Source organism: Salmo trutta, chromosome 16, assembly GCF_901001165.1.
Source record: "Salmo trutta chromosome 16, fSalTru1.1, whole genome shotgun sequence".
In the NCBI taxonomy this organism is placed as follows: domain Eukaryota; kingdom Metazoa; phylum Chordata; class Actinopteri; order Salmoniformes; family Salmonidae; genus Salmo; species Salmo trutta.
The window spans coordinates 16,088,337-16,232,515 of NC_042972.1; the positions used below are offsets into that span (position 1 = coordinate 16,088,337).

A 144,179-nucleotide genomic window follows, 5' to 3' on the forward strand; every position below is an offset into this window, starting at 1 on the left:
GATCATTCTCCATCTCCACCCCTGACATGGAAATGCGGTACCCTAGGAAGAAGACTGATGGAGCATTCATCAACCCGTACGGCATGACGAGGTACTCATAGTGCCCTGAGGTGGTACTAAATGCCGTCTTCCACTCGTCCCCCTCTCGGATACGCACCAGGTTGTAAGCGCTCCTGAGATCCAATTTTGTGAAGAAGCGCGCCCCGTGCATTGACTCGATCGTACTGGTGATGAGAGGCAGCGGGTAGCTGTACCTCACAGTGATCTGATTGATACCTCGATAGTCAATACACGGGCACAGATCCCCATCCTTCTTCTTCACAAAAAGAAACTCCAGGAGGCAGGTGAAGTGGAGGACTGAATGTATCCCGGCCCCAGGGTTTCGGAGACATTTGTTTCCATAGCCACCGTCTCCTCCTGTGACAGAGGATACACGTGACTCCTGGGAAGTGCTGCGTCTACCAGGAGATTTATCGCACAATCCCCCCGTCGATGAGGTGGTAATTTAGTCGCCCTCTTCTTACAGAAGGCGAGAGCCAAATCGGCATATTCTGAGGGGATGCACACAGTGGAGACCTGGTCTGGACTTTCCACCGTAGTCACACCGATGGAAACCCCCACACACCTCCCTGAGCACTCTCGTTACCACCCCTTGAGAGCCCTCTGTTGCCATGAAATAGTGGGGTTGTGACAGGCCAACCAGGGTAGGCCCAGCACCACGGGAAACGCAGGAGAATCAATAAGGAAGAGACTGATTCTCTCCTTATGACCCTCCTGCGTAACCATGTCTAGTGGAACGGTGGCCCCCCTAATCAGCCCTGACCCTAATGATCGACTGTCTAGGGCGTGCACAGGGAAGGGCATATCCACAGAAACAAAGGGGATCCCTAAACTAAGGGCAAATGAACGGTCAATAAAATTCCCAGCTGTGCCTGAATTTACCTTATGCGGGGAAAACTCAGGAAATGAAATAAACACATACATGTGAGCAACAGGGGGCTCTGGGTGAGCCTAGTGCCGACTCACCTGGGGTGACACGATAGTGCCCTGCCTGCTGCCTCGACTCCCTGAGGAACCCCCCCGCACCGACCGGCAGTGTGCGCTCTGCGGCCACAGAACCTTACCGAGGTTGTAGCCTGCACTTTGACAGAGCAACGAGAGGCAGTGTAAACATTAGCTTGCCGCTTTGCAGTGAGACGAGAGTGAGCTCATGTGAGCATATCATTTGGTGAGGCCGCGACACACACAAAGGCTATAAGTCCTATAAAGCTATAAGTCTGTGGATCAAGCTGCACAACAGATCTTTTGTTTTGAGTGTTTTCTTCCAAGCTCACTCACGTGTTTATGCTGCTCGTAGGGTTCAAAAAGCCCCTGTCAAGTAGCTGAGATTTACAGCCATAGGGAGATATTACTAACATAGCAATGTTAGGTTTTAAAATGCATGTCAAAGCCTGTACGGTTAGCCAAGGTTAAGTTATTTCGAAAAAGCTGTCATTGTCGTACACGTTTCCTTTAGGCCAAGGGTGAAACATTTGGAAAAACGCCTCAGGGTATGTGCTAGAAGAAGATCATGGCTATTAACTATTTAGCTTTGTTCATTACTTATAACTCAAATAGGTGATCACATGTTGACTTCGTTGTCCAAAAAGTGACTGTGCCATGTCATGCCAGTGCTTGTTACAGGCTACATCTAGCCTACAGCTGCAACTGCCTGTCATTGAGGATGTTCAACTCACTTTTGATTATAATAAATATCTCTGGGTAGATAGAATTACACCAGGCTAAATTCATCTTTACTTTCAAATAGTATTGAAATATGGTAATTCGAGCCTGCACAACTTGACACACGTCCAGAGCCATCTTAGGACACACCAAAGGAATTCTTACTGGAAAGCAAAGTGTCCTCAGACAAAATCCATTGTCTTGTGCGGCGGTGATGTCAGCATGCGCATTGGTTACATTCATGTGAACATTTTTCCTTTGGCACACTCAGACCTTTGCCAAACCCACCCCAAGCTCCAAAAATGCTAGCTCCCCCACTAAGCCTACGTCCTTACTAACCCTCCTCTAGAAGCCTGCTACGTATCCCCTCCATAGGGAGTGGAAAACAAGGAAGCAAAGTTGTGTCAAAGCCATTATTTGGGCTACAGTAAACATTGTTGTTTTGGTGAGGCAGATGTCCTCTGTCAAAGGCAGCTATACTCATTTTTAAACACTCAAAATAGATCCACTCAGAGTCGCCTGTTGCATGATGCTAGACTAAAATTGTATGACATTATTTGAGGATAATTTTGAGTCACTGTGGTTGCCTGTCAGCTGGCCTATAATTTGAGAAGTCACTTCTCCAGTCCTAGATTTGAATGCTGTTTTGGCACTGATTTGTCATTAGGGGAACAGGCTAACTGTCGTCAGTTGACTCGGATTGTTTACAATGACATTCCTGACCACCACTTGAGTTCGAGATCCTGGTTGCCCCTCTCTGCCCTATCAAGTCTATAGATGGTGTCAGGTACAGCCTCCATTAGATGTCAAGTAAGGTTTCCATTGTATATATCTATTGTAAAGATCCCACAGCAACCACTGCATTTTTGTGAAGTGCACTCATCCCACTCTTATTTCATGAGGAAGACTTGACGTGGGGTGATCAAAAGGCAACAGTGCCACTTTGACACTTTGTCCTGCATGGTGATTGACTGCGCTATTTTGGATTAGTTTCACCCCTGACCCCTGTCTGGGAAGAGCAAAAATATAGATATTGTATACAATGTGTGATATTCATCACTGAATGCATTAGACCAGGGATGGGCAGCTGGGTGGGTGGAACTCAGTCATGGTCTCAATTTACTGTTGAGAATTAGAATAATAGAATACGCAATGTGCAATTTCGAAAGTTGGTTGTGCATCAGCAGTCACTCAATTAGATTCTCTTCTACAATGGAAACAAGTTTTTAGACATTTTTAGACGTTTTTAGACAAATGTATTAAAAATACTAAACAGAAATAGTTTTCAGACCCTTTGCTATGAGATGTGAAATTTAGCTCAGGTGCCTCCTGTTTCCATTGATAATCCTTGAGATGTTTCAACAACTTGATTGGAGTCCACCTGTGTTAAATTCAATTGATTGGAGATGATTTGGAAAGGCACACACCTGTCTATATAAGGTCCCACAGTTGACAGTGCATGTCAGAGCAAAAACCATGCTATGAAGGAATTATTCCGTAGAGCTCCAAGACAGGATTGTGTCGAGGCACAGATATGGGGAAGGGAACCAAAACATTTCTGTAGAATTAACGGTCCCCAAGAACACAGTGACCTCCATCATTCTTAAATTGAGGAAGTTTGGAACCTTCAAAATTGGTGTCCACACTACATAGGAAGCTCTCTCATGCTCTTTCGCTCCCTCTCTCTCTCACACTCTCTCTCTCTCTCCAGTCTCCACATGCATCACCACCTGTAAGAAGCCGGCGCCACCGCCCGTGCCGCCCCGCACCACCTCCAAGCCCTACATCTCTGTGACGGTGCAGAGCAGCACTGAGTCAGCCCAGGACACCTACCTGGACCACCAGTCTGAGCGTGATCGCCGCAGCAAGACCATTACCAGTCAGTCCAGCCAAGCCCACAGCAACTCCTCCGACAGCCTCGACAGCACGCGCGCCAACAGCTTGGCTCGGGGTATCCCTTGGCCCATCCCCGTACCCGTCGCCACCCCCCGGGAACCCATCACCACCACCGTCCACCACACCACCACCGGGACTGACACCAACGACTCCCAGCGTGAACCCTTGAAGACGACGGGCACCAACAGGGGGAACCTGATGGCAGAGGAGCCCCATGTGGACATCGTGCCCCAGAGGAAGCTTTCCTCCATAGGCATACAGGTAGGAGTGTCGTTACGAGCGCCGTTAGTCAGTGACGTTATGGTTTCGTCAGTGAAGTTAGAGTCATTAACGTTACATTAGTCAGTAACATCACAGTAGTGGAGCTAGAGTTTCTGTGGCAGTATGGTTAAGGCCCAGCAATGGACTGGCGTGCAGCAACCAATTGGCTGCTGGTTCAAATCCTAAGATGTGTGGGTGTGTACTACTATTGTTTCCTTGACAACAGCAATGAATATAGTACCAGTCATAAGTTTGGACACCTACTAATTCAAGGGTTTTCTTTATTTTTTTCTATTTTCTACATTGTAGAATAATAATGAAGACAAACTATCAAATAACACATATGGAGTCATGTAGTAACCAAAAGTGTTAAACAAATCAAAATGTATTTTATATTTGAGATTCTTCTAAGTAGCCACCCTTTGCCTCGACAGCTTTGCACACTCTTTGCATTCTCTCAACCAGCTTCATGAGGAATGCTTTTCCAACAGTCTTGAAGGAGTTCCCACATATGCTGAGCACTTGTTGGTTGCTTTTCCTTCAGTCTGCGGTCCAACTCATCCCAAACTATCTCATTTGGGTTGAGGTCCGGTGATTGTGGAGGCAAGGTCATCTGATGCAGCACTCCATCCCTCTCCTTGGTCAAATAGCCCTTACACAGCCTGGAGGTGTGTTTTGGGTCATTGTCCTGTTGAAAAACAAATTATAGTCCCGCTAAGCGCAAGCCAGATGGGATGGCGTATCGCTGCAGAATGTTGTGGTAGTAATGCTAGTTAAGTGTACCTTGAATTCTAAATAAATCAGTGTCATCACACCTCCTCCTCCATGCTTCACGGTGGGAACCACACATGTGGAGATCATCCGTTTACCTACTCTGCGTCTCACAAAGACACGGTGGTTGGAACCAAAAATCTCAAATTTGGACTCATCAGACCAAAGAACAGATTTCCACTGAATGTGCAATACTACATTTCTCAATTTGTCAAAATATGTACATTTACCTTGGGCTCATATTTAGAGGGTATTAAACCTAACCATTGCTTGTTTTAAGGAATAACCAAGCACTGTACTGCACTGATGCAGTATGGATTTTTGTTGTGCTTACAGCTCATATGGGCTTGCTGAATTTTTAAAGTGTGCCATCTGGAAAATGAAAAACCCAAAACGGTACTCCCCATGTTTGCCTGAGGCAAACATTATGGTTTCACTTCATTATTTAAAATGTTTACTTTTTCATACTCAAGTGTTCAAGGTTTGGAATGAGACAGGTAGTCCTTTTTTTTTTCATTCGCACTCCGCAAATGGTCAGATCTCACAATGCTAGGAGAAGTGTTTAATGTCTCAAGAACCACATTGATATATCATTTTAATCTTGGAATTCTGGACGACCACCAAATTCAACCTTTTGATGACTGTTTTCTGATTGGTTGCCAGGTTGATTGCATTCAGGAGGAAGTCCAACGAGTGGAGACACCGACACCACCATTGGCCAGATTCCAGTCAATCGGAATACAGGCCGACGACGGCTGGCAGTAAGTAACAGCACTTCCTGCCCCCCCCAGTCATGACATGTCAACCATTTCCCATAAGGAAATAATATTTCTGCTCCACACAATAATGTTACCTATTTGTATTCATCCCTGAGGGGCCACTTTAATGTAGTTACTGAGAGAATTTCCATAATGTGAGAAAACAGTTACATGCCTGTTATGTTGCCAAGAGCATACAGCATTTACATGCAAGATTTGAAGGTCATTCTGTAGTGCTGTAGCGTAGTACTTGTCGGGTAGTTAACATAGTTTTGTGATATTTTGAATGCCAGGATGTCCTTGCATGCCACACTCGGCTTTAGTCCCCTTTGTTCCCTCTCTTTGAAGTTTTACGTTTTATTAGTTGTATGTACAGGATACACATGGTATAACCATCCAATGAAATGCTTAATTGCAGATTCCTTCACGACAATGCAACATCAATAAGAAAACACAAGAATACGAGCATGAAGTAAATGGCTCAGGAGAATGGAATTAACATTGTAGCATAAGTATAATACAGGAAGGCACAATTTATAGTACATGTATATATGTATCAGGGACGGGAGGGAACTCCTAGTTTGCATGCAGAGTGTTGTGAAGTTGGTTGTCAGAATTCTCTCACAATTTGATTACTTCTGAATGTGGCCTGTATCAGTTGATATCGTAGAAAGATCCTAAACAAAGAGCTTTGTCTTACTTGACTCAAACAAAACATGTGTGTGTGTATATATACAGTTGAAGTGGGAAGTTTACATACACCTTAGCCAAATACATTTGAACTCAGTTTTTCACAATTCCTGACATTTAATCCTAGTAAAAATTCCCTGTCTTAGATCAGTTAGGATCACCACATTATTTTAAGAATGTGAAATGTCAGAATAAAAATAGTAGAGAATAATTTATTTCAGCTTTTATTTCTTTCATCACATTCCCAGTGGGTCAGAAGTTTACATACACTCAATTAGTATTTGGTAGCATTGCCTTTAAATTGTTTAACTTGGGTTAAATATTTTGGGTTGCCTTCCACAAGCTTCCCACAATAAGTTGGGTGAATTTCGAACCATTCCTCCTGACAGAGCTGGTGTGACTGAGTCAGGTTTGTAGGCCTCTTTGCTCGCACACGCTTTTTCAGTTCTGCCCACAAATTTTCTGTAGGGTTGAGGTCAGGGCTTTGTGATGTCCTCTCCAATACCTTGATTTTGTTGTCCTTAAGCCATTTTTCCACAACTTTGGGGTCATTGTCCATTTGGAAGACCCATTTGCAACCAAGCTTCAACTTCCTGACTGATGTCTTGAGATGTTGCTTCAATATATCCATATAATTTTTCTTCCTCATGATGCCATCTATTTAGTGAAGTGCACCAGTCCCTCCTGCAGCAAAGCACCCCCACAACATGATGCTGCCACCCCCGTGCTTCACGGTTCAGATGGTGTTCTTCGGCTTGCAAGCCTCCCCCTTTTTCCTCCAAACATAACGATGGTCATTATGGCCAAACAGTTCTATTTTTGTTTCATGAGACCAGAGGACATTTCTCCAAAAAGTACGATGTTTGTCCCCATGTGCATTTGCAAACCGTAGTCTGGATTTTTATGGCGATTTTGGAGCAGTGGCTTCTTCCTTGCTGAGCGGCCTTTCAGGTTATGTTGATATAGGACTCGTTTTACTGTGGATATAGACACTTTTACCCGTTTCCTCCAGCATCTTCACAAGGTCCTTTGCTGTTGTTCTGGGATTGATTTGCACTTTTCGCACCAACGTACGTTCATCTCTAGGAGACAGAACTCGTCTCCTTCATGGAGGTCTACAATTTTTTTGAATTCTTATCTGATTTCTTTTGATTTTCCCATGATGTCAAGCAAAGAGGCGCTGAGTTTGAAGGTAGTCCTTGAAATACATCCACAGGTACACCTCCAATTGACTCAAATTATGTCAATTAACCCATCAGAAGCTTCTAAAGCCATGACATAATTTTCTGGAGTTTTCCAAGCTTTTTAAAGACAGTCTACTTAGTGTATGTAAACTTCTGACCCACTGGAATTGTGATACAGTGAAATAATCTGTCTGTAAACAATTGTTGGAAAAATTATTTGTGTCATGCACAAAGTAGATGTCCTAACCGACATGCCAAAACTATAGTTTGTTAACAATAAATTTGTGGGGTGGTTGAAAAACAAGTTTTAATGACTCCAACGTACGTGTATGTAAACTTCTAACTTCAACTGTATATACGGGTATATATAAGGATATATTGTATAACTACTGTTTAAAAACAACAGTATTCCTTTTTCAAATAAAAACCTCAATGGTACTTTATTGGCACCCCATACCAACAATTAAAGTACAGTGCCTTCGGAAAGTATTCAGACCCCTTGACTTTTTCCACATTTTGTTACGTTACAGCCTTATTCTAAAATGTATTAAATATATTTTTTTCCTCAGCAATCTTCACACAATACCCCATAATGACAAAGTGAAAACAGTTTGTTTGACATTTTTGCTAATTTATAAAAAACAGATACCTTATTTACATAAGTATTCAGACCCTTTGCTATGAGACTCAAAATTGTGTTCAGGTGCATCCTGTTTCAATTGATCATCCTTGATGTTTCTACAAATTGATTCAAGTCCACCTATGGTAAATTCAATTGGTTGGACATGATTTGGAAAGGCAAACACCTGTCTATATAAGATCCCACAGTTGACAGTGCATGTCAGCAAAAACCAAGCCATGAGGTGGAAAGAATTGTCCGTAGAGCTCTGAGACAGGATTGTGTCGAGGAACAGATCTGGGGAAGGTTACTAAAGTTTCTGCAGCATTGAAGCTCCCCAAGAACACAGTGGCCTCCATCATTCTTAAATGGAAGAAGTTTGGAACCACCAAGACTCTTCCTAGAGCTGGCTGCCCGGCCAAACTGAGCAATTGGGGGAGAAGGTCTCTAGAGTTCCTCTGTGGAGATGGGAGAAGCTTCCAGAAGGACGGCCATCTCTGCAGCACTCCACCAATCAGGCCTTTAAGGTAGTGTCCAGACGGAAGCCACTTCTCAGTAAAAGGCACATGACAGCCCGCTTGGAGTTTGCCAAAAGGCACCTAAAGACTCTCAGACCATGAGAAACACGATTCAATGGTCTGATGAAACCAAGATTGAATTATTTGGCCTGAATGCCAAGTCTCACGTCTGGAGGAAACCTGGCACCATCCCTACAGTGAAGCATGGTGGTGGCAGCATCATGCTGTGGGAATGTTTTTCAGCGGCAGGGACTAGGAGACTAGTCGGGATCAAAGCAAAAATGAGTTGAGCTAAGTTCAGAGATCCTTGATGAAAACCTGCTCCAGAGCGCTCAGGACCTCAGACTGGGTAAAGGTTCACCTTCCAACAGGACAACGAACCTAAGCAAGAGTGGCTTCGGGACAAGTCTCAATGTTCTTGAGTGGCCCAGCCAGAGGCCGGACTTGAACCCGTTTGAACATCTCTTGAATGCTCCCCATCCAACCTGACAGAGCTTGAGAGGAATGGAAGAAACTCCCCAAATACAGGTGTGCCAAGCTTGTAGCGTCATATCCAAGAAGACTCGAGGCTGTAATCGCTGCAAAAGGTGCTTCAACAAGGTACTGTGTAAGGGATCTGAATTATTATGTACATTTGATATTTCAGTTGAATAATTTTTGTACATTTGCAAAAAATTCAAAAAACCTGTTTTTGCTTTGTCATTATGGGGTATTGTGTGTAGATTGATGAAGGGGGAAAAAACTATTTAATCTATTTTAGAATAAGGCTGTAACTTAAGGGGGGTTTGAATACTTTCTGAATGCACTGTATGTCCCTTATTCACTTATTGTTTATTATTATCTATTAGACATGAATATTCAGACTTCTAAGTATTTTTCACAGATCTATTCCCCTTGTTTGGTGTTTTCTGTTCTATCGCTTGAATGGGAAGGCAGGATCGTAGTCATGGTCAGATGATGGTCAGGGTTTGTTAACTGCCCCTTCCCCAGCCAAGCTCTTTTCCCGTACATGTAATGAGTCATAGAGATGGATAGAGGTTGAACTTGCCACAAAAGACTGGGATACCATGTGCAACTACATTTTTTTTAAAGTAGTTAACTGTGTGGTATGCCCTGTATCCATCTCTATGGTCTAGTCTAGGTTCTGTGTTATACCTGAATTGATCAGTCCAGGATTAAGTGTCTGACATTGAGAACATTGCTTGGTTTGTTTTGTAGCAGGAAAAGGCTTGGTCATATGTTTTCCCCTGGTGTTTGTTTTTACACACAAGAATAACAAATGTGATTCGTTTTTTCACATACAGAAGCAATCAGGGTTGGTTTGGCTTTAGTTTGAGATTGGTGTTAGGTTGCAGGCACATTCTGGTTCTTGAAGTTTACTTATACATATTAGTTTACCAATACTATATATCGCATTGCCTTGACAACATTGTTAGAGATGCATTGTCTATTTTCACCATTGTTATTGATTCAGCATTGACCACTTTTTCCTATGTCACTTTTTGTGTTTTTTCAGGCTCAGTCGCTTCAGTAGCATGGCCTCCAAGCAGGAGATAGACTCAGACACACAGGACCTCCCTGTCATCTCCCACGCCAAGCCCGCCCCCGAGAAGAAGAGCATGGTCAACAACGCCTGCCAATCCATGGACTCTCCCCTGTGCAGCGGCCAGTTCAGCCAAGGCAACGGACCAAATCCCACCGCTGACACCAGTACGTCTCCACCTCCGCTACGGCAGTTCCTCAACCGCTCCACCACACGGTCCTCCTCCGACTCCTTCGCCGAGAGCCTGGATCCGGCCCTGGACCCCTCGTTCCTACCCCCTCCGGACCCCTGGCTGGAGAGTGGGAATGAGAATGGGGGCAGTGGGAACCCTAATGCGGTGCCCCCTCCAGGCCCTGCATGCCGGCGGGACGGCCACTGGTTCCTCAAGTTGCTGCAGGCAGAGACGGGTCGCATGGAGGGCTGGTGCCAGCAGATGGAGCAGGAGACCAAAGACAACCAGCTGTCAGAGGAGGGTAAGACACACTTTAGTATATAGCCCCACCATCCACATCATGACAGTGAATTGATCTACAAAGTGGTCTGACCTGATGATCTAACCTGACCCAAGGGCTCAAAGCCTGGCTAGGGTTCAACCACAACACACACACACCGACACTCTGCAGTGGATGAAGCGGTAATAGCTGGGGTTAAAACACAGACTGGCCTCTAATTCCAGAATTACACTAATGTACTCTGGACCTGATTACAGACCCAGATTAGATAAGCACCTCAACATCAGGGTGAAATGACACACACACACACACTGAACAGTCCTCACACAAAATCTCAGTCAAGCATGCACGCTATCTTGACCAAACTAAGAAAAAAGCAAAGGGTCATTTTGTGTGAGTGTATGTATCTGCCATTTACAGTGTGTGTGCTTGCGCATTCATTTCTCTCACTGTTGGCACAATAGAGTTGACATTGAATCTGATTAGTGCAGGACCATAGAAACATCTGGTTCTGCTGGCCCCCTAATCTCAGTGAATCTGATTTATTGCAGGACCATAGAAACATCTGGTTCTGCTGGCCCCCTAATCTCAGTGAATCGGATTTATTGCAGGACCATAGAAACATCTGGTTCTGCTGGCCCCCTAATCTCATTGCCATAACCTCATCATCCAGTGATCTTATTTTCTTTTTAATCAATTTCACCAACACAGATGTTTGTTCGTTTTTGATGCAGCATTAAAACAGAGACTAAAGTCATAAATTCTGGATGAAGAAGACCCAAGTATCTATTAGGCCCGGGACGATACCAGAATCGCAATACTCGTTACTATAGTGGCAAAGAAACAAACAGGAAGCGGATTTCACTTCTTTAGAAAAACAGCCCTAATGTTGGAAACAAACATGATTATGTTGTCATCCAGAGTCACATTTATTTATTTTCCATGCTATAGCACACTATATTTTACATACAGCAGGTTTTTATAGGACCAATTGACTCTGCTTCGTGTTTTCATTTTTGCCATGGAAAAAATATTGCGATACTGGTATTGCTCTAGTAGCTATGCAGGCTTAGAGTGCTACCTTTAAAGAGGATAACACTGTCCATTACACTGTAATCCTCTTTGGTGGCCCCCATGTAGTCGTTTAGACAATACTGGAAAAGCCTTAACGTCCATCTCTAGTCTAGACACCCCACATTTGCTTGAGTTTGTTTTGGGAACGTTGCTGGGATGGTGTGCTGTGTTAATGTGAAGTTCCTGTTTGAACAGGCTGAGATTTTTCTCCCTCACAAATCATCTTGTCTCCCTGTGACAAATCCTTTTCACAGATGTCCTTGTGTGCAGTCTAGCTGTCAATTTCGTTGCACAGATAGAGGGAAGTGTGTAGAGAACCGCATCTACTCTCTTATGATGGTAGTGTTCTAAACCCATACTTTCTTGGGACTAGTGACCTTTAGGCGTGGTGTCTGTGCTCAAAAAGGTCCTCGACTCTCAGTACGTGGCAGAGAATGTACTGAAATGAATGTATAGGAAGACCTGATACACATCAGTTGCTAGGGGGAAAGTTTATTAGCATTAGGTTCGAGTTTTGTTCCTAAATGGAACAATGAGAGACACTCCTTGACACGCTCTGTTGATTGGTGTTGCATTCCCAATGCCCCAACAAAGTGTGAGTGTCTGCCTGACTACCTGTCTGTCTGCCTGCCTGTCTGTACCTGCCTGTCTGTCTGTGCACGTGTGTGTCAGTATGACTCTATGTATTCTTGTTATCTGCAGTGTTGGGGAAAGTCCGCAGTGCAGTGGGCAGTGCTCAGCTCCTCATGACCAAGAAATTTGAGCAGTTCAGAGGACTGTGTGAACAAAACTTGGTAAGTATCAACTCTCCATGTTACAACTCACCCATACACACATCACCAGACAAAACAACACTACCACAACACCATCACATCACCAGAAAAAAACAATACAACTCCATCACCAGACAAAACAATACTACCACAACACCGTTACACCATCACAACACCAGGCAAAACAATACTACCCCACCACAACACCATTACACCATCACAACACCAGGCAAAACAATACTACCCCACCACAACACCATTACACCATCACAACACCAGGCAAAACAATACTACCCCACCACCATTACACCATCACAACACCAGGCAAAACAATACTACCCCACCACCATTACACCATCACAACACCAGGCAAAACAATACTACCCCACCAAAACACCATTGCACCATCACAACACCAGGCAAAACAATACCACAACACCATTACACCATCACAACACCAGGCAAAGCAATACTACCACAACACTATTACACCATCACAACACCAGACAAAACAATACTACCCCACCACAACACCGTTACACCATCACAACACCAGGCAAAACAATACTACCCCACCATCACATAACCAGACAAAATAATACTACCCCACCACAACACCATTACACCACCAGACAAAGCAATACTACCACAACACTATTACACCATCACATCACCAGACAAAACAATACTACACCATCACATAACCAGACAACAAAACAATACTACCCCACCACAACACCATTACACCACCAGACAAAGCAATACTACCACAACACTATTACACCATCACATCACCAGACAAAACAATACAACACCATCACATAACCAAACAACAAAACAATACTACCCCACCACAACACCATTACACCATCACAACACCAGACAAAACAATACTACCCCACCACAACACCATTACACCATCACATAACCAGACAAAACAATACTACCACAACACTATTACACCATTACAACACCAGACAAAACAATACTACCACAACACCATTACACCATCACATCACCAGACAAAGCAATACTACCCCACCACAACACTATTACACCATCACATCACCAGACAAACAATACTACCCCACCACAACACCATCACATCACATCACCAGACTAAACTATACTATTCCATACTCTACACTACACACACATCAAATAACCAGACATAACAAGTTACCACAACCCAACACACTTACATTACCAGATAATCAACCCCACATACTTACAGTGCATACAGAAAGTATTCAGACCCCTTGACTTTTTCTACATTTTGTTACATTACAGCCTTATTCTAAAATTGATTAAATCAACTTTTTCCCTCATCAATCTACACCAATACCCCATAATTAAAAAGCAAAAACAGGTTTTTAGAATGTTTTGCAAATGTATTACAAATAAAAAGCAAATACCTTATATAAGTATTCAGACCCTTTGCTATGAGACTCATCCTTGAGATGTTTCTACAACTTGATTGGAGTCCACCTGTGTTAAATTCAATTGATTGGACATGATTTGGAAAGGCACACACCTGTCTGTATAAGGTCCCACAGTTGACAGTGCATGTCAGAGCAAAAACCAAGCCATGAGGTGGAATAAATTGTCCGTAGAGCTCCAAGGCAGGATTGTGTTGAGGCACAGATCTGGGGAAGGGTATCAAAACATTTCTGCAGCATTGAAGGTCCCCAAGAACACAGTGGCCTCTATCGTTCTTAAATGGAAGAAGTTTTGAACCACCAAGACTCTTCCTAGACCTGGCTGCCCGGCCAAACTGAGCAATTTAGGGAGAATGGCCTTGGTCAGGAAGGTGACCAAGAACCCGATGGTCACTCTGACAGAGTTTCTCTGTGGAGATAAGAGAACCTTCCAGAAGGACAACCAGTCAGGCCTTTATGGTAGAGTGGACAGACGGAAGCCACTCCTCAGTAAAAGACACATGACAGCCCGCTTGAAGTTTGCCAAAAGGCACCTAATGGACTCAGACCATGAGAAACAAGATTCTCTAATCTAATGAAACCAATATTTAACTCTTTGGCCTGAATGCCAAGCGTCACGTATGAAAACCTGGCACCCATCCCTACAGTGAAGCGTGATGGTTGCAGCATCATGCTGTGGGGGATGTTTTTCTGCGGCAGGGACTGGGAGACTAGTCAGGATTGAGGGAAGATAAACGAAGCAAAGTATATTCTTGATGAAAACTTGCTCAGGACCTCAGACTGGGGCGAAGGTTCACCTTCCAACAGGATAACGACCCTAAGCACACAGCCAAAACATTGCAGGAGTGGCTTCGGGACAAGTCTCTGAGTGTACTTGAGTGGCCCAGCCAGAGGCAGGACTTGAACCCGATTGAACATCTCTGGAGAGACCTGAAAATAGCTGTTCAGTGACGCTCCCCATCCAACCTGACAGAGCTTGAGAGGCTCTGCAGAGAAGAATGGTAAAAACTCCCCAAATACAGGTGTGCCAAGCTTGTAAACGTCATACCCAAGAAGACTCGAGGCTGTAATTGCTGCCAAAGGTGCTTCAACAAAGTACTGAGTAAAGGGTCTGAATACTTATGTAAAGGTCATATTTCAGTTTTTTACTTTAATACAATAGCAAAAATGTCTAAACCTGTTTTTGCTTTGTCATTATGGGGTATTGTGTGTAGATTGTTTTTTTTTCCTCAACAATTTAACCCGTTTTAGAATAAGGCTGTAACGTAACAAAATGTTAAATACTTTCCGAATGCACTGTACATGACCAGAAAACCCCTTACATTGCCAGATAATCATCCATCCCACACCCTTGTTTACTTTACTTTGTTAAGTTTATTTTTACATGGACAGTGCACATTGATTAACATTTCTGAAAAAGTGCTAGTTTTAGCCAGGCCTGCTAATTTTCCACCACAGTCCCTGGGCACACTTCATCACATCACTAGACAAACACATGCCAAATGGAAAGACACAGAGTTTAAATTTGGCTAGCTAAGTGACAAGCTGAATGCTAACAGACAGTAAGGTCAATGGAGAAGTGATTGATGGGACTTTTTCCAGACCTGAGTGGTTAAACTATCGTGAGTGGTTAAACTATTGTAAGAGGTGGACATGGCTGTATCGTTCTCAGGGCAGGTCTGCCGGTTTTGACTAAGATAAATAACTTTTCGTAGCAGGTTAGGAGAATTAACGTGGCAGGTTAGGAGAATGTTTAGGGTTAGCTAAAATGCTAAAATTGTTGCAGACACGACTCGAACATCTTGCTACAACCAGGACTGCCCGTGGAACAGTCTTGGTTTACACTAATGTGATGCTGTGTAGACATGTCTCTTTGTATCACGTCACTCTACTGATCTCTGTACAGGGTACTCAGACAGACATCCCCAATTATTAGGATAAGACTAACCTCAGGTTGACGGTCTGCAAACGCCTGCATTTTGTTGGTAGCATTTTCTGACTGTTAGCTATTCTCAGTGGAAATTCAATGTCATCATATTCGGAATGTATTATGTTCTCTCAAATGAGAGAGACTAGCAGTTATTCAGACAGAGGACCGACAATCTAAGGTTGTTAATGCAGTTTTAATGAATAATGATAATCTCGTCATGAAGCTCAGTGTAAGCATCAGAGTAGCAAGGGCTACTGATTGTGTTGATTAAGTCGGTTATAATAGGAGTCTATTTTAATGCAGCCATATTATTGAACTCATGTTTTGTATTAATGGTTGTGTAGTGAACCTTTTTGGTTAGCGATTAATTGTGAAATGATGTGCTATCCTGATAAAATTCTATGAAAGGGCACCCTGATCCAAAATAAGCTGAACCATTGTACCATTTCAAAAAGAGTTTGACATCCAGAATATTTTTGTTCCTATTTGTAAAAAAAAAACAAATATTTTGTATTTATGGACAATTTCCTATGGATGCTTTTCATATCATTACACAGGAAGTCACTTTTTGCATGCTAGTGCTACCATTTTTTGTTGTGTGTTTTTTTTCTGTGTGTTCTCCTATTTGAAGATCCAGAATACAGAATTAGCATGATAAAAACATGGCGGAGAGTTGAATCAAAAGGCTCTGGATAAGGGCTCAAACCCCAGTCTAGTTGCAGCTGCAAAGATGCTGTGTGGGTAAAAAACACAAGCAGACCAAACCATAACAAAGAGCATTAGTAACAGAATGAGTGAGTCAGGTGGGGGAAAAATCTATGGGTTACGGTATGTAGCCCCGGTTCTCTGAAGGAAATTAGGGCGTTATCTCACTATGGGGAATGCTAGAGAGGGCGTGTCCCATAATGAGATGTCACACCGAGTCGACTGAAAGAAAACAAGTCGAAGTGTGACTGTCAACCCATCCATCTGCTCTGACTGACTTATTTTACATACTTTAAAAGGAGATAAGGCAAAACAGAGTGCCTCCCAATTCCATACGGTTTATGTGAAGTGGTCAGTCACTTCAAGTGGTCACCTTTTAAAAAATATATATATTTTTTCTTCATAGGGAAATCTAAGAATAGTCCCAATAAAGCAGTATAAGTTTTTTACAGGCATACATTAAATGATAATATAGTAGCATCAACATCCACACCTTCCAACAGAATACATACACAGTATCTACCCAGAAAATGTCAGAAGGAATTCAACTATTCAGTTTGAGGTCTCCTGTCATTGTGTTGTAGGACAGCTCCCTCTAGTGTCAAAGTGGACAAAGCAACACTGACTTAATTTCACTCTCCTCTTTTCAATCTCATCTTCATGCCTCTCTCCTTTTCTCCCTTTCTGCCCTTCTTACATCCTCTCTTCACTATTTCTTTATTTGCTTCCACTTTCCCACACCTCTCTTTCTCCCCCATTTTCTCCTTTCTCCCTCCCTTCAGAATGTGAACGCCAACCTGCGGCCCACAGCCCAGGACCTGGCAGGCTTCTGGGACCTGCTGCAGCTCTCCATCGAGGACATCAGCCTCAAGTTTGATGAGCTCTACCACCTGAAGTCCAGTGACTGGCAGCCCCCTGCTGTGGCCCACTCGCCCCCCGAGCGGAAGGTACTTCCCACCCCTGCTGCCCAGTGCACAGGCTGGGGTAGGAAAGCCGCCGAAACCGGCCTCTCTCCTCCCTCCCCTCTCACTTCCCCCCTCCCTATGTGAAGTGAACACTAAAAGGGGCTTTCCAGCCCAATGTGAAGGGGCTTGAGAGAAGGCACCTCCCTTTACACATGCATGGGGCTCAATCTCAAAGAGGACAGTTTATGACTGTTTCTGCGGTTTAAGCCCCTCCTTTGAGAATGCATGTCGGGGTACAAGACATGCTCTGCTCTGATGTCTTAAGTATGGTAATGGCAGAGCTGCATCACGTCATGGAATGTGGCCTGGCTTTCTGCTCTCTCGTGTGTGTGTGTGTGTGTGTGTGTGTGTGTACCAGAAGTCCTTACAAGGATAGTAAAACAAGGAAAATTCGGACAAGAGGGGACATTTGGCTGGTCCCCACAAGGCTATTTTAGGGTTAAGGTTAGGGTTATGTTAAGGCACGTGTCAAACTCATTCCACGGAGGGCTGAGTGTCTTCGGACTTTCGCTCCTCCCTTGTACTTAATTGATGAATTAAGGTATCTAATTAGTAAAGAACTCCCATCACCTGGTTGTGTAGGTCTTAATTTAAAGGAAAAAACAAAAACTCGCAGAAACATTTACATTTACATTTAAGTCATTTAGCAGACACTCTTACCCAGAGCGACTTACAGTAGTGAATGCATACATTTCATACTTTTTTAATTTTTTTAATTTTTCCATACTAGGCCAGCCATGGAATGAATTTGACACCCCTGATTTAAGGGTTAGGTTTAGGGGTTAGGAAAAATATGATTTTGAATGGGAATCAATTGTTTTGTCCCCATAAGGACAGTAAAGTGAGTGTGTGAGGGAGAGCTCTTTGTGACTATGTGTATGCGTGAATATATAGTTAATTTTGGTGTGTGTCTCTCTGTGTGCGACACTGCGTGTGGGGTTGGTAGGGGGGTAATTAGTTGGTATGATGCGTGTGGGGGGGTGATTAGTTGGTATGATGCGGGTGGGGATGCTGATTAGGTGGTATGATGGGGGGGGGGGTGATTAGTTGGTATGATGTAGGGGGGGGGTGATTAGTTGGTATGATGTGGGGGGGTGATTAGTTGGTATGATGTAGGGGGGGGTGATTAGTTGTAATATATAGTTGAAAGCCATATCTCAGACTGGCCAAAAAAATGAAAAGTGTAAGATGGGCAAAAGAACACACACTGGACAGAGGAACTCTGCCTAGAAGGCCATTATCCCGGATTCGCCTCTTCACTGTTGACATTGAGACTGGCGTTTTGTGGGTACTATTTAATGAAGCTGCCAGTTGAGGACTTGTGAGGCATCTGTTTCTCAAACTAGACACTCTAATATACTTGTCCACTTGCTCAGTTGTGCACCGGGGCCTCCCACTCCTCTTTCTATTCTGGTTAGAGACAGTTTGCACTGTTTTGTGAAGGGAGTAGTACACAGCATTGTACGAGATCTTTAGTTTCTTGGCAATTTATGGCATGGAATAGCCTTCATTTCTCCCAACAAGAATAGACTGACGAGTTTCAGAAGAAAGTTATTTGTTTCTGACCATTTTGAGCCTGTAATCGAATTCACGAATGCTGATGCTCCAGATACTAGTCTGAAGGTCAGTTTTATTGCTTCTTTAATCAGGACAACAGTTTTCAGCTGTGCTAACATAATTGCAAAAGGGTTTTCTAATGATCAATTAGACTTTTAAAATAATAAACTTGTATTAGCTAACACAACGTGCCATTGGAACACAGGAGTGATGGTTGCTGATAATGGGCCTCTGTACGCCTATGTAGATATTCCATTTAAAAAATCAGCCGTTTCCAGCTACAATAGTCATTTACAACATTAACAATGTCTACACTGTATTTCTGATCAATTTGATGTTATTTTAATGGACAAACAAATGTGCTTTTCTTTCAAAAACAAGGACATTTCTAAGTGACGCCAAACTTTTGAGTAGTAGTGGATGTTTTGGTGGATGTGTGCTTCAACTACTTTGACTTCATGCCACTATTTCACTATGACTGCAGTCAATTAAGTGTGGTTCATCCAATGTCCTCATTATAAAATTAATTCTTTAAGTACCAAAACAACCCCTAGCCCGTACCCACTAGGCATATTTGAGAAGAGGTTATTGTTGGTTTGGGCTTCAGGGATCCAATATTAATTCAGTGTCTAGTCCAAGGAAGAGTTGCCATCAATGTCCTATATTTGGCTACACTGTCCATATTCTGTCTATCTTGTCTGTAATTCTAGACTTCCTTGTACATATTTTGTAGAAACCATAATCAAACGTCACTGTCAAAGATCCATGTCTACCAAATGAAACTCACTATGCTCTTTTTTTATGACCTCTGTATTACCTTTCGTTGCTTTCGGAAGAAAACCTTGCATCTCCAAAACTGAAGCTTTTCAGGAAACAAAAAAAAGCAATATTTTACCATGTATGAACATACAAGCACAAAACTTCAGAAGTTGTTTCGAATACTTTTTCTTGGTCCTAAAGTCATAAAATCTTCAAAGTGGGGAGTTACTCCTTTCAATTCATCAACAAAAAAAGGTTTTCTTTCAACAGCAACAACGCCTTGCATCCTCACTCACCCCCCCCCCCCCCCCCCCCAATTGTCTCTTCTGTTTCCTTGTGGTTGACGGTTGACTTTGTCCATTGCGGCCCACCACTAGGAGGACCAGAAAGAGCCCCCTCCTCCAGTGCCAAAGAAGCCCGTTAAGGGGAGGCCGGTGCTGGGACGTGAGAAGAGCGTCGACTCCGCATCTTCCACCTCTTCAGCGGAGAAGCACCGGACAGAGGCCCGCAAGCGCCTGCTGGCCGCCAAGAGGGCCGCCTCGGTTCGGCAGAACTCAGCCACAGAGAGTGCCGACAGTATCGAGATCTACGTCCCCGAGGCCCAAACACGTCTCTGAGATGGAGGGTTGGGGTCTCCTCGCCATACACACACAGGGTAGGCTGGTCCTGGTGGCAGCAAATCTAGATTAAGTGAGAAAGAGAGGAAACAAGAAAATAAAAACTATTGGGCTGTAGACTATGGGGAACTCGTCTCCTCTCACGAGGCTGCCATGGAAAAACCTCAACCACAAACCTTGTTACGATTGTTAGTACTCTTGATTATTACGAAAGTTATAAAAATGGTTATTGATGATATTATTATCTCCTAAAGAAACTATATCAAGACTGTTTTAGGTGTACCTGTATCTTGGCTATAACTGATCTAATAAGCGGACAGAGTAAGCATTTGTGCTTTTCGCCGCCCCTCCCTGACTCCCTCCCCCCATGCCTTGGCCAACCCGTAGTTTGCACAACACCACCATGTGGTTTAATGTACACACTTACTCAGAGGAGCACACACACACACACACACACACATGCTTCAGACCCTCCGCTATCTATGTCTTCCTGGTATTTTTTTGTTTTATTTGTTTTGTAAGAGCCCCTTGCCTGCATTCAAAGCAGTTCTAGATTCTAAGAGGTTTTGGAGAGCAGGGAACCGAGAACTAAGGGTTAAAATAGGGGATTGGGGTATTTAATGACAAGTATCACTACTTGTATAAGTGAGATCTATTGAAAGCACAATTGATGTTTACTTAGTTCATTTTTTTAAAGGCATATGATTTATTTTTTAATATAACATTTTAGGTACTTAACTGACTCAAAACACACTCACAAGTCAATATTTTCTGGAATGTAATTTGAATATCCTACTATTCCATTGAGATGAAATTGTTTTCTGCCATTTTAGTTTTAGGATGTATTCATCAGCCAATGTCCACAGTCCCATGACAATGGCCACGCTTTGTACTTTCATTTCTTTGTATTGCTATGTGAATTTATTTCTAGGTCATATTCATTTGGCAGTTAATCAGTTTCACCTTTTGCTACGGTATGCCCTAATGAGTAATATCATGGTGTGGGTATATCAGAGCAATTGAACATAATTCAGGTTAGAGTGAAGGACCAGGACCACCTTTGAGAACAATCCCACTGTGCAAAATGTGTTTAAGTCTGCATTGTTTCCTCGTTGTTTCAATATACTTTACCAGCGTAATGATGTTGCATCATTGTGGCTATTTCATTGAACATTTAAAAAGCCAATAGGTTTAAAGTAGGTACTTCCAGCAACTCAAGCTGGGTTGCAGCAATATCACAGGAATTGAAAGGTTAGAGTGGTTTCTTTCCCCCAACTTCTGCCCCAGCGTCTCTCTCTGCAATTAACCTTTTGTTGTTTTGTCGTCACTGTATTTCAATGAGTAAATTAGTTGGCGCAGGTGCGTTTCCCACATGGGACCATCACTCAATATACATGGAAAAACATGTGGTCCATTCCACTGTGAAATTCCAGTCACTCCAACCATGATTTGAATTGCCTTCCTATAGAGAATTTAAATGGAATTAAGCCCAATTTGGACTTGTAGTTAAGCATTAATTAACTTTGACTAATGGCTGCACACTGCACTCGGCAATGGGAATTTGTTATTGATACACTACACTGAATATTCAGTACTACTATAGTTATTTTCTACTGTATGGTGCGGCAGGTAGCCAAGCGGTTAAGAGCATTTGGCCAGTAACCGAATGGTCGCTGGTTTGAATCCCCAAGCCGACTTGGTAAAAAATATCTGTCTGTGCCCTTTAGCAAGGCACTTAAGCCTAATTACTCCTGTAAGTCGCTATAAATAAGTGTCTGCTAAATGACTAAAATCATGTAAGTGTAATATATTTTTCCACATCATGGATCTTGACCAGACACCCTCTTGAAAAGAGATGGCTAGAGAAAGGAAAGGAGACAAGGGAAGGGACTAGGAGAGAAAACCCTATCTGACTATTGAGATGCTTCAGTGACACTGTGTGAAACCAGGAAGTTGTTATTTTATCCTCCTACTGGTCATATTTTGCACTACATCTCAATTGTCCATGACACTTTTGGAGGGAACAATTTCATCCTGGAATGAAGAAGAAACTGTTTTTTTTAACCAAGCGCCCTGTCATATTGCTGTCTACCATTGTTGTTTTTGTTAAATATCATCCCCAAATGCCTACACTTTTTAATTGAGACAAATCATTAAATCTCTATTACATTACATAAATGTCATTTCTTTGCCATCCTTTGTTTTTGAAAATGCTGTTGTTGGTACAAAAAAATAAATACATTATCATTGTGCCTCTATGGGAAGTAAGTAAGCTGATTCACTCTTTTAATAGGCCTGTGAAAGTGGTATGGGGGCCTCCCGAGTGGCGCAGCGGTCTAAGGCACTGCATAGTAGGCATCAATACAGACCTGGGTTCGATACCAGGCTGTGTCACAACCGGCCGTGACTGGGAGACCCATGAGGCGGTGCACAATTGTCCCAGTGTCGTCCAGGTTAGGGGAGGGTTCGGCCGGCCGGGAATTCCTTGTCCCATCGTGCTCTAGCGGCTCCTTGTGGCGGGCCGGGCGCCTGCAAGCTGACCCCAGTCACCAGCTGGACGGTGTTTCCTCCTACAAATTGGTGCAGCTGGCTTCCGAGTTAAGCGAGCAGTGTGTCAAGAAGCAGTGTGGCTTGGCAGGGTCGTGTTTCGGAGGATGCATTGGCTCTCAACCTTAGCCTCTCCAGAGTCCGTAGGGGAGTTGCAGCGATGGGACAAGACTGTAACTACCAATTTGCTATCACAAAATTGAGGAGAAAAACATTAATTAAAAAGAAAATGGAATGGAAAATGGTTCCAGGCAAGTGATAAAAAAATGTAATCTAACAAAACCTATTAAAATTGTCAAATATCAAATGATCATAACATATTCTCTGTTTGTGGTTGAGAGATCAAGAAAGTTTGAATCTCACTGTAGGTATTTGATTGTCCAAAGTGGTGTAGGGTGATGTTGCTCCTAGATGCTGATCTTGGGTAAGTTTTGCATTTCCCCCACATGGTTAAAGTTAAGACTGGAGGGGGGAAGCTGATGCTAGATCTGTACCTAGCGGAATCTTCAGCCTGGAGTGCCACAGTCGGGTTAAAAAGATCTCACTTGCCAGACTCGCAGAGTGAACTGTATACTAACAGTGAACAGCATTTTTTAACAGTTGGTCATCACAAACATGCTTTCCACCATATATTTCCAACCAATAGTAGTTTTTATATCAAATTATGACTTCAAATGACTAACCATTGTATTTGCATAAACATGTCTGCTAAATGGCATATACACTGAGTATACTAAACATTAGGACCACCTTCCTACTATTGAGATGCAACCCCTCATCCCCTTTTGCCCTCAGAACAGTCTCAAGTTGTCGGGGCATGGACTCTACAAGGTGTCAAAAGGGTTCCACAGTGATACTGGCCCATGTTGACTCCAATGCTTCCCACAGTTGTGTCAAGTTGGCTGGATGTCCTTTAAGTGGTGGACCGTTCTTGATACACACAGGAAACTGAGTGTGAAAAACCCAGCAGCTTTGCAGTTGTTGACACAAACTGGTGAGCTTGGCACATACCATACCCCGTTCAAAGGCACTAAAATCTTTTGTCTTGCCCATTGACCTTCTGAAAGGCACACATACACAATCGATTTCTCAATTGTCTCAAGGCTTAAAAATCCTTATTTAACCTTATTTAACCTGTCTCCTCCCCGTCTACAATGATTTGAAGTGACATCGATAAGGGATCATAGCTTCACCTGGATTCACCTGGTCAGTCTGTCATGGAAAGAGAAGGTGTTCCTAATTATTTTGTATACTCAATGTATTTCTGTGTTACTTTCTTAGTCGTGTGAGAAAACACATGCAGTTTTCATGGCTAGGGCATACACATGGCTAGGGCATACAGTAGTGGCTAGGGCATACAGTAGTGGCTAGGACATACACATGGCTAGGGCATACAGTAGTGGCTAGGGCATACAGTAGTGGCTAGGGCATACAGTAGTGGCTAGGGCATACACATGGCTAGGGCATACAGTAGTGGCTAGGGCATACACATGGTTAGGGCATACAGTAGTGGCTAGGGCATACACATGGCTAGGGCATACAGTAGTGGCTAGGGCATACACATGGCTAGGGCATACAGTAGTGGCTAGGGCATACACATGGCTAGGGCATACAGTAGTGGCTAGGGCATACACATGGCTAGGGCATACAGTAGTGGCTAGGGCATACAGTAGTGGCTAGGGCATACACATGGCTAGGGCATACAGTAGTGGCTAGGACATACAGTAGTGGCTAGGGCATACAGTAGTGGCTAGGGCATACAGTAGTGGCTAGGACATACACATGGCTAGGGCATACAGAAGTGGCTAGGGTGGCTAGGACATACACATGGCTAGGGCATACAGTAGTGGCTAGGGCATACAGTAGTGGCTAGGACATACACATGGCTAGGGCATACACATGGCTAGGGCATACAGTAGTGGCTAGGACATACACATGGCTAGGGCATACAGTAGTGGCTAGGGCATACATAGTGATAGGAAGGGAACTCTCCAGCTACGTTTGCACTGTGTAGGTCAAACTCAACTTTATTAAATGGGTTGTTTGCTCCTCGTCAGGCCTTAGAACAGCCCTTAGTTGACTTATTTACGTGATAGTCCCTGGGTTCTCATGCCTTATTGCTTCACCAATTTATTGCGGTTCATCTGAGCATAATTCATTTTCTTTACATTTCTTCTCCTTGTCCCCCATATTTGTTGTGCTACATCAAATGGCCAGCAAATGAACACTACCTTTCCCTGCTAATCAATTAATGGTTCTTATGTTACAATGGCTCCGTCATTTGGAAGATGGTGCTTGCAACACCAGGGTCTCTGCATGGGCCACATACTATGTGTTCACTTGAATAAAAAGGACATTTACTTTTACTCAACCATATGTCGGGTTGCTTGTTACATAGTTGCTCCATGTCTCTTTTAAATTTGTTGTTGTATTTTTCCCCCCACCTCCACAGTGAGCTTGAGGCTTTGCATTGGAAAGGCCTGGCTGTATTGGCCATCATCCACTCCCTCCTGGGAAGAGATCTCTCTTGATTGCAGGCTATTGTTTGCTGTTGTGTGTTTGCCTAAGCTGCTAATGGCCCCTTTACTCTGCTTAGTAAAAGGTGGGGTGTCAATGGCTCTGGTCCCTCTCTGGTTGAGGCATCTGAATGCTCCTCCATTTGAGCATGGCTCCAATCGTTAGCGCCTCCAGGCTTTGTGTGACAGTGGTCTGTCGTTGGTATGATCCTTTACCAAGGAGGGGGTTTGTGTGACTGCGTCTGTTAAGTTGTGTTCTTGACTTGCTGTTGTGACCAACGAAGTTAGTACTGGCTATTTGTTTTTCCACTGCTAGTTCTGGAACCGTCCTAACTATTTTCTGATGTTCTTGCAGTCCAACGACATGTACAAGGATTTGGACACAATCTGTTATAACATAACATGCTCTTTTTTAACAATATATAGGATTCCCGCTAGATTGCAAAGAGATGAATTACATCGAATGGAGTTAAAAGAAAATAATGTAATTTCCATACAGGATTTACCCCAGTGTTTTACCCAAAAGGCTCAGACCTTTCTGTTTCCATCTACGTTGGCCAGCACCCGTGTCTCACTGAGTCATGGCTCCAGCGGACCTGCTCTCACTTGGGGCCAAAGCCAGGCCACTGGTACTTTTCAGCTGTCATTTACATAACAATGGCTAACTGTGAACTTTAACACCTTCTCACAAAGCAACTGTTTTGATTATGCAGAGATTGTTGATTCTGCTCTTCACAAGTCCTCAATGTCAGCCCTAGCTATGGAAACAATTTCCCTAGTATATCATAAGGATGTATACACTAGTGTAACACTGATGTTACAGTCGAAAAGCAGACTGTATCCATATTGATAGCATTGGATGTCCCCATCACTAACCTGGGGCATTCAGGGATTCTGAGTGGCGCATCGGTCTAAGGCACTGAATCGCAGTGCTAGAGGCGTCACTACAGACCTGGGTTTGAACCCGGGCTGTATCACTACCGGCTGTGATCAGGAGTCCCATAGGGCGGCACACAATTGGCCCAGTGTTGTCCAGGTTAGGGGAGGGTTTGGCCGGGGTAGGCCATCATTGTAAATAAGAATTTGTTCTTAACTGACTTGCCTAGTTAAATAAACAAAAATATATAAAAAGTTGGTGGTCCCCTTTTGGCACTCAAAAAACCCTCTCACACATTGATAAAGGGCAGTTGGAAGTACTGTTCCCAAGTGCTCTCCCATTGAAGCTCTAACCAGGCCCAATCCTGCTTAGCTTTGGTCGACCCTACCAGCTGTATTTTGATTTGAGTCTGTGCCTGACTGGAATTTAAATAATTCAATATGCATATGGGGAGAGTGAGAGAGAGACGTATGTCAAGGACAGAAAGCTATTACAGGGTAACAGAGAGACAGTCCGCTGCTGCTCTAATCTGCAAAGACATGAATACGTAAATGACAGAAACTATCTGTCACTGAGAGACTATGGGAAGGGGCTCGTCTCATACATTTAACAAGGTCCTGGTCCAATACACAAACCGGAGGACCACACCTAGGCCTATTTCATCAAGGTCCTGACTCTCTGTGAAAGATCATATCCTATGGCACACTGTTGAAGTGTTTTAAACCATAGTGACATGCATACAGTACCCCTTCATTTTGTTGTTGTATGCTATTGTTTTGGAGATATATGCCTAGCCTAAGAGCATTGAATTGGTTTATTTATTCACATACTGTCGCATTTGCTTAAAATTACAAGGCTATTTATTCACTTTCCTAGTTTCCAGGTGAAGTGGCTGTGGAATTTATAAAGGGCAGTTGGAAGTACTCTAAAACCAACAACAACAATTTCATCATGGTCTCTTTGGTGTGGATTACACGATGTGTGTACTGTATATTGACTTAATGTGTTCTATGAAACTGCATTTGGCCATGTTGTTTCTATGCGTTAAGTATTCACTTGATATTCCTATGCGTTTTAGGCCTACCAAACAATACATTTGTAGCAAACCTGACAAGGAAGAGATGTTTTAGACTGTCTTATAATTCACAGCTCTTGTATAATTCACAGCTCTTATATTTTCAAGACTTACAAAATGTGTAATGTGTGGCAATGGTCTGGGTCCTCTTTATTTAGTGTTGCTGTTCGCCTTTCACACCCTAACTCCCTATACTTCAGCAGGGTTTTTTCTCAGTTTATTTTTAGGAGTTTTCACTGCGCCTGTTTTGACCCAACTCACCGCTGCTGTTAGTAAGTGTGAAATATTAGGGGAGGAAACAATATTTTTGGATGTGTTCACTATGGAATTCTAACTGCAGAAAAATTTCCTGTACATTTTTTGACAATTTCGAACTTCTAGAGGACATGACTGTTGTGGTGGACACTTGCCATACTCGCTTGGACAATACAGCAAACTAATAGCAAACTAATTTCTGTGAGACTGAAGTCCCTTTGAACTGATTTACAGTACATTACTCTCAACGCTAGGCTTTAACAAGACTTTTGAGGGGTTGTTGGGTCACAGCATTCCGGAAAGTGTAGCCCAAGGTAAGGGTACCTGTCAACCCATTCCCCTGGTTCAAAGGCCTACAAAGCAAAAAGAAGCCCCCTCCTGAATTGTCTGTGCACTTTGGTTTGTACCCTTGGCCTACAAGGGTTGGGAGTGTGGAAGAACCAACACTCTTAGCAGAAGAGATATGTAGCAAAACATTTTTTGACTATAACAAACAATAATGAAATATTTTATCAAACAAGCATATATTTTATTGACTAGGATTTGTTCAATTGATCATGCTTTACAAGTTAGGCTGTGTATGTCAGGGTTTCGGTTTAGTATAAAGGGTTGAGATAAAATGTGAATGAGTGGTTGTTTTGTTCATAAAATTAGATTTACTATGATTCTTGTATTTATATCTACTCTGGTAACATTAAAGCATATTGTGGAATAGTAAATTAAGTACAATTGGTATATGTTAAGATGAACAGTTTATGATAAAGCAATTCCATAGCCTGGTCCCAGATCTGCTCGTGCTGTGTCTTGGCTTGCCAACTACTATGGTCATTGTCATGCAGCACAAACAGATCTGAGACCAGCTAGTAATTCCCCATGTGCTAATCAATTTATTTTATTTTTATTTAACCTTTATTTAACTAGGCAAGTCAAATCACCTTCTGTTGTAAATAAGAATGAAATCTGAATGCAGAGAACCACTCCATCTTTTACAATGCTGTAGATTTATTTATACAATTACAATGAGCTCATTTGTTCAAATATGTACTGTAAAATACTATGAAGAGAGAATATCATTCAATAAAATGCACAGAATACTTTCTCAAAACGTTCACAGTGGTTATTTTGTTAATCCTCTATCGGGTTGATGGTGTCAGAGATGATTGTATTATAGTGAGTAATGTGATTATTATAATCTACACAAGGCTATAGAGGCTAGTCTATAATCTAATCTAGTCAATCTAGAGATTGTAGTCTGTCTAGTGCGTCATTTGGTTAGTCTTCCACACCAGTGACTGTTTACAGTCTTGTCACATTGTATTATCACATAATGCAAATTCCTACCTACGTGCGAAACAAAAACTAAAATAATAATGCCGGGCATGTAGATATTTTGCAGTGGCAACAACAAGCTTTCAGAGGCAGCCCCATGTACAGCACCTTGAGTATTTTGCTGCATATGAAAGAGGATGGGAGCAAGGTGAGAAAGCCTCGACTTTCTCCTGCAGTTGTTGGGAAGATTCTGCTGTTCTATTGACCAGATTTTTTACTGTTTATTACTGCATCCATTAGTGGCCGTGGCGCACTGTTGCTGTTAAGATTTTTGATCCCGTTTATGTAACAAGAAAATATGATCGTTTCGGTTACATAATAAACGCATATTCCGAGTACATGAGGAAATCTTGGTTTACTGGCCACTATAATATGTTGGCAAAAAAGAGGTCGTGTGTGTTAATTTCAATAATGTCGGAAACAAAACAACATTATTCAATAAAATCTTGTACTGGATTTTGAATGAAATGCTTCGCCTGTCACTCAGTCAGGAATGATGACACGGCATGTCTGCTGGAAAGAAAGAGCCGTGATTGGATCGCGCAGATACAGGAGGCGGGATCATTCCATCTTCTACTGTCAGATTGGTATAGAGTTGGCTTTGCTTCTGCAGGTAAAAGGAACTGAGCGACACAAATTATGAAACATTTGTTCTAGCTAGAATTCGAAACGCGATAGAACAGCACGCTTATGTCGCAAGAAAAACAGATTTGAAGCCTTGAAAAGCCAAGTAAAAACGTGCAACACCTTTAGCGCTTGGAAACAAAATCTCGCTTTGTCAACATTTAACCGGGGCAAGCATTTTACAAGGAACTTCGACAGCTGCGTGTTTTCGAGCAAGCCATCAACAAAGAATGAAACCCCTAAAACGAGGTAGGCAGAAATTAGCCATGTTATTTTTATTTCCAGGTATTAATTGTTGCCCTGACCGCGTCTGACGGTTTGCCTGGTGTGCCCGCCTGTTGGTGTTAAATGGAATGCAGTTTTTTGTTGCGAGCAAATGCAGCGTGTGTTTGTTTGAATTTGGAGGGACAGCTAACCAGCTAGTTATCTTTGGAAGCAAGCATGGTGTCCATCTGGCGGAGCGACAGAACAGTCCTACATGCGCTATGGCGTGCGTTCAAAGGGTTCTTTGTACGTTTGCTACGTGACGATGGGAAGATGGCTAGCAAACTTAGTCAATGTTTTCTTTGCTCATTTTTCGAGCTCTAACAGGATTTAGTTATTTTCGCTATTTTTTTGCATTTAGAAATTGATAGCTTTCAGCTAGATATTTTAATTTTATTTGAACAATGTTAGTTAACTGCACGAGACGAAATTGAATGGAACAAAACAGAATGCCAATCACTGACGCGAACTTCATTGTTTGCTTTGTAGCCTGCTAGCCTTAAAAGCTAGCTAGTTAACTAGCTAAGTTACGTTGGCTGCAATGCCTTTTTCCCCTTGAGGATTTTAGTGAATTTAGCAACTCGATTTCTGCTCACGCCTTTGAAGTTTTAACGCATTGAGTATTTAGAAAATATCATATTAGCTCTAAGATAAAGAACGGCCTTTGCTTTGTAGACAGTTGAGGTTTGATAGAGGAACAGCGTGTGACATGTAAGTTAACTGACTCAAGCTAACCTCATCAAACTAGTTAGCTCAAATGATCCACCTTTTATGACCCACCTGGAGTGCATTCATTAGCTACTAGCTAAGATACAGTTCATTACCAGCGGTGTAACGGGATCGCTAGTAACTTTAGCTGCTACTTTCAAGCTGTTCAATGGACAAAATATTGACAGCACAACTCAAACCACTGACATGCCAGTGTTTTAGACAGTATAAAAATAACTATTTTACCAATTTAACTCGTTGGCATATTTAGTTTGCTTTAATCAATTATCAGTTTTGCCATTTCATGCACGTAAAACGTTTTAAAAGATTATAGCCGCTAACGTACTGTAAACAATTGGAAGCACATTCAATTTGGGCATACAAACAAGTGAGAGGTGTCTCCAGGACTCTGAATTCCTGGCAAGAGGTGAAAATGGTCCCTTGCACGGTCTATAGATCGCCCGCCGCTGGAGATGGTGATATGCACACAATCTCCTTTGTAAGGACAGGCTGCCCCCGGGGGTCAGATTTCAACCAGAGAAAGACATTTACTGCATTCTATACCCTGGGAGAAAGCATGCTCCATTTTGAGTTGCCCCCCCCCCCCCCGTGCAACATATAGTGATTTGGGGAATGAAGATTTTGAATATATTGTTCTGAATGTGTCTTGGTTCAATTAATGGCACTTCACTTTAATAGTAAGTTATCATTGCTGAATGCTTTCAGTTGTGCTTACCTGACTGCTACACCCATACTAGGTCTCTAACTCTAGATGGCATTATGTCTTCTCCATACAGTTCGCAACCGTTTACTTCGACCCACGACAGCCCCATGTGAACTACAATCCAGACACGGTTAATGTTTACAAATGTAATTCATCGCTTGCAATAAGGCGTTTGAAACATATTGCCCTTATTGTACATCAGTGAAAGAATCCTTCAAATAAAAAGTAGGCACTTACTGTATCAGTTTTGGACAGATGCATATGGACAGATGCATATGGACAGATGCAGATGCATATGGGTCCCTTCATCAGACAACACTACACTTCAGAGTTAAGCTTACACACAGGTGCACAGAGCATACTAGATGGCTAATTGGCACAGGTCACCTCTTGTCTTCCATCTGTTTTCTGTAAACAAGCCTCTCAATTCAACCCTCCACCAAACCTATTTCTTTATAGGTTGGTGAATGTACAATACCAAACAGGCCTACACAATAAATAGATACGTAACATGGCAATCTCTGATTTGGAGGGAACACAATACATTCCATAACAAATTAGTGATGTCCAACCCTGTGAAGTGTCCACCATACAAACACTGCCAAACTGACCCCCCCTTCCTGTCCTCAGCTCTGGAAGAGGAGCAGATACAGGAGCTGTCGTCAGCCATGTCTGACAGCGACCCCTTTGAGGATGACGGCTTTCCCCTTGACCTGTCAGGAGGCGGCTCGGGCAAGCGGCGTCGCCGCGGCAACCTGCCCAAGGAGGCGGTTATTGTGCTGCGGACCTGGCTGTACGAGCACCGCTACAACGCCTACCCTTCAGAGCAGGAGAAACTCAGCCTGTCAGATCAGACCAGCCTCTCCGTGCTACAGGTGAGTGGACCAGCCTAACATTGTCAAAGCAAAATTAATGAAGGAAAGCCTGCACATGGTAAAATGTCAAGTGCCTGTAAGGTTATACTATGTGGTTACTATTAATCATTGTGGCCTTCATAGTTCATGTTAAGTTTTGATTATGCTGTGGGGTAGATCTCTCACTGACCCTAACAAGGCTGGATAGATTTAAACTCACACTGTTATAACTTGTTATACATTTTAGGTTCAGTTTCAGCATGCTCCCCTGACAAGTGTAGTGTTGAAATAAATGATTTACAATGTCCTCCAGTTGAATGGTTCCAGATATGCTCATTAGCTCCTGATGCAGTGTAAACAGTTGTTCACAGCAGACACTTGGGGCTAGATGAAGCCACGACGACCTACTCTCCCTGTCGAAGATGGTTGTTTATCAGATAGTGTTCTCTAATGGCCTCGTGTGCGGGGCGATAAACGCCACAGCACCTATAGGCCTACTTCAGGCCGTTGCTAAGTATTCTATAAACAGCGATCCATCCCATGATATTTACTTCGTACTTATCATCGTACTTCAGCCCTTTGGTGTTTCACAACAGTGTAGCAAATGTCCAATGACTGATGTACTACTGTACAGATGAATCTGACACCGTTACAGCAGCCCTTGTAGGCCAACCATGTGATGTTTCTTCTTCCCTCCAATACACACACACTCTCACACCCCAGGAGTTGGTGACATGAGCAGACAGAGCAAGAGGCTAGCGCAAAGTGGAGCAGACAGCCGGCCCAGTTTTAACTCTTTATCATATGAGTCAGTTGAGCTAATTATTAGGGTCTTCTAGTTGACTTGTAGCCGGCAGCCAGCCGGGCTGCAGTGTTGTGCCCCTGGCTGGCTGTGCATTTCTCTGTGGCTCATTTTTCACCCTAGACTTCTTTAATGCCAACAGTCTGAGGTCCCTCATCTCACTGTGTGGGGGAGATGTTTCCCACTAGAGGGCGGTAAACCAGGCCTAAAGGCGAGGGAGACTGAGAATATGTCGGCGGAAGTCTATTCCCAAACAACTGGCCTCGGCCCAGTTTGAACACTTTATACGCGTCAGCTGAGCTAATTATTAGGGTCTTCTAGATGACTTGGTACACTAAACAAAAAAATACTTTCTAAGTGACTTGTTGGGCCCTTGAGATGTACCCAGTTTGTTTTCCCAGTCATGCAGGCATTGTTGTTAAAGGAACTTCTTCCACTTTTTTTCAGATATGCAACTGGTTCATCAATGCCCGTCGCCGCCTCCTCCCTGACCTGCTCCGCAAGGATGGCAAAGACCCCACCCATTTCACCATCTCCAGGCGGGCAGGAAAAGGTGAGGGTCGCTCATCCACTGGTGGTGGAGGTAGCTCCCCTGAAAGCCCCACCTCCTCGGTCCCCTCACCAGCCCTGCCCCCACTCCGGCCCTCGGTCATCCGGCCAGCCCCCACACTGGACCTCAGCCTCCTGGGCAACACAGCCACGGCCATTCTGACGGGAGCCGGCTACCCAGGCCAAGAGGGCTGCTGCGTCCAGGCCCTGATGCAGCTGGACATGCACGTTCTCCTGAGGGAGGCCGAGGAGAAGGGCTCTACGGTTATCAGCGCCAGTCCCACTGGTGGGCTATTCAACACGCCACCCCCCACCCCTCCAGAGCTGTGCCCCGGCCAGGACTTCAGTGACTTGAGGCTGCTGGTGGACGCAGCTCTCCAGAGGGCTGCTGAGCATGAGAGTCAGACGAAGGCCACTACAGAGGCCACGGACTGCAGCAGTGCTATGGGTCTGACCCTTCCACCAGAGCCGAGCCAAGCTACACTGAACTCGCCCAGAGAGCAGAGTCCCACGGAAAAGGTTGTGGTGTCCCCAGTTTCAGTCCCAAGCCCCGTCACGGTCTCTTCAGCAACTAAACTCACCCCAGCCTTTGCCTTCATTCCTGCTCCAAGTCTGCCTCCTCACCCAGCCCAAATTCCAGTCCTAGTGCCAGTTTCAACCCCTGTCCCAACCTTCATCCCTGCACCAACCAAACCCCCTGTGCCGGCCCAAAGCCCTGTTCAAACCTTCACACATGCACTAACTTTATCCCCTGTCCCAATATCACCCCCAACTTTAGCCCTAGTCCAAGCACCTCCACCAGCCCTCACCCCATTCCTAGGCCTTCCTTCCTCCATCCCCAGCAGCAGCAGTGTCCAGAGGGCCCAGTCGGTGGCCAGTGTGTGGAGCATGGTCCACAGCGACGCTCCAGTCCGACAGCCTGGTCCTGTGGCACAGACTCCCATAGCCACAGTGTGGGGGGCACAGCACACCCTGCATGCTGTCAGCGAGACAGTCAACTAGAGCCACGGCCATACCCTGGTCTGTATGTGGGGGCGCACCAAGCTGTGTATATAAATATATCTGAGAACATATTCCTTTCATCAACCCACTGATCCTGTATGTCTGTGATCCGCAGTTTGAATATGACAGAACTGTCATATACATCAGACACTGGGATGGAAAGACAAGTGTTTTAAAGACGGTGCTTTTTTAAAGCATTTTTTTATCAGGACTTTAAAAAAATATATTTTATCCAATAGAGGCTGTTGCTGGGCAGAAGCTGTCAACTTGTCAACATTCCAGAGTATGGGTTAAATGTGACGTCAACATAAGAATGACAACACAAAGTTCTATTATGTAGTTTTGAACTCTACTATCTCAACCATTTCCAAACGAGGGTAAGGAGGACATTTCCTTCCTCTGTTACACATTTTTTAAGTATTGAAGCCAGCACCAGCAGATCTAGCCTGATCAGTAGCAGTACCGGACTTGGTTGAATGTATAAAGCGGAACTCGATGACTTTAAACCCTGGCTGCCTAGCCTGTCAATCATTCCCACCAAGGCTAAACAAGGGCGGACTTGGGGCTGAGACAACCGTGTTTGTTTGTTTCAAGCGCTAGTGTCATGCTCCTCCAGTACAGTTTATGCACTTTAGATTTAAAAAAAATGTAGTCCGGCCTTCACAATCTTGAGCATTCCGACGCCCCCTTCCCCCTCTCCTCACAATGCCGGAAGACAGGCGGAAGGGAAATTGATTGTACTGCAGTGTGCCTGACTGCACAGCTCCAATGTCCTTCTCTCTCCTTGCCTTAAAGCTACTGTAAACGTGGCCACCAGGGATTCTACAATTAAGACACACCCAAAATCATCAGTCGCAAAGAATATGAACACTACCATTTTTTTTTTTTTATATTCATTTAAACCCATTTCCAAAATAGTATCTCAGCAGGTAAGCAGTATTTGTGTGTGTATATATGAAAAAAGAGGAATGTTTTTTTTGTATTGCTCTCTTATCTTTATGTATTGTGTATGATTTCCTGGGATGTGTTTTTAATGTGGATGTGAAGGAGGTAGCATCCCTGTGTGTGTGTGACCGTAAGGTCATGTAACAGAACTCAATTTTTGTGGTCGACGCTAAAGGCTTAGTCAGGTGACGCCGTCAGGCAAGTGCCCTAGTATGCCATAAGTTGATGGATGAAGACTGTTACAAACATTTTCAAGCTTTTGGGTCATCCTGTTTGGAGAGGGTTTGACCCAAGTAGCGAATCATTGGAGCCTTAAGATTTGGTCCTTGTATTTCAAACCAAAATGTCTTAATTGAAATACTCATAGTTGTTCCCTTGGATGACAAAGGCTGGTCAGTGTTGTATTGAAGTCATTGATCAATGTTGAGGTTATTGAGAAGCAAACTGTCTGGAAAATGTGACTCTCCTTTCCTCTCTGTATTTTCCCTCTGTTAGTGGACTATATCCTCTCCTCAGTGTTACTCATTCTATACGGTTGTAGTTTCCATGAAACGGTCTTAGTTCATATACCACATTTTTATGGCCAAATCTTAACTTTAGACGCAGCACAAACATTAGAGACCCTACGTGAACACACTGTGCTGCTGCAAAGTCTTATATTCTGTCAGGTCAGTTCAAACAGGTCCAACTTAGTCTTTTCTCTGTTCTTTTCAACTGTTAAGCTTTGAAAATACCATGGTGTTACAATTCCAGCAAATGTTTTATCTTCCAGCTAGAAATAAGCATGAGAAGAGCGGATATGGAATTTTGTTATTATTAGCCTGGGTTTGTGACACGCACTGATCCCATTCTCTCTGTCATGTCTCCCAGATATGTAGGCTACCCCTCAATTTCTTTCATACGGCTGGATGTCGGCATTGTTTCCTGATTTGTCATTGGGAAAGGTAGATCGTACAGGTACTCCACTAATGGAGATGTGCTGAAGAGTTCTAAGGCTCGCACACACCGCACCCAATGTGGATCTAGCATTCTGCCTGTCATTCAGCGTGCTGTCTTTTAGAGACCTGCTGTATATTGACTGCAAACGTTTGAATGCGTTTCTACGTGTAAAATCGGTGCGCACCCGGTTGGCAAATTATGCTCACAGGTGCTCAGTATTCTCGGCCAGCAAACACTATTGGTGCGTCTGAGCCTTTACCTCCTTCTTAAACAGTTTGGGGGTAAGAAGGGTTCCTGGTCATAGTGATTTGTAAGAAATAATGGTGTGAATAGATATACAGTACAACTAAGCGGGTACGTGGTTTATTCATTATTACACTTATACAATACTACATGTTACTTTTGCGATACTGGAAACAGCTGGATACTGGACATTATTTAGAAAGATATATATATATATATATATCAGGTTTTGGATGCAGAATGAAACTTGGGTCGTAGATGCCAATGTGAAAATGCATGTAAATTCATCAAAGTCAGGTGTTTTTCTTTTGGCATGAATCGTAGCTGAAATGACAATGTGTAGCTTTTCAATATGACCAATTGCATCCTAAAGATGTTTTTCCATTTCACTGTATGAATCATGGCTGATGTATTGAAAGTATAACTGGCTATCGTGCCTTAAACCTGGGATTGAGGGAACATACCCCTTCTACATAGAAACTTTTGAATAGTCTGTGCAATATATGCCTTAAACTTTAAATGTGTTTTGTACAAGCATTTCAGAGAATAAATGTTTTTTTTCTTTTCATATGCTGATCCATGTGCTGTTTGTTTCTATGTATAACTGAACTGCAATATCACATTACAATGTCCTTTTGTCAATTTTGTCTCGAAGCACAAAGATTGACACAGAATTTACATGAGCAAGATATTGTGCCATGGATGCCCTCCTCCCCCAGTTTTATCCAAGACAACAATTTATCTAAGTTGAGTCCAAAGGTCTACTGAACCTTTTTGATGGTCACCTTCCTGCCATCCAGGACCTCTATACCAGGCGGTGTCAGAGGAACGCCCTAAGTTATAGACTGTTCTCTGCTACCGCATGGCAAGCTGTACCGGAGCACCATGTCTGAGACCAAAAGGCTCCTCCTTAACAGCTTCTACCTCCCGAGCCATAAGACTTGGAACAGTTCATTTGGATCCCGAGTGGAGCAGTGGTCTAAGGCACTGCATCTCAATGCTAGAAGCGTCACTACAGACACCGTGGTTCGAATCTGGGCTGTATCACAACCAACCGTGATTGGGAGTCCCATAGGGCGGCGCACAATTGGCCCAGCGTCGTCTGGGTTTGGCCGGAGTAGGCCGTCATTGTAAATAAGAATTTGTTCTTAACTGACTTGCCTAGTTAAATTAAACTTTCAAATGACTACCTGCACTATTTGCATTGACCCCCCCCCCTTTTATTTTTTTGCACTGACTATCAAAGGCTTGATGTACACTAACCACAAAATACCTGGACAAACACAAAACACAAATGCATGCATATTGGTGCCAAACAGAGTGCATTTGGAAAGTATTCAGACCCCTTCACTTTTTCCACGTTACCTTATTCAAAAATGGATTAGATTGAGATGGAAAAAATCTACACACGGGACCCCATAACAATAAAGCAAAACTTTAAAGCAAAAAAAAGCAAAAAAAGAAGTTTGCTAATTTATAAAAAAATAATTGCATTTACATAAGTATTCAGACCCTTTACTCAGTACTTTGAAGCACCTTAGGCAGCGATTACAGCCTAGAGTCTATTTGGGTGTACTTAGGGTCGTTGTCCAGTTGGAAGGTGAACCTTTGCCCCAGTCTCAGGTCCTGGGCTCTTTGGAGCAGGTTTTCATCAAGGATCTCTCGGTACTTTGCTCTGTTCATCTTTCCCTCGATTCTGACTTGTCTCCCAGTCCCTGCCGCTGAAAAACATCCCCACAGCATGATGCTTCACCGTAGGGATGGTAATGGCCAGGTGATGAGCGGTGCCTGTTTCTTCCAGATGTGACGCTTGGCATTTAGGCCATCTTGGTTTCATCACTCCAGAGAATCTTGTTTCTCATGGTCTGCGAGTCCTTTAGATGCCTTTTGGAAAACTCCAAGCGGGCTGAATAGTAAAGGCCTGATTGGTGACTTGCTGCAGAAATGGGAGAACCTTCCAGAAGGACAACCATCTCCACAGAGGAACTCTGGCGTGCTGTCGGAGTGACTATCAGGTTCTTGGTCACCTCTGTGACCAAGGCTCTTCACTGATTGCTCAGTTTGGACAAGCGGCCAGCTCTAGGAAGAGTCTTGGTGATTCCAAACTGAAATTTAAGAATGACGACGGCTGTGTTCTTGGGGACCTTCAATGCTGCAGAAATAATTTGGTACCCTTCCCCAGATCTGTGCCTCCACACAATCCTGTCTCGGAGCTTTACGGACAATTCCTTCGACCTCATGGCTTGGTTTTTGCTCTGACATGCACTGTCAACTGTGGGACCTCATGTCCAATCAATTTAATTTACCACAGGCAGACTCCAAGTTGTAGAAACATCTCAAGGATGATCAACGGAATCAGGATCTACCTGTTCTCAATTTCGAGTGTCATAGCAAAGGGGCTGAAGAGTTATGTAAAGAAGGTATTTTTTATTTTACATTGGCAAAAATATCAACCTGTTTTTCGCTTTGTCATTACGGGCAATTTTGTGTAGATTGAGGAATTTTTTATTTGATTCATTTCAGATTAAGGCTAATGTAGCGAAATGTGAAAAAAGTCAAGGGGTCTGAATACTTCCGAATGCACTGTACATTCATATTCCTTCACATGCTGCTGCTGCTACTCTAGGTTTATCTATGCAGTCACTACCCCTACCTACATATTACCTCAACTAACCCATACCCCTTCACATTGACCTGGTACCAGTGCCCCTTGTATATAGCCTCATTTTTTAGTTTGTTTTATTATATTTAGCTATTTTTGTTGATGCATGAGGTGAAACAATATTAATGACCTTTAAAGCTGAGATCTGCATTAGGAGAAATGTTGCCACTGGCCGCCCCAGGCGCATTTTTGTTTTTGCATCCTGCATCGTCATAAAAAAAATCTGTACATAAGACTCAGAAATGCTGTTCACTGTTTGAAGTAACATATTGTTGTAATATCGCAAATGGGTGTGGCAGTTTCACCGCTACTGATTTCAGCTAAGACTCAGTGACTCTTGAAATACTGCCTAGTCTATATCTGGTGCTAGTGCTTTAACCTGGACCGCTTCATTTGATCATTCATTTTTATGTCACATGCTTCTTAAATGACAGGTTGTAGACTAACAGAGAAATGCTTTCTTGCGGGTCGTTTTCCAACAATGCAGAGTTAAAGAAATATAGAAAATATTAAGTATTCTCCTCAAAGTGGTGTGAAGTGTCACAACTACAATGTAAGAGAATATCAATCAGTATATATTTTATTTTCTCAGATACAGAATAGTAAAAGGTATTGAATGCTACACTGAATGCAGCAGGACATTGAAATTACTCATCTGGAATAAAGGACACAGTGGAATATGTCACTTCAGGGTCCTTCGTTAGTCCTATACAGGCATGATAAATTTCCTTAAACAAGAATTCAACCCAAACATAACCAAGCCCAACCTCTTCCTTCTGTTCTCTTATGAAAGAGCAACAAGTAAGAAACAATTTCAAAAGGCTGACTTTCTTCACGACATCATCTCTCGCTTACTTGTACAGGTGTGACACTTCATGTTGAGTGTTTTAGCTTGAATGAGGTTGTGGTGCATCAATGCAGGCAGAGTTAGAATAGACCTGACCAGATGACAAGGAGATATGACTAGCACTGGGAAGTATGTCCAACGAAAGAAGGGTGGAATGATAAGCATTTAAGCAATGAAGGTACCATACAACCGTCAAAAACATTACATTAATAGAATAGAAGAGAGTCCATTACAATGTGGTTTTCCAACACAGCTCCTGGATAGAAGGTGCAGTTTCTTACAGAGGCAGTGCTGGTGTGAGAGGCAAGAAGAGGTACTTGGCTGGTATGTAGTGCTGAATTCTATTTTTTTTTTGGGGGGGGGGGGTCGCGCACATACAAAGGCGTTCAGTGCATCTCAAGAGTCTAATATTGCTTCCTTTCATCTTGTCACCTTTCCTGGAATGGATTAGAGTAAAGCAATATTCAGATCACTGGGAATTTCAGAAAGGATACATAGAGGAAGCCACTACAGACTTATTGAGATGCACTTAGCTGAGACACTCCTCTTCAATGGATAATCACCATTGACTATAAAAGAGAAGTCCATTCCATCTAAAAAGCACTGTGTGTGCGGGCCGCAAAGCAGTTGTCCGTCTCTCCCTACATGTCGTCCTTGTCCTTAGCGCCGTGTTTGAGGATGCGGGTGAATTCGGCGTAGTTGAAGTTGCCCTTCTTGTCGATGGGCGCCTCACGGAACAGCTCGTCCACTTCCTCATCAGTGAAGCGGTCGCCCATTGTGGTCAGTAACTCTCGCAAGTGGTCCTCGTGGATTACTCCTACAAAAATGGGAGAGTGAGGCGGGTCATCGTCTGGCTCTTTCTCAACTTATCTTTCCTCGATTCTTCTCATCCTCTCCCCTTCTCTAAACATTGGAGAAGAAGGTTCGAGTGGGGGGACCTTGAACCTTCTCCAATACGGTTGAGGTGGTAAGAAGAGAGGCTGACAAGAATCGAGGATAAGATGTCTCCGTTTTTTTTCCTTTTAAGTGTTTGACATTACTGTGAAGGTGGATGCTAGTGGTTGACATTGGAGAGTGTTTGTGAGTGTGCATGCACATGTGTGTCTCACCAGAGCCCTCCTCGTCGAAGCAGGCGAAGGCGTTGCGGATGACGTCCTCGGGATCGGTGCCGTTGAGACGCTCTCCGAACATGGTGAGAAACATGGTAAAGTTGATGGGCCCCGGCGCCTCCGCCATCATCCCCTCCAGGTACTCATCTGACGGGTTCTTACCTGGGGACCACAACAGAACACTCACACCATAGTCAACATTAAGTGGTAAAATCTGAATTCTGTTCAAAGGTAGACATTGAGTAAAGATATATATTATGGTTCAATCCCCATGGGGACATACTTGTTAAATGAACGTCGTTTCGACGTCCGTTGAACCAACGTTTAATTGACGTATGAGCCCGGTTGGTAGTTATTACCGGTCTGCATGCTTATTGTTAGCGCTCTATTTGACAGTACTGGTATTTAGCTGGGAAACGTTCCGTTGCTATACATCTACAAGGTTGTTTTTGGGGAGGATGTTTCAGTCTAGAATTGGTGAGTATACGCTGGTTAGGTCTTGAATATAGTCAACTCTCTAATATAGTCAACTCTCTAATATAGTCAACTCTCTACCGGATCAACTAAGAATACCTAAGAGTGAATTAAACTATTTTGAAAACGCAATTAATGGAATTAACTGGAATGATCTCTTGTTCTATACAGACGTGGAAGCTGATAGTGAGGTTTTTCTATCCACAATCCAGGCTACAATAAATGGTTTCCTAAAGAAAATCAAATCCAAACCTGGCCAAAAGAGCACTCTTCCTTGGCTAAATGGAGAAATTTGGAAATTGATGAACGAGATTATGCCCTAAAACAGCCCTAAAATCCTAATTAGAGCATGACAGACGTAGGTTTACCATGTTGAGAAATAAGGTGATGAAAGAAATCAGACAGGCCAAGGCAATCTTTTTTATTAACATAATTGGTGAGGCAAAGGGAAATTCAAAATTGATCAGGGAGAATCTAAAAAAGTTAACAGGGAAAGACCATAGTAAAACTGCAAAAAGACTAGAAATCATGGTGAATAACAATCTAACACAGGATGCAGTCGAAATAGCAATAGCCTTCAATTCCTACTTTATTGACTCTGTCAAGGTACTGACACAGAACCCCTCCACTGGTTTATTGGGCTCAGTGCTAGTGAATGACGCTCAACCTGTCTTCATCATAAGGGAGGTTTCTGAGTCAAAGGTGAACAAGGTGATTAGCTCACTAAAGAACTCTAAATCCAAAGATGTGTTTGGGCTGGACTCTGCCTTTCTTAAAAACTACAAAGAGTCACTCATTGGCCCCATTACTAAGGTCACCAACACATCTATTGGTCTGGGGGTGTTTCCAAGGGTATGGAAGTCAGCCATAATAACGGCCATCTTTAAATCGGGCGACCCTGCTGACGTGAGTAACTACAGGCCCATTAGTATACTACCTGTAGTGTCGAAGGTTGTTGAAAAGTGTGTAGCAGAACAACTGATTTCCCACCTCAACAACAGCCCCTTCACATTACACTCCATGCAGTTTGGCTTCAGAGCGAAACACTCCACAGAAACGGCCAACTGCTTTTTTCTGGAAAATGTGAAGTCCAAGATGGACAAAGGGGGCGTTGTTGGGGCTGTGTTTCTGGACCTAAGGAAGGCTTTCGATACTGTTAACCATGAGATTCTCATCACAAAATTGTCCAAGTTCAACTTTTCCCCCGATGCCTTGAGATGGATGAAATCATACCTTGAAGGCAGAACTCAGTGCGTCAGAGTGAGCAATGAGCTGTCGCCCACTCTTAGCTATGATGTGGGCGTGCCCCAAGGGTCAATACTGGGGCCCCTCTTGTTCAGCCTGTACATTAATGATCTGCCTTCCGTCTGCACTGGGTCTGAAGTTCAAATGTATGCAGATGATAGTGATATATGTGCATGCAAAGAGCAAACAACAAGCTGCACAAGAACTCACTACTGTAATGGTCCAGGTTACAAAGTGGCTCAGTGACTTGTGTTTGCATCTCAATGTGAAAAAAACTGTTTGCATGTTCTTCACAAAGAGGGCAACAGATGCTACTGAGCCAGATGTCTATGTGTCAGGGGAGAAGCTCCAGGTGGTATCTGATTTTAAGTACCTTGGAATCATACTTGATTCCAACCTCTCTTTTAAAAAACATGTGAAAAAGGTAATTCAAATAACCAAATTCAACCTAGCTAATTTCCGATTTATACGAAATTGTTTGACCACAGAGGTAGCAAGACTGTACTTCAAATCGATGATACTCCCCCACTTAACATACTGCTTGACTAGTTGGACCCAAGCTTGCTATACAACATTAAAACCTATTCAGTCTGTCTACAAACAGGCTCTCAAAGTGCTCGATAGGAAGCCCAATAGCCATCATCACTGTTACATCCTCAGAAAGCATGAGCTCCTGAGTTGGGAAAATCTGGTGCAATACACCGACGCATGTCTTGTATTCAAGATCCTAAATGGCCTAGCTCCCCCTCCACTCAGTACTTTTGTTAAACAGAAAATCCAAACATATGGCAGCAGATCCACAAGGTCTGCCATGAGAGGTGACTGTATAGTTCCCTTAAGGAAAAGCACCTTTAGTAAATCCGCTTTCTCTGTGAGAGCGTCCCATGTCTGGAATACACTGCCATTAGACACACATAACTGCACCACATATCACACTTTCACAAAATGCATGAAGACATGGCTAAAGGTCAATCAGATTTGTGAACATAATCCCTAGCTGTGTATTGCCGCTTTCCATGTTGTCTGTTGTCTGTAGCTTGTGAGGTGTGGAAACACTTTGTTTTTATGGATTTTGTCTTGTTGCTTTTTGTTCTATGTTGCTCTGTCTGTATGCTACATCTTGCTTGTCCTATGTTGCTCTGTCTGTATGCTATGTCTTGCTTGTCCTATGTTACTCTGCGTGTGCTCACTGTTCTATGATTGTCTATATTGTAATTGTTTTTAATAACCTGCCCAGGGACTGCGGTTGAAAATTAGCCGGCTGGCTAAAACCGGCACTTTTACTGAAACGTTGATTAATGTGCACTGTCCCTGTAAAAATAAAATAAACTCAAACTCAAACCCACTAACAACAGGTTCCTATGGGTTCCCCTTTGGCCAATGTCTTACCCAGTGAGGCCAGCATGTCATGAAGATCCTCCTTGTCGATGAAGCCGTCTCGGTTCTGGTCGATCATGTTGAAGGCCTCCTTGAACTCCTGGATCTGAGACTGGTCGAACATGGCGAACACGTTGGATGTGGCCCTCTGGGGGCGCTTCTTGGTGGTCTTCCCCTTTGCACGTTTGCTCGACATGATGGTGGTTGGATGGGCCTAAGGCGTGCAAAATAGGACATGGATGGTTACGGTTGGATGAAAGATACGACTCCCCAAAGTAGGCTGTTGTATTGAGGAAGAGGATGGTTCTCGTCTCTCCCACGGGAAATGTCCCCCCCCAAAAAAGATTGAATAAAGAAAAATGCTCTTAATTTATCATGGTACAAGAGTATAAATGCAAAAGACTGAAAGTGATGATTTAGTTAGGCCTACATGTCAACCCTCATCAGCGTGATTGCGATATGCGTTGAATATGATCATACATGAGCAAAAATTTTACAAAAATTGTCTAGGTAAGGCTAGGGACTTCATTTGGTGCCAGAAAATTGGTTATTACTTAGTCTCAATTATTCAATTTTCAGTCTCTGTGTGAAGATGTCACAAGATAGCCACCTGGTATCCTGGAGAATGGGCCAAACTTAGACCCGTCACTCAGTGTGCGTCATTGACGATGTGTGCACAGGCGGTGATAGTGCTGCTGGGTGGTGGCACATCAGAATACAGCCTGAGTGAGAGCCAATACCATACAGGAAGTAACATGTCATTAAGGTTGAGTCATTTAGAGGTATAATGAGTTCATTGACTGCCAGACTATGACAGAATGCATTGAGAGCCACTGAAGCATGTTATTCATATCAATGATTCGCTTAGACTCAGGGAAGCTCTCCACACAAAATCTCTTCCTCATGTTGGATGACTGACAGAGAATATTTTGTTTCTCTCTCTCTCTATTGGCATGTGGTACAGGAGATAAACACTTGTAACCAAGATATAAAGCAGGCTACCTTAACATCATTTAGCAAGCCTTATTTGAGCATAGGTGGGAACGACATGTGTGTGTGATAGAGGTAGATCACAAAATCATGGCCATGTTCAGCAGGCACAAAATTAGAGAATTTTTTTAAACGTCAAAACGTTCTCATTGGAGCAATGTCAGTTGGTACCAAAATGTTTTCTACCATTTCATCCCTACTGAACAAGACCCAGTTGTCCAGTGATATAACCTAGTCAAATGTTAGGCAAACGACAAGTCTCTCTCACTCAGTGTGTCTCCGCTTGCTATTGGAGGTAACAGAGATGTAAGGGAGTTTTCACTGGCGAACTGCTTGCTCATTGTCCAGCTTCATTTCAAAGGATGAAGGAATTTTAAGATTAGGATTTGGGCCTGGGGGCAAATGTTTCTTCAGAAGTTCTCAGTCCTTCTCTTTCCATGCGTTTTTAACACATCACCATGACTAGGAGGCTGTTCAAAAATGAGAATGTTAGAAGTGAATTTCTCAGGGTTGAGTTGCCTGATTTCCTGTAATATTTCACATTCTTGTAGAGAGATGACTAGATCCCTATGTCATTGTAAGCACGCTTTGCACAACCATTTAAAACAGATCAATTAGTCTTGTCCAAACCCTCATCTCATTCTAACGAACTAGATCTTCAGTCTGAAGCCACCTTGGAAATCTGTTTTTCACAACTTCACTCTAGAATTAATTTCTAGTCCCGATTTACTTCACTGCTTCTGCAACCAATTGAATTCCTCAGGTTTCTCGACTGGCTGACTCACCGATTAGGTTTAGAAAACATTTCAAGATCAACTGAAATCAACATTTCAAGATCATTGGTTTGTTATTCTCTGGATGTACTGTGTGTTTATCAGTGTACCAACCACACCTCATCTCTGCGGCCAGGGCCCCACTGACCAGACACACAAAGTTATGTCAATCCCTGTCTTGACCTAACCTCTCATCACAGACACCACTACTACTTCTGAGGGGTCAGCACTGGGGAAGTTTCTAAATGCGACATACTTCAACAGTCCAAACCAACCTCTCGTTGTCTAAAAACAGGTAAACATAAGGCTCTAGAAGTGTGAGGCTCTAGAGCCCTCAAACTCAACTCTGAACCTTGAAGGCAGTTCCATTGTGTTTTTTTCATTGTTCCCCTCTAATCATGGACTGATGTAGACCTGGGACACCAGGTGTGTGCAATTAATTATTAGGTAGAACAGAAAACCAGCAGGCTCCTGACCTTGTAGAGTAAGAGTTGAATACCCCTGCTCTAGAGTTCAGAAAACTCTACACGGGGCACAGAGTGGTGACAACTGGTCAAATCTTAATTCCACAACACAGTTGTTTGGGCTACAGAGCACCACCGTGATGAGAAGCTACACCAGATGACCCTAGACCTGTGACTGGTCGCTTTAGACATGCAAGAAGAACTCAGAAACCCTATCCAGCCCTCACCTTTAACGCAGCTTTTACCACTGTTGACAGTATCCCATACAATTCTGACTAATGCTTTAAAAGTGCCACATCTAATCCCAACATAAAATCCCTCTAAGATAAACAACATTCAGGAAAATGTTTTTTTTTTATTAAATCCATCTCACCTTGGCTTCAGGTGAATTGTAGTTGTTTTGGGGAGTTCTCTAAGGCCTTCTGTCTGGGTCTCAGTGCTTAGTTGGAAGGGAAGCAGGCAGCCACACTGAAAAGTTTGTTTAAAGAAAGTCTTCAACCGGCCCATCCCACTCCTCCATTGGCCAATCGCCTTGCCTGGCTGTCCCAAACAGAGCCAGCCCTGCTCAGGCATTTACCCATACAAGGGAAAAGAATGTGCAGGCCTGCAGCTCGCCACTGCCACAGCGGAGCCAGGGTTGTTTGGCAATGGGAATGTGGCTGAAATGACAGGAACTCTGATAAGCTGCCTTATTTAGAGAAAAAGCTAAAGGGCCGCTGTGCGGAGGAGCTGTCTATGGTTTCTGGTTTTACATCTGGGAGGGAGGGAAAAGATGATAGGAGCCGTGTTCTCTGGTGTTCTGAAGCTCCCAGTTGTTTGAAAAGCTGCCTGGGGGACTCCTTAATAAGGCAGTTTGTCTGGCCAAGCTACTGTCTGGATCTCTAGGGAACACCTTTTATATGTCATTGCTGTACAGTAGCATCAGTTCTTCTGTGGTACTGTTCTCCACCATATTGAGAACAGCTGTTGTGCTGTTCCAATGAAATTACACATTTATATTGTGTTATTGTTCTTGCAAATACCTACCAAGAAACAAAATATCTGGTCACATTTGAGTTGCACAGATGCACTTTTTGTAACTATACAGTAGTTGTGTTAACATAATTTGGTCAATGTCCTTTACTTTTCCCCCTTTAACACCTGATGTACTTAACAAATGGCAAATCTAATAGGTGGTCCAGGTAGGGGGGGCTTCCTCTTTTATTCTTCATTCTCCTCTATTGTTCCTCAACCAAGGAGGAAGGCTGATGACATCACATTTGACCATTAGACCAACTCCTTGACTGCCCTATTCCTTGGAAGTTTGCAGTTGTCTAAAAAACACTATTTTGCTTTAGTGTGTGTACTTTACTGCACTAATACTTGGGATATTGCTTTTCAACAGGAGAAGTTAAAAAATGGCTGGAGGACATCTTTAAGAGAAGTATAAAATAGTGTATTATGGATGTAAGTTTAAAGTGTATGAAGGGTTTGTCAATTACTTTTCAGGTTCTCTCTTTCAGTGGACCTATGCAAATGATGTGTTTATGGAAATTGTGTTTTTTATCAATATAGATAGGGAAGCTGTTTGCAATAAGAGTTTTGCTTTGACCACATTTTACATTTGCAGAATAACCTTTACTTCATATGTACAAATAAATAATGTGTGTGTGTGTATTGAGCTTGCAAGTAAGCATTTCACTGTATTGTTTACACCTGCTGTATCCTGTGCAGGTGACAAATACACATTTGATTTGTTTACATGCAATGGGTATAAATGTCTGCCTGGAATGATGCTCCTATGAAACTCCTATGCTTTGCTTTATATTGCCTATGCTACTACAGTGCGCAGAGTATACTGGAGTCCATTGCATACCCTGGCCTGTAAACAAGAAAAGGATGCCGTCTGGTGGCCAGAGAAAGTTTTTTTTTTTGTATAATCTACAATAATAATGATAGTTTTATGATTCTAACATAGACTAGCGTTTCCCAAACTCTGTCCTCGGGACCCCAAGGGGTGCACGTTTTGGTTTTTACCCAAACACTACACAGCTGATTCAAACGATCAAAGCTTGGTTATTACGTGATTATTTGAATCAGCTGTGTAGTGCTAGGGCAAAAAAGAAAACGTGCTCCCCACCCAGTTTGGGAAACCCTGACATAAACAATACAGTACTATAATTGTGACAATTGTAATCTGTTATATAATTTTTCATCTTATTAATTAATCGATCCCATCGTTCATAAATTATATTTTCTGTCAAATAAAATACAATTTTATTGGCATACACATATCTGCAGATGCTATCGCAGGTGAAGCGAAATGTTTGTAGCTCCAACAGTGCAGTAATAATACCTTGCAATACAAAACAATAAACACATAATCCAAAAATGTTAATAGAAAGAATTAAGAAATGTCAGATTGAGCAATCTCAGAGTCCATAATATAAACAGTACCAGTCAAAAGTTGACACACCTACTCATTCCAGGGGTTTTCTTTATTTTTACTAGTTTCTACATTGTAGAATAATAGTGAAGACAGCAAAACTATGAAATAACACATGGAATTATGTAGTAACCAAAAATGTGTTAAACAAATCCAAAAATATTTTATATTTGAGATTCTTCAAAATAGCCACCCTTTGCTTTGATGACAGCTTTGCACAATCCAGCTTTCATGTTCTCATGTTCTGAGCAAGGATCTTAAACGTTAGCTTTTTTACATGGCACATATTGTACTTTTACTTTCTCCAACACTGTGTTTTTGAATTATTAAACATTCAATCAAAATTGTAATCAGTAACGTAACTTTTGGATTACCCAAACTCAGTAACGTAATCTGATTACATTCCATTACTTTTAGATGACTTTCCCCTTAAGAGGCATTAGAAGAAGACAAATACATGTTACCAATTGAACGACATCTATTGCAGGATAAATCAATGTTAGTTTACATAGCTGGCTATATATGGACGTTACACTTTACTTTATGGGTTGGTTACGTAGGTTTCTTCTAACCCGTCGCTTTCTACTACATATAATAATATTATTAAAGTATATCTTTACATTAAAAACCAAAGTCTAACAAAATTCCAGTCATTCCAATAACTGTTATGCCCCTTGATCTGCTATCTTCAAGTATAGATTAGCCAAATTGTTTTATCTGAACATGACCCCAAAACGAAGGATTTATTAACCAGCCCTACTGTTGTTTATGATTTTGTTGTCATGGAGGACTGATTGGACTGATTGATTCCAGTTGAAAAATGCTGCATTTGTGGAATGGCATGCTTTGAGCACTACTGAAAGGGCTATTTACATGTGAAATATGAATGCCATATGCTGCATTTGCTATAGACTTATTGTTTACCTTTTTGTTGCTGACACTTGATAATATGCAGCTGTTTTAAAGGGCAAATCCACAGATGAAACAATAACAAAACAGTTGCCCTGCCTCTTTTGGTAAAAAGCTGAGGGATGGGCCTGGAGAAATGTGACCACTCTCAGATTAATATACAGAGCTATGGATGCAAGGACTGACCATCCATGATATAAAAATGTTGTTTTAACCATGTTAGGAGGCTATTCAGTGTTTGTTTACATTTGCAATGTTTACAAACATTGGAATAAAACAAGCTTATATTTCTGGTTCTCATGAGTGTGACAGTTGAACTAAGCTCATGAAACATTTAAGTTATATTCTTCAAGAATTAATGAAGATATATATTTATACTACCATTCAAAAGTTTGGGGTCACTTAGAAATGTCCTTGTTTTCCATGAAAACATACATGAAATGAGTTTCAAAATGAATAGAAAATATTGACAAGGTTATAAATAATGATTTTTAATGGAAATAATACAGTTTTTACATTTACATTTGTCATTTACTAGATGCTCTTATCCAGAGCGACTTACAGTAGTGAATGCATACATTTCATACATTTTTTTTCTCCGTACTGGTCCCCCGTGGGAATCGAACCCACAACCCTGGCGTTGCAAACACTATGCTCTACCAACATGCTCTACCAACTGAGCCACACGGGAATGTGTCCTTCATACTTCATAATTGTGTCCTTCAAACTTTGCTTTCATCAAAGAATCCTCCATTTGGAGCAATTACAGCCTTGCAGACTTTTGGCATTCTAGTTGTCAATTTGTTGATGTAATCTGAAGAGATTTCACCCCATGCTTCCTGAAGCACCTCCCACAAGTTGGATTGGCTTGATGGGCACTTCTTACATACCGTACGATCAAGCTGCTCCCACAACAGCTCAATAGGGTTGAGATCCGGTGACAGTGCTGGCCACTCCATTATAGACAGAATACCAGCTGACTGCTTCTTCCCTAAATAGTTCTTGCATAGTTTGGAACTGTGCTTTGGGTCATTGTCCTGTTGTAGGAGGAAATTGGTTCCAAATAAGCGCTGTCCACAGGGTATGTCACGGCGTTGCAAAATGGAGTGATCAAATCAAATGTATTTATATAGCCCTTCTTACATCAGCTGATATCTCAAAGTGCTGTACAGAAACCCAGCCTAAAACCCCAAACAGCAAGCAATGCAGGTGTAGAAACGGCTGGAGGTAGGGCTTTCTCCTATAGAGCTCCATTTTTATGGAATGGTCTGCCTACCCATGTGAGAGACGCAGACTCAGTCTCAACCTTTAAGTCTTTACTGAAGACTTATCTCTTCAGTAGGTCCTATGATTAAGTGTAGTCTGGCCCAGGAGTGTGAAGGTGAACGGAAAGGCTGGAGCAACGAACCGCCCTTGCTGTCTCTGCCTTGCCGGTTCCCCTCTTTCCACTGGGATTCTCTGCCTCTAACCCTATTACAGGGGCTGAGTCACTGACTTACTGGTGTTCTTCCATGCTGTCCATGGGAGGGGTGCGTCACTTGAGTGGGTTGAGTCACTGACGTGGTCTTCCTGTCTGGGTTGGCGCCCCCCCCTTGGGTTGTGCCATGGCGGAGATTTTTGTGGGCTATACTCGGCCTTATCTTCGGACGGTAAGTTGGTGGTTGTAGACATCCCTCTAGTGGTGTGCGGGCTGTGCTTTGGCAAAGTGGGTGGGGTTATATCCTGCCTGTTTGGCCCTGTCCGGGGGTATCATCGGATGGGGCCACAGTGTCTTCTGATCCCTCCTGTCTCAGCCTCCAGTATTTATGCTGCAGTAGTTTATGTGCCGGGGGGCTAGGGTCAGTCTGTTTCATCTGGAGTATTCTCTTGTCTTATCCGGTGTCCTGTGTGAATTTAAATATGCTCTCTCTAATTCTCTCTTTCTCTCTTTCTTTCTCTCGGAGGACCTGAGCCCTAGGACCATGCCTCGGGACTTCCTGGCATGATGACTCCTTGCTGTCCCCAGTCCACCTGGCCATGCTGCTGCTCCAGTTTCAACTGTTCTGCCTGCGGCTATGGAACCCTGACCTGTTCACCGGACGTGCTTGTTGCACCATCGACAACTACAATGATTATTATTATTTGACCATGCTGGTCATTTATGAACATTTTAACATCTTGACCATGTTCTGTTATAATATCCACCCGGCACAGCCAGAAGAGGACTGGCCACCCCTCATAGCCTGGTTCCTCTTTAGGTTTCTTCCTAGGTTTTTGGCCTTTCTAGGGAGTTTTTCCTAGGGAGTTTTTCCTAGCCACCGTGCCTCTTTCACATGCATTGCTTGCTGTTTGGGGTTTTAGGCTGGGTTTCTGTACAGCACTTTGAGATTTCAGCTGATATACGAAGGGCTATATAAATACATTTGATTTGATTTGATTTAGAAGCACGGTGGCTAGGAAAAACTCCCTAGAAAGGCCAAAACCTAGGAAGAAACCTAGAGAGGAACCAGGCTATGAGGGGTGGCCAGCCAGTCCTCTTCTGGCTGTGCCGGGTGGAGATTATAACAGCACATGGCCTAGATGTTCAAATTGTCATAAATGACCAGCATTGTCAAATAATAATAATCATAGTAGTTGTCGAGGGTGCAACAAGTCAGTAACACAAGAGTAAGTGTCAGTTGGCTTTTTCATAGCCGATCTTTGAGAGTATCTCTGCCGCTCCTGCTGTCTCTAGAGAGTTGAAAACAGCAGGTCTGGGATAGCCTTCCTTCTTCAAGATCCCTTTAACCCTGTACAAATCTCCCACTTTACCACCACCAAAGCACCCCCAGACCATGCTTGACAGATGGCGTCAAGCACTCCTCCAGCATCTTTTCATTTTCTTCTGCGTCTCACAAATGTTGTTCTTTGTGATCCGAACACCTCAAACTTAGATTTGTCTGTCCTTAACACTTTTTTCCCCAATCTTCCTCTGTCCAGTGTCTGTGTTATTTTGCCCATCTTAATCTTTTCTTTTTATTGGCCAGTCTCAGATATGGCTTTTTCTTTGCAACTCTGCCTAGAAGGCCAGCATCCCGGATTCGCCTTTTAACTGTTGACGTTGAGACTGGTGTTTTGCAGGTACTATTTAATGAAGCTGCCAGTTGAGGACTTGTGAGGCGTCTGTTTCTCAAACTAGACACTCTAATGTACTTGTCCTCTTGCTCAGTTGTGCACCAGGGCCTCCCACTCCTCTTTCTATTCTGGTTAGAAACAGTTTGCGATGTTCTGTAAAGGGAGTAGTACACAGCGTTGTATAAGATCTTCAGTTTCTTGGCATTTTTTTTGCATGGAATAGCCTTCGTTTCTCAGAACAAGAATAGACTGACGAGTTTCAGAAGAAAGTTATTTGTTTCTGGCTATTTTGAGCCTGTAATCGAACCCACAAATGCTGATGCTCCAGATATTCAACTAGTCTAAAGGCCAGTTATATTGCTTCTTTAATCAGAACAAAAGTTTTCAGCTGTGCTAACATAATTGCAAAGGGGTTTTCTAATGATCAATTAATTAGCCTTTTAAAATTATAAACTTGGATTAGCTAACACAACGTGCCATTGGCACACAGGAGTGGGGTTGCTGATAATGGGCCACTGTACGCATATGTAGATATTCCATTAAAAAATCTGCCATTTCCAGCTACAATAGTAATTTACAACATTAACAATGTCTACACTGTATTTCTGATCAATTTGATGTTATTTTAAATGGACAAAAAAAATGATTTTCTTTCAAAAACAAGGACATTTCTAAGTGACCCCAAACTTTTGAATGGTAGGGTATATATCATTTATATGTCCAAAAATGTATGTAGCAACTACAGATTGGCCCTTTAAGTATATCAAAAGTGTGCACGTTTCAGCATGTGTCCATTAGACACAGGGATTTTTTTAAATCCGTATGAATGAGATTGAGCAATAAAAGCCCCATTTTTATTCCTTAGACTTGGATCCGCACTATGCAGCGCATTTTTCATTGACTATCCACTGGTTTCAAAAACAATGATTGATAGGCAGCTACAACTTCTTGATTTCAACCATTATTGGGTTCAAATACACATTTAGATTTGTGAACAGCCATCCACAACAACCACCATCTGTAAAGCACAATAATAAGTGGCATCCTATGACAGCAGACTACACCACTGCTGTCATCCTTACCTCCAAGCGTTTGTTCAAATTGGATCATCTCTGGATGCCGACAGCAGTCGCACAATTGGAAGACATTGCTTGGACTGTAGCCTACAAAAACCTATTCCTGCAACTTTCCGCGATCCGTGGTGTGTCATCATAGTGGTCTCTGATTTGTGGTCAGATTCGCTCAGGTGGAACAAATTTAAAATTGCGCCTTTTTTCTATGCTGATTTGAATGTCATTGAGAAAATAAAGAATTGTCAAAGATTTTTTTCCCAAAAATATTTTCTCAATTTCAAAGTAATCCTCGAAGTAATCATCTAGTTTTTCAAAAGTATCCGTATTCTGATTTCAATATTTTTGCTGGTAACGTAACCGATTACATGTTACTCCCCAACCAGCGATCGATAATATATGTTTTATTTATTTAACCTTTATATCCTCAGTTCAATAAGAATTACTTTCATTTACAAGCATAAATAAGACTATTGATGCCGTAGTTTAATACATTTTATTAAACTACGGCATGTTTAAATGCATTTGCCCCAGATTAACCCTTTACGTCTAAATACGTAGCTCTGGGTGCACGCATTGAGTACTAAACAAACCAGAGGCGTTTTCTTTGCTTTTCGAATGATTGACTTGCGTCTTCTTCCATTCATAGAATCGTGTGCGCAGGCGCCCGAAGGAGGAAGTGTCACTTAATAATTTTTCGTAAACTCCGTCTGCCAGGTAAGATAAACCAACAGAATCGTTACTTTAACGTTGTTTAAGAGTTCCAAAATGTCAATAGAACGTTGATATGTTACAAAGTTTTGTTTTGTAAAGTGAACCAAATAGTTGCTATTTCAGCCAGCCGCGTCGCAAGAGACGGGGAGTTGGGTCGATCCTGTTGTTATTCCAGAATATGAATTCCCTGACAACTACCTATCTAGATGAGCTATGATGGCTGGCTAGCTGGTAGCCCACCACCAACTGCTTTTAGCTACGCAACTGGTTTGAAAACGATAGATAATTACCGAATGTAATCTGTTTTAAACATGCAGACTTCCAGGCTAAGTGTCTGGATGTTAATCATTATAAAAATAATAAATTAATCATAATTTGGAAGCGCGGTTTGTTTGTTTGTCTGACTAGTTAGTTACTATAGCTAGTTAGCACAGCCACAATGTCAAATTTATTATTGGAGTATTATGGCTGCATTTACACAGGCAGCCCAATTCTGATATTTTTTCCCCCACAAATTGGTCTTTTCACCAATCAGATAAGATATTTTGCCAACAATGGGCAGACAAATCAGAATTGGGCTGCCTGTCTTTCAATGTAAATTCTGTTCACGACATCTGACGTTCTCCCCCAGTTAGGCATGTCAGTTTGTTTTGTCCTTGTTTGAAATCTGACCCATCCCGTAAATTAACAAGCCCATTATTAGTCGTTATTGAGGGAGTGAGGATTTTGGCATCAAATGTGTTGCTATTAGATCATGTGACCATGGCAAATTACACCTACACCTGTTTTACAGGTCATGTCATGTGATGGCCATTATTTGCTCCACATCAGGGGCATGCTGGTAGCACATACGTCAGAGGTACACACACAGTAAGTGGATGACATTTTAACAGATGGGATGAGTCTTTATTTTTTTTGCCTCTGGGCTTGTATGCCTTTGAATTGTCTCTACCATTTAGGCTAATCTGAATGAATGGTTCTCTGTGGCTGAGATGCATGTTGTAGCCTGTCTGACACATCAGGACATGTAGGAATCGCACGTTTTGTCTAACGCTTGAAAGGATCAGCAGCAAAGTCACAAGTCATTCGCATACCGGCCATTCATAGTGATCTGAGAAGCCTTACTGCAGTAGTACTACAGTTCAACTAGCTTAATCATGGATGTATGTCTAAATGTAAAATAATCGGCCTACTCTTGGTTTGTAAGAAATATATCAAATGTCAGTTTTCCCACAACCCATACTCAATTTGCTGTGTCTCCATTTTGTCCATCGTGGGCTTTGTGTCCAGACTCCATTTACTACTGACCGCGCAGATTATTTTACAAACTAGCTTAATGTATCACAAAAATTATCAACCGCAACTAGAAAAGCCTGAAATGGCAAAGAGAACACAATCACACCACCATCGCTGTAGCCCAGGAGCTTTCCAGTGGCCCTGCCTACTTTTCTAGAAGCAGCATGGTTAGGTTATTCAGTCAATTGCACTGTGTGGTCCTCTACTCACACCATACTTTCTCCCTCACCCCCTTATGAAGTGTGCACCAACTCAACTTTTTGTGTTCAGTTTGTCTGTGAACATTGTGAGGAGGATATCCCTTCAAGTTCCCAAAAGTATGGCCTTCAAGTCATCAATAGAAACTGTTGTTGATTAAACAGTAGGGTTTATTCAAGTGTTGATGTTGAGCGTCATGGTTGCTCCTGGGCTACAGCGATGGTGGTGTGATTGTGTTTTTCTCTTTGCTATTTCAGGCTTTTCTAGTTGTGGTTGATGATTTTTGTGATACATTAGGCTACAGTGATTGGTCAACAGTAGGGATTCTTCAATAAAGTATTTGTTGTCCTTCAACAAGAGACAACTTGTTTTCGTGCAAATCTTTTCATTGAGGAATACTGCACCAAACATCTTAGTTAGATGTAAAATTGTATGACTAAGATGTCCTCAGAAAAAACATAACTAATGAGATTCCTTGAGTTAACTTAGATTAATTCTGACTTTTGAGGAAGTGTACACTGGCTACGGCATCTCAAAATGGACAAACAGTACTCTTGCTGCTTTTTTTCTTGTTTTTCATGCAAAGGTCTTTTAAGGGAGTATACGAGCACACTCGTTCGGTTTCGAACTGAAGCATACTGACGCCTTTAGCCTTCTAAATGTTCTCTTTCTTCGAGGCCTTCATTCTAATAGGCTAGCCTGACAACCGTGTTGATCATCAGAATGAAGCTAGAACAGCCTGATTACCTCGGTCTTCGTGTTTTGATAGTTTTTGCTATTTAGATTTGTGGGGATTCTTCTAAGCTTATATGCAAATCACTGAGTAATTCTCATTGAACAGTTCTGATCAATCAGATTTTGCAGTCTCCAATTTATTTGTAATTATGTTCCGCCCCCCTGACCTATTGGCTCACGGCTGAATCTAATTTATGATCCCCGCTCTACACTATTACTGTAGTCAGTCTGGTATAGATTTGACTTTGAAACAATTCAAAATGAAATTCGGATAGGCCTAGATGTTGTCAGAATGAATTGATTTAGACTAATCTCAGCATTTTCTAAATCAGAACAAATTGACTTAATTTCTAAGTAGCCCTAAGCTGTTTAACATAGAATTTCAGGCAATAGGCCTAAGCAGCGTACCACTATCTCTAAATGTATTGATTTGTTAGGCCTAGAGCCTGTTACATTGTCATAACCTCAGACCTGTCTTAGTGACAAAATAGTTAGCGGTAATCTGCAGTTCAAACAATAACAAAGTGTCAACCAACCACTGATTTCAATGGACAAATATATAATACATTTAAGTGTCTAAAAATGGATGTAGCAAGTGCAGCTATCCCCTTTGGTTAAAGAGAGCTCCATCATATTTGACCCAATGAATAGGAAATCTATATAAGGTGTTGATTCATCATCATGAGTAGTTCAATGAAATCACATCACTAGATTGTTGTGTTGGTTCTGCAGTGCTGAACCTCGGTCTTCCTCAGAGCAGTGTATCTTTAACCTATTATTTATTTTTTTGACACTCGTTCATTCCAAAGGTCAATAAAGCTTGTTTGAAAACACTTAGGCTAGACTATTGGCATCTTGGTTTAGCATGACAAAAGATTTGACAGTGGACTTGATCCTGGTACAAAAAAACATTAGGAACACCTTCCTAATACTGAGTTCCTTTTGCCCTCAGAACAGCCTCAATTAATCGGGCTAGGTGTCAAGTGTTCCACAGGGATGCTGGCCCCATGTTGACTCCAATGCTTCCCACAGTTGGGTCAAGTTGTCTAGATGGCCTTTGGTTGGTGGACAATTCTTGATACACATGGGAATTGTTCAGAAGGAAAACCCCAGCAGCATTACAGTTCTTGACACAAAACTGGTGCGCCTGGCACCTACTACCATACCACATTCAAAGGCACTTACATGTTCTGATTTGTCCAATCCATGTCTCAGTTGTCTCATGGCTTAAAAATCCTTCTTTAACCTGTCTCCTCCCCTTCATCTAAACTGATTTTTAAAGTGGATTTAACAAGTGACGTCAATAAGGGATCATAGACTAACCAGGTGCATCCAGGTGAAAGCTATGTCATGGAAAGACCAGGTGTTCCTAATGTTTTGTAGTTTCAGTTTATGTAAATATTCTGCTTTGCCAACAAACTTGGATGATACTAGGGTATATTATATATCTCAAATCAATAAGATATGGAAAGAATTGTGTAAACATTGGACAAAAATTCCCCCTTGACCTGCTCTCTCCCCTCCAGACCATGAACTACGTGGGGCAGCTGGCGGAGACTGTGTTTGTGACGGTCAAAGAACTATACCGGGGCCTGAACCCAGCCACGCTCACGGGGGCCATCGACGTCATCGTGGTGCGTCAGCCCGACGGCAGCCTCCAGTGCTCTCCGTTCCATGTGCGCTTTGGCAAGCTGGGGGTGCTGCGCTCCAAGGAGAAAGTGGTGAGTATGAAGAAGAAGAAGATTGGAGTGTGTGGTGTTGTCTACAAATGGAGGGTGCATGTACTGTATATAAGCGGATAGTCTCTCACACACACACTGCCTGTGACCGTGTGTTGCAGGTGGACATAGAGATCAATGGGGAGCCAGTTCACCTGCAAATGAAACTGGGGGACAATGGAGAAGCTTTTTTTGTGGGGGAAAATGAGGATTTTGAGGTATGTTTTTAAACATGTTATTTTGACTATCTGAACCTATAGGCTTGTTCAGTCGTGGAGGTGAACCTCTCTTTATAGTTGTTGAGCTAATAGGGAAGGTGACATGATGTAACCTATTTTATTTCTTCTGTAGCTTATTGATGCTGTACAGTGCATTCGGAAAGTATTCAGACCCCTTGACTTTTTCTGTATTTTGTTACGTTACAGCTGTATTCTAAAATGGCTGAACTTTTATTTTTTCCCCACCCCTTCATCAATCTACACACAATACCCCACAATGACAGTAAAACAGGTTTTTAGACATTTTAGCTAATTTATTACAAATATAAAATTGAAATATCACATAAGTATTCAGACCCTTTACTCAGTAATTTGTAGCACCTTTGGCAGCGATTACAGCCTTGAGTCTTCTTGGGTATGACACTACAAGCTTGGCACACCTGTATTTGAGGAGTTTCTCCCATTCGTCTCTCCAGATCCTCTCAAGCTCTGTCAGGTTGGATGGGGAGCGTCGCTGCACAGCTATTTTCAGGTCTCTCCAGAGATGTTCTATCGGGTTCAAGTCCAGGCTCTGGCTGGGCCACTAAAGAACATTCAGAGACTTGTCCTGAAACCACTCCTGCATTGTCTTGACTGTGTGCTTAGGCTCGTTGTCCTGTTGGAAGATGAACCTTTGCCCCAGTCTGAGGTCCTCAGCGCTCTGCAACAGGTTTTCATCAACGATCTCTCTGTACTTTGCTCTGTTCATCTTTCCCTCGATTCTGACTAGTCTCCCAGTCCCTGCTGGTAAAAAAACGTCCCCACGGCATGATGCTGCCATCACCATGCTTCATCGTGGTGCCAGGGATGATGCCAGGTTTCCTCCAGATGTGATACTTGGCATTCATGCCAAATAGTTCAATCTTGGTTTCATCAGACCATAGAATCTTGTTTCTTATGGTTTGAGAGTTTAGGTGTCTTTTGGCAAACTCCAAGCGGGCTGTCATGTGCCTTTTACTGAGGAGTGGCTTCCGTCTGGCCACTCTACCATAAAGGCCTGATTGGTGGAGTACTGCAGAGATGATTGTCCTGCTGGAAGTTTTTCCCCTCCACAGGGGAACTCTGGCGCTCTGTCAGTCACCACCCTGACCAAGGCCCTTCTCCCCCGATTGCTCAGTTTGGTGGTGCAAAACTTCTTCCATTTAAGAAGGATGGAGGCCGCTGTCTTTTTGGGGACCTTCAATGCTGCAGAATTTTTTTGATCACCTTCTCCAGATCTGTGCCCCGACACAATCCTGTCTTGGCGCTCTGCAGACAATTAATTTGACCTCATGGCTTGGTTTTTGCTCTGACATTCACTGTCAACTGGGACCTTATATAGACAGGTGTGTGCCTTTACAAATCATGTCCAATCAATTGAATTGACCACAGGTGGACTCCAATCAAGTTGTAGAAACATCTGAGCTCAATTTGAGTCTCATTGCAAAGGGCCTGAATACTTACGTAAATAAGGTATTTCAGTTTTTTTATGATGAGGAAAAACTTTGATTAATTTTAGAAAATGTTGAAAAAGTCAAGGGGTCTGAATATTTTCCCAATGCACTGTATGTGTAGCCTAGCAAGTACCTTTATTTACCTTAGTTTGAAATGTGCATCCCACCCCCCCCCACCAACCAGTCCAGAGTGCCAGCCCACCTCTGTACGTCGCCCATCCACATCGAGCTGCTGGAGGTGGCCGAGGAAACCTTAGAGGGGCTCCCCAGTTCCGGAAGCACACGAAGGAAAAAGCGGCGGCGAGTACGCATACGCTCCGACTCCCACCTAAGAGAAGATGGTAGCTCCTCGTCCGACGAGAGGGAAAGAGAGAGCGAGAGGGAGCAGTCAGGAGAACAGGAGAGCCCCTACAAAGAAGAGCCCAGCACGCCAATGCTCGCCAGGTCACTATCAGGGTTGTTCCACGAATAGAGTACATTTTGGGTAGTGTAACAGGTGTCGTTTTAGAGTTCAGAAATCAGCATTTTAAACTTTTTCACCTGCATTTTATATTGAAAGTCACTTTTTTGTTGCTTCGATAGAATGATCAGGGGCGTGCAACTATCATTTTCCTTCGCAGAAAATACATTGTTGCAACACATTTGGCAGAAAATAGCTTCATTCATCAGATGACAACAGAAGTGCCACGCAATTTGGCTAGCAGCCACAAAAGTAATTGAGCTTAAAATGAAAAAGCAAGGTTTGAATTCCGTTTAGCTCGTTACATTTTGTCCATTTTGTAAGCGCATTGCATTGTAGTTTCTCAGATAATGCCTAAACTGTGGGACATTGTAGGGAGTTGTAGTTTCCAACAGGCCAATGTTCTACATACAGTACCTGTCAAAAGTTTGGACACACCTATTCATTTCACGGTTTTTCTTTATTTTTACTATTTTCTACATTGTAGAATAATAGTGATGACATCAAAACTATGAAATCATACAGTAACCAAAAAAGTGTTCAACCAATCAAAATATATTTTACATTTTGAGATTCTTCAAAGTAGCTACCCTTAAAAAAAAAATACAATAGAAAAATAACATAATTAAAGAGCAACAAAATAGCAGTAGCGAGGCTATATACAGGGGACACCAGTACAGAGTAAATGTGCGGAGGCACAGGTTAGTCAAGGTAAACAACAAATAAAACGAATGTAATATACACAACAACTGAAATATTTCAGTAATGTAAATAACTGATCTGTGGGTAATGGTTGACATGTTATGCTCAACGGGCTCAGTTTCCCACCACAAAACACCAGAAAATGGACAAAAAGATGACAACCAGCTGACCTGCTTATACAGTATAATTTGATTCCATGTTCAATGTTTCTTTTGAAAATATAATTTTAAAAGGTATATTAAAAAAAGTTAAGTTCAGCTATCAGGGTTGACCTTAAAATGAGGGACCGAAGGAGAGTAATCACATGAAATAAATGATAATCTTCAGAAATGATTGTCAAAGCAAGAACGTAAGTAGGGCCTTACAATGATGGTGAAAACGTGGACAAATGGTGGTGATAAGTGGGTTAAAATCTTGCTAGAAGTCTGAAAAACTAGAGGAGAGATTTTTGGTAATTTAGCAAGTCTTTATTCATATAAAAATCTAATTTCTAGAATTTTACATGTGGTCTATAATAAAGGGCACTTCATGTAAGATAACAGTCTTTTTAAAATTAAATATTAGTGCACAAATTCTACTTAAAATATCAAAGGGATACAAAATGTACTCTTCGTTGAACAACCCATCAACTACAATTTGAAAACATTAATTCCTTTGGTTGAAAATTACTATCGGTTTCATTGTGCCATCCAAGGTAAATCAGGCACACCTCGAGTGTTAGGTGGAAGGTGAATACATATTCATCCCAGGTCTTATTGTTAGATTTAGCATCCGGTATGTGGCTTTGAGTGATCAGCTTTAGTGTTCTGATACCCTGTGGTTGACTTTAAAAAAAATATTTTGTCTCCCTAACAGTAAGTCTGTGTACTTCTCGCTGTCCGAGGAGCCGCATGAAGAGTTGGTGGCCGTGCAGACCAGGGACGTCCACCCTCACTCTGATGGAGAGTGGTCCCCCTCAGAGAGGTCAGACGATCGATCAATCAATCAAATGTATTTTATTAATTCCTTTTTATATCAGCAGTTGTCACAGTGCTTTACAGATACCCAGGCTAAACTCCCAAAGAGCAAGCAGAAGCACCGTGGCCACGAAAAACTCCCTAGAAAGCACAAACTAAGGAAGAAACCTAAAGAGGAACCAGGCTCTGAGGGGTGGCCAGTCCTCTTCTGCTTGTTCTTTGGGAGTTTAGAGATTTAAGAGTACATTTGGCCATTAAGGCCAGACAACAGGTCAGGCAATTTACCTGCACTTTAAGGGGCAGTTTCCTAGACACAGATTAAGCCTAATCCCAGACCCCCAAAAAATTCTCCATTGAGTTTGCTTTTTGATCCAGGACTAGGATAGTCTAATCTGTGTCCTAGAAACCGCCCCTGGTAGTCAGTTAAAATAAGTTTGTATTTTCATTCTCTTTTACTGTCTGTCCCCCTCTTTCTCCAGTTTATGAACCCTCTCTGTCACTCTTTATCCCTCCTGTCTTTTTTTTCTCCCGCTCTCTCTAATTAGGAAAAACACTCACACATCTGAGGTGAATTGTTGCAGGTGTGTGGGAATTATTTGGAGTTACTGTTCAAATAAGAAAAAAAACCTGCACGCTCCACTTGCCGCTATCAGTTGTTTATCTATCTTAGCTTACGTATGCATGACCTTCGTCAGAGCCTTCTGAGAGCTTCTTCTGCCCCCCCATCTCTTTGTCTCCCTTTCTCAACAGTTTCTCTCTCTCTCTTCCTTCAATTAATTAGCCTCTCTCTGTGTATTCTATTTCCAGTGTGTTCTATAGTCGTCCTTCCTCCCCCAAGAGTGACTCTGAGCTGCTGGTGAAGCCTCCGGAGTCTTCAGGGCCTCAGATGCAGTGGAACTGGGGCGGGTTTCCCGAGGTATGACATAACAGGGCATATTGAGGCCATAACTGGGTGTACAGGTGTCATAACAGGACATATGGGTATCATAACACGGCATATGTGTCATAATGGGACATAGAGGTCATAACAGGGAGTACAGGTGTCAACAGGAAGTACAGGTGTCATAAAAGGACATTAGGGAAGTAACAATTCACTGATGGGCATCCATCCCCGGTTCAAAAGTGGCATGAATTGGTCTGAAAATAATTTCAAACATCATGAACCGCCGCTTCACTAATGTTTTTTTTACTCATATAATTGTATCCCCGCCCCCTCCAAAAATATCTAATATTTTGTGACTGAGTTGATGTGTCCGATCCTTCAGTAGCCTAACTACGCATGTAAATGTGTATGAGTCATTGATCTCTAAGTCTGATAACAACTGTGCATACAGAGTGCAGCTGCTCACACCAACCAGAGCCTCCCTGATCTAATATTCCTAGCATCTTCAGCATTCATATGTTTGTAAAATGGCTTTCGCAATGTCAAGTCAAAGGCTTTATTAGTTGGGTGACAACCAATGTAATTTGCTTTGTCATTGTTAACAAATGCACGTAGAAAATAGTTTTACCGACAGAGTTGTGTAGGCTACCGGAGTGGTCACAACTCACTGCTGCTGATTGGGGCTTTTCGATTGCCAGGTTCACCATAACAAAAGATAAAGGTAGTTTTGCTTTAAATAGTCAGTTTGTTTGGTCATTTTTACATGGACAGGGTAAAGTTGTAATTTCTGCTGTACTTATTTTGAGGTGCACTGTAGGCCTATGGTCTGAGCGGGAGTCGGAGTAGAGCAGCTCTCCTTAAAGTTCTAAACATTTTTTGTCATTTAGCAGATGCTCTTATCCAGAGTGACTTAGACAGGAGCAATTAGGGTTAAGTGCCTTGCTGAAGGTCACACTGACAGATTTATTTTCACCAAGTCTGCTTGTGGAATTCAACACTCTTAACCGATAGGCTACCTACCGCCCCAAATGGTCAAAACCATTCGCTTTTAAGACTGGGGTGAAATCCAAAGCTGTTCAATATTAATTGCTCATTTCTACAGATAAATATTGACATATTACTAGCGCCCCCAAAAATGTGCTGCTAAAATGCCAAGTTAATTGGTGGGTCATGGGGACCCCCCCCCCCACACACTCACACAGTACAGTCGTTCCTGTACTGTATCAGAGCCCATGTATCTAGATGCGAATCGAATCGTGCTTGGAAGGCACATCCCTACATGACATACAAGTGTCATAACAGGATGTACAGGTGTCATAAAAAGTTTGTTCATTAGCTCCATCACCACACTGCTTTGTTTTCCCTGCTCCCTCTAGATGTGTCCAATGGAGAAAAGGAGGGTGGAGGTGCAGCATGTCTCTGCTGGCATCCACTGCTCAGACAGCTCCCACTTCCGCACCATCCAGCGGCAGGACTCCTTCGACATGGGCCTGGAGCCCGGGATCAGCTTTGTCCGAGAGAGCAGTAGTGTAACGGTGGTGGTCAGGCCCACGCCCAGGACCGGACCAGCGGTCCAACCCACAGAAAGTTCCTGCATAGACCTGGAGAGAGCCTCCAATATGACCCACTCCACCCCGAATCACCACACCTCAGAGATCCACTCAGAACCGCTAACATTGGCATCGTTAGCGATGGCTAGCATCGAATCGCCCCAAGCCCCAGGACCTAGAAAAACAAAAACGCAGGTACAAGTAGAGACCCAGCAGGCAGGGGATGAAGTAGCCAAGGAGTCCCCATCCAACCCGGAGCTGGAAGACTCCAGAAACTCCCTGGCTAACACAATTAGCATGGCTAATGTAGACAACACCGATAGACAAGCTAGCGAAGAAAGCACAGCAAATGTTGAATGTGTTGCTAACAACATGGTTAGCCAAGTTGAAAACGACTGTATAGACACACATATCCCATCCATAAAAGGTAGCAAAGCTGGCGCAGACAGGCTAGCTAGCGACAGCACAGCTGCTGTAGCTAACAAGGCTAGTTTGGCTAACACAACTAGCTGTGCCAGTGCAGCCAACTTAGGTCTCATTACCACAGAGTATCTGGGTAGCAGAGCACAACCAGACCAGTACAGTGCCTTTCCAGAACCCAATGGACAAGGGCCAGAAGTTGTCTTGAGTGAGGGTGACAGAGGGATTGAGCCCTGCACCGAGGGAGGGGAGGAGAGAGAGAATGGATCTGTAATGATGGACAAAGCCACAGACGGCTCCCTGACCAATCAGGCTGCAGAGAGTGTCGGAGTGACAGACTTGTTAGCCACTGAGGCTCTGGGGGAGGAGCAGTCTAGCTCAGCAGAGCACCAGGACAAGAAGAAAGGTGAGAAACCGATCTCGTCTCACTCCCTAAACCCTGGGCACGCATCCTGTAGATCTGAGAGGATTTGACAGGTATACACATTATAGTAATATCTTCAAGAGGATTTGAGTGTTGGTTTTGACATGACATTGAATTGTGTGGTCGTTCTCTGTCTGTCTCTGCTGCTGTGCTGTGTGAACACAGGTAAACGCAGTCAGCACCTTGGACCCTCCGACATCTACCTGGATGACTTGTCTAACCTGGACCCAGAAGTGGCAGCTCTCTACTTCCCACCTAAAAGGTAAAGGGCTCCCAGCTCTCCTTCCTTCCGTCCTTCCTTTTCTTCCTCAATAGCATGCAGCGAATTCATATTAGATGAAAATCCGAAACAAGTATGACATCCTAGCATTTAAAGTGCAGGTTGGCATTTATTGTCATGCATCTTGCACTGGAGGCAGCTCTGCAAAGTAAAAAAATCTGATTTAAACTTAACCACACTACTAACCCTAAAGCGTAACCCTAACCAAGACTAAAAAAGCTCCTTTTTCTTTTCAGAAATGTATATAGCCAATTTTGACTTTGCTGGCCCATCTAGTGAAAATTGCTCAGTTCTGCCTCTGGGGCAAGATTCATGACAGTGAACGTCAACCTGCGTTTAACCCTTGTCCTACAATTCTCTCTCTCCCCCCCACACCACCCACCCCATGGAAATCAAATAATAAAATCTCCATTAAGAATCCATTTGCTTAAGCTGGAGATGTTTTTTTTGTTGTTGCATTGTCTGCTTCTCAATCCACCACATCTTCCACATCAGCGGTGAAATGAGGTAGAGCAGTGTTTGTCAGACCATGATACATTCCAAAAATCGGTCTTCTCACGAAAACGTCTGTAGCGTCCAAACGGTTTGGCCTGAAACTATTATGAACTCTCTATTGACAGATGAGACTCTCAAAATGGTGTTCTCCATTTTGCTCTACGACCCCCACAAGCCATTTGGGACTCCTCAGAAGGTCCACAGTACTAGTTTAAAAAAAGAATGGAAGTGTGTATTTATGGAGATAAATGCATGTAAAACAAAATATAAAATCTTTCTTATGTCTCAGATATAGGACCGACATTTCAAAACAAACTTCCTTTAGATTTCTTGGGGGGACTATCTGTTGTAACATGTAGTGAATCTGTTATTCAATGCATTTCTATTGGCTAATAGCAGTAATGCAAAATTCAATGTTCCCTCTAGACGGTTAAAGCATTCAAAATATTTAACGTCACATTATCTAACTTGATATTTTTGTATACCCAAAATGCCTACTATTTCCAATGCAAGTGCAGGTATTTGGACACGGCCAGTGAGCTTACATAGTAGGTGAGTGCATGGATTCTAACATGGAGCTACTTAAAGTTAGAACGGACATTACCCTTTATCAACTGGGGTTTTCATGCCCCATAGAATTATGCTTTGGTATTTCCCATGGAATGGAGGTCAACAGGCAATGGATTTCATAATATGTAGCCCAAAATATGTCACCTTTCCCCCACTTCTGTCTAGATATGACCCTAGTTCCCAGTTGGCATGCCTTCCGCAATCCACACTTACTCAGTGTCAAGGATGACACAAATCAGTTAACTCTGTGTATAACGTAGCAGGATGTGTTCCCTAACCAGATACTGAGTAATGTTATCTTATCTTAGGCTTGACTGTGTCCTCACAAGGCAAGTCACACTGGTAGGGATTCGCATGGACATCAGCAGACATAAGATATCATAGACTGTATCACATCCTATACCAAATCAATAGTCATTTCTGAGTGTTTCTCAAAGTTAGAACCTATTGATCCCACTCCTGAATAGCACCTGATAAATGCAACAGCTTGGAACTTTCTATTCCCTCATAGTGATTAAATATTAGTGTTAGATTATCCATTATGTACATGGAATCAGCGTGGGGATTAATTCCATTTCAATTCAGGCAATTCACTTCTCAAGTAAACACGTAAAAGGTATAGCGGTAGAAGATTTTCCTAATGGTTATGCCTCTCCACTCAGTGAGGCAGAAGGATGCTCGTGGCTCGGTGCGGAGCAAGGGTCCGGTTCTGGCAACCAGTCTCGCCAGTCGGTGGGCAGTGGGGCCATGGACAGCGGCACAGAGTACCTGTCCGACTCTACCACCGACCACATGGACGTTAGCATGTCCCTCTGCGGCCGCACCAGTCAAATAAACAAAGGTGTGTGTGTGTACAGATGTAGGATCCTAATTTGATCACCCTGTTGCAGAAGAACTTTCCTGCAATGTCTATTTCTGTGCAGCGGTGTATGTGTCCGATGGAAGGAACCACATCCGCTCACCATTAGCTGCTTCTAGTGATGATCTTTAACAAGCTAGAGAGAACAATGAAGACGGACCTTTTTTAGATGAAATATGAACACGTGGTAACCTATGCATTCTTACCCATTTCTAACAGTTGGATTGACAATACTTTTTCTTGACTTTCTCTATTGCCATTTGCCTCTGTTCCAGATCAGTTTATGGAGCACGTTGTGAACTACCAGGATTTGGTGAGCAACCCTGGAATCATCGAAGATCCAAACCTGGTTATTTGCATCAACTCAAAGTAAGTGTTAGAGTTTTATTTGGTAATGCTGTACAAAACGTTGTTTGCTTGTGGTTCTGCCATCATATTTTGAATGTGTCTGTCCATTGACAAATTCATGTTTTTTTTGTGCTCTTTTAGGTATTATAACTGGGCAGTGGCTGCCCCTATGGTCCTGTCAATGCAAGTTTTTCAAAAGAATATACCAAAGGTATATCTCTAATCTCTACCCTTGTTCACTTCCCTTCATGGATTTGAAATAAATTATGAGTATGAAGTTTCTCTCTGGCTCATACCTACTTTACACCAATGTATGGGGAGTAGTGTACGAGTGCACACTTCAGGAGGTAGGGAAAGTGGTGACAGGTGTGCTATTATGATCTTTAACCTTGAACTGTATGTAGAGTGCCATTGACCAGCTGGTGAAGGACAAGATGCCCAAAAAGTCTGGCCGCTGGTGGTTCTCCTGGAGGAGGAAGGACATGGACACTAACTCAAACCAGGTAGCCTATCACAGGGTTTCTCAATCCATGCTCGGGTTGTGTTCAGTAGGCACAAAACGGAAGAAAAAAGGAAGGTACTATCTGAACTTGTCCAATAAGAAACAATCGTTTTCAGTTGCAACATGTTTTGCTAGGGTGTCGCTTATTAATTAACACGACCCAGGTCTTCTGGGAACCCCCAGCCATTACAAATGTTGTTCCTGTCCAGAACACCTTAAAATTAACATTTTAGTTCGTTTGGAATTTCATGAATCATCATCGTATTTAAGCAATAAGGCACAAAAGGCTGTGTTATCATGAATATAGTCACAGATAAATGCTATTGTTGATAGAAATTCAAGAGAAGGTTCGGACAGCATCGTGGACATGATGATATTCTTATAGCGGTGCAGTGATAACGCCGAAGGAACTGTTAGCAGGCATAGGTGTGCCAATTTCAGCAAATACGCCACAGCTTTGAACACTGCTCGTCCAATCAGCATCCAGGATCCAAACTACCCGTTTTATAATGAAGGATAATGGTAAAGAGCTGCCTAACAACAACTGTTTCTTTGTCTTTCCCTACGGCAGACTGGAGAGAACTCTAAGCAGGACCAAGAGGAGGCACAGACCGAGAATGATGTCTCAACCTCTGTGTCTGTCACTGGTCCCTCAACAACCATACTGTGAGTGATTACACACAGACACACACTGTTCCTCATGCGTAACGAATATGACCGATTGTAGTTTATTTTAGCTGATGGACTAGTAATTCTGCCATGTGACTTTTCAGGGCGACTCTGGATGACCTGACTAGTGACGAGGAGGCGGGCCTAGGCAGAGTGGGCAACCTATCATCAGAGACCCTAGAGACCATAAACGCTGCCCAGTGTTTTAGCCAAATGTACCGCAAGTCCCTACGCCTCACCTCCGAACAGATAGTACGTCATCACTGCCACACACACACCAGTAATTTTTCTGCCATTGATATCTTGGCCGGGTTGCCTAAGCATTTTTTCGGATCGCCTAAGTCCATTCCTTTTTTGGGATCGAAAAATGTTTTCCCTGTGAACTTAAATGACGTAAACCCGATATACAGTGCTGTGAAAAAGTATTTGTCCCCAGAGCAGAATTCATGGTCCAGGTCCTGAGGCAGCAAAGCATCCCCAAATTAACATACTACTACCACCATGCTTGACCGTTTGGTATAAGGTTCTTACTGTGGAATGCAGTGTTTGATTTTCGTCAGGCATAATGGGACCCATGTCGTCCAAAAAGTTATTATTTTGACTAATCTGTCTATAGAATTCTTCCAAAAGTCTTGATGATCATCCAGGTTCTTCCAGGTTATTTTTGGCAAACTTATTTAAAATAAAGAAAAATCCTGGAATGAGTAGGTGTCCAAACTTTTGAATGGTGTGTTTGTTAACTAACAATCACAAAAATAAAAATAAAAGATTTGAACATTCCAAAAGCAATTTATTTAGCAGTACATTGTTTTGTTAAGTTTGAGCAAAATAACACAGCATTAGCCATGGCAAAATGCATAGAATTGTAGGAAATTACGTTTTTTAAAACGGCCACATTCTCTCACCTCCAGGGCAGAATATGTAGAATCGCAGGACATTTGCTTTAAAACTGCAAACATTTCTCAGGTCAATGGAGAAATGTGTAGAATTGCAGGAAATTGTCTTAAAAATGCTAAACGTTCTCTGCACAGCCAAGATGGGGGGCCTCTAAAATTTTGGCAAGGCAGACGAGCCGACTGCGCCACGCCCACCACCTAAGCCCCTGTTTGATCCAGAAAAAACCCTGCACACACAGTCATACACACTGCCTCATAATCCCTACCCTGTGTTGTGATCAGGAGCGGTTGAACCTGCGTGAGGGGGCCAACAAGGTTATGTTCAGCGTAACCACTCAGTACCAGGGCACCTGTCGCTGCGAAGCCGCCATCTACCTGTGGAACTGGGATGACCACGTCGTCATCTCAGACATCGATGGCACCATCACAAAGTGAGTGTGTGTGTAAGAAAGGTACTACCCTGTGCTTTTAGAGACCGTTTAGCACCATCATGGCCCAGTATGATCCAATGTGTATGTACATGTGAATGTGTGTTCAATGCTTTATGACCTCTCCTTGCCCATTACAGGTCTGATGCCCTGGGTCATATCCTACCTCAGCTGGGGAAAGACTGGACACACCACGGCATTGCCCGTCTCTACCACAAAATCCACCAGTAAGTCACACCAGGGTCCTGTTCAGTAGATGTCTAGATAGTCCCTCTCTTTTTCAGTCTGTTTTCTTCTGTTACACGATGCAGCCGTTCCCTCCACCGTCAGTATTTACTGTGCATGTGTTGGTTCCAAAACTCTGTATTTTGAGCCAAAATGACAACATTGTGAAACAACACATCCTGCTCTAAATTAATGTGCCATTCTGTGCCTCTCATTGGAAGCCAGCGATAACTTACAAGATGCTTGTATCCAGTTGTTGTTTTATTGTCAATGGGTAACCTCTCCTCCCTCTCTCTCTCCCTTCTAGAAACGGATACAAGTTCCTCTACTGTTCGGCGCGGGCCATCGGCATGGCTGACATCACTAAGGGCTACCTGCAGTGGGTGAATGACAAAGGCACCATCCTCCCCAAGGGCCCCGTGCTGCTGGCCCCCAGCAGTTTCTTCTCTGCCCTGCACAGAGAGGTGGTAGAGAAGAAGCCGGAGGTGTTCAAGATCGCCTGCCTCACCGACATCCGAGACCTGTTCAACCCCCAGAGGAAGCCCTTCTATGCAGCCTTTGGCAACAGGACCAATGTGAGCCACACACAGTCGCGCACACACACAGGCCTTGTCCGATTTCCTGACTTGCGTTTTTAGTAGTAGGCGCTTTGGGAAAATATAACGTTTTATAGGGGACGGGCTGTACCAAATGAACAAATGGCGGGAAACAACACAATTATGCATTTGAGCCAAGTATATTGATATTTTTGGCTCACTGTATACCAAACATATATATATATATATTTTTTGTACTTTTACCCCTTTTTATCCCCAATTTCATGATAGCCAATTGGTAGTTAGTCTTGTCCCATCGTTGCAACTCCCGTACGGACTCGGGAGAGGCGAAGGTCGAGAACCATGCGTCCTCCTGAAACTCGACACTGCCAAGTCGCACTGTTTCTTGACACACTGCTCGCTTAACCTGGAAGCCAGCCGCACCAATGTGTCGGAGGAAACACCGTACAACTGGCGACAGAAGTCAGCGTGCATGCACCGGGCCCGCCACAAGGAGTCGCTAGAGCGCAATGGGACATCCCAGCCCGGCCAAACCCTTCCTAACCCGGACAACGCTTTGCCAATTGTGCATCGCCTCATGGGTCTCCCGGTTGCGGCCGACTGCGACACAGCCTTGGATTCAACCCGGGTCTGTAGTGGCGCCAATAGCACTGCGATGCAGTGCCTTAGACCGCTGCACCACTTGGGAGGCCCACTGTATACGTTTTTACTAAACAGTACTTTCTAAATAGTATGATTAGTATGTAGTTTTAGTAGGTAAGACAGATTTCTGACACTGCCACACACACACACCACTGACTCACTGTCTGTGTTTGGCAATTGTTTCTCAATCCATTCCCTGAGAGATGGATTGAGGTTTTTTGTATTTTAAATAAACCTTGATTTAAGTGTTGTCTGGGCTTTCCCAGGATGCCGATGCTTATAAGGAAGTGGGTGTCAGGGACACCAGGATCTTCACTGTGAACCCCAAGGGAGAGCTCATCCAGGAGAAGAACAAAGGGAGCAAGTCCTCGTAAGTACACTAGCCAACTGAGGAGTGACAGTCATCAGTCCACTCCTCATAAGTGCACACTAAATACATACAGTACAGTTTGTCTCGATTTAATAATTCTTTAATAATTTTTTTTTAAATGCTCCTGATAACGGCATGCTTTGGTTTAGAGCATGCTGTCATGTCTGTTCCAAGATGCTGAATAGATCAGTAGACTCCTAATAATTACAGTGGAATTTATAGAGCTGTGATAGCCCCGGCACATTATTGTGTGTGCGCCACAGGTACACTCACCTGAGCGAGCTGGTGGAGCACTTCTTCCCTATGATCTCTGAGGATGGGAGGTCGTCCTCCTTCGACTGCCCCGAGTTCAGCCACTTCTCCTACTGGAGAGAGCCCCTACCACCACTGGACCTGTCTACTCTGGATTAGACACACACACACACACACACTCGCCACTGGATCTGTCTACTCTGGATTAGAGACACACTCGCCACTGGATCTGTCTACTCTGGATTAGACACACAGCTCGAATCCCCGAGCTGGCAAGGTAAAAATCTGTCGTTCTGCTCCTGAGCAAGCCAGTTAACCCACTGTTCCCCGGGCGCCGAAGACGTGGATGTTGATTAAGGCAGCACTCCGCACCTCTCTGTTTCAGAGGGGTTGGGTTAAATGCTTAAGACACATTCCAGTTGAAGCCTTTCAGTTGTACAACTGACTAGACAACTGTACAACTGACTGGTTTTCCTTTCTATCTCTCCTTCTCTCTCATCACTCCTTTTTCTCTCTCTTTCGATCCCTTTCTGATTCAGAAATTGTTTTAATTAATAAGCATTGATGGCCTGGAATATTGTAGATGTGCAAGGTTGTCATTTAATATACTCTGTTTTGTGTCGATTCATCTGATGCAATTGAAAACTAAAGTGTCTGGCTTTCAGCAGAGAGTAAAATGTATAGATATATGCGCCGATGACGCTGCATTTAACCCAACACTATATTCTTCATATTGTGCAATCCTTGATTGCAAAAAGACATACTGCACTGGCCATACCATATTGCCATTATCCAAATGATACTGGCGCAATGTGCATTTGTGCTGCTCAAGAATTCCATTTATATTTACATTTTAGTCGTTTAGCACAGGGTTTTCCAAACTTTTTCACTCAGGCCCACCTTTCCAGTATTCGTGAACATCCCAAATACATTCCAGGGTTGAGTAAATTGACTGTTTGGGTAATTGAAATGGCCATGATCTGGACTGAAACTGTGCCTTTCTGCTTAAATATGATTTATAAGCTTTCATATTTAAAGGGATACTTAGGGATTTGATCTACTTCCCGAGGGTCAGATGAACTCATGGATACAATTTGTATCTCTCTGCGTACAGTTTGAAGGAAGTTGCTAACTAGCTCTAGCACACTTAGTCAGTTGACTGGATGTCTATTGATATCTGCAAGCACTTTGTCTTCCAAGTCATTGTGCTAATGCAAGTTAGTATTGGCTCACAAAACTACCTCTAACTTTCTTCATACTGGACACAGAGACAGAAGCTGTGTTCGAATACCCATACTAACATACTACATACTTAATGAGTATATACTATTAGTTCATTTTAGTATACTGTAAAAGAACGGTATCCTTCAGTTGAGCGTACTAGCGCTTCCCCTGTCTACCGGAAGTTTTTTGCTGTTGCTATGCAACCTCTTGCTAGCTTGTTAGCATAACAAATTGCTAGCAAGACATTTTACAAGTAAATTCAATCTGGAGTGCCCGAGTGTGCTTTGAGCGTTCGTAAATTTTGAGCTTTGTCAGGTTGTCCGTTCATAAATTCAGAGCGTTTCACTATGAGCTTCAGAACGCACACTGGACACTGGCCCGTTCTGACCTCACAATGGCAGTTAAGCATCCAAGCTAACTTGCTAGCTACTTCCAGACACAAATGAAAGAACACCTCACTCTGACCATTTACTCGCCCTAGCAGAGTCAATGACTATACCACTTGGCTAAACTAAGAATGACGGGAGTAATCAAGTCGCTAAACGTTGGGTAGATAGTTAGATAGCATATACTAAATGTACTGGCAAGTTTGATGTATTAGTAGCCAACTAACCTTAAAAAGCTAGCTAACATACTGGTACATACTGCTGTAATGATATGCTATGCGCTTTTAAGGATGGTGTAGCTATTTGAAAAGTAATTACTTTATTACATTTCTCATTTTCTTAACGTTTGTCATAATTAGTTAAATTTGTATCCGCTCTCGTTGGACTTCGGCTGCATATTTTCTTCAAATCAGAAAATGTTGAAGTCACGCCCATTTTCAGAATAATTACATTATGGGCCCTTAAGCACGGAAAGAGTGTCCACTGCTTGTATACTTCGTATTTTGGCAAATGTAGTGCGACCACCGGGAACTTTTGGCATACTAACTATATCCATACTATGACCAACAATCATACTATAGTTACGTCACAAATAGTGCTGTTAGTATGAGTATTCGAACACAGCTATAGACATGGTATCTACGAGTTCATCTGATTCTTAAGTATCCCTTTAATTATATTTAGAAATCTTTTTTTGTCATCCTAAGTGATACCAATTACTCTGTGTAGAGAGACATTGCATTGGACCTGAAGAGCCTTGTTGTTGTATTTTCTAATGATCTACAATGAAAAAAATAAAAACACACAATGTAAAGTGTTGGTCCCATGTTTCATGAGCTGAAATAAAAGATCCCAGAAATCTTCCATATGCACAAAAAGCTTATTTCTCTCAAATTTTGTGAACTAATTTGTTTACATTCCTGTTAATTAGCATTTCTTCTTTGCCAAGATAACCCTTCCACCTGACAGGTGTGGCATATCGAGAAGCTAATTAAACAGCATGATCATTACACAGGTGCACCTTGTGCTGGGGACAAAAAGCCACTCTAATGTGCTATTTTGTTACACAATGCAGATGTCTCAAGTTTTGAGGGAGTGCGCAATTGGCATGCGGACTGCACGAATGTCCACAATAGCTGTTGCCAGATAATTTCTCTAACTTAAGCCACCTTCAATGTTTTAGAAAATCTGGCAGTATAAAAGCAACATGCAACAATTTCAAAGATTTTACTTAGTTACAGTTCATATAAGGAAATCAGTCAATTTAAATAAATTAATTAGGCTCTAATCTATGAATTTCACATGACTGGGAATACAGATATGCACCTGTTGGTCACATATTCCTTAAAAAAAAGGTAGGGGCATGGATCAGAAAACCAGTCAGTGTGACCACCATTTGCCTCATGCAGTGCAACACATCTCCTTTGCATAGAGTTGATCAGGCTGTTGATTGTGTCCTGTGGAATGTTGGCCCACTCCTCTTCAATGGCTGTGTGAAGTTTCTGGATATGGGCAGGAACTGGAACATGCTGTAGGACACGTTGATCCAGAGCATCCCATACATACTCAATGGGTGACATGTCTGGTGAGTCTGCAGGCCAATGAAGAAGTGGGACATTTTCAGCTTCCAGGAATTCTGGACAGGTCCTTGTGACATGGGCCCGTGCATTATCTTGCTCAAACATGAAGTGATGGCGGCGGATGAATGGCACGACGATGGGCCTCAGGAACTTGTATATCTGTGCATTCAAATTGACAATAATGAAATTGTGTTGTCTGTAGGTTATACCTGCCCATACCATAACCCCACTGCCACCATGGGGCACTCTGTTCACAACGTTGACATCTGCAAACCGCTCACCAACACGATGCCATACACATGGTTTGCAGTTGTGAGGCTGGTTGGATGTATTGCCAAATTATTTATTAAAATGACGGAGACGGCTTATGGTAGAGAAATGAATATTCAATTATTTGGCAAACAGCATTTTATGACGCCATTTTATGACTTTTTGTTGTTTCTTTTCGTTTTCGGTAAGGGTTATTTTGGCTGCTAGTGCACACACAAAAATGTCTTGAGGCAAGCCAATGTCAGTAGCCGAAGTCTATGCCCTATATAGGTGATTGGTTAACAGTAGGGATTCTTCAATTAAGTGTTTACAAATCGTTTTTATTCACATTTTTTACTTGAGAAATACTGCATCAAACATCTTAGTTGGATGTAAAATCTCCTTGACAAAAATGTCAAAATGACAGATATTTTAGCGTTCTTAGATTAATTCTGGCTACTGGCTATGCGTCTCAAAATTAACCAACTGTCTTTTAAGGGAGGAGGTGAGCACACGCGTTCACCTTGCCGAGTTTAAACTCGAAGCATGCGGAAGGCTTAAGCAGTCTATGGAAAACCTATGGCAGCAAGCCATGCTTTGGTTTAGTTTCCCTGGCACTTTGAATATGATGCACCAAAAAATATATAATGGGATTTATGCCACAAATGCTAAAACGTTAGCATGTGAAAACAGTTCCAGGGACACCTAAGCATGGACTGCTTATAGGGTAAGGAAACCGAAATGTAATTTTGTAATCTGGGTTTACTATCCCTTTTTAATATTACAGAATAGGACTGTTCCACTCTTATTTTATTGACTGTAATGACAGTGAACGACCAGGTAACTTGCAACATAACAGGAAGTAGGTTAATAATTCATTTCATCATGGACAGGCACTTTTGATGTCACGGTGGAAGTAGGCTACGGCTAATTCAAGACAACTATCATGTTTCTAGTTTTTCAGTATTAGTATTGACCTAACTACCATCCCCCGTTGTGCGGTGATGTACAGGTGCAGTTCCTATCCGAATGCGCGTGAGAAAAAAGGTCGAATTTTAATGCAATATCAACAAAGACAAGGTCTCCACGTTGAACATATCGTGTCCTACTAAACAGGATTTTAGGTAAGATAATTTTGCATGTTTTGTATTACAGGGAATAGAAACTTCCAAAGCCACCTGATCCCGCGAGTTTACGTAAATGTTGCGCGGAAGCGTGAATTAGAAACTGAATTCCCAGGAAATCGAAAGTTATCTGCGACTCCTCTCCTGTTGTAGACATATTGGACCTTGAGCTCATAAGGGCAAACAGTTTGTGGAGAGATCTGACATGTTGCCTAAATTTAGCCTAGTTACTCGGTATACATTTGGGATGTGTTCTAAGATTTCCAAATGTCTGAGTTTGTTTATGAACTAAATAAGCTCTACCTCAGTCAGAAGGGCTACAGGGCTTGCGGGTAAGATTTGTTTTATTTCTAGTCTAGGTCAAGTCAAATTAATTTACCTGACACATCCACATGCTATAATACGGCCTGCTCTACTGTACAAGAGGAAGTAGGCTTAATACTATTGTTTGATGGTAGCTGTTTGAGGTGTCAGTTGGATTCATCAGTAGGTTTCCTCAGTTGACTGTAACTGCATGTTTTGTCCATCCAAATGTAACCGATGTGAAATGGCTAGTTAGTTAGCGGTGGTGCGCGCTAATAGCGTTTCAATCAGTGACGTCACTCGCTCTGAGACTTGAAGTAGGGTTTACCCTTGCGTTGCAAGGGCCGTGGCTCTTGTGGCGCGATGGGTAACGTTGCTTCGGTGGGTGTCAGTTGTTGATGTGTGCAAGGGTCCCTGGTTCGAGCGAAGAAACCTACACTGTCACTGTAAAGCTGCGGCCCTTGCAACGCAAGGGGAAACCCTACTTCAAGTATGACGTCACCGATTGAAACGCTATTAGCTATTCACATCGGTTACACTCACCTCCTTTTCCGCATCAACCAATGATCCGGGTCAACAGCATCAATGTAACAGTGTAGGTTCCGTCCCTCTCTTCGCTGCAACCCTGGCTCGAACCAGGGACCCTTGCACACATCAACAACTGACACCCACCGAAGCATCGTTACCCATCGCGCCACAAGAGCCACGGCTACAGTGTTACACAAACATACTCTAAGGGACATATCGAAATTTACTGGGAGGGTATTATTTTTTATTTTGGGGAGGGATTTATTGCACAGGGGAGGGTTGTGTGTTTTTTGCCTGGTTTACTGTTGCTCGTATTTTCCCTATAAACAATAGCTTGACTTACTTTTGATATTACCCTAATACAGTTTAGAAATGTTTTTGACAGTTTGGTATGGTGTGGCTATTATTAAGCTTTAACTAATTCAGGCCTATGATATGAAGGCAGACAATTGTGCTCCAATTGTCTCCGACAGTTGAACGTGAGGTGAGGAAGACTTACAGGCCAACCAGAGTTTATCCTAAACTCAACAAAAAAAGAAACATCCCTTTTTCAGGACCCTGTCTTTAAAAGATCATTCGTAAAAATCCAAATAACTAGACAGATCTTAATTGAAAAGCGTTTAAACACTGGTTCCCATGCTTGTTCAATGAACCATAAACAATTAATTTACATGCACCTGTGGAATGGTCATTAAGACATTAACAGGTTACAGATGGTAGGCAATTAAGGTCACAGTTATGAAAACTTTGGACACTAAAGTGACCTTTGTACTGACTCTGAAAAACACCAAAAGAAGGATGCCCAGGGTCCCGCTCATCTGCGTGAACATCATGGCTCACCAGCAGCTCCAAACATCTAAAGAATAAGCTACCAGACAAACAAAGTTGTAAGAATTGTACTTAAACTCACCCTCATACTCATCTGGAGGTTGAGCATTTTTTTCCTCTCCATCTCTGTGATGGTACTGTATACAGCTGCACCATCGAGAGCATCCTGACTGGTTGCATCACTGCCTGGTATGGCAACTGCTCGGCCTCCGACCGCAAGGCATTACAGAGGGTAGTGCGTATGGCCCAGTACATCACTGGGGCCAAGCTTCCTGCCATCCAGGACCTCTATACCAGGCGCTGTCAGAGGAAGGCCCTAAAAATTGTCAGACTCCAGCCACCCTAGGCATAGACTTTTCTCTCTGATACCGCATGGCAAGCGGTACCGGAGCACCAAGTCTCTAGGTCCAAGAGGCTTCTAAACAGCTTCTACCCACAAGCCATAAGACTCCTGAACATCTAATCAAATGGCTACCCAGACCTTAAAAAATCTTTCTTTATATATGTATTTTTTTTACTGACAAATCAATCCATCCAAACTGTGCAGCGGGCAATTGATGAATGGAAAGGGACATCTGTTACAAAACACCAAGAAGTTTAATGACATTCGGAGATTGTCAAGCAAAGCCTTCGACACTGGGCACGCGAAGGTAGGCAGGGATGTATTTTTTTGTTAGTCGAGATTGACATAATCTATTTATTGTGTTGTTGAAAATGCAAACCATGATATTGATGGCCCAGAAGTCGGTATGCTTTGAATTATCGGTTGTGTGGTACATTGGCACAGAAAGTTGTTGGTGGAAAATTAGTTTAATATATTTTATATAATTCTAAATATCAAAATATTAAATCTAATTTCAAATGTCGCTGATCAATATCTGCAGCCAGCTCTGATTATATTGTAATGAAACAGGCAGAGAGAGTGAGCTCGTCTGTGGTGGTTGGCGAACCCTCAACCTTCTGGCCCGTAGCCCTGTGTGGCATTGACTGTGCCACAAAAGCATGCTGAAGTGGCAAAGTCAATATCCATGTTACAGTTATTGTTATTTGTGGTGGTAAACATTATTTTGAGTTAATTATATGATGGGGGAATACAGTACAAGGGGAGGGTCATGTGAAATTATTTTTAACGTTGGGGAGGGGGCACATTTTTTTTTTATTTGACACCTTGAGTTGGACTAGCTCCCCCCCCCCAGTAAATTTCAAGCTGTCCCTAAAAGGTAGTGGTCACCAACCGATGAGATCAACTGGTCGATCTCCAAGGCATTCCTTGTCAATCACCAAACATTTCTGTAAAACAAAACAACGTTTCTATAAAAATCAAAAAATCTGCGCTTTTGGCAGAAGGTGCACTTGATTCCGCAGCGCTAGCGCCAGGAAGGCAAAGTGTTCACATTTTTAACCATTTTATTTGTCTGAAGGTAGAGCTCCGCTTACCCGGCAGGCCCAGAAAGCAAGTCAAGTGTACCTATAGGGCTACCACTAGCCAATCAGATAGCTTCGATCATCCTGTGTGCACAGTTTCCTCGAGCCATAGACTGTAAAATTGAATGTACCGAGAAGTTGATACTGTGAGTTTGCACATTTTTTTAAAACCATGACTACAGAGACACTCAACGAATACAGCACAAAGCTGCTGTTTTTTTAGGTTCACGTTTAAGTTGTTGTTCAGTACTGTCAACACTTCGTTCAACACTTATAAGCCATAAAATGTGCATTCTCCCTACTTACACTACAACCAGCACTGCAGATGCAATGAGTGAGTATGGCAAAGTGTTCCGATAAGCTTGCATTGTTATTATTAGCGGCTTGTCTTTTGTAATATCAAGGGATATTTCACTTTCTCTGGTCATAGGATTAACAACATGAATTGGTGCATGAGGCAGAAATAATGCAGTGCGACTTGTTTCACCATCAGCTGGAGACGGTGTCTACTTTGCTCAGTGGAGGGAGGGAGAGCGAGCAGTGGGACATGAGTCGGGTGAGAGGTAGCCTCACCGCTGCGCCCTACCTCCCCTCAGACTGACCATCAGATGCAGGCCATCAGTCCAGTAAAAAAACTATCTGGAAATGATTATGCTCACTCAGCTGTGCCTCACAAGTAATACAACAAATGATCTATTACCAGTGTGATCCTATACCTAACATGTTGAAATATAATTTCAAAATGGTCAGAGAAGAACAACATTGGCAGGGCAATTGTATTGGGCCCATAGCCTACTGCAGAAACCTCATTGCTACAGAACTGTTTTTAATTGGTTAATGATGCATAGGCTTACATTTTTAAAGCCATGTTTAAAAAATTTTTTGAGCGGTATGTTGTGGAAATTCTTACACTGGGACACTCAAAGTCAATCTTAAATGAATAATTCTTTATCAGCGTACTGGAGAGGTTCCAACCAACTCAATGCACCAAGTACACATGTCGATCAGGAGCTCTCACGGGGCAGTCCTGTTAGTTCTCTTATATACTTACACAGAAAGTAATAATTACATGATTTAGCTTATTCATAATTCATTCTCGTTAACGTTTGCTATCATTCATGTGACAGACCAATACTGGTTCATGCATATGACAGACCAATACCTCACAAAGCTTCTTCTCTCCAAGCTGAGACCTTAACTGAGATATCGTTCTCAAAAAAGGGTCTGGGCGTACTGCCAAATTGCAGATACTATAGTGAGGATTTCTCCCAGGCGTTGCATGAACAATAACCACAAGAAATTGGTTATTAGAAAAGCACAAGCAGAACACAGAAATTGTCTGTTAGAAAAGCCAAATGTAAAAAATTCACATGAAGATCTTGGCTTATATTATGACTCGGAGTGATCTTGACTCACACATTAAGGTCTCCTTCAGTTGTATTGAACTACATATAATGTAATTCAAAGTAAGAAATCCCTATATACTACTAATTGCTTGCAAAGTTAACTGAATTTACAACTCTTTGTTGCTTTTTTATTGTGCATTCTAGAGCCTGCCACTGCCAGCATGTCACTGTTTGAGACCGAAGGACCCCTCGTGCTGGACCTGAGCTGCCCTATCTGCCTGCAACTCTTCTCCGACCCTGTGTCCCTGCCCTGCGGCCACGTCTACTGCTCAGCCTGCCTTGAGAAGTACATGGACACTGACACAGCCCACCACTGCTGCCCCGAATGCCAGGTTGAGTACCAGGGCCCCCAGGCCCTCGTGAAGAACTTCAAGATGTGCAGCATCATCGAGAGCTATAAGGTCACCACAACAGGAAAGGTCAGATCCGTCACAGATGGAGATGGTGGTGATTGCCACCAGGGGGTAGTGTCACCTAACCAGAGAAATGATGGTAAGACCTCTGAATGTCTATTAGACATAGAGCAACAGGAGTTACAACACACAGGCTTGGGAGATGCAGCTGCAGCGCCCCCTACTTTTCTGAAAAACCAACTGACCAAGATGGAGAAGGCAATAATGGACAAGTCTAAACTTCTATTAGCGTCTCAGGTAACGGAGTTGACGGTGAGGCTGGAAATGGCTGAGGACCAGCTGAGAAGGGAGGAGGAGAGGGAGGTCGAGGTCAGGGCCGCCAATGCCCTTCTGAGAGGAAAGGCAGCCAAGCTACTGGAGCGGATGACTGAGCTGACGATCAACTACGTTACTGGGATGACAGAGTTGATTGAAGAGGAACTGCGCCCCACCGAGGAGAGCCTAGGCAGCCGAGTACACCAAGTCTTCGAGATCCGAGTGAAGTTGAGGGAGGCCCAGCTCCGAGCCAAATCCCTCCTGACCGAGGAAGACAGTGGGGTGTTCAGTGAGGGGCTTCAGGAGGCACAACCGCGCATCATGGAGCTGATGGTCCAGCAACCTCTAGAGGAGCTGGACCACGACAACGCCAGTCCTGAGTCGAAAGTTAACCCAGGCCGTGCTTGTGACGAGCTGGAACGGAGGAGCGCAGAGCTGAGGGAGGGACTCGGGACGGCCCAACGTTCCCTACGCAACGTCCTCAACCCCTCAGAGGTGACCTTTGACCTGGACACTGCCCACCCCAGCTTGGTGCTGTCGGAGGACCTGAAGACGGTGACCTTCAGCACCAAAAAGCAGCCCTACCCGGCCCTGCCAACAAGGTTTAGCAACTTCCTCCAGGTGCTGAGCACCCAGAGCTTCTACGGAGGCGAGCATCGCTGGGAGGTGGATCTGGACGGGTCTTCTCCCTGGATCATAGGGGTGTGCTACAGCGGGGCGCTAGCACGCAGCGGGCTAGCGAGTGCCCTAGAGAGTAGCCGTGGCTCCTGGTGCCTGATGTGGTTCGATAACCTGCTCAGGTCCTTTGAGCAGGGCCATGATGTCCCATTGAAGAGAACCCCGGCAGTACACAGACTGGAGATCACGCTGAGCTTTAAGACTCAGAGGCTGAGCTTCTATAACATCAGCCAGTGCAGTGGGAAGACTCACGTGTACACCTTTAAGGCGAACCTCACGGAGCCGGTGCATCTGGCATATAGGATGATGTCAGGCCAACCGAAGGCACGCATAACAGTATGCTCTTAAATGGTCACTGGTACAAAAGAGAACCATGCAAGATTACATAGACTTGTTTTTATTAATCCTGTATTAATACCAAACTTTTCTTATTTACATTTAATGTTGTTCATGGTTGTAGAGACATAGTTGTTTTGGTCTGTTAATAGCGATAGGGGAGAGTGGGGTAAGTTGAGCCACCCCTTCTTTCTAGGAAACCATACACAAAATGTATAATAGGTTATCATTTAATGGAGTCTATGAAGGAAGAAACCACATGGAAAAAGTAGTAAGCAAGCTGGTCCAAAAAACTTTTCACAATGTCAAAGAAATCTTTTGTCTTATAGGTTTCATGATTCTTGTATCTAAACAAGATTGTTTCATAAATCAGATTGGTTCTCTTTAAGCTGAATGGAATAAACCCAGCATGAAAGTGCATACTTGTAGCTGTGTGGGTTAATATTGTCAAAATGTTTGCCTTGGGGTAAGTTGAGCCAATGACCACCATACCCCATCCAAATGATGATTACAGTTTGTCCGTTTTATTAATAATATGCATATTATTTTTGCAATGTCATCCATATGAAATCAAGATGGTGCATTTTTATTGTTGCAGACATCATCATACCCCGTGTATACAAGTGTAAAACAAGCAGGGGTCTAGCCCCCCTTGAGGTTCTTAACCTCTAGGGGCTATGTGGGACGCAAGCGTGCCACCCCTGGTACACCCTATCAACAACAGGTGAAATATCAAGAGCGCCAAATTTGAAAACAATGAAATGTCATAATTCAAATTTCTCAAACATACAACTATCTTACACCCTTTGAAAGATAAACATCTCCTTAATCTAACCACGTTGTCCGATTTCAAAAAGGCTTTACGGCGAAAGCATAAAGTTAGATTATGTTAGGAGAGTACATTGACAATAGCTGTGTGTAATGTTTTGTCAATTCAAAGACAGGCGTCACCAAAAGCAGATAACCAGCTAAAATTATGCACTAACCTTTGACAATATCCATCAGATGACACTCCTAGGACATTATGTTAGACAATACATGCATTTTTAGTTCTATCAAGTTCATATTTATATCCAAAAACAGCGTTTTACAATGGCGTTGATGTTCAGGAAATCGTTTCCCTCCAATAACCGCCAGTCAAATCAGCACAACAAATTAAATAATTACTATTCGAAAACATTGGTAAAATATTATATTGTCATTCAAAGAATTATAGATTTACATCTCTTGAACGCAACCGGCTTGCCAGATTTAAAAATAACCTTACTGGGAAATCACACTTTGCAATAATCTGAGCACTGCGCCCAGAAAAATACGCTTTGCGATACAGACTAACCGCCATGTTGGAGAGATCGAAAATACTATGTAAATAATCCATTACCTTTGATTCTCTTCATCAGATGTCACTTCCAGGAATCCCAGGTCCATAACAAATGTAGTTTTGTTCGAAAAAGCTCATAATTTATGTCCAAAAAGCTCCGTGTTGTTAGCACATGATCTATGCCCGCCGGACTTCACTTCATGAACGAGGGGGAAAAAAATATTTACGTTCGTTCAAACATGTCAAACGTTGTATAGCATAAATCATTAGTGCCTTTTTTAACCAGAACATGAATAATATTCAAGGCGGACGAATGCATTCTCTTTTAAAACGTATTGGAACGAGAGTACCCAACATGAACTCGCGCGCCAGAGTCTAATCGGCCACCACCGTTCCATGGCTCTTGTTCAGTCAGATCTCACAGTATAAGACTCAAAACACTTTGTAAAGACTGGTGACATCTAGTGGAAGCCAACGATTAATAAGCCCCTGTGTGTTTCAATGGCATAGGCTTAAAGGTACTTCAACACATCAGGTATCCACTTCCTGTCAGAATTTGTCTCAGGGTTTTGACTGCCATATGAGTTCTGTTATACTTACAGACACCATTCAAACAGTTTTAGAAAATTCAGAGTGTTTTCTATCCAAACCTGAACAATAATATGCATATTCTAGCTTCTGAGTTGGTGTAGGAGGCAGTTAAAAATGGGCACATATTTTTTTCAAAATTCTCAATACTGCCCCCTAGCTTAAGAGCGCAGCCAAGGAAGGGATGTTCATTTGAGCAGCAGCAAGGGATGAAAAAATGTACAGAATTGCACCGAGGTATATTCACAAAAAAAGCAAACAAATATTTACCTGTGTGAAAGAGGCACACAACACAATTGATCTGATAACATGGAGCTTTTTAAACATATTAAGAATCTCGCACACCAGTTTCTTGGGTTTAGTAGCTTCAAATGCAGAGAACTTCCCCACAAATTGGCACATCGAAACTACATACCTGTCCCAGACAAGAAATGGAAGGGTATATCTGAATGTAGGCATACATTTAAGATATACAATATACCCAGAGCCCCACTTTTTGTTTTTTGTTGCATGTTTTGCATGTTATTTTGGCATTGATACGTGTCACATCAGTTTCCAAACAATGTAAAAAAACAAAGCCATAATTGAGTTAGTAAAGCTGCATACAAACATGGTCTGTTTTTTGCTTTCTTGAGTAAGTCAGCTCCAAAATGCAGGTGTTTCAGCCTAGCTCAGGGCTTTTTGTGGTGGTGGGGCAGCCAGCAGAAAATATAGTAGGGGTTGATAATGTTCTCTAGTTGCGCTGTGATTGTCGCAGTGTACTGTCACTCATGGGGACACAACGTCACTGCAAAATCTACGGGGAGAGCTCGACAATTCAAGCCCATTGGGTGCTGCCATAGTTACATTAGAAGTGCCCATCCAAGAAGGCCACAAATAAAATGACAGATGGGAGAACCTTCCAGAAGGACAACCATCTCTGCCTTTATGGTAGAGTGGCCAGAAGGAAGCCACTCCTCAGTAAAAGGCACATGACAGCCCACTTGGAGTTTGCCAAAAGGCACCTAAAGGACTCTGACCATGAGAAACAAGATTCACTGGTCTGATGAAACCAAGATTTAAGACTGACACTATCCCTACGCTAAAGCATGGTTGTGGCAGCATCATGCTGTGGGGATGTTTTTCAGCGGCAAGGACTGGGAGACTAGTCAGGATTGAGGGAAAGATGAACGATGAAAAGTACAGAAAGGTCCTTGATGAAAATCAGAGCACTCAGGACCTCAAACTGGGGTGAAGGTTCACCTTCCAACAGGCCAGCAACCCTAAGCACATAGTCAAGACAACGCAGGAGTGGCTTCGGGACAAGTGTCAATGTCCTTGAGTGGGCCAGCCAGAGCCAGGACTTGAACCTGATCAAACATCTGTGGAGAGACCTGAAAATAGCTGTGCAGCGACGCTCCCCATCCAACCTGACATAGCTTGCGACGATCTGCAGAGAAGAATGGGACAAACTTCCAAAATACAGGTGTGCCGAGCTTGTAACATCATACCCAAGAAAACTCGAGTCTGTAATCGCTGCTAAAGGTGCCTCAACAAATAATTCAGTGAAGGGTCTGAATACTTATGTAAATGTGATTTTTCAAAAATGTCGAAAAACCTGTTTGTTTTGTCATTATGGGTATTGTGTGTAGATTGATTGGGGAAAACAGTTTAATTAATTTTAGAATAAGGCTGTAACAAAATGTGAAAAAGGGGTCTGAATACCTTCCGAATGCACTGTAAATTATGTAATATGCCAGGGAGATACGTATACTGTAGCTAAAAAAGTAATACTAAGTATGTTGTGTAATACTAAGTATGTTGGTAGCCCATGTGGTTCATCCTAATAATTGGGTCCCTTTCCCCCTCATAACGTAGCTTAATGTTCTGACTTGGTGGTGCACATGTAGCCTATAGCCTGTTTTAGAGAAATGTAATCATTCAATATTGTAAGAGCTTTCATTGCTTATATGCCCCCTTCATTTATTCTACGGTTCTGACTTGGTGTACAGGGAGAATACTGTAATTACGGCCCATGTTCGCTGTACATTTCAAAGTGCTGAAAAGTACGTTCGTCTTAGCTCGCTCATTAATGTCTTAATCAAAATTACGGATTGCCTCTTATCCGCTCGTCGTCCCCTTATGGCATAGTTTGTACATCTCAATTGTCAGTAGAAACCATTTGTTTAAGCAAGTCAGCCAAATCAGCAATGGTTTTTAAAAAGGCAGTAAATGAGGCTGAATGAACTGTTTCGCTTTCTGACAAGGCTCTGCTGATAGCCAGGTGTAGCAGTCCTAAGGATTCACTCCATGGTGCTGACAAGAAAGCTATGTTGTTGGGACAGCCTCATGTAGGCCCTAACAGTTTGGATTACCCAAACTCAGTAACGTAATCTGATTACATTCCATTACTTTTAGATGACTTTCCCCTTGAGGCATTATTAGAAGAAGTCAAATGCATGTTACCAATTGAACAACATCTATTGCAGGATAAATCAATGTTAAAGTTTACATAGCTGACCATATATGGATGTTACATTTTACTTTATGGGTTGGTTATGTAGGTTTCTTCTAACCCATCGCTTTCTACTACATATAATAATATTATTAAAGTATATCTTTACATTAAAAACCAAAGTCTAACAAAATTCCAGTCATTCCAATAACTGTTATGCCCCTTGATCTGCTATCTTCAAGTATAGATTAGCCAAATTGTTTTATCTGAACATGACCCCAAAACGAAGGATTTATTAACCAGCCCTACTGTTGTTTATGATTTTGTTGTCATGGAGGACTGATTGGACTGATTGATTCCAGTTGAAAAATGCTGCATTTGTGGAATGGCATGCTTTGAGCACTACTGAAAGGGCTATTTACATGTGAAATATGAATGCCATATGCTGCATTTGCTATAGACTTATTGTTTACCTTTTTGTTGCTGACACTTGATAATATGCAGCTGTTTTAAAGGGCAAATCCACAGATGAAACAATAACAAAACAGTTGCCCTGCCTCTTTTGGTAAAAAGCTGAGGGATGGGCCTGGAGAAATGTGACCACTCTCAGATTAATATACAGAGCTATGGATGCAAGGACTGACCATCATGATATAAAAATGATAGTTTTAACCATGTTATGAGGCTACACAGTGTTTGTTTACATTTAAACAAGAGTGTGCAAAGCTATCATCAAGGCAAAGGGTGGCTACTTAGAATCTCAAATATAAAATATATTTTGATTTGTTTAACACTTTTTGGGGTTTACTACATGATTCCATATGTTATTTCATAGTTTCGATTACTTCACTATTATTCTACAATGTAGAAAATTGTTTTAAAAAAATAAAGAAAAACACTTCAATGAGTAGGTGTCTCCAAACTTTTCACTGGTACTGTATTTTTTTGTATTATTGACAAATAAAATCAATAAATCAATCCAAACTGTGCAGCGGCCAATTGATGAATGGAAAGAGACATCTGTTACAAAACACCAAGAATTAATGACATTCGGAGATTGTCAAGCCAAGCCTTCGATACAAGGTAGTGGGGAGGTATTTTCTGTTTGTCGAGATTGACATAGTCTATTTATTATGGTGTTGAAAACTCAAACCATGATAATGAAGTGCCCGAAGTCGGTATGCTTTGTTTATTGGTTGTGTGGTTATTGGTACAGAAACCTGTTGGTGGAAAATGTTTTATATAATTATAAATATGGCATCAAAATGTTAAATCTAATTTCCAACCAAGCTGATCATTGTCTGCAGCCGGCTCTAATTGTAGTGTAATGGAACAGGTAGGGAGGGTGAGCTGGTCTGAGGTAGTTGGAAAACCCTCAACCTTCTGGCCTGTAGTCCAATGTGGCTCGACTTTTCCACAAAAGCATGCTGAAGTGGCAAAGTCGATATCCACGTTTATAAACACGGGGTCGCTACATTTATTGTTATTTGTGGTGGCAAACATTTTTTGTTAATTCTATGGGGGGTCAGTTTGTTTTACAGTACAAGGGGAGGGTCATGTGAAAATATATTTTATGTTGTGGAGGGGTGCATTTTTGTTGTTGACACCTTTCGTTGGACCTCCCCCCAGTACATTTCGATCTGTCCCTTAATGTTAGAGCTTATCTTCAAAGACAAGATGCAATACTGGCAACTTAAATAGTTTCTGCGTATAGCTGTAATACAAATTGTAAAGTATCGCATACTACTGGTTACTTAGCATGATAGGTACTAATAATTGCAATAATGACGCTTATTTGCAGAAAGCCATTTCATTTTTCACGTTTGCATATGGCGATCCCTAAACTGAACCAAATCGAAGTGATCGGGAGAATCGGGACCTCTGGCTTTCTCATCCACTGTTTTGAGGAGGCGAAGAGAGATGACGCGAGGATAAAGAAGCGAAAGCGGTTTGTCAGGTGACTAGCTGGCTCAGATAATTCATGAATTTTACAGTCGACAAAAGTATGATATCTAGGTTGCTTGTACCAACATTATTGTCCATGAAAAGTTCTGCACAATATACAATTTGCCCCTGCATTTGAGACTACTGAAACGGTAAGATGATTGTTAGCGTGCTATGTTATTCAGTTTGACGTTAGTTAACTTTACTTATCTACTAATAGTGTAAGTTAGAGAGCTAACGTCAGCATTTAACTTAGTAACTACTACTGTTAGATGCAGCAGTCAGCATTATACTTAACGTTAGCTAGCTACTAGTAGCCAACTAAGTTAACAGCAAGTTTCGTGACACTGACCGTTCCTTTCACCGATACGTAATGTTTACCTCCTGACGTGGAGAAAGACAAGATTGAACAGACAGCCAGTAACGTAAGGTTGTGTGGCAACAGAGCTGGCACAACAAGCATGTCGAAGAAACCCTTGCTGAATAATTTCCCGATCTATCTACACCTGTAAATATAGCTACGTTGGGGAACGAGAAAACCGCTATTAATTGACCTTTGAATAACAACAACCCATTGTGGCAATTGTATCCCCTGTAACACATCTGCCCCTACTACTAGGCTTTGAATGCATTATGCTTGACACCGTGACTGCGGTGGTGATGATTGCGCAATACAATGTCAGTGTATTGCCTACGTCAGTGGAGAACACATCAGCAACACCAACCTGGGGACCAGAGCCTCACAGATGTTTGCAGGTCCTATACGAGGACATTGGCGAGTTAAGGTAAGCCAGTTAGGGCTGTGTTGGTCCTGTCACTATAATTGTGCTTCTTTTCAATGAACTGCATTACCTCAATGCAACATTTTGAAACATGTTAAGACGAGGTGTCAGCTCAGGTGTGACATTCACATTGCTGGAACTGTTGAGTTGTGCATTTAGTGTGGTTATAAAGACTGTAGTATAGGAAGAACAACACTTTCTCTTTTGAAATAACAACCATATACACTGTGTAGAAAATATACTGAGTTTCCATGACATAGACTGACCAAGAAAATCCAGGTGAAAGCTACGATCCCTTATTGACGTCACCTGTTAAATATACTTAAATAAGTGTAAATAAAGGGGAGGAGACTGGTTAAAGAAGGATTTTTAAGCCTTGAGACTAGAGGTCGACCAACTTATGATTTTTCAACGCCAATACCGAATATTGGAGGACCAAAAAAAGTCGATACCGATTAATCGGACGATTTTTTTATATTTTTTATTTATTTATTTGTAATAATGACAATTACAACAATACTGAATGAACACTTATTTTAACTTAATATAATACATCAATACAATCCATTTAGCCTCAAATAAATAATGAAACATGTTCAATTTGGTTTAAATAATGCAAAAATAAAGTGTTGGAGAAGAAAGTAAAAGTGCAATATGTGCCATGTAAAAAAGCTAACGTTTAAGTTCCTTGCTCAGAACATGAGAACATATGAAAGCTGGTGGTTCCTTTTAACATGAGTCTTCAATATTCCCAGGTAAGAAGTTTTAGGTTGTAGTTGTTATAGGAATTATAGGACTATTTCTCTCTATACTATTTGTATTTCATATACCTTTGACTATTGGATGTTCTTATAGGCACTTTAGTATTGCCAGTGTAACAGTATAGCTTCCGTCACTCTCCTCACCCCTACCTGGGCTCGAACCAGGAACACATCGACAACAGCCACCCTCGACGCATCATTACCCATCGCTCCACAAATGCCGCGGCCCTTGCGGAGCAAGGGGAACAACTACTTCAAGGTCTCAGAGTGAGTAACGTCACCGATTGAAACGCTATTAGTGCGCACCACGCTAACTAGCTATCCATTTCACATCGGTTACACCAGCCTAATCTCGGGAGTTGATAGGCTTGAAGTCATAAACAGCTCAATGCTTGAAGCACAGTGAAGAGCTGCTGGCAAAGGCAGGAAAGTGCTGTTTGAATGAATGCTTACGAGCCTGCTGCTGCCTACCACTGCTCAGTCAGACTGCTCTATCAAATATCAAATCATAGACTTAATTATAACATAACACACAGAAATACGAGCCTTAGTTTCCGGAGTTGACCATATTAATAACCTATCATTTCGAAAACAAACTGTGTATTCTTTCAGTGAAATACGGACCTGTTCTGTATTTTATCTAACGGGTGGCAACCATAAGTCTAAATATTCCTGTTACATTGCACAACCTTCAATGTTATGTCATTATTACGTAAAATTCTGGCAAATTAGTTCGCAACGAGCCAGGCGGCCCAAACTGTTGCATATACCCTGACTCTGCGTGCAATGAACGCAAGAGAAGTGACACAATTTCCCTAGTTTAATATTGCCTGCTAGAAAATAGGTGAGCCACACACTCTAGGAGCTCAGATGCAAAAATGTAATATCCAACGTTTCGACAGCCAAGCTGTCTTCACCAGGGTATAATCACAAACACTGCGGGATGACTCGTTTATAAAACATAAACAAATGGATAGCATATGATCATAGATTCATTTTAGACTACACAAGCTTACAAACAATTACAGTGGCAAAGTCACAATCACAAGAATGGCTTCAGATCAAAGTCTACGTTGAGACCGAAGGGAGCAAGGGTCTTTAAATTGAAGATCCAGGCAGCCTCTCGTTTTAATAATAAATTATCAAGGTCACCCCCTCTCCTAGGGAGGGTGACATGTTCGATGCCAATATAACAGAGACGAAATCGAGTGGTTTGCTTCCAAAAAGTTCCTAGAGTGTACGGCTCTCTTTTATTTTCAAGTTTTCTACTCCGCTAGCCAGCACCTCGCCTAAATAGGTTTGCGTTTCTTTTTCTTCTAATATTGCCTGCTAACCTGGATTTCTTAACTAAATATGCAGGTTTAAAAAAAATATACTTCTGTGTATTGATTTTAAGAAAGGCATTGATGTTTATGGTTAGGTACATTCGTGCAACGATTGTGCTTTTTTCGCAAATGCGCTTTTGTTAAATCATCCCCGTTTGGCGAAGTTGGCTGTCTTTTGTTAGGAAGAAATATTCTTCACACAGTCCACAACGAGCCAGGCGGCACAAACTGATGCATATACCCTGAGTCTGTTGCACAGAACGCAAGAGAAGTGACATTTCCCTAGTTAAAATAAATTCATGTTAGCAGGCAATATTAACTAAATATGCAGGTTTAAAAATATATACTTGTGTATTGATTTTAAGAAAGGCGTTGATGTTTATGGTAAGGTACACATTGGTGCAACGACAGTGCTTTTTTCGCGAATGCGCTTGTTATATCACCCGTTTGGCGAAGTAGGCTATGATTCAATGAGAAATTAACAGGCACCGCATCGATTATATGCAACGCAGGACAAGCTAGATAAACTAGTAATATCAACCATGTGTAGTTAACTAGTGATTATGTTAAGATTGATGTTTTTTTTATAAGATATGTTTAATGCTAACTAGCACCTTACATTGGCTCCTTGCTGCACTCGCATAACAGGTAGTCAGCCTGCCACGCAGTCTCCTCGTGGAGTGCAATGTAATCGGCCATGATCGGTGTCCAAAAATGCCGATTACCGATTGTGTGTGTGCCATTCAGAGAGTGAGTGGGCAAGGCAAAACATTATAGTGCCTTTGAACGTGGTATTGTAGTAGGTGCCAGGCTCACCCGTTTGTGTCAAGAACTGCAAAGCTGCTGGGATTTTCACACTCAACAGTGTGTATCAACAATTGTCCACCACCTGAAGTTGTAGTCAACATGGGCCAGTATCCCTGTGAAATTCTGTCGACGCCTTGTGGAGTCCATGCCGTGACAAATTGAGGCTATTCTGAGGCCAAAAGGGGGTGCAATTCAATATTTGGAAGGTGATCCTAATGTTGTATACACTGTGTAGACTGCACAGCAGGTGACAGGGTTTGGATTTGTCTATAATAAGTTTGAGTTTCACAGCCCAAGCTTCCAAGACATTTTCATGTCCTTTTGCCTGTCTCTCCCCATCAGAGTGCGGTTTTGGGACCTCATGCTGCTCATTCCCAATGTAGTCTTCTTCATGTTCTTGATGTGGAAACTGCCCTCAGCCAGGGCCAAAATCACACTCACTTCCAGCCCCATCTTCATTACCTTCTACATTCTGGTAGGTAACCACTTATATCCAATCTCTGGGAATAGGACTTGTGCATATAAGTGAAGTGTAGACATACAAAAAGTAGGCTCTTGCTAGATAAAAAGAAAGGCTAATTACATGTAGTTTGACAACTCTCTGACATGCTTCAGATGCTGAATATAGAATTCAGCAAAAATAAAGGAATAACATAGTGGGTTAACTGAATTCATATTGATTTATTTCGCAATATCAGATAGCAATTACTATCTCAAACATGTCTTTGAGATATTGGTTTTCTACCTTACACTGATATGAACACAATGAAACTGACAAATATGGATAATGACAAACCTGTTCGCCCCCACTGCCCACAACCCCTCTTTTTTAATGGATGTCTAACCCTTGTCCTCCCAGGTGTTTGTGGTGGCAGCGGTGGGAATCATCCGTGCCATTGTGTCCATGACCGTCAGTGCATCAAGTTCTGCCACTGTCATTGATAAGGTAAGGCCACATGTAGGGCATAAATGGTGACACACTATGAACCACCTGTGCTCAATCTATTTACAGTGCGTTCTATCCCACTTGTAGTGTGTAATAGACTTTTTGTCATCATTCACAACAGCTTAACGCTCTTTGCAACAGCTGTTGTAGATGCATAAAGACTTTGGATTTGTAATGCACTACACACAGATTAATGTTATATGGCAGTAGCCAGTAGCATAAGCCAATGAGTGTCCCCGGCTTCAGCCCATCTTGCGTGAAAAGGGGTACCTTGAGGGACTTCCGTATCCAGAAAAGCATAATATCACAGGACATTTCACAAGATGATTATCTCAGAACAGAAAGAGGGCAGACAGATGTCTGCTATGATCAGGACAAACATGGCAGATATCTGAGTGTTTCTTTCTTTTCTGAGGTAGTGTCCTGGGGAAAAATGTGTTTTATAGGTTGCTGTGATAGAAAGGATAGAGGGGAAAGGGGGAATACCTAGTCAGTTGAACAACTGAAATGTGTCTACCATATTTAACCCAACCCCTCTGAATCAGAGGGGTGCGAAGGGCTGTGGTGTACTGCATTGGCATCGACTAGCCCCCGCGATATGCAACTTTTCAGGGAAGTCAGGAACCAATATACACAGTCAGTTAGAAAAGCATAGGCTAGCTTTTTCAAACAGAAATTTGAATCCTGTAGCACTAATTCCAAAAAGTTTTGGGACACTGGAAAGTCCATGGAGAGTAAGATCCCCTCCTCCCAGCTGTCCACTGCACTGAGGCTAGAAAACACTGTCACCACAGATAAATCTACGATAATCGAGAATTTCAATGAGCATTTTTCTACGGCCGGCCATGCTTTCCACCTGGCTACCCCTACCCCGGCCAACGGCTCTGCACACCCCGCAGCAACCTGCCCAAGCCCTCCCCGCTTTTCCTTCACCCAAATCTAGATAGCTGATCTTCTGAAAGAGCGGCAAAATCTGGATCCCTACACATCAGCTGGGCTAGACAATCTGGACCCTCTTTCTAAAATTATCTGCCGCAATTGTTGCAACCCCTATTACTAGCCTCTTCAACCTCTTTCGTATTGTCTGAGATCCCTAAAGATTGGAAAGCTGCCACAGTCATCCCCCTCTTCAAAGGGGGAGACACTCTAGACCCAAACTGCTACAGACCTATATCTATCCTGCCCTGCCTTTCTAAAATCTTCAAAAGCCAAGTTAACAAACAGATCACCGACCATTTAGAATCCCACTGTACCTTCTCCGCTATGCAATCTGGTTTCCGAGCTGATCATGGGTGCATCTCAGCCACGCTCAAGGTCCTAAACGACATCATAACAGCCATCGATAAAAGACTGTACTGTGCAGCCGTCTTCATCGACCTGGCCAAGGCTTTCGACTCTGTCAATCACCGCATTCTTATCGGCAGACTCAATAGCGTTGGTTTCTCAAATGACTGCCTCGCCTGGTTTACCAACTACTTCTCAGTTCAGTGTGTCAAATCGGAGGGCCTGTTGTCCGGACCTCAGGCCGACTCTTTTCTCTGTATACGTCAATGATGTTGCTTTTGCTGCTGGTGATTCTCTGATCCACCTCTACGCAGACGACACCATTCTGTATACATCTGGCTCTTTGGACACCGTGTGAACAAACCTCAAAAACGTGCTTCGATGCTATACAACACTCCTTCCATAGCCTCCAACTGTTCTTAAACGCTAGTAAAACAAAATGCATGCTCTTCAACCGATCGCTGCCCGCCCGCCCGACTAGCATCACTACTCTGGACGGTTCTGACTTAGAATATATGGACAACTACAAATACCTAGATGTCTGGCTAGACTGTAAACTCTCCTTCCAGACTCACATTAAGCATCTCCAATCCAAAATTAAATCTAGAATCGGCTTCCTATTTCGCAACCAAGCCTCCTTCACTCATGCTGCCAAACATACCCTCGTAAACCTGACTATCCTACCGATCCTTGACTTTGGCGATGTCATTTACAAAATAGCCTGATCTTCTCAGCAAATTGGATGCAGTCCATCACAGTGCCATCCGTTTTGTCACTAAAGCCCCATATACTGTCGTTGCCAAAAGTTTTGAGAATGACACAAATATACATTTTCACAAAGTCTGCTGCCTCAGTTTGTATGTTGGCAATTTGCATATACTCCAGAATGTTATGAAGAGTGATAAGATGAATTGCAATTAATTGCAAAGTCCCTCTTTGCCATGCAAATGAAATGAATCCCCCCCAAAAAAACATTTCCACTGCATTTCATCCCTGCCACAAAAGGACCAGCTGACATCATGTCAGTTATTCTCTCGTTAACACAAGTGTGAGTGTTGACGAGGACAAGGCTGGAGATCACTCTGTCATGCTGATTGAGTTCGAATAACAGACTGGAAGCTTCAAAAGGAGGGTGGTGCTTTGAATCATTGTTCTTCCTCTGTCAGCCATGGTTACCTGCAAGGAAACACATGCCGTCATCATTGCTTAGCGCACACAGGGCTTCACAGGCAAGGATATTTCTGCCAGTAAGATTGCACCTAAATCAACCATTTATCGGATCTTCAAGGAGAGCAGTTCAATTGTTGTGAAGAAGGCTTCAGGGCACCCAAGAAAGTCCAGCAAGTGCCAGGACCGTCTCCTAAAGTTGATTCAGCTGCGGGATCGGGGTACCGTCAGTACAGAGCTTGCTCAGGAATGGCAGCAGGCAGGTGTGATTGCATCTGCAAGCACAGTGAGGCGAAGACTTTTGGAGGATGGCCTGGTGTCAAGAAGGGCAGCAATGAAGCCACTTCTCTCCAGGAAAAACATCAGGGACAGACTGATATTCTGCAAAAGGTACAGGGATTGGACTGCTGAGGACTGGGGTAAAGTCATTTTCACTGATGAATCCCCTTTCTGATTGTTTGGGGCATCTGGAAAAAAGCTTGTCCGGAGAAGACAAGGTGAGCACTACCATCAGTCCTGTGTCATGCCAACAGTAAAGCATCCTGAGACCATTCATGTGTGGGGTTGCTTCTCAGCCAAGGGAGTGGGCTCACTCACAATTTTGCCTAAGAACACAGCCATGAATAAAGAATGTTACCAACACATCCTCCGAGAGCAACTTCTCCCAACCATCCAGGAACAGTTTGGCGACGAACAATGCCTTTTCCAGCATGATGGAGCACCTTGCCATAAGGGAACAAAACATCGATATTTTGGGTCCATGGCCAGGAAACTCCCCATTGAGAACTTGTGGTCAATCCTCAAGAGGCGGGTGGACAAACAAAAACCCACAAATTCTGACAAACTCCAAGCATTGATTATGCAAGAATGGGCTGCCATCAGTCAGGATGTGGTCCAGAAGTTAATTGACAGCATGCCAGGGCAGATTGCAGAGGTCTTGAAAAAGAAGGGTCAACAGTGCAAATATTGACTCTTTGCATCGACTTCATGTAATTGTCAATAAAAGCCTTTGACACTTATGAAATTCTTGTAATTATACTTCAGTATTCCATAGTAACATCTGACAAAAATATCTAAAGACACTGAAGCAACAAACTTTGTGGAAATTCATATTTGTGTCACTCTCAAAACTGTTGGCCACGACTGTACTACCCACCGCTGCGACCTGTATCCTCTCGTTGGCTGGCCCTCGCTACGTATCCGTTGCCAAACCCACTTGCTTCTTGTCATCTATAAGTCTTTGCTAGGTAAAGCCCCGCCTTATCTCAGCTCACTGGTCACCATAGCAACACCCACCCATAGCACGCGCTCCAGCAGGTATATTTCACAGGTCATCCCCAAAGCCAACACCTCCTTTGGCTGCCGTTCATTCCAGTTCTCTGCTGCCAATGACTGGAATTAATTGCAAAAGTCACTGAAGCTGGAGTCTTATATCTCCCTCACTAACTATAAGCATCAGCTGTCAGAGCAGCTTACTGATCACTGCACCTGTACACAGCCCATCTGTAAATAGCCCACCCAACTACCTCATCCCCATATTGTTATTTTTTTGTTGCTCTTTTTGCACCCCAGTATCTCTACTTGCACGTCATCATCTGCACATCTATCACTCCAGTGTTAATGCTAAAATGTAATTATTTCGCCACTATGGCCTATTTATTGCCTTAACTCCCTAACCTTACTACATTTGCACACACTGTATATAGATTTTTCTATTGTGTTATTGACTGTGTGTTTGTTTATCCCATGTGTAACTCTGTTTTTGTCGCACTGCTTTGCTTTATCTTGGCCAGGTCGCAGTTGTAAATGAGAACTTGTTCTCAACTGGCCTACCTGGTTAAATAAAGGTGAAATGAAAAAAAATCGACATTCACGTCTTCGGCACATGGGGAACAGTGGGTTAACTGCCTTGCTCAGGGGCAGAACGACAGATTTTTACCTTGTCAGCTCAGGGATTCGATCCAGCAACCTTTCGGTTATTGGCCCAATGCTTCTACCTGCCAGGCTACCTGCCGACCTGCACACCTTTGAGAATGTGGATAAATCCAAAACAAATGCTAAAATATTAATAATTTATTTGGACGTCATGATGCCCAAAAAGTGTGTGGTGCAGAAAAGTGCATATATAAAATGACACTGATCTGAGGAGAGCGGATAAGTAAAAGAGAAATGCAGATTAAGGAAAGGTGAAGAGCGGCAGAGGCGTTTTGAGATGACTGAGATGTACCTCTTCTCAATGTTGTTGTCTCCTTTAGGTGCTGTGGGAGATCAGCCGTTTCTTTCTGCTCACCATGGAACTCAGTGTTATTATCCTGGGACTGGCTTTTGGTGGGTCTTCCAATAACCACCACAGTATTTTGATTCATAACGACATCTCCTGCAACTCAAAGCCACTATACAGTAGCCTGGTCCCAGAATCAGCTTATGCTATCATGTCAACCGCTTCATAGCCTGGGTGCCAGTCTGTTTCTGCTAACTGTAAAAGATATGAAAACAAACACTACCAAGCACATGCTAAATACAAAGATTTTTTAGGACAATATGGAGAAGTACATGACTAATGTGTGTGTCCGGACAGGGTACTAAAAACAGCACATTAGTTAAACAAATGTGCAAGGTACAGTCAAAATGTTTAATGATCTGCAAAACTAAAACACTTCCTGTCGGCCCGTCTCACTTCTGTTGTAAGACTTGGGATGACTTGGTCACTGCAACTGGTATGACTACAGTCACACATATAGTCATGCACTGTAAAGCAGAGGTGGATATATGAGTTGTTTAAACTTAATGTGTTCTTAGAGGGGGATGGGATTAGGCTGTTTACAGGCACTATAAACAGTAAAGCTGTATGCAGCTTTTGGCATAGCCAGGGGTGTGAGCAGGACAAATCTGTATTATTGTTTCGTCAGGAAAAATCCCATCCCTGACTATTACTACAGCATTTAAAATTCTGTTTTTATTTGAATTGGCATGGTGGAATCATCGTCATATTACATTCACTTTGTGTCCGTTTCCAGTATTAAAGACCAACGCACTCAACTCCTTAGTGGTGCTGTTGAAAGCATGGCTTCTAAACGTTTTCTCTGTTGACAGGCCACCTTGAAAGTCAGTCCAGTATAAAGCGTGTGCTGGCTATCACTGCTGTACTGGCACTGGGCTACTCAATCACACAGGTAAGACTACAGTCCTGAATGCTATTTTTTAGTTTGACGATATTTTACATTTTTACTATATTGTGCCCTACGGACCAAGACCCGGGTGTTAGAAGCTGAACCAATCACAGCTCCATAGATACCACGTTTCCTCTTAGCTAGGCCTATTCCCCTTGCACCCTCAGGGCACACTGGAGATCGTGTACCCCGACGAGCATCTGTCCGCCGAGGACTTCAACATCTACGGCCATGGAGGACGGCAGTTTTGGTTGGCCAGCTCCTGCTGCTTCTTCCTGGTGAGTGGCTAGTGGCTGCAAAGCAAATGCAGTGCTTTGATTATTTTAAAAAAAAATCTTATTAATGTAATTGTATAAAATATAAAGTTAAATTGTGTTCAAATAATACACGGACAGAGAGAGGATTTTAATCAGTCATATGTTTTGAGAAAGGGTAGAATTGAACTTGCGTGTCCCACACATTTGGACATGCAATTTAGCCGTCTCATAGTTTGGATTGGAATGAAAATAAGCACCAATGGATCCACCACTGTGAACACAAAGCACTAACTGAATAAACTGTTTGAGAGTAAAAAAAGGATAACACTGGTCCTTTTCCTTCCAGGTCTACTCTTTGGTTGTCATCCTTCCCAAAACCCCGGTGAGGGAGAGAATATCTCTGCCATGTGAGTTATTGGGACATTTTATTCACCAAGCAAAAGTATGTAGACACCAGCTCGTTGAACAACTCATTCCAAAATCATGGGCATTAATGTCCCCCTTTTGCTGCTGAAACAGGAAAGGGCCTTCCCCAAACTGTTGCCACAAAGTCGGAAGCACAGAATCGTCTAGAATGTCATTGTATGCTGTAGCGTTAAGATTTCCCTTCACTGGAACTAAGGGACCTGGCCCAAACTATGAAAAACAGCCCCAGACCATAATCTAAACTTTACATTTAGCACTATGCATTGGAGCAGGTTGCGTTCTCTTGGCATCCGCCAAACCCAGATTCATCCATCGGACTGCAAGATGGTGAAGCGTGATTGATTACTCCAGAGAACGCGTTTCCACTGCTTCAGAGTCCAATGGTGGGGAGATTTACACCACTCCAGCCGACACTTGGCATTGCACATGGTGATTTTAGGCTTGAGTGCGGCTCCTCGGCCATGGAAACCCATTTCATGAAGCTCTTGACGAACAGTTCTTGTGCTGATGTTGCTTCCAGAGGCAGTTTGTGACTTGGTAGGACAGATGATTTTTACTCGCTTCAGCACTCGGCGGTCCCATTCTGTGAGCTTGTGTGGCCTACCACTTCGCGGCTGAACCGTTGTTGCTCCAAGACGTTTTCACTTCAAAATTACAGCACTTACAGTTGGCCCGGGGAAGCTCTAGCAGGGCACAAATTTGACCAACTGACTTGTTGGAAAGGTGACATCCTATGACGGTGCCACGTCGGATGTCACTGAGCTCTTCAGTAAGGCCATTCTACTGCCTGTGTTTGTCTATGGAGATAGCATGGCTGTGTGCTTGATTTTTCTAAACCTGTCAGCAACGGTTGTGGCTGAAATAGCTAAATCCACTAAGTTGAAGGGGTATCCACATACTTTAGGCAATGCCGTGTATAGATGGCAGAGGGTTTTTTTCAGGGTCCTTTCCTCATCTACCACAGTTATTTTTGACTATCTCATATGTTAATGGTAAGCTGGAGAGTGGCCTAGTGTTCTATACAGCTGTCAACATTCTACAAGGAAAGAGCCACATAATCAACATTATATAATCATTAACCAGATTACCCTGGATACCAGACTTAGATGAGTGATAACTCAGTTCTAGAATGTTGTCATTGATGAGAATGAATCTAAAAATCTATTGACATATATTCACATTCAGAATTGTTTAATTGATTGTTTAGCCATCCAGAGACCAATGTTCAAATGCACAGTATCTAGTTTTTAGGAGTGGTCTGTCATAGTTCAGCAGCAGTAGATTCTATAGCTGCAGAGGTAATGCACACCCCTTGTTTCCTCTTGGTCCCCTCCCTCCACAGCTAAGAAGAGTTTTTATGTGTATGCTGCCATTCTGTCCCTGCTCAATCTGGTCCAGGGACTGGGCAGTGCCCTTCTGTGTGCCGGCATCATAGAGGGGCTCTGGTGAGTGGCTGCTTCTGTGTGTAGAAGGAAAATATTCCAATGGCTTTGAACATGTGCTGGAGATTCAAGAGTTTGTTAAGTAAAAGACTAAATCATCACACTACGATTTATTCTAATGAAGGTCAAAACAGGCTTGAAAACATTCTTATCAATCACACTTTGAAACATTTATCACAGCGCGTAGTCCCGTTTAACGTTTGTGTTTAATCAGTCAACTGTAGCCTAACTGCAAAGCAATGGATTCTTAAGGTTTTAATCTGCTGGCCTGTTATGATAGTGTTACGTAGACCTTATAGCTGATGGACCAAGTACATAATAACTGATGGTCCAAGTAAAAGGGACATATCTGAAATTCACTTTCCCCTCAAAGTGGAGCAGCTTGTTTGGCGTGTCCATGTTCTGATGTTTTCTGTGTAGCCTAACTGAAGCCAAGTGTTATTCTGGTGCCGGGCCTATGGAGCTCTTCAAATTGTATTAGTCACATGAGCCGAATACATTAGGTGTAGACCTTACAGTGAAATGCTTACTTACGAGCCCCTTTCCGACAATGCAGTTAAAAAAAAAATACGGATAAGAATAAGATAAATAACAAGTAATTAAAGAGCAGCAGTAAAATAACAATAGCAAATGGATCTGTTGGGTCGGTATGCAAATTGGAGTGGGTCTAGGGTTTCTGGGATGATGGTGTTGATATGAGCCATGACCAGCCTTCCAAAGCACTTCATGGCTACAGATGTGAGTGCTACGGGTCGTTAGTCATTTAGGCAGGTTACCCTTTGGTTGCACATTTAACATGGTGATAGAAATGTAGTAAAACGGATTTAAGTTTCCCTGCATTAAAGTCCCCGGCTACTAGGAGTGCCGCCTCTGGGTGAGCGTTTTCTTGTCTGCTTATGGCGGAATACAGCTCATTCAATGCTGATTTACAGCCAGCCTCTGACTGTGGTGGTATGTAAAACAGCTACGAAGAATACAGATGAAAACTCTCTCTTACCAGATGCAACTGATCTGTCCTGCCGGTACATCTTCTAACCAGCCAGCTGTATATTGATATTGTCGTCATTCAGCCACGACTCCATGAAGCATAAAATGTTAGTTTGTCATGTCCTGTTGGTAGTTTAATCTCCCGCGTAACTTGTAGATTTTATTCTCCCAAGGATTGCACGTTTGCTAGTAGAATGGAGGGAAGTGGGGGATTATTCGATCACCTACGAATTCTCAGAAGGCAGCCCGCCCTTAAGGTACGGCTACTGCGTAGGGGTCACAGTCAGCCCCCTGTTAAAGTTTGATTTGTTTCTGTGTGATTTGAGCAGCTGCGTGGATGTCACCACCTTCATCTACTTCTCTGTGTTTGCCCCACTCATCTACGTCACCTTCCTCAAAGGCTTCTTCGGGTATGTAGATCAAAGGCCAAAAACTATGGCTTTGTCTGAAAATGTTACTTGATGTCAAATCCTTGCTTCGGCTGTCCTTTTGTCTTTTTTTTCTCAATTCCTCTCAAGGCTCATTGAGGAGGGGTTCAAAGGAGGGGTCTTAGATCCTCTGATCCAATGCGCTTTGAGATGAATTGAGGAAAGAAGGATGGAGGACACGGAAATGTTCTTGAATGAATGTTTGGTCGCTTTTTACTGCCACCTTGTGATACAATCTCTCTCTCCGGTCGTCTTTGGTCTCTTTATCCCTCTCACTTTCTCTCCTCGTCCCTGTCTACCATCTGTCTTCATCCTTCTCTCCTCCTTCCTCCAGCTCAGAGCCCAAGGTCCTCTTCTCCTACAAGTGTCAGGTGGACGAGCCTGACGACCAGACGGATGTCCACCTGCCCCCCGCCTCAGGCCTGGGCCACAAGGAGCAGCTGGAACAGGGCTCCTTCTACCCCGGCACCCAGATAGATGGCCTGACTGCTGCAACCATGGGCACCGGCATAGCTGCTTACCTGGACGATGTGGCCTCTGGTCCTTTCAACAGCGACCGCTGGAGAGCCATCAATGCCTGAGAGGAGAGGAAATGAAAAGGTAGGATAGGGGATATTGGACTTGTTGAGTGGAGAAGTTGGAGTTTGCTATGGCGCTCTCTCCCTCCGGAGACACTGTGAATTGACTCTCATTTCAGCGCCTGTCTGTTCTCCATTTTGGATCTTGCTGCCTTGTCCATTCTGGCTCAAACATGACATTTTCCCCCAATACCTGCAGGGGATATTTCTACAACTTCAGTCAAGTATTATCCCCCCTGTAAATTAGTGTGTGGCTGACCAAGATAAGAAGATAATGTAAAGGTAATGTCCGATACATTTTCATTGAAGGATTACAACTGAGGTAAAGTCCATTAACTGTGGCCTTGTATTAGATTTGTAATCGTCTTGTATTGAATAACTGCCTCACTCCCTATAGGCCAGCCCTGTTCTTATCACGCTAGGAGCCTTCTCTAAATTACATCACTAATAATGAATCAAGTGTGCTTAATTATTTTTTTAATGTTTGATATCAGTGCTTTTGTCCCCCTCTTGTTGATGATCGAAATCCTACAGTGTAACGTCATGTACAAATTGAAGACCTGTTTGGCTTGAGTCTATAGGGACTTGGTATGCCATGTCAGACAATTAGCAGTGCAACTGGTATCTATGTAACTTGCTGCTGGGGCTGGGAGAGACCCAAAATGGATGCCATGTCGCACCCGCGTCGCCTCTACCTATTTTATGTTATTGTTAGGCGTCGGTTTTAGTTATTTTAGTGACTGCTTGGTTTTATGTCGATCGGTAGTTCCATCAGCTGATCATTCCTGGTATTAAAGGTGCTTATGACTTAAGTAAAACTTTCCAGCCACCAATCAAATGAGATGGAGAAGGCAGGAACAGCACTTGTGGCGAAACAATGTATTTTGTGGACATTTTTATTTCAAGAAATATTCATGCCCATATACATTGGATTCAACTGAAAAGTGAGGTTATTTTAACGACTTGAAATTTGTTTTCACTATATGAAATGATTGATGAAGTCAACTTATGGGGTTTCCCTTGTGTTCTTTATAGTCAACCCTGATTTCATCACAAAGAAAGATCAACTTTTAAACAAAGTCCATCTGATTGCTCATGATGCTCAATGCAAACTAAATACCAATTTTCATGAAGCCCTACTTCCTTGTCTTAATTCCTACTTGTATGTCTGCTGTGAACTTAGTTGCCCACAACACATGGCTTGCTGGGAAAGAAATTCTATTGGTGGCTGAAAACAATGTCATTCCAGTTTGTGTGAATTACGATGTCACTTTTTTGATTTTAGTTTTGTTTATGCCCCTCTTGATTTTGTCACTGATATTCATTCCCCTAACGATTAATGTTATGTTTGCTATGATAAAATGTGAAGTGGGTGAAGTTATTCATGTGACATTATAGCATCCAGTGGAGGCTAGTGAGGGGAGGATGGTTCATCATAATGGCTGGAACAGAGTAAATGGAAAGGCGTCAAACACATGGAAACCATGTGTTTGATGTATTTTATTCCAGTCATTACCACGAGCCCGTTCTGCCCAATTTAAGGTGTCACCAACCTACTATGATAGCATCACTACCTATTATAAGAGACATTTATTTTTTTCATAAGCGTATGCCACCACAAAACAAGTGTTTTTTATATTGTCATTGTAGGATTTTATACAAGTCTTCTGCTTTGCTCTTCCCAATACCTGCCCTGCATCAACAGACTCTGTTGCTTGCTCTCAAACACTGCCTTATATTTCTAGAGAAATGTCGGAAGAGTTGCGTTTGAGGTACAAAATTATACTATACTCAAATCATCATGAATAAGGTCTCTGGGTGTGGGTTTCAAATGCAAGTGCAGTCATGTTAAAGATTGAATAAAATATTTAAGATGGTAAATGAAAGAACTTTGAAAAAGAGTGAGGGTACTTGATGCCAGCAATTTGTGAACAATTTATAGCTCAATGATACACTATTAAATTAAAATAAAAGAACGGTGTTGATGTGCTTCAGCATTCCATGAGAGACTATTAAAATATGCTTCCTTTTCATTCCTATAGCCTGCCCATGTGTATTTTCCTTGGACTGTGTCTCCCCTTGGTGTTTTGTTGTGGTATTGCATATGGAAAGTGGTCCCAGTAAATGTTTCAGTTGTGCATGGCATGCAGTGTTTCAGTTGTCTGGGGTTAGCCAAAGCTGAATGTATGGCATACAATTTTATATATATTTTGGACTAACCAATCATCTTTCTTGTACAAACATGCACAACATTTGGAGATTTAGATTTCTGGGAGGCAGGGGATGACTACAGAGGTACAATTCCCAGCCCCTTTATGGTCGCCTTATGATGCATGATAAAATGTAATTGCATTCTGATTATTTTATCCACCTATACTGTGGAGAATACTGCATGTCCTGGAAAAGTGACCTTTCCTTTTGGAGGCCCTAAGCAAGATTTGGTTTGAAGGGGGGGGGGTCACTTCACAAGCAGAATATCTTAGTGCCCCCCCCCTCTTGATGGTGGAGAGAGACATTGTTTTTGAAGTACATTTCCTGTAATTCTACACATTTTGCCATGGGGTCCCACATGACAAAATTCTATAGTATATTTTGGTATAAATACAGAGAATGCAATATTTTATACTATTGTGTTCACTGTAGTTTTTTTTGCTGACTTTATTGTAGTGTTTTTGCGGACATGACTAGTATACTGTAGTGTGGTTGTGGACATTACTGTAGTGTACTGTATTTACTATAGTGTTTTTATTTTATTATCTTGGACATGTGGGTGCTTTCTCATTGAGGAAACATACAGGACAAATACTAAAAGAGCACATTTTCCAAAACCTGTAGGTAGGACTGGAGTCTGAATGGGTAGTTCAAAGCTTCTGCTCTTTTCTATAACCTGTAGGGAACACAATATATGGTCTATACTTTGGCATGTAAGTTTTTTTTTTTTTTTTTTTGGTGGACATTACTTTAGTATTTACTAGTGTTTTTTGGGGGGATAATACTGTAGTATTTCCAATAGTATACTACAACATTCTATAGGAAGTACTACACATGATCGAGGGATACATGTGTGTAGTGTATTCTACTTTATAAACTGGGTGGTTCAAGCCCTGAATGCTGATTGGCTGAAAGCTGTGGTATATCAGACCGTATACCACGTGTAAGACAAATTTACTTTTTACTCTTCTAATTACGTTGGTAATCATTTTATAATGGCAGTAAGACACCTTGTGGGTTTGTGATATGTGGCCAATATACTACAGCTAATGGCTTTTTCTAGGCACTCCACATTGCGTTGTGCATAAGAACAGCCCTTAGCATATTGGCCATATATACTATATATACAAAAGTATGTGGACACCCCTTCAAATTAGTGGATTTGGCTATTTTAGCCACACCTGTTGCTGACAGGTGTATACAATCGAACACACTGCCATGCACAGCTCAGTGACTTTAAACCTGGCACCGTCATAGTATGCCACCTTTCCAATAAGTCAGTTCGTCACATTTCGGCCCTGCTAGAGCTGTCTTGGTCAACTGTAAGTGCTGTTATTGTGATGTGGCAATGTCTAGCAGCAACAACTGCTCAGCCACAAAGTAGTAGGGCACACAAGCTCACAGAACAGGACCGCTGAACCGCGTAGTGCCTAAAAATAGTCTGTCCTCGGTTGCAACACTCACTATCGAGTTCCAAACTGCCTCTGGTAGCAACATCAGCCCAACTGTTCTTTGGGAGCTTCATGAAATTGGTTTCCATGGCTGAGCAGCCGCACACAAGCCTAAGATCACCTGGTACAATGCCAAGCGTCTGCTGGAGTGGTGTAAAGCTCACCGCCATTGGACTCTGGAGCAGTGGAAATGCGTTTTCTAGAGTGATTAATCACGCTTCACCATCTGGCAGTCAGTCAGACGAAACTTTGTTAGGTGAATGCCAGGAGAACAAGAGAAAAACTTCTGATGCACAACCAAATTTTGAAATTGCACCTAGTGACCCTGACTGAGTTCCTAAAGATGCCTGGAACTGGTCCTGTTTCTTGGAGTATTTCGTACATGAGGCACTGCTGTCGCTCTCGCACTATTGTAGATCTGTCAAATACTCTACAGTAGGGCAGCAGTTGTTGAAATACAGGTGAACACAAGCCGACAATGGGAGCCTGTGAAAGTATGTGGAGAAAAATGTAATTCGACATGAATCAGAATGAGGTCAGTCATTCATGGAGTTAAGCTAAGCTACCACTTGGGAAACGGCGACTTTCATTGCTAAAGTAAAATAATTTGGCGACAGAAGTTAAATGCAACATAAAGTCACTGATATATTTTAAATACATACTATTAAGTTGCTATAGCTCTTGTAAACTGTAGGCAGTATAGAATTGTTAAGGCTGCGTCAATTCAATTCTGGTATCAGAACAAAATTTAACACTAGGCTACTGAATATATTTTCAGCTGTTTATTAATAGAATTAGTGAAGCAGAATAAATGGTAAATACAATCTTCGTATATACGGGTTCACTGTAACACCTCGCAGGGCAAACAGAGAACTGAAATGACATCATAAGTTCTTCATTAAATACTTCTTGACAGACGTAGTTCCCTCTCCCTGAGGGCCTGTCATAGTAGAGGCTTGGGTGTGGTTTAGACTTACTCCAGCCTATCGTTGGCGTGCAGGCTGGTCCCAGCCTCTAGACGCATCTTTGTTGCCAAGCATAGTTGTCTTCTAGCTTATCTTCATGTGTGTACCTGAGAGTCAGACACCCAAGGACAGTGCCTGTTTTTATGCTACAGTTAGGACAGTTTCTGCTTCCATTCTACCAGCCCCTCCCGTACACCTGTCCTTGAGCGGCCCCACAACCAGGCATTGTGTGTGTGTGTGTCACGAGTCTACTCAGCCTACACTACTAGTAACCAGCAACCCTCCAGTTAGTCATGTCTATTATATGTCGCTCAATCTATGTTAATACAATATAAACCTCTTATGTTTAGCATTAGTATTCATAAGTTATGCACCACAACTAATCTTATTATATAGGTTTAAATAGTTGTATTATATTGGTTATGCAAACAAATAGTTGGTCAAAACCTAACAGAATGGAAATGGTGTGTATTATATCGCAAATGCAAGTAGCCCGCATTCTACTGTCATGTATTCCCGTGTCCTCAAATGAACTCGGTCTCGGTTACCCCAGCCCGCTATGCGTCGTGGTCTGGCCAGCACGCAACACTAGCAGCTGGTAGGCTACAATAAGACAATGAAACTTTTAACCGTAATAGAGCTCGCCAGTTTGTAATCCTATTACCCTGAAATGAGTTACCTCTGGTTTGTTCAGCCATCCCTAGGGGAAAATTAATGGGGAAAGAAGAGTATTTTGGAATAAACACCCCGAAAATAAGGTTTGAGGTTAATATAGGCTTTGGAGATTTTATTTGTTTTGCTCTATGATATAATGGCAGTCAGTTAACATGACCACTACATAAATGCTTTAAAATTCACAAAAAGTGACGTTAGCTGATGAAGATTATCTCATATAACAAAACATAAAAGATCTCCGAAGGGTGAACTTCCCCTATGCACCCTTCTAGTCCGTTTCAGAATACATTAGAAGTGTATTATAAGGCATTAAAAAGGATGTTATAAATCATTATACATGTACTTCATAGAAAGTGTTACCCTTAGATTTTATCAAGGTTTCCTTTTTTACACAAAAACCTTAGAATATATGAAGTACATGTTGTTCAAAGTTTAACAACTCACATTTGAGAAGGTTCATTATTTGATTGTTTCCATATTAAGGGGCCTAACCTAGGAACACATCTGTCCTCTCGAAGATGCATGCAGTTCTCTCTGTCTCTCCCTAACTCTTACCTCCCTCACTCGCTCCATTTAACCCTACTCTTCTGGCAGAACCAGGAAGTCCCTCCCCCTCCCACAAACTCTCTTCTGCGCTAACAAAACTGATCTGAGTCTCTGTGTCGTCTGTCTGTTTGCGAGTGAACAACAACAGTTTTAATGTCTCAACAGGGAGTTCTGCTGGACCAGGACCAGTTCTGTTGTTCTGTCTGTCTGGATATACTGAAGGAGCTGGTTACTATTAACTGTGAACACATTTACTGTAGGGGCTGTATTGAAGGCTGCTGCGATCAGGATGATGACACTCCAAGGCCTGCTCTGAAGAAAAATAACATGTTTTCTGTGGTGGTAGAAAAACTAAAGAAGATAGGCCTCCAGGCTGCTCCCCCTTCTGCTCTGTGCTATGCTGGACCTGGAGATGTGGCATGTGATTTCTGCACTGGGACCAGAAAGCAGAAAGCCCTCATGTCCTGTCTGGTATGTCTGGTGTCTGCTGTGAGACTCACCTCCAGCCTCACTGTGATATTCCTGGACTAAAGAAACACAATCTGGTCAAAGCCACCCCACATCTACAGGAGAAGATCTTCTCTCGTCATGACAAACTGCTGGATATTTACTCCTGTCCCGGTCAACAGTGTGTTGGTTTTATTTGTACAATGGATTAACATAAAAGCCATGATGCAGTGTCAGCTGCAGCAGAGAGGACTGAAAAACGAAGGCAGCTGGGGATGAGTCAGCAGAAGGTCCAGGAGAGAGAGAAGGAGCTCCAACAGGCTGTGGAGTCTCTCAAGTGCTCTGCACAGGCAGCAGTGGAGGACAGTGAGAAGATCATTACTGAGATGACCCGCTCCATTGAGAGAAGGCGCTCTGAGGTGAAGGAGCTGATCAGAGCCCAAGAGAAGGCTCAAATAAGTCGTGCTGAGGGACACCTGGAGCAACTGGAGCAGGAGATAGCTGAGCTGAGGTGGAGAAGCGCTGAGCTGGAGCAGCTCTCAAACACAGAGGGTCACATCCATTTCCTCCAGTTATCGGTCTCTCTCCAGTCCCAGTGTATCTTCAGACTTACCCAGCATCGCTGTCCGTCCTCTTCAAAACTTTGGATATGTGAGTAAGACTTAGTCGAGGGGGAAACTAGATGACTTCCTTAAAGGAGAATGGACAGCGATCTCCACTACAGTCATTAAAGTGGATGTTTTACTGCCTCCAGAGCCCAAAACCAGAGAACAGTTCTTACAATATTACTGTCAGCTTACACTGGACTCAAACACAGCACATAGAGAACTCTCTCTGTCTGATTGGAACAGAAAAGTGACCCCTACACTCCATGCACAACCATATCCTGATCATCCAGACAGATTCATAAACACCCGGATGGTGCTATGTTGGGAGGGTCTGTCTGGATGATGTTACTGGGAGGTGGAGTGAAGTGGGTTTTTGCAGCAGTCTCAAATAAAGACATCAGCAGAACAAGGAGTGGTAATGCATTTGAACACTGACAAGTCCTGAAGTTCAGTTTTCATTAATGGTGGTTATCATTTTAGACACAATGTTGAGACAAAAGTATCAGGTCCTCAGTCCTCCAGAGTAGGAGTGTACCTGGACCGTAAGGCTCTGTCCTTCTACAACATTTCTGACACAATGACCCTCCTCCAGAGTCCAGACCACATTCACTCAGCCCCTCTATCCTGGGTTTCGTCTCTGGTACTGCTGAGCTGTGTAAACTGATAGTTGTCACATAGATGCTACCGTAGTCATGCTGATGGTGACGGTCCCCAGTTGTGATGATTCATTCTGTTCTGTTTTTCTGTACACTCATTTTTTTCTGACTGATTTGATCTAAAGAGATTTAATGAATAAAAATGTAATGTTTTAATCTTGTATGTTCACATTCATCATGATGTATGCTTTTTATGTATATTGGTTGGCTATGGCATTCAGAACAATTGATATCTTTCTCAATTGGTTCTCTGCCACAAATACTTTTTCCTCGCTGTCAAGGAACAGGTAGTAATACTTACTACCTAACTAACCTACAGTTGAAGTCAGAAGTTTACATACACCTTAGCCAAATACATTTAAACTCAGTTTTTCACAATTCCTGACATTTAATCTGAGTAACAATTCCCTGTTTTAGGTCAGTTAGGATCACCACTTTTATTTTAACAATGTGAAATATCAGAATAATAGTAGAGTGATTTTATTTCAGCTTTTATTTCTTTCATCACATTCCCAGTGGGTCAGAAGATTACATACACTCAATTAGTATTTGGTTTGCATTGCCTTTAAATTGTTTAACTTGTGTCAAATGTTTCGGGTAGCCTTCCACAAGCTTCCCACAATAAGTTGGGTGAATTTTGGCCCATTCCTCCTGACAGAGCTGGTGTAACTGAGTCAGGTTTGTAGGCCTCCTTGCTCGCACACGCTTTTTCAGTTCTGCCCACAAATTTTCTATGGGTTTGAGGTCAGGGCTTTTCGATGGCAACTCCAATACCTTGACTTTGTTGTCCTTAAGCCATTTTGCCACAACTTTGGAAGAATTCTTGGGGTCATTGTCCATTTGGAAGACCCATTTGTGACCAAGCTTTAACTTCCTGACTGATGTCTTGAGATGTTGCTTCAATATATCCACATAATTTTCTTTGTTCATGATGCCATCTATTTTGTGAAGTGCACCAGTCCCTCCTGCAGCAAAGCACCCCCACAATATGATGCTGCTACCGCAGCGCTTCACGGTTGGGATGGTGTTCTTCAGCTTGCAAGCCTCCCCCTTTTTCCTCCTAACATAACGATCGTCACTATGGCCAAACAGTTCTATTTTTATTTAATCAAACCAGAGGACATTTCTCCAAAAAGTACGATCTTTGTCCCCATGTGCATTTGCAAACCGTAGTCTGGCTTTTTTTATGGCGATTTTTGGAGCAGTGGCTTCTTCCTTGCTGAGCGGCCTTTCAGGTTATATCGATATAGGACTAGTTTTTCTGTGGATATAGATACTTTTGTACCTGTTTCCTCCAGCATCTTCACAAGGTTCTTTGGTGTTGTTCTGGGATTGATTTGCACTTTCGCACCAAAGTACATTCATCTTTAGGAGACAGAACGCGTCTCCTTCCTGAGCGGTATGACGGCTGCGTGGTCCCATGGTGTTTATACTTGCATGCTATTGTTTGTACAGATGAACAGGGTACCTTCAGGCATTTGCAAATTGCTCCCAAGGATGAACCAGACTTGTGGAGGTCTGCATTTTGTTATCTGAGGTCTTGGCTGATTTCTTTTGATTTTCCCATGATGTCAAGCAAAAAGGCACTGAAAAATACATAGGCCTTGAAATACATCAACAGGTACACCTCCAATTGACTCAAATTATGTCAATTAGCCTATCAGAAGCTTCTAAAGCCGTGACATAATTTTCTGGAATTTTCCAACCTGTTTAAAGGCACAGTCGATTTAGTGTATGTACTCTTCTGACACGCTGGAATTGTGATACAGTGAATTATAAGTGAAATACTCTGTCTGTAAACAATTGTTGGAAAAATTACTTGTTTCATGCACAAAGTAGATGTCCTAACCGACTTGCCAAAACTATAGTTTGTTAACAAGAAATTTGTGGTGTGGTTGAAAAACGAGTTTTAATGACTCCAACCTAAGTGGAGGTCATCTTCCGACTTCAACTGTATATGGGTCGGTTTCCCGGACACAGATTAAGCCTAGTCCTAGACTAAAAAGGATGATCAATGGAGATTCTTAATGGAGATGTCCGGGAAACAAGCCCCACGTTTGTCCTTTATGTTATTGACTCAACAATGAGTCAATAGCTTCTGATAGGCTAATTGACATAATTTGAGTCAATTGGAGGTGTACCTGTTGATGTATTTCAAGGCCTATGTATTTTTCAGTGCCTTTTTGCTTGACATCATGGGAAAATCAAAAGAAATCAGCCAAGACCTCAGATAACAAATCTTAATTTGCCACTCAGTATATCAGTGATGTTCTGAATTCTACTATGATATCTTTGGAGATTGATGGTCTTTTAAATCAACTATCCAGAGTGAGGAACACATTATGTTAGGTCTGCTACTGTTCAGGGATTAAATAAGGGCCATGGTGATGGCTGTTTTTAACTTGTAATTGTTCCAAATGGTTCCCTATTCCCTACGTAGTCTACTAGGGTGCTTTTGACCGGGGCCCGTATTCACAGGGAGTCTCAGAGTTGAACTGCTGATCTAGGATCAGGCTCCCCGTCTTATTCATTATAGGTTAAAAGGCTAAACTGATCCTGGATCATGACTCTAACTCTGGGAAGCTTTGTGAAAGCGGGCCCAGGACCAAAGTGCTGCCCAACATAGGAAATAGGTGGTATATTTTACATTTGCTCACAACCCATGTTTCCATCCACAGTTTTTATGCGAGTAAAGTTTTACCATATAAAAAACAACATGACAGCTGTGATGGAAACAGGAAGTTTCGGTACAATATTCTAAATGCCAACAGACAAATACAAATGTTCTCGCGCTTATCCATAATAATAATCATCGCTTAGACTTGCCTACCCGCACTGTATCTGCGAGCTGTTGGCTAGAGCGCACGTGCCAAGACCACAGTAAGCACATTTGCTATTTAATGCAACAGTTTGTCACAAAACTATCGGTAGAGTTGAAAATGCAATGGAAACACATAGAAATGTAGATTTTTTATTCGGTACATGAAAACTTCAGCTAAAAAGTACATTTTGTGTGCACTACATCATCACGGACTGATTTCTATCCACAACAAATCCGTTTGGTGGGAAACTCACCACTGGCGCAATATTTTCTTTATGCTGATTTTAGAATATTCGCATGAAAGGTTTCCATCCAATTGGCTACAGACTATCTACTGTCATCAAAACATTGAAATATGGTGCTGTAACGTTAGTCATCCTTCGCCTTTGTTTTTCATTTTATGTGTGTTTTTGTGTTATGTTTTCCACTGTTCCTCAAATCAATAAACAATTCATCACAAAAAAAGGAAGATTGGTCACCCTTGCTCTACAGATCTTCACTGTCACATGTGTTGTTTTTTCACGTGTGTCATATATCCTGTGTGTAGGTTTGAGCGGGAGCATGTCCAGGTTCAGGAGCAACTGTCTCGGCTGGCCCAGGGGGGAGAGATGCAGCAGTGTGCCAGGCAGCAGCAGTCTAGGCAGCAGCAGCAACAACCTCAGCAGGGGGGAAAGGGGAGGCCCACGACGAGCTGAGAAGGGCAGGACCCATGATGGCCTGATGAAAGCCAAACTGGTGTGTCAGTGGGTTCCTCTCTGCTGCCCTCTACAGCTACTTTAGGGACATGTCTCACTTCCACATTTATCACTCCGTTATCATAGAAATTAAAGACATAATTATGTCCAAATAATAAGTGAGTGCGTGCTCGTTACTCTTATAGAAACGGTATAATGGCGTCTATTGTAATACCTGAGTATGTCAAGGGAAATGCCACAGTTACATCATAAAGATTACAGCGTATTAGCCTGAAATAGGTTCCAGTACTCATTTTGGGTGCCGAAACGCTTGTTTGTTTGATGATATTGTTAATTAAAAAAAATCAAAGAAAATAAAAAATTAAAAGAAGTATTTTTTAAACTGTAAGGATAATAATTCAACCATAGTTGTTTAAATGTTTATTGCTTGCCAACATTTTACTCCCTCTATGTTTAACGTAACACACATACATTAATTATTCATTTCGGTTGCCTATCCTGACATGAAGTTTGTTCTATAGAAAGTATTTGACTCTGTGTGCCACAGCAAGTATTTGACTCTAGCCACAAAATTAAGGAAATTAGAAGGGGGGAATTTTGTCCGGGGAGATTTTCGGCACAACTCCAGTACTGTTTATTTTAGGTGCAGGAGCTCCACAATACTTTCAAGCTAATATTCAGGAGCTCAAGCAGTAGAACATTTGAGGTGCCAGTACTCAGCTCCTGCCCAAGTCAAGCACTGTTATTAGCAAAGTGAGGTAGAAAGGAAAACCAGCTTGATTAGCAACAGCCCTTTTTCAGATAAACATTTTCTGATAATAAAATTGAATTGTTCGTGTACACATTTTATTTTAAAATGTTTAATACATTTTTTTTTTTGCCCGTTTCCTTCCCAATTTCGTGGTATCCAAGAGGTCCACCGATTATCATTTTTCAATGCCGATACCGATTATTGGAGGACCAAAAAAAGCTGATACCGATATATATATATTTGTAATAATGACAATTACAACAATACTGACTGAACACTTTTAGTTTAACTTAATACATAAATAAAATCAATTTAGTCTCAAATAAATAATAACCTGTTAAATTTGGTCTAAATAATGCAAAAGCACAGTATTGGAGAAGAAAGTAAAAGTGCAATATGTGCCATGTAAAAAAGCTAACGTTTAAGTTCCTTGCTCAGAGCATAAGAACATATTAAAGCTGGTTGTTCCTTTTAACATGAGTCTTCAATATTCCCAGGTAAGAAGTTTTAGGTTGTAGTTATTATAGGATTATTTCGCTATAACATTTGTATTTCATATACCTTTGACTAATGGATGTTCTTATAGGCAATGTAGTATTTCCAGCCTAATCTCGGGAGTTGATAGGCTTGAAGTCATAAACAGCGCTGTGCTTCAAGCATTGTGAAAAGTTGCTGGCAAACGGAGGAAAGTGCGGTTTGAATGAATGCTTACGAACCTGCTGCTGCCTACCACCGTTCAGTCAGACTGCTCTATCAAATCATAGACTTAATTGTAATATATAATCACACAGAAATACGAGCCCTAGGTCATTAATATGGTCAAATCCGGAAACTATCATTTCGAAAACAAAACGTTTATTCACTTCAGTGAAATACGGAACCGTTCCGTATTTTATCAAACAGGTGGCAACCCTAAGTCTAAATATTACTGTTACATTGCACAGCCTTCAATGTTATGTCATAATTATGTAAAATTCTGCCAAATTAGTTACGTTCTTTGTTAGGAAGAAATGGCCTTCACACAGTTTGCAACAAGCCAGGCGACCCAAATTGTTGCATATACTCTGACTCTGCTTACACTGAACGCAAGAGAAGTGACACAATTTCAGGCACCACATTGATTATATGCAACACAGGACAAGCTAGTTTAGCTAGTAATATCATCAACCATCAGCTGTTTCCTGAAGTCCACGATCATCTCCTAAGTTTTGTTGACATTGAGTGTGAGGTTGTTTTCCTGACACCACACTCCGAGGGCCCTCACCTCCTCCCTGAAGGACGTCTCGTCGTTGTTGGCAATCAAGCCTACCACTGTAGTGTCGTCTGCAAACTTGATGATTGAGTTGGAGGCGTGCATGGCCACGCAGTCGTGGGTGAACAGGGAGTACAGGAGAGGGCTGAGAATGCACCCTTGTGTGGACCCAGTGTTGAGGATCAGCGGGGTGGAGATGTTGTTACCTACCCTCACCACCTGGGGGCGGCCCGTCAGGAAGTCCAGGACCCAGTTGCACAGGGCGGGGTCGATACCCAGGGTCTCGAGCTTAATGACGAGTTTGGAGGGTAGTATGGTGTTAAATGCTGAGCTGTAATCGATGAACAGCATTCTTACATAGGTATTCCTCTTGTCCAGATGGGTTAGGGCAGTGTGATGGCGATTGCATCGTCTGTGGACCTATTGGGTCGGTAAGCAAATTGGAGTGGGTCTAGGGTGTCAGGTAGGGTGGAGGTGATATGGTACTTGACTAGTCTCTCAAAGCACTTCACGATGACGGAATTGAGTGCTACGGGGCGGTAGTAATTTAGCTCAGTTACCTTAGCTTTCTTGGGAACAGGAACAATGGTGGCCCTCTTGAAGCATGTGGGAACAGCAGACTGGGATAAGGATTGATTGAATATGTCCGTAAACACACCAGTCAGCTGGTCTGCGCATGCTCTGAGGACGCGGCTGGGGATGCCTTATGGGCCTGCAGCCTTGCGAGGGTTAAACTTACCACCTCCACCTGCTTCTCGTTACAGTCTTCCTAGGGTTATCTCAGTGGGTTACCTCGGTGGAAGCCAACAATCTTCTAACAGTTGGAGCAGTTACTGAAAGCACCAGTACCTGGTGGAGTGGGAGGGCTAAGGCCCAGAAGAGCGGTGTTGGGTTCCGGTGGAGGACATTCTGGATCCCAACGTCATTAGTGATTTCCATCGTTGCCTCCCGGACCGCTGCTCGTTCCTTGGAGTACGGCCCCGAGAAGGGAGACATGAAGAAGGGAGACATGAAGAAGGGAGACGTGAAAAGATGGTGAGATGCGGTAGTCACTGGGAAGCTGTAACCTATACGTTACCTCGTTGACCTTGAATGGCCCCACAAACCGGGGGCTCAGCTTCTTGCAGGGTAGGCGGAGTGGGAGGTTCCTGGTAGAGATCCAGACACAATCCCCAGGATGGAACGCCCTACACTTCTGTGAAGCCCAATAGACAAGCTTTGCTTGACATTAGAAAGAAATGGTAGTTATCCTGAGTTTATAAAAATGTACCTCTTCAAATTACTTTAGGATCATCGACTGTCCGAGCCCCCCAGGAGGTATCCCATCCACCAGAACCAGTGAGTTCGAATCAGTCTGATTGTGCTCTGAGTTGGAAGGGGAACAGCTTGATGTAGGTTATACCTCCCAAAAGTGTTAAAATACATACAGTATCTCCCATTTGTAACACTGCACTAATCCATCAAATTTTCTCCCAGTAAGTGTAATCTGTGTGTTTGCTTGTTTACGTTTCTGTCTCCGACCCTGTTCCGTTTAACTCTGCTCCTGTTCTCCAGGACCTAGGGGTTCTGCCCAACATCCAGACGTGGATCCACCTGATGTCCTCCATTATCAACCACCCTCCAACTTTTCATTATATCATCTGCAGCTGCTGTTATTGTCATGTTGTCATTATCTGCTAAGAAAGTTTTCTTGCTCTATCATATGAGGCAAATCATATGTGAGATACACAGATGAACTAAAAACACTAGCACTGAAAACACTCAGAACAAAGAGAGCAGCAGTCCCTGGACTTTGCAGTCTCCCTCTTTCAAGTACCCCTTCCAAGACTGGCTGCCTGTTGAGAACAAGTGACAGGCAGAACCTCCCATCCACACAGCAACAACCACCTCTATATTCCACACACCAGAATGTAGTATTTTAGTCTATGATTGCCATGTGACTGTACCAAAAAATATCACAGTTTATGTATTAAAATCTTAAATATTGGCTGGTTGGTTTTCACAGCTGTTTCACAAGGTGGTCATTGTAAGTTGTAAGATATCCTTTGATGGTATTTCATTGTTCCACATGATTCATTGTTGTATCCTAGGACCTACAATAGATACATATATATTCAACCACAAGGGTGTACTAATGTGCTATGTGAGATAGACAAAAATGAATCATACTAGAGGACTACTGAAATTATATTACTTCAGTATAGATGAGGGTTAAAATAAGAACATGACAGCCAGACAAGCCAGTATAAAACGGATTTGCATATGAATTGAGCGGAAATTTGTTGACTTTGTGATCTGTTAGGTAAGTAACAATGTGTTAAGTTGATTACTCATTTTCTTTGCTATTTCTGAAACGTAGCAATGTTTAGGACATGGATTTCATGTTGTAATGTTAACAAGGTACCCAAAAGTATTTTGAAGTAATGTTTTAATTTTGTTAGCTAAACAAAACTTGTTTAAACAGCGACATTTTTGCGGAAGTCAACCTTGTTTGCATAATGATGATGAAAATAGTGTAATTTACACTGTAATGATCTCCAAAATTCTAATCATTAGGTCATTACACCGTTGATATAGCAACAGACACTAATAGTTTATTGATTCCCATTGTGACGCAGTGGCACACACGTTTTGAGGGAGCGTGCAATTGGCAGGCTGACTGAAGGAATGTCCACCAGAGCTGTTGCCAGAGAATTCAATGTTAATTTCTTTACCATAAGCCGCCTCCAACATCGTTTTAGAGAATTTGGCAGTACGTCCAACTGGCCTCACAACCGCAGACCACGTGTAACCACGCCAGCCCAGGACCTCCTTACTGATGTCAACGTTGTGAACAGAGTGCCCCATGATGGCGGTGGGGTTATGGTATGGTCAGGCATAAGCTATGGACAACAAACATAATTGCATTTTATCGATGGCAATTTCAATGCACAAAGATACCGTGATGAGATCCTGAGGCCCATTGTCGTGCCATTCGTCCTCCGCCATCACCTCATGTTTCAGCATGACAATGCATGGCCCAATGTTGCAAGGATCTGTACACAATTACTGGAAGCTGAAAATGTCCCAGTTCTTCCACAGACATGTCACCCGTTGAGCATGTTTGGGATGCTCTGGATCAATGTGTACGACAACGTGTTTCAGTTCCCACCAATATCCAGGAACTTCGCACAGCCATTGAAGAAGACTGGGACAACATTCCACAGGCCACAATCAACAGTATGAGGTAAATGGTGGTCACACCAGACACTGACTGGTTTTCTGATCCATGCCCATACCTTTTTGAAAAAGGTATCTGTCACTAACAGATACATATCTGTATTCTCAGTCATGTGAAATCAATAAATGGGCGCCTAAAGAATTTATTTCAATTGATTGATTTCCTTATATGAACTGTACCGCCCTTGCTGTCTCTGCCTGGCCGGTTCCCCCTCTCCACTGGGATTGTCTGCCTCTAACCCTATTACAGGGGCTGAGTCACTGGCTTACTGGTGCTCTTCCATGCCGTCCCTAGGAGGGGTGCGTCACTTGAGTGGGTTGAGTCACTGACGTGATCTTCCTGTCCGGGTTGGCACCCCCCCCCCCCCCCCCCCCCTTGAGTTGTGCCGTGGCAGAGATCTTTGTGGGTTATACTCGGCCTTGTCTCAGGATGGTAAGTTGATGGTTGAAGATATCCCTCAAGTGGTGTGGGGGCTGTGCTTTGGCAAAGTGGGTGGGGTTATATCCTGCCTGTTTGGCCCTGTCCGGGGGTATCGTCAGATAGGGCCACAGTGTCTCCCGACCCCTTCTGTCTCAGCCACCAGTATATATGCTGCAGTAGTTTGTGTTGGGGGGCTAGGGTCAGTCTGTTATATCTTCAGTATTTCTCCTGTCTTATTCAGTGTCCTGTGTGAATTTAAGTATGCTCTCTCTAATCTTTCTTTCGCTCTCTCTTCTCTCTCTCTCTCTTTTCTCTCTCTCTTTTCTCTCTCTCTCTCCTCTCTTTTCTCTCTCTCTCTCCTCTCTTTTCTCTCTCTCCTCTCTTTTCTCTCTCTCTCTCTTTACTCTCTCTCTTCTCTTTTCTCTCTCTCCTCTTTTCTCTTTTCTCTCTCTCTCCTCTCTTTTCTCTCTCTCTCCTCTCTTTTCTCTCTCTCTCCTCTCTTTTCTCTCCTCTCTTTTCTCTCTCTCTCCTCTCTTTTCTCTCCTCTCTTTTCTCTCTCTCTCTCTCTCTTTTCTTTCTCTCTCTCTCTCTCTCTCTCTTTTCTCTCAGAGAAAGACCTGCTGTTTTCAACTCTCTAGAGACAGCAGGAGCGAACTCTCTAGAGACAGCAGGAGCGAACTCTCTAGAGACAGCAGGAGCGAACTCTCTAGAGACAGCAGGAGCGAACTCTCTAGAGACAGCAGGAGCGGTAGAGATACTCTGAATGATCGGCTATGAAAAGCCAACTGACATTTACTCCTGAGGTGCTGACCTGTTGCACTCTCGACAACCACTGTGATTATTATTATTTGACCCTGCTGGTCATCTATGAACATTTGAACATCTTGACCATGTTCTGTTATAATCTCCACCCGGCACAGCCAGAAGAGGACTGGCCACCCCTCATAGACTGGTTCCTCTCTAGGTTTCTTCCTAGGTTCTAGCCTTTCTAGTAAGTTTTTCCTAGCCACTCTGCTTCTACACCTGCATTGCTTGTTGTTTGGAGTTTTAGGCTGGGTTTTTGTACAGCACTTTGAGATATCAGCTGATGCAAGAAGGGCTTTATAAATACATTTGATTTAACTCAGTAAGATCTTTGAAATTGTTGCAATTATTTTTGTTCAGTGTAGAAACAGCAGGTGTTGTGTTATCCATTGCTGCTTTCAGAGTTTGAACAGAAGAGAGAGAGATCCTAGAGATATTAGTGTTGGCATAAAGTCTGATAACTGATTTACCCCCCTCTCTCTTTCTTTCTTTCATGCTTTGTTTTTCATTCACTCGTTTCTTTTTCACTCTTTCTTTCACTTTCTTTCTTTCGCTCTTTCTTTTTGTGCGGTGGACGAGGGGGGCTTGTTTTTAGCTTTCTAGTCTGTTCAAATGAAATAATGTCTGTTTTAATGATGTAAGTATTTGTGCCAAATTTGTATTTTAAAAGAATCTCACACACAGGAGGGATTCTGACAGCATGCCTCTTGCTCCAGGGAAATTGCAGTCTTTCTGAAAGGTGTTACCTCCAAGCCTTCTCTCAACTTTTTCTCACCTTATCACAACTACACTGTGTTTACAGCTTCTTGGTTTGGATTGTGTGTGGAATTGGAGTGTGTGTGTGCGTCCATGCACGTTCATGCATCTAAATTCATTTTCTTCTATACGCATAATTTCATTGCTCTCTTGCATCATCTCAAAGTTTCAGTCTCATCTGACTCCCATTGTACCATGAATCCAGTCAACAACAACATCCTCCATGTTCAAATGCAAATCTTATTGTAAGTGGAGTATACTAACTCCAGGAGGGCACTTCGGAGAGGAGGAGGAGGAGAGAGAGAGCGAGAGAGAATGGAGAAAGGTAGAGAGTGATTGGAAGAGGAGGCATAGTAGGTCTACTCTCAATGTAACTATATTAACCTTAGGAGTGCACTTTAAGAATATACGACAAAGGTACATTAGCATAAAACTCTTTCCTCCACCACTCTTCTTTCATTAACACATGCTTTCATTCCTTTCACCCCTCTCTGCAAATAAACTCTTCTTCTTACACACAGACACCACACACACCACATGCACACACACACACACAGAGAAAAACACACACTGACGATTGGGAAATACATTACAAGCTCACACATACAGGAATAACCATCTGCTTCAAACACATGTTTGTTCAATTTGGAGTCATTAAGTGTTTGAAAATCTAGTTGGTGCTGACAGGGTGTGTGTGTGTGTGTGTGTGTGTGTGTGTGTGTGTGTGTGTGTGTGTGTGTGTGTGTGTGTGTGTGTGTGTGTGTGTGTGTGTGTGTGTGTACACAACTATGTAATCCATATTAATTTATTTCCAGTATACTTTATCTAGTAGTTCCTAATCCCGAAAATCCCCCCTTCTGTGCTTTAACACCTCAATCCTGGACTTGTGTTTCACCCCAACAGCAGTCCTGTCACGTGGTTTGGGGGTTTGGCTGGGGAAATGTAATGATTCTATTAGATGGTGATTGTTGGACTGACAGTCCATTAAATTGTCATGATCCTTTTAAACATATTTCAAAAATGGTGAGCTCCTCTCTTCACCACTAGATGGCAGTAGTAGATCTTATTTATCATATCCAGGATATGAGCAAGGATTGATCTGTACCCAGCACAGCAACATGTGCTGTCTGCTAACCAGACTTAATTTTTCATTCCCCCCACCTCTCGTGTGTGTGTGTGTGTGTGTGTGTGTGTGTGTGTGTGTGTGTGTGTGTGTGTGTGTGTGTGTGTGTGTGTGTGTGTGTGTGTGTGTGTGTGTGTGAAATGGACGGCTAAAGATGAGCCACTGCAGTGCTTTTGACACTGTCCAAAAGAATGATGATGAAAGCCGTCATGAAAGGCCGAATGTTCATTAAATTCAAGGCTGGGAAAGACACACACACACACACACACACACACACAGACAGACCCACCCACCCTGGCTGGCATCTATCAGCAGCTCATGCTCTGCATGTTAACGGGCCGCTTATGACTACGTCATTTCTCCAGTCTACACATTACAAAAAACAGGATTTCCCATAACTTTATAGTTCTTTAGATGGAGCGGGCTCCATCAAATAGCTCTGTCCTCCCTATACCACAGACAATATAGCTTTTTTTGCCAAATGTTGACTTCGTCAGACCTTTGTAAGGAACCTACAATAACAACCAACCTCCTATCGCCACCATTAGGTTGCAGGTTGGTTTCAAATGGCTGACGACACCAAAAAAAAAACATGTTCTTTGTGGCATAGGGGGCTTTTAGATGTAATTTTTGTGTAGACCAGACAACATTGCAATATGTACAGCCAGAATCCCCATATTGAAATTCCCTCACCCACTCAATATCAAGCGTCATCTATCAGTGTGGAGTGCCACCTAAACGAAAACCCCCTCATTTACAGTGAAACACCCGTTTACCATTGTCGGCAGACTGAAAACAGCGCTTCTGAAGCATATGGTGGAATTATTGTGACTGCAGTTTAGGAAGCGATATTGAGATGAGAGGTTACAGCAGACTCTGCAGACGATATGATAATGAATTCATTCAGTTGTCTGGCGCTAGGCAGTAGCGCTCCTTGTTAGCTGTGTCTTTGGAAGAACACTAGCGAGAGACGGCTCCGGGCTTGAGTGGGATGGGAGGATGGGAGGCATCTTGTCAGTGGGTATGGGAGAGAGTGGGGAAAAAAGAAAAGGTGAAAGAGAGAGAAGGAATAGAGTAAAAGAGAGGGATTAGAGTGAAATAGAGAGGAGGATTAGAGTGAAAGAGATGAGGAATAGGGGGAAAGAGAGAGGGGGAATAGAGTGAAAGAGATGATGAATAGAATGAAAGAGAGAGGAGCATTAGAGTGAAATGGAGATGAGGATTAGAGTGAAAGAGAGAGGCGGAATAGAGTGAAAGAGAGAGGTGGCGAGAAAGCTAAGTGTATTGAAATATGGTCTCAGGTCACCATTGAGAATGAGATCCTGGTCTCAATTAGGCTATATGTATATTTATTTATATTGATTATATATACAGTATTTGTCAAGAGTTTGGACACACCTACTCATTCAAGGGTTTTTCTTTATTTTTACTATTTTCTACATTGTAGAATAATAGTGATGTCAAAACAATGAAATAACACATGGAATCATGTAGTAACCAAATAAGTGTTAAACAAATCAAAATATATTTTGTATTTGAGATTCTTCAAAGTAGCCATCCTTTGCCTTGATGACAGTTTTGCACACTTTTGGTATTCTCTCTACCAGCTTCATTAGGTAGTCATCTGGAATGCATTTCAATTCATAGGTGTGCCTTGTTTAAAGTTAATTTGTGAAATATCTTTCCTTCTTAATGCATTTGAGCCAATCAGTTGTGTTGTGACAAGGTAGGGGTGATGTACAGAAGATAGCCCTATTTGGTGAAAGACCAAGTACATATTATCGCAAAAAATGCTCAAATAAGCAAAGAGAGACAATAGTCCATCATTACTTTAAGACATGAGGGTCAGTCAATCCGGAAAGTTTCTTCAAGTGCAGTCACAAAAACCATCAATGAGCTATGATGAAACTGGCTCTCATGAGGACCGGCACAGGAAAGGAAGACCCAGAGTTTCCTCTGCTGCAGAAGGTAAGTTAATTAGAGTTACCAGCCTCAGAAATGGTCAATTAGCTGCACCTCAGATAGTAGCCCAAATAAATGCTTCACAGATTTCAAGTAACAGACACATCTCAACATGAACTGTTCAGAGGAGATGCCTGCGTGAATCAGGCATTCATGGTCAAATTGCTGCAAAGAAACCACTACTAAAGGACACCAATAAGAAGAAGAGACTTGCTTGGGCCAAGAAACATTTGACCAGTGGAAAGCTGTCCTTTGGCTTGACGAGTACAAACTTGAGATTTTTGGTTCCAATTACTGTGTCTTTGTGAGACGCAGAGTAGGTGAATGGATGATCTCCGCATGTGTGGTTCACACGTGAAGCATGGAGGAGGAGGTATGATAGTGTGGGGGTGCTTTGCTGGTGACACTGTCAGTGATTTATTTAGAATTCAAGGCACACTTAACCAGCATGGCTACCACAGCATTCTGCAGCGATACGCCATCCTATCTGGTTTGCGCTTAGTGGGACTATCATTTGTTTTTCAACAGGACAATGACCCAACACACCTCCAGGCTGTGTAAGGGCTATTTGACCAAGAAGGAGAGTGATGAGTGCTGCATTAGATGAGCAGGTCTGCACAATCACCCGACCTCAACCCAATTGAGATGGTTTGGGATGAGTTGGACCGCAGATTGAAGGAAAAGCAGCCAACAAGTGCTCAGCATATGTGGGAACTCCTTCAAGACTGTTGGATAAGTAATCCTCATGAAGCTGATTGAGAGAATACCAAGAGTGTGCAAAGCTGTCATCAAGGCAGTGGCTACTTTGGAGAATCTAAAGTGGCTACTTTGAAGAATCTAAAATACAAATATATTTTGATTTGTTTAAAACCTCTTATGGACAGACGTTCCGCTAGCGGAACGCCTCGCCAATATCCAATGGTAGCGCCTGGCGCGAAATACGAAAAACCTAAAAAATTTTATAATTTCAATTTCTCAAACATATGACTATTTTACACCATTTGAAAGATACGACTCTCGTTAATCCAACCACATTGTCCGATTTCAAAAAGGCTTTACAACGAAAGCAAAACATTAGATTATGTCAGGAGAGTACCCAGACAGAAATAATCACACAGCCATTTTTCAAGCTAGCATATATGTCACCAAAAAAACTAAATCACAGCTAAATGCAGCACTAACCTTTGATGATCTTCATCAGATGACACTCCTAGGACATTATGTTATACAATACATGCATGTTTTGTTCAATCAAGTTCATTTTTATATCAAAAACCAGCTTTTTACATTAGCATGTTTTGTTCAGAACTAGCATACCCACCGAAAACTTCCGGTGGATTTACTAAATTACTCACGATTAACGTTCACAAAATACATAACAATTATTTTAAGAATTATAGATACAGAACTCCTTTTTGCAATCGCGGTGTAAGATTTTAAAATAGCTTTGTGAAAGCACATTTTGCAATATTCTGAGTAGATAGCCCGGCCATCACGGCTAGCTAATTTGACACCCACCAAGTTTGGCCCTCACCAAACTCAGATTTACTATAAGAAAAATTGGATTACCTTTGCTGTTCTTCGTCAGAATGCACTCCCAGGACTTCTACTTCAACAACAAATGTTGTTTTGGTTCAAAATAATCCATAGTTATATCCAAATAGCTCCGTTTTGTTCGTGCGTTCAAGTCACTATCCGAAGGGTGAAGCGCCGGCGCATATCGTGACAAAAAAATTCAAAATATTCCATTACCGTACTTCGAAGCATGTCAAACGCTGTTTAAAATACATTTTTATTCTATTTTTCTCGTAAAATAGCGATAATATTCCAACCGGGCGACGTTGTATTCGTTCAAACACTGAAAGAAAAAAATGGAGTCGTCTCGTGCACGCGCGCCTCAGTGTCATTGTTCTCAGAAGGACCACTCACAAATCCCCTGCTGTTTTTCACCCAGAGACTGGAGAGCTCTCATTCCACGTTCTGGCGCCTTCCTAGAGCCAATGAAAGCCTTAGAAAATGTCACGTTACAGCAGAGATGCTGTATTTTTGATAGAGATGCCCTAGAAGGAGACCAAATTGTCAGACAGGGCACTTCCTGTATAGAATCTTCTCAGGTTTTGGCCTGCCATATGAGTTCTGTTATACTCACAGACACCATTCAAACAGTTTTAGAAACTTTAGAGTGTTTTCTATCCAAATCTACTAATTATATGCATATTCTAGTTTCTGGGCAGGAGTAGTAACCAGATTAAATCGGGTACGTTTTTTATACGGCCGTGAAAATACTGCCCCCTATCCCAAACAGGTTAACACCTTTTTGGTTACTACGTGACTCCATATGTGTTATTTCATCCCGGAGAGCTAACTGTTCTCCAGAAGAGCTAACCGTCCTCCTGGAGAGCTAACCATCCTCCTGGAGAGCTAACCGTCCTCCCGGAGAGCTAACCGTCCTCCCGGAGAGCTACTGGCCTCCCGGAGAGCTACTAGCTGTGCAGACTTTTCTTCCAGCCCTGTTGTAATGCACTCGATTCTACTAATAAGCTGCTCATCCGGAACTTGATTGCTGAATCAGGCTGTGTTAGAGCAGGAATGCACATCCAGTAGCCCTCCAGGTGGAGTGATGGCCACCGGTTAAAGCAAGCAATACGACGACTTGGTGCCCAATTGGATCACAACTGGTTTCTGATATACACTACATTACCAAAAGTATGTGGACACCTGTTCGTCGAACATCTCATTCCAAAATCATGGGCATTAATATGAAGTTGGTCCCCCCCTTTGCTGCTAGTCTTCTGGGAAGGCTTTCCACTAGATGTCGGAACATTGCTGCGGGGACTTGCTTCCGCTCAGCCACAAGAGCATTAGTGAGGTTGGGAGGATGGGCGATTAGGCCTGGCTCGCAGTCGGCGTTCCAATTCATCCCAAAGGTGTTCGATGGAGTTGAGGTCAGGGCTCTGTGCAGGCCAGTCAGGTTCTTCCACACCAATCTTATTTCTGTATGGACCTTGCTTTGTGCATTATCATGCTGAAACAGGAAACGGCCTTCCCCAAACTGTTGCCACAAAGTTGGAAGCACAGAATTGTCTAGAATGTCATTGTATGCTGTAGCGTTAAGATTTCCCTTCACTGGAACTAAGGCACCTAGCCCAAACCATGAAAAACAGCCTATGGCTATTTTTCTACTCGAGAGAATGTTTTTAAATGTCAAAACGTAAACAAGCATTCTCATCGGACAATGTCAGTTAGTATCAAATGTTTTCTACCGTTTTATTTATTATTTCCACAAGACCCAGTTGTCTAGTGAAAGTAACCTAGTCAAAGGCAAATGACAAGCCTAACATATCTTCACAGTCCTTAATTTCTCTCTCTCTCTCTCTCTCTCTCTCTCTCTCTCTCTCTCTCTCTCTCGCTCTCTGTCCCTCTCTCTCTGAAACTCTCTGTTGCTTCTGCTTTCTCACCCCTTTCTTTCTCTTCATTTTGCACTCACACTCTCATTTGCTTTCTGTATCTCCCTGCCTCCCTTCATCCCTCCCTCCCTTTTATTCCTCAGTTTGTTCTCAGGATAAGCTGATGATGAAGTGCTAATTAATTTAGCATCCCGAGCTATCTAAGGAGAACACACATTTAATGAGTGTGAGAGCGAGCGAGCGTATGTTTGTGTGTGAGCAAGCAAGCGTGACTGTGTCTGAACTTGCTGGTCAAATCAAATTGTCTTTGTCACATGCTTTGTAAACCACAGATGTAGACTAACAGTGAAATGCTTACTTATGGGCCCTTCCCAACAACGTAGAGAGAAAGAATATAGAACTAATAAAAAAAGTTAAACATGTAATAATAGAAGTAATAATGAATACACAATGAGTAACTATAACTTGGCTTTATACACAAGGTGCCAGTACCGAGTCGATGTGCAGGGGTACAAGGTAATTTAGGTAGATACAGTACCAGTCAAAAGTTTGGACACACCTACTAATTCAAGGGTTTTTCTTTATTTTGACTATTTTCTACATTGTAGAATATTAGTGAAGACATCAAAACTATGAAATAACGCATATGGAATCATATAGTAATCAAAAAAGTGTTAAATATATTTTAGATTTTAGATTCTTCAAAGTAGCCACCCTTTGCCTTGATGACAGCTTTGCACACTCTTGGTATTCTCTCAGTCAACTTCATGAGGATTACTTTTCCAACAGTCTTGAAGGACTTCCCGCATATGCTGAGCACTTGTTGGCTGATTTTCCTTCACTCTGCGGTCCAACTCATCCCAAACCATCTCAATTGGGTTGAGGTCGGGTGATTGTGAAGGCCAGGTTGTCAGATGCAGCACTCCATCACTCTCCTTCTTGGTCAAATTGCCCTTACACAGCCTGGAGGTGTGTTGGGTCATTGTCCTGTTGAAAAACAAATGATAGTCCCACTAAGCGCAAACCAGATGGGATGGTGTATTGCTGCAGAATTCTGTGGTAGCCATGCTGGTTAAGTGTGCCTTGAATTCTAAATAAATCACTGACAGTGTCACCAGCAAAGCACCCCCACACCATCACACCTCCACCTCCATGCTTCATGGTGGGAACCGTACATGCGGAGATCATCCGTTCACCTACTCTGTGTCTCACAAAGACATGTTGGTTGGAACCAAAAATCTGAAATTTGGACTCATCACACCAAAGGACAGATTTCCACTGGTCTAATGTCCATAGCTCGTGTTTCTTGGCCCAAGCAAGTCTCTACTTATTATTGGTGTACTTTAGTAGTGGTTTCTTTGCAGCAATTCGACCATGAAGGCCTGATTCACACAGTGTCCTCTGAACAGTTGATGTTGAGATGTGTCTGTTACTTGGACAGTGTGAAGCATTTATTTGCGCTGCAATCTGTGCAGGTAACTCTAATGAACTTATCCTCTGCAGCACAGGTAACTCTGGGTCTTCCTTTCCTGTGCCGGTCCTATGAGTTTCATCATAGCGCTTGATAGGTTTTACAACTGCACAAGAAGAAACTTTCAAAGTTCTTGAAATGTTCCTAATTAACCTGTTGGGGCTAGGGGGCAGTATTTACACAGCCGGATAAAAAACGTACCCGATTTAATCTGGTTACTAATCCTACCCAGTAACTAGAATATGCATATACTTATTATATATGGATAGAAAACACCCTAAAGTTTCTAAAACTGTTTGAATGGTGTCTGTGAGTATAACAGAACTCATTTGGCAGGCAAAAACCTGAGAGATTCCTTTACAGGAAGTGGCCTGTTTGACCATTTATTTGCTTTCTTTGACATCTCTTCCAAAAACTAAGGATCTCTGCTGTTACGTGACACTTCCCACGTCTCCAATGGGGTCTCAGAGCCCGGGAAAAACCTGAATGATGTAATTCAAAGCCCTGGCTGAAACACACGAGAGCTTTTGCTAAGTGGTCTAACAGAGGACAAAGGCTTAGGCGCGTAACCTGCCCCGCCCCCGTCTTTCTGTTTTTCCCTCAGTTTACAGACACGCAGATTCCCGGTCGGAATATTATCGCTTTTCTACGAGATAAATTGCATAAAAATTGATTTTAAACAGCGGTTGACATGCTTCGAAGTACGGTAATGGAATATTTAGATTTTTTTGTCACGAAATGCGCCATGCGCACGACCGTGATTTACCATTCTGATAGTGTCTAGAACGCACGAACAAAACGTCGCTGATGGAACATAACGATGGATTATTTGGGACCAAACCTACATTTGTTATTGAAGTAGAAGTCCTGGGAGTGCATTCTGATGAAGAACAGGAAAGGTAAGACCATTTTTCTTATAGGAAATATGATTTTGATGAAGGCTAAACTTGCCGGGTGTCTAAATAGCTAGCCCGTGATGGCTGGGCTATGTACTTAGAATATTGCAAAATGTGCTTCATCCGAAAAGCTATTTTAAAATCGGACATATCGAGTGCATAGAGGAGTTCTGTATCTATAATTCTTAAATAATTGTTATGCTTTTTGTGAACGTTTATCGTGAGTAATTTAGTAAATTGTTAGTAAATTCCCCGGAAGTTTGCGGGGGGTATGCTTTTTCTGAACGTCACATGCTAATGTAAAAAGCTGTTTTTTGTTATAAATATGAACTTGATTGAACAGACATGCATGTATTGTATAACATAATGTCCTAGGTGTGTCATCTGATGAAGATCATCAAAGGTTAGTGCTGCATTTAGTTGTGGTTTGGGTTTTTGTGACATTATATGCTAGCTTGAAAAATGGGTGTCTGATTATTTCTGTCTGGGTACTCTGCTGACATAATCTAATGTTTTGCTTTCGTTGTAAAGCCTTTTTGAAATCGGACAGTGTGGTTAGATTAACGAGAGTCTTGTCTTTAAATAGCTGTAAAATAGTCATATGTTTGAGAAATTGAAGTAATAGCATTTCAAACGTTTTAAAAATCGCGCCACAGGATTCAACTGGCTGTTACGTAGGTGGGACGATTTGGTGCCACCTAGCCCATAGAGGTTAACTGACCTTCATGTTTTAAAGTAATGATGGATTGTTGTTTCTCTTTGCTTATTTGAGCTGTTCTTGCCAAAATATGGAGTTTGTCTTTCATCAAATAGGGCTGTCTTCTATATACCACCCCTACCTTGTGAAAACACAACTAATTGTCTCAAACGCATTTAGAAGGAAAGAAGTTCCACAAATTAACTTTAACCTGTCTGGGAACCTGGGACGCTTGCGTCCCACCCTAGTCAACAGCCAGTGGAATCGCGTGGCGCGAAATACAAATACCTCATAAATGCTATAACTTCAATTTCTCAAACATATGATTATTTTACACCATTTTATAGATACACCGCTCCTGAATCGAACCACGTTGTCCGATTTCAAAAAGGCTTTACAGCAAAAGCAAAACATTAGATTATGTTAGGAGAGTACCCAGCCCAAAATAATCACACTGCCATTTTCAAAGCAACTAGCATGCATCACAAATACCCAAAACACAGCTAAATGCAGCACTAACCTTTGACAATCTTCATCAGATGACACTCCTAGGACATCATGTTACACAATAAATGCATTTTTTGTTCGATAAAGTTCATATTTATATATAAAAACAGCATTTTACATCGGCGCTTGACGTTCAGGAAATATTTTCCCTCAAATGCATCCGGTGAAGCTGCGCTACAATTTACAAAATTACTATTCGAAAACATTGTTAAAATGTAATATTGTCATTCAAAGAATTATAGATTAACATCTCGTGAATGCAACCGCATTGCCAGATTTAAAAATAACTTTACTGGGAAATCACACTTTGCAATAAATGAGGTACTATGGTCAGAAAAATAGGCTAGGCGATACAGGTTAGCGCCATCTTGGAACCATCTAAAATCAAATATACTATTGTAAATATTCCCTTACCTTTGATCATCTTCATCAGAAGGCACTTCCAGGGAACCCAGGTCCACAACAAATGTAGTTTTGTTCGAAAAAGTTAATAATTTATGTCCCAATAGCTCCTTCTTGTTAGCGCGTTCCGAAGGCTGCTCATAATGTACGAGGCGCGCTGGACTTGTCATCTTGAATGTGCAAAAAAAATATATTGACGTTCGTTCAAACATGTCAAACGTTGTATAACATGAATCTTTAGGGCCTTTTTCAATCCGAGCTTTAATAATATTCATGGATGGACGATTGCATTGTCTTACTAAACGTTTCGGAATGAGAGAGTACCCTTGGGCGCCCGCGTCATAGTAGTAATGGCCCTCCCCCTGTGACCAACTTTCCAAGCCTCTCTTTCGGTCAGTTTCTACCATAGAAGACTCAAACCACTTTGTAAAGACTGTTGACATCTAGTGGAAGCCTTAGGAAGTGCTAAATGAATCCTAACTTACGGTTTGTTTCATAGGCAAAGTGTTGAAGGTGATTCCACAAATCAGATTTCCACTTCCTGCATGGAATCTTCTCAGGTTTTGGCCTGCCATATGAGTTCTGTTATACTCACAGACACCATTCAAACAGTTTTAGAAACGTTAGAGTGTTTTCTATCCAAATCTACTAATTATATGCATATTCTAGTTACTGGGCAGGAGTAGTAACCAGATTAAATCGGGTACGTTTTTTATCCGGCCGTGCAAATACTGCCCCCTAGCCCCAACAGGTTTTAAGCAAGGCACACCTGTTAATTGACATACATTCCAGGTGACTACCTCTTGAAGCTGGTTGCGAGAATGCCAAGAGTGTGCAACGCTGTCATCAAGGAAAAGGATGGCTACTTTGAAGAATCTCAAATACAAAATATATTTTGATTTGTTTAACACTTTTTTGGTTATTACATGATTCCATATGTGTTATTTCATAGTTTTGATGTCTTCACTATTATTCTACAATGTAGAAAATAGTAAAAATAAAGAAAACTGTATGTATGTATGTAACCGATGTGAAATGGCTAGTTAGTTAGCGGTGGTGCGCGCTAATAGCGTTTCAATCGGTGACGTCACTCTCTCTGAGACTTGAAGTAGGGTTTCCCCTTGCAACGCGGCTTTTGTGGCGCGATGGGTAACGTTGCTTCGTGGGGTGTCAGTTGTTGATGTGTGCAAGGGTCCCTGGTTCGAGCCCGGGTTGGGGCGAAGAGAGGGACGGAACCTACACTGTTACATTGGTGCCGTGACCCGGATCATTGGTTGCTGCGGAAAAGGAGGAGGTCAAAGGGGGGGTGAGTGTAACCGATGTGAAATGGCTAGTTAGTTAGCGGTGGTGCGCGCTAATAGCGTTTCAATCGGTGACGTCACTCTCTCTGAGACTTGAAGTAGGGTTTCCCCTTGCAACGCGGCTTTTATGGCGCGATGGGTAACGTTGCTTCGTGGGGTGTCAGTTGTTGATGTGTGCAAGGGTCCCTGGTTCGAGCCCGGGTTGGGGCGAAGAGAGGGACGGAACCTACACTGTTACATTGGTGCCGTGACCCGGATCATTGGTTGCTGCGGAAAAGGAGGAGGTCAAAGGGGGGGTGAGTGTAACCGATGTGAAATGGCTAGTTAGTTAGCGGTGGTGCGCGCTAATAGCGTTTCAATCGGTGACGTCACTCTCTCTGAGACTTGAAGTAGGGTTTCCCCTTGCGTTGCAAGGGCCGCGGCTTTTGTGGCGCGATGGGTAACGTTGCTTCGTGGGTGTCAGTTGTTGATGTGTGCAAGGGTCCCTGGTTCGAGCCCGGGTTGGGGCGAAGAGAGGGACGGAACCTACACTGTTACATGTACATACAACTAAGAATAAAGTGAACACGCAACAGGATAGATGATAAACCGTAGCAGCAGCGTATGTGATGAGATAAAAAAGTTGGTGCAAAAACAATCATTACAGATAGTCCGGGTAGCTATTTGGTCAACTATTTAACTAACTATCTTATGGCTTGGGTGTAGAAGCTGTTCACAATCCAGTTGGTTCCAGACTTGGTGCATATGTGTGTGTGTGTTAGCACAAATCAAGGCTGTGCCTGGTCCTTACCGACAGGCGGAGTATAAGTGTGTGTGAGACTGAGGAGAATAGTTTTTTGGCAGGGCTTACTGTGTCTGTGTGTGCCTGGAGCTGGTACCTGTTATTTTCAGGAGAGGGTAAGCACTCAAGAACTATAAGCTCAGCCCAAAAGCCTCTTTCATATACATTTTACTTTCAGACCTTAGACATCTCTCCCTCCTCTGTGTCTCTATCCCTATCTCTCTCTCCATGTCTCTCTCTCCCTGTCTCTCTCTCCCAGTATCTCTCTCTTCTGTCTATCTGTCCTCTGTGTCTCTCTCTCTGTCTCTCTCTCCCTGTCTCTCTCTTCCTGTCTCTCTCTCCTTGTGTCTCTCTCCTGTGTCTCCCTGTCTCTCTCTCCCTGTCTCTCTCTCCCTGTCTCCCTGTCTCTCTCTCCCTGTCTCCCTGTCTCTCACTCCCTGTCTCTCTCTCCCTGTCTCTCTCTCCCTGTTTCCCTGTCTCTCTCTCCCTGTGACTCTCTCTCACTCTCCCTGTCTCCCTCTCCCTGTGTCTGTCCCCCTGTGTCTCTCTCCCTGTGTCTGTCCCCCTGTGTCTCTCTCCCTGTCTCATTCTCCCTGTCTCTCTCCCTTTTTCTCTCTCCCTGTGTCTCCCTGTCTCTCTCTCCCTGTGTCTCTCTCCCTGTCTCTCTCTCTCCCTGTGTGTCTCTCTCTCTGTGTCTCTCTCCCTGTCACTCTCTCCACTGTCTCTCTCTCCCTGTCTCACTCTCCCTGTAAATTCAATTTCAATTCAATTCAAGAGGCTTTATGGGCATGGGAAACATATGTTAACATTGCCAAAGCAAGGGAAGTAGATAATAAACAAAAGTGAAATAAACAATAAAAATGAACAGTAAACTCACAGATGTTCCAAAATAATATGTTTATATACAGTGTTGTAACTATGTGAACATAGTTAAAGTACAAAAGGGAAAATAAATAAACATAAATATGGGTTGTATTTACAATGGTGTTTGGCAAAAGGTCACAAATCTTGCTGCTGTGATGGCACACTGTGGTATTTCACCCAGTAGATATGGGAGTTAATCAAAATTTAGTTTGTTTTCGAATTCTTTGTGGATCTGTGTAATCTGAGGGAAATATGTGTCTCTAATATGGTCATACATTTGGCAGGAGGTTAGGAAGTGCAGCTTAGTTCATTTTGTTGGCAGTGTGCACATAGCCTGTCTTCTCTTGAGAGCCAGGTCTGCCTACGGCAGCCTTTCTCAATAGCAAGGCTATGCTCAGTCTGTACATAGCCAAAGCTTTCCTTAAGTTTGGGTCAGTCACAGTGGTCAGGTATTCTGCCACTGTGTACTCTCTGTTTAGGGCCAAATGGCATTCTAGTTTGCGCAGTTTTTTTGTTAAAATCTTTCCAATGTGTCAAATCAAATCAAATGAAATTGTATTAGTCACATGTGCCGAATACAACAGGTGTACACTTTACAATGAAATGCTTACTTACGAGCCCCTAACCAACAATGCAGTTTAAAAAAATACAGATAAGAATAAGAAATGAAATTAAAGAGCGGCAGTGAAATAACAATAGTGAGACTACATACAGGGGGTAACAGTACAGAGTAAATCTGTGGGGGCACCGGTTAGTTTAGGTAATATGTAAATGTAGGTAGAGTTATTAAAGTGACTATGCATAGATGATAACAACAGAGAATAGCAGCTGTGTAAAAGAGGGGGGCAATGCAAATTGTCTGGGTAGCCATTTGATTAGATGTTCAGGAGTCTTATGGCTTGGGGGTAGAAGCTGTTTAGAATCCTCTTGGATCTAGACTTGGGGCTCCGGTACCACTTGCAGAGCGGTAGCAGAGAAAACAGTCCATGACAAAGGTGGCTGGAGTCTTTCACAATTTTTAGGCCCTTCCTCTGACATCGCCTGGTATAGAGGTCCTGGATGGCAGGAAGCTTGGCCCCAGTGATGTACTGGGCTGTTCGCATTACCCTCTGTAGTGCCTTGAGGTTGGAGGCTGAGCAGTTCCCATACCAAGCAGTGATGCAACCAGTCAGGATGCTCTCAATGTTGCAGCTGTAGAACCTTTTCAGGATCTGAGGACCCATGCCAAATCTTTTCAGTCTTCTGATGGGGAATAGGTTTTGTTGTGCCATCTTCATGATTGTCTTGGTGTGCTTGGATCATGTTAGTTTGTTGGTGATGTGGACACCAAGGAACTTGAAGCTCTCAACCTGCTCCACTGCAGCCCCATCGATGAGAATGGAGGCGTACTTGGTCCTCTTTTTCCTGTAGTCCACAATCATCTCCTTTGTCTTGATGACGTTGAGGGAGAGGTTGTTGTCCTGGCACCACACGGCCAGGTCTCTGACCTCCTCCCTATAGGCTGTCTCGTCGATGTCGGTGATCAGGCCTACCACTGTTGTGTCATCAGCAAACTTAACGATGGTGTTGGAGTTGTGCCTGGCCATGCAATCATGAGTGAACAGGGAGTACAGGAGGGGACTGAGCATGCGCCCCTGAGGGGCCCCTGTGTTGAGGATCAGCGTGGCGGATGTGTTGTTATCTACCCTTACCACCTGGGGGGCGGCCGGTCAGGAAGTCCAGGACCTAGTTGCAGAGGGAGGTGTTTAGTCCCAGGGTCCTTAACTTATTGATGAGCTTTGAGGGCACTATGGTGTTGAATACTGAGCTGTAGTCAATAAATAGCATTCTCAGATAGGCATTCCTTTTGTCCAGGTGGGAAAGGGCAATGTGGAGTGCAATAGAGATTGCATCATCTGTGGATCTGTTGGGGTGGTGTGCAAATTGGAGTGGGTCTAGAGTTTCTGGGATAATGGTGTTGATGTGAGCCATGACCAGCCTTTCAAAGTACTTCATGGCTACAGATGTGAGTGCTACAGGTCGGTAGTCATTTAGGCAGGTTACCTTAGTGTTCCTGGGCACAGGCACTATGGTGGTCTGCTTAACCTCCTTGGGCAAGGTGGGACGTTTGCGTCATTTAACATGCTGATAGAAATTTGGTAAAACGGATTTAAGTTTCCCTGCATTAAAGTCCATGGCTACTAGGTGCACTGCCTCTGGGTGAGAGTTTTCTTGTTTGCTTATGGCGGAATACAGTTCATTCAATGCTGTCTTAGTGCCAGCATCGGTCTGTGGTGATATATAAACAGCTACGAAAAATACAGATGATAACTCTCTAGGTAGATAGTGTGGTCTAATGCTTATCATGAGATACTCTACCTAGGCAAGCAATAGCTCGAGACATCCTTAGATATCGTGCACCAGCTGTTATTTACAAAAATACATAGTCCGCCGCCCCTTGTCCTACCAGACGCCGCTGTTCTATCCTGCCGGTACGGCGTATAACCAGCCAGCTGGATGTTGATGGTGTCATCATTCAGCCACGACTCCGTGAAGCAAAAGATATTACAGTTTTGAATGTCCCGTTGGTAGTTTAATCTTCCACGTAGGTCATCTATTTTATTCTCCAATGATTGCAGGTTTGCTAGCAGAATGGAAGGAAGTGGAGATTTATTCGATCGCCTACGAATTCTCAGAAGGCAGCCCGCCATGTGGCCCCTTTTAATCCGCCTCCTCTTCACGCAAATCATGGGGATCTGGTCCTGTTCCCGAGAAAGCAGTATATCATTCGCGTCGGGCTCGTGAGACTCGTTAAACGAAAAAAAAGCATTCTACCAGTCCGTGGTGAGTAATCGCAGTCCCGATGTCCAGAAGTTATTTTCGGTCATAAGAGATGGTAGCGGCAACATTATGTACAAAATAAGTAAAAAAATAAGTTATAAACAAACCAAAAAAAACAATCGGTGGGGAACACGTAAAACGTCAGGCTTCTTCTCCAGCGCCATATTACAGTCAAGTAATTATCTTTTTGTTTTCACATGATTGTTTTGCTATCCCGGGCCTCTGTGGGGTCTGTTTGTGTTTGTGAACAGAGCCCCAGGACCAGCTTGCTTGGGGGACTCTTCTCCAGTTTCATCTCTCTGTAGGTGATGGCTTTGTTATGGAAGTTTTGGGAATCGCTTCCTTTTTGGTGGTTGTAGAATTTAACGAGTCTTTTCTGGATTTTCAGCCTAATTCTGCTCTGCATGCATTATTTGGTCTTTTACGTTGTACTCTGCATGCAGAGGTCTCAATTTGGTGTTTGTCCCATTTTGTGAATTCTTGGTTGGTGAGCAGACCCCAGACCACACAACCATGAAGGGCAATGGGTTCTGTAACTGATTCAAGTATTTTTAACCAGATCCTAATTGGTATGTTGAATTTTATGTTCCTTTTGATGGCCCTTCTTGCCTTGTCTCTCAGATCGTTCATAGCTTTGTGGAAGTTACCTGCGGCGCTGATGTTTAGGCCAAAGTATGTATAGTTTTTTGTGTGCTCTAGGGCAACGGTGTCTAGATGGAATTTGTATTTGTGGTCCTAGCAACTGGACCTTTTTTGGAACATCATTATTTCGTTTTTTTTACTGAAATGTACTGTCAGGGCCCAGGTCTGGCAGAATCTGTGCAGAAGATCTAGGTGCTGCTGTAGACCCTCCTTGGCTGGTGACAGAAGCACCAGATCATCAGCAAACAGTAGACATTTGACTTCAGATTCTTGTAGGGTGCTGCAGACTGTTCTAGTGCCCTCGCCAATTCGTTGATATATGTGTTGAAGAGGGTGGGGCTTAAGCTGCATCCCTGTCTCACCCCACGGTCTTGTGGAAGGAAATGTGTGTGTTTTTTGCCACTTTTAACCACAGACGCATATCCCACGGTAGTTATTGAGGTCAAATTTGTCTCCACTTTTGTGGATTGTGGTTGATCAGACCTTGGTTCCAAATATTGGGAAGATGCTAGAGTTAAGGGTGATGTTAAAGGGTTTAAGTATAGCCAATTTGAATTTGTTGTCTGTATATTTTATCATTTCATTGAGGATACCATCAACACCACAGGCCTCCTCTGTGTCTCTCTCCCTGTGTCTCTCTCTCCTCTGTCTCTCTCTCCCCTGTGTCTCTCTCCTTGTTTATCTCTCCTGTCTCTCTCTCCTCGATTTTTCTCTCCCTGTCTCTCTCTCCAGTTCTGACACCAACAAACAAAGTGACGCCAAAATCCTTCCTCCCCAAACACCCACAGATTTTATTCAAATGTCTCATTTACATAATTGATTTCCTTGGAAGTGCTTCTCTCCATGCGAGTCGGTGTGTGAGACCAAAAGGTTTCGTCCTATTGGTAACACAGAGACAAACACACACACACTCACACACACTCACTCTCGCACACAATTGCCGTTACACTTGGAATATTCCATATCTTGCCTGCGACGTGCTAACTTGCATATCTGTTGTCTATGGTAGTGCACCTCGGGTCACCAGATGCACCAGGTTGGCAATGGTTCATTCCACGGTTGGGTTACGGTGGAAACTCTTGCTTTGGCAGGGGGTGGGATTGTGTTATCTACCAGGTGTGCAGCAGCCACTCTAGCCCAATGGAAAGACCCCATGTTTAGCTTATCTGATGGGCACAAGAATGAGGCTTTGTTGCTATGGTGTGCCCAGACAGTACACACACAGACTCAGACTCAGACACACACACACACACACACACACACACACACACACACACACACACACACACACACACACACACACACTCTTATTTGTGTATGTAACTCAAAATATGTTGGAGCATATGTTGAAAAGAAATGGTAGAACTTGCTTTGGTAAGATGTAAGGTTTGGGCTGATTGCTTGTCCCTAGGCGAACCCAGAGAGAGGGAAACCAATGGCCTGAAACATACATCTAAATATTTACGGACCATTTTATAGAGCTCAATGGAGTGTAAATTCAGACCCTTAAATTAGTGTGTGTGTGTGTGTGTGTGTGTGTGTGTGTGTGTGTGTGTGTGTGTGTGTGTGTGTGTGTGTGTGTGCGCGCTCTTGTGTACATCCAAAACTAATCATTAGCATCCAAAAGTAATAATTTGGTCAATATATTCCAACCACAATTGAAATACCAATAGTTTCTGTATTACTTTAAACTGTTGGTCTAACTCTAACAGTTGGGCTCTCGATTGGCGCAGTGGTCTAAGACACTGCATCTCAGTGCAAGAGGTGTCACTGCAATACCTGGTTGAAATCCAGGCTGCATCACATCTGGCCGTGATTGGGCGGCGCACAATTGGCCCAGCGTCGTCCGGGTTTGGCCAGGGTAGGCAATCATTGTAAATAAGAATTTGTTCTTAACTGACTTGCCTAGTTAAATAAAGGTTAAAAAAACTGTTCAGAAAGTCACCATAGTCCCTGCTTTAACAAAATGTAAATATTATATCCCATTATTCTATTTGTGTACGCTTACCACCCTTGGCACCCCTCCAAAATTAATTAAAATTATTAGACTTTTACCCTCCAGAAATGAGCCTAACAACATATTGGTCCATATCAAGCTGGTGTGTTATTTACCAATAAGCATTGTCACCTGTAGCCCAACTGATATAGCATAGTGTCTATAAATAAATAGGCTGAAGCATGGCATTGCCATCGTCACGACTTCTGCCGAAGTCGATGCCCCTCCTTGCTCGGGTGGTGCTCGGCTGGCGACGTCACCGGTCTTCTAGCCATCATTGATCAGTTTTTCATTTTCCATTGGTGTTGCCTTGTTTTCCTACACACCTGGTTCCAATCCCATTAATTAGATGTTGTGTATTTAACCCTCTGTTTCCCCTCATGTACTTGTCGGTGATTGTTTTGTGATGTTATGTTACGTGTGTATTTGTATCGGTGTGCGACGGGTATATGTTACCCAAGTTATTTTGTACTTTGGTTTTGGAGTTTGTTTTTTTAATTAAATACTCCAGATTAACCAATTTGGTTTCTCCTGCACCTGACTTCCCTGCCACCTACATACACGAATATGACAGCCATCTATATTTGTGCTAATCATGAACTAGATCAGTGCTTCACAAACGTTTTCAGTCATGCCCCCCCATGCCCCCTCACCTCCCTCAATTGAATGAACTGCTACTATTGTTATACACAAATATGATATAAGAATGTAAATTAGAAATGTAGTTAATACATTTGCCATTTATTCATCAACAAACAGTACATTCAAACACCAGTACCTGGTTTCCCTTCCATAAATAAAGGATAAATACACCAGCTTGCTGCTATGCAATGTCACATGCATCCCATTCAATGAAGACTATGGTGGTCCCATTACTATTGTAGCTTGTTGAAGACTATGGTGGTCCCATTACTATTGTAGCTTGTTGAAGACTATGGTGGTCCCATTACTATTGTAGATTGTTGAAGACTATGGTGGTCCCATTACTATTGTAGCTTGTTGAAGACTATGGTGGTCCCATTACTATTGTAGATTGTTGAAGACTATGGTGGTCCCATTACTATTGTAGCTTGTTGAAGACTATGGTGGTCCCATTACTATTGTAGATTGTTGAAGACTATGGTGGGCCCATTACTATTGTAGTTTGTTGAAGACTATGGTGGTCCCATTACTATTGTAGATTGTTGAAGACTATGGTGGTCCCATTACTATTGTAGATTGTTGAAGACTATGGTGGTCCCATTACTATTGTAGTTTGTTGAAGACTATGGTGGTCCCATTACTATTGTAGTTTGTTGAAGACTATGGTGGGCCCATTACTATTGTAGTTTGTTGAAGACTATGGTGGTCCCATTACTATTGTAGATTGTTGAAGACTATGGTGGTCCCATTTCTATTGTAGATTGTTGAAGACTATGGTGGGCCCATTACTATTGTAGATTGTTGATGGGACCACCATAGTCTTCAACAATTTTGGCCTTCAAATTTGTTAAATAAGGAAGATTGCTGCTGCTGGTTAGTCTGGGAGACAGGCAAGGCTGCCTCTTACTGGGTAGAGAAACAGTGTGGCTTGAGCCTACAGCCTGAAGTTCAGAGAAACAGCCCTTCTCTAATTCTATGTTAAAGAAGGTTTATAATACTACCAGAGTTGTCTTTTAACTCTCAAAATTGAGCCCAATATAACCGTTACCAATTATCACTTGTTTTGAGAAATAGCGCTCACAAGCGAGATGCGCATCTCGTCAGTTCGCAATAGAAACTTTCTCCGTTTGAAAAACTATAATTTTCTAGAAAATTCTTATTCGTACTTATGCATTTACCATTACATTTACACTATTTTATTTGTTACAAATTAGCTCACAGATTTGACGGCTTGTTACGAAGCGATAGGAGAGGTAGAGAAAAATAGGAGATATTGTGCCTTTCTCCGTTCTCCTTACAAGCCTTGCTTAACTTTTTTTTTTCTTCACAAACCACGGCCAAACCAGAAATTGAGTAGCACTGTGTTGTGTAAAGCCACTGAAAGCCAGTAGCTGCCTTGTGCAGATATGTTATTGGTGGAATTGACCTGTCTCTAATATTTGTGGGGTCATAACCCTCCTGTTATAAATTACTAAACTAAACCACCAAGCTCTTCATTAATCGAGTCAGGTCAGTACAGTGCCAGACTGGAACAGAAAAGTACAGTCCTGGGGGTCCTATAGAGGAACCAATTGGAAAACACTGAACAGTGCTCCACCACTGGACCCAGGGTCATAGAAATACATCGAGTACAATAGGAGTGTGGGCTAATAAAATATGTCCACGGGCCATAAAATGTCCCATTGTGCTAAATGAGGAGAGCTTACAGAAGCGGGCGGTGTGAAGCGGTTACAGCCCATACCATCTGTTTCTGTTTCAACCTCCCCTCTCTTCAGAACCCTCACAGAGGTTGCATCCCGAATGGCACCCTATTCAAAAGGCTGCTAGGTTTACAAATTACAGCATATTAATGAATATTTGGTATTTTATATCACTTTCAGAGGCCTTAACAAAGGCTTCCAAACTGGCATTGACTACATGGCAAAACAGACCAAAAGGACATGGCAAAATACAAGATTTCTTTCCAATATATTTTTAAATGGATGTGTCACTACTATCACATACCATTTAAATTGGTAGAGTACTCTCACTAACTGGTGCAACACATAGCCTCTTACAATGCACGCCTCAAAATATGTTAATGAGACATTACCAACCATACCATGTAGCCACTAGAGATCAAAAGGTGTGTGGCACTCTAAAAATACAGTATGGTGCTGTATTCTGTGGGATGGAATTACAGTATCATTTGAAATACAGAAATTATTTCCCAACCCCCTAAATTTTCCCACAATGCACCATACTT

The 144,179-nt window shown here is 42.6% G+C and overlaps 6 protein-coding genes, 1 non-coding gene and 1 pseudogene across 21 annotated transcripts in view; 6 read left to right on the forward strand and 2 right to left on the reverse strand.

Annotated features, from left to right (window-relative positions):
* The window catches only part of LOC115150172 (disks large-associated protein 4-like), a 179,469-nt gene extending 157,058 nt beyond the window's left edge, over positions 1-22,411 (forward strand). For all 3 annotated transcript variants that reach the window (XM_029693164.1, XM_029693166.1, XM_029693165.1), the window contains 6 exons: positions 3,434-3,879; positions 5,314-5,411; positions 9,936-10,435; positions 12,191-12,282; positions 17,118-17,282; positions 19,994-22,411. In XM_029693164.1, the coding sequence (XP_029549024.1) occupies positions 3,434-3,879; positions 5,314-5,411; positions 9,936-10,435; positions 12,191-12,282; positions 17,118-17,282; positions 19,994-20,233 (1,541 nt within the window). In that variant the 3' untranslated portion in view covers positions 20,234-22,411. The remainder of the gene's footprint in view (positions 1-3,433; positions 3,880-5,313; positions 5,412-9,935; positions 10,436-12,190; positions 12,283-17,117; positions 17,283-19,993) is intronic.
* A 6,986-nt stretch (positions 22,412-29,397) lies between these two features.
* Positions 29,398-37,062, forward strand: LOC115150174 (homeobox protein AKR). Of its 2 annotated transcripts, none has more exons than XM_029693167.1 (3): positions 29,398-29,705; positions 31,783-32,027; positions 33,256-37,062. In XM_029693167.1, the coding sequence occupies exons 1-3, from the start codon at positions 29,687-29,689 to the stop codon at positions 34,357-34,359; spliced, it is 1,368 nt and encodes a 455-aa protein (XP_029549027.1). In that variant the 5' UTR covers positions 29,398-29,686; the 3' UTR covers positions 34,360-37,062. The 2 variants fall into 2 exon arrangements, with proteins under 2 accessions (XP_029549027.1, XP_029549028.1); XM_029693168.1 differs by lacking the exon at positions 29,398-29,705 and adding an exon at positions 29,729-30,431.
* A 2,640-nt stretch (positions 37,063-39,702) lies between these two features.
* LOC115150175 (myosin regulatory light polypeptide 9) lies at positions 39,703-46,933 on the reverse strand. Of its 2 annotated transcripts, XM_029693169.1 has the most exons (5): positions 46,801-46,900; positions 44,811-44,922; positions 44,213-44,414; positions 41,105-41,266; positions 40,535-40,812 (listed from the first exon to the last, which is right to left on the reverse strand). In XM_029693169.1, the coding sequence occupies exons 3-5, from the start codon at positions 44,394-44,396 to the stop codon at positions 40,637-40,639; spliced, it is 522 nt and encodes a 173-aa protein (XP_029549029.1). In that variant the 5' UTR covers positions 44,397-44,414; positions 44,811-44,922; positions 46,801-46,900; the 3' UTR covers positions 40,535-40,636. The 2 variants fall into 2 exon arrangements, with proteins under 2 accessions (XP_029549030.1, XP_029549029.1); XM_029693170.1 differs by lacking the exon at positions 44,811-44,922 and having other exon boundaries at positions 39,703-40,812; positions 46,801-46,933.
* Positions 46,934-54,564: 7,631 nt separating this feature from the next.
* LOC115150176 (phosphatidate phosphatase LPIN3) lies at positions 54,565-73,116 on the forward strand. 2 transcript variants are annotated; one of them, XM_029693172.1, is made up of 20 exons: positions 54,565-54,641; positions 55,432-55,508; positions 58,394-58,588; positions 58,708-58,803; positions 60,460-60,719; positions 62,293-62,400; positions 63,201-63,309; positions 64,653-65,652; positions 65,836-65,932; positions 67,678-67,856; positions 68,150-68,243; positions 68,364-68,433; positions 68,627-68,725; positions 69,296-69,390; positions 69,498-69,645; positions 70,572-70,720; positions 70,858-70,944; positions 71,250-71,517; positions 72,408-72,511; positions 72,775-73,116. In XM_029693172.1, the coding sequence occupies exons 3-20, from the start codon at positions 58,397-58,399 to the stop codon at positions 72,920-72,922; spliced, it is 3,303 nt and encodes a 1,100-aa protein (XP_029549032.1). In that variant the 5' UTR covers positions 54,565-54,641; positions 55,432-55,508; positions 58,394-58,396; the 3' UTR covers positions 72,923-73,116. The 2 variants fall into 2 exon arrangements, with proteins under 2 accessions (XP_029549032.1, XP_029549033.1); XM_029693173.1 differs by lacking the exon at positions 55,432-55,508 and having other exon boundaries at positions 54,583-54,641.
* A 3,547-nt stretch (positions 73,117-76,663) lies between these two features.
* trim107 (tripartite motif containing 107) lies at positions 76,664-83,918 on the forward strand. 5 transcript variants are annotated; one of them, XM_029693176.1, is made up of 3 exons: positions 76,665-76,929; positions 77,215-77,326; positions 81,961-83,918. In XM_029693176.1, exon 3 carries the CDS (start codon positions 81,978-81,980, stop codon positions 83,508-83,510), a length of 1,533 nt encoding a protein of 510 aa, XP_029549036.1. In that variant the 5' UTR covers positions 76,665-76,929; positions 77,215-77,326; positions 81,961-81,977; the 3' UTR covers positions 83,511-83,918. The 5 variants fall into 5 exon arrangements, with proteins under 5 accessions (XP_029549037.1, XP_029549036.1, XP_029549035.1 ...); XM_029693177.1 differs by lacking the exon at positions 77,215-77,326 and having other exon boundaries at positions 76,664-76,929; XM_029693175.1 differs by lacking the exon at positions 76,665-76,929 and having other exon boundaries at positions 77,068-77,326.
* A 5,530-nt stretch (positions 83,919-89,448) lies between these two features.
* Positions 89,449-115,593, forward strand: LOC115150179 (transmembrane protein adipocyte-associated 1 homolog). Of its 6 annotated transcripts, XM_029693181.1 has the most exons (12): positions 89,450-89,937; positions 90,405-90,570; positions 93,803-93,935; positions 94,320-94,406; positions 99,113-99,185; positions 99,951-100,030; positions 100,195-100,305; positions 100,631-100,691; positions 102,053-102,155; positions 103,469-103,549; positions 103,902-104,167; positions 115,073-115,593. In XM_029693181.1, exons 2-11 carry the CDS (start codon positions 90,419-90,421, stop codon positions 104,146-104,148), a joined length of 1,128 nt encoding a protein of 375 aa, XP_029549041.1. In that variant the 5' UTR covers positions 89,450-89,937; positions 90,405-90,418; the 3' UTR covers positions 104,149-104,167; positions 115,073-115,593. The 6 variants fall into 6 exon arrangements, with proteins under 6 accessions (XP_029549043.1, XP_029549042.1, XP_029549041.1 ...); XM_029693183.1 differs by lacking the exon at positions 115,073-115,593 and having other exon boundaries at positions 89,449-89,937; positions 103,907-104,092; XM_029693180.1 differs by lacking the exon at positions 115,073-115,593 and having other exon boundaries at positions 89,451-89,798; positions 103,902-106,186.
* On the reverse strand, positions 106,914-106,966 carry LOC115151217 (U7 small nuclear RNA). The gene has a single exon (XR_003867235.1). It is a non-coding gene; the product is annotated as a U7 small nuclear RNA (small nuclear RNA).
* On the forward strand, positions 110,124-111,860 carry LOC115150178 (tripartite motif-containing protein 16-like; annotated as a pseudogene).
* Positions 115,594-144,179: the final 28,586 nt, after the last annotated feature.

What these genes read in the sequence shown, in the direction of transcription:
- LOC115150179 (XM_029693181.1), top strand. Translation starts at nt 90,419, where the DNA reads ATGCTTGACACCGTGACTGCGGTGGTGATGATTGCGCAATACAATGTC. An exon ending in TGGGCTACTCAATCACACAG is followed by an intron (nt 100,031 to 100,194) that starts GTAAGACTACAG and finishes TTGCACCCTCAG; the next exon opens with GGCACACTGGAGATCGTGTA. An exon ending in TTCCTCAAAGGCTTCTTCGG is followed by an intron (nt 103,550 to 103,901) that starts GTATGTAGATCA and finishes TCCTTCCTCCAG; the next exon opens with CTCAGAGCCCAAGGTCCTCT.
- LOC115150176 (XM_029693172.1), top strand. Translation starts at nt 58,397, where the DNA reads ATGAACTACGTGGGGCAGCTGGCGGAGACTGTGTTTGTGACGGTCAAA. An exon ending in TGGACACTAACTCAAACCAG is followed by an intron (nt 68,726 to 69,295) that starts GTAGCCTATCAC and finishes TCCCTACGGCAG; the next exon opens with ACTGGAGAGAACTCTAAGCA. An exon ending in GGTCCCTCAACAACCATACT is followed by an intron (nt 69,391 to 69,497) that starts GTGAGTGATTAC and finishes GTGACTTTTCAG; the next exon opens with GGCGACTCTGGATGACCTGA.
- LOC115150175 (XM_029693170.1), bottom strand. Translation starts at nt 44,396, where the DNA reads ATGTCGAGCAAACGTGCAAAGGGGAAGACCACCAAGAAGCGCCCCCAG. An exon ending in TGACATGCTGGCCTCACTGG is followed by an intron (nt 41,267 to 44,212) that starts GTAAGACATTGG and finishes TGTGGTCCCCAG; the next exon opens with GTAAGAACCCGTCAGATGAG. An exon ending in CTTCGACGAGGAGGGCTCTG is followed by an intron (nt 40,813 to 41,104) that starts GTGAGACACACA and finishes CCATTTTTGTAG; the next exon opens with GAGTAATCCACGAGGACCAC.
- trim107 (XM_029693177.1), top strand. Translation starts at nt 81,978, where the DNA reads ATGTCACTGTTTGAGACCGAAGGACCCCTCGTGCTGGACCTGAGCTGC.
- LOC115150174 (XM_029693167.1), top strand. An exon ending in CCAGCCTCTCCGTGCTACAG is followed by an intron (nt 32,028 to 33,255) that starts GTGAGTGGACCA and finishes ACTTTTTTTCAG; the next exon opens with ATATGCAACTGGTTCATCAA.